Source organism: Watersipora subatra, chromosome 3 (genome assembly GCF_963576615.1).
Source record: "Watersipora subatra chromosome 3, tzWatSuba1.1, whole genome shotgun sequence".
NCBI lineage: Eukaryota > Metazoa > Bryozoa > Gymnolaemata > Cheilostomatida > Watersiporidae > Watersipora > Watersipora subatra.
The window spans coordinates 31,879,141-31,991,480 of record NC_088710.1 but is presented as its reverse complement, the minus strand read 5'-3'; the positions used below and the strand labels follow the sequence as shown (position 1 = coordinate 31,991,480).

Genomic DNA, 112,340 nt, shown 5'->3' with positions numbered 1-112,340 from the left:
CGTTAAAATCTTCATGCTTTTCACATACTAGTGTTATCACATGCACACGAGAGTTATGTGCTCAAAGCATGTTTTGAGGTAAAACTATATTATATCCTCATTGATGATCATGCTTGTTGGGCTCAACGATTTTGCATATTGGCTTGCATATACAATAATAAGTAGGGTGAGGCATGTTATACAACTTGTCAGAATTGTTGAAGACATCCGACATTACAGTATGTGTACCAGCTGATTTATGTATGCACATTGTTTTTATTTGACTTTCAGCGCTTCGCTGAATTAAAACTAGTTTGTCATTTAAAATGTTATTTGTTGAATCACATGAGGGTTCTAATATGAATGTAGCTCTGCAATATCTAGAAAACACACTTGCGATTTCAGGAGTGTATTGCATACTTTTCAGCTCTTCGCGGCTTGTTAAAATGTGTTAAATCACAACAGCATTTACATAAAAATGGTTTTTATGTCAAAGTAGAAGTAATTGGTAACATTTTTTAGGGAGGTTGAATGAAGTTAGACAAAGTTATATGTGCTGTCCTTCTAACGGAGCGTTTTCATGCTAACTGTTGGCAAAATGCCAATTTGTCTTTGACATTTCCAAGGTAGTCAGTCGTAGTCAGCAGCTGTAGTAATTCTAAAGATATACAGTAAATCCCCTACGGAAACGATCAGAGCTAAAGTACATGTAGTTTTGATTACTGGTGATTCACTGCCTCAGATAATGCAGTACTATGACATTTTTCTAATGTACTGATTTATATGTAAAACAAATGCATGTTAGATATCAGGATATAAAAACACCAGAAGACAATTACATCGGTGCTTCATTCTATAAATGAATATATTACAGCTTAAAACTGAGATGGCAATGTATCCATCTTGTAGTAATCCAGAAATGGGGAGTCGTTTCCTTTCTCCTCTTACAGCATTCAAACCATCTTTCTTAGTCATCGCGGTAATGCGCCCTTCATTTGCATGGACTTTTTATAGAACAAAAAACTACCTTGGTTTGATAAGTGCTTTTAGGTAAGAACACACGTCCACACGGATAAAAATTTAGCATATCAGTTCATTTTGTCTAACTCAAATTATTTGTACTGCATTACACCTTGATACACATGGAAAGATAGCTGACGAGGTGGGGAGTAGAGGTCATATATTGTACACAATACTAGCAGTTTTGTGCAAATGCTTTACATGCAATAATGTATAAGATAAAATGATGTGACTACAATGTCCAACCAGGGGAGGTAATCTATGAGCTGACTATTAAAAATTTAACATAATGTATTAGTTAAGCAATGCAAATGGATGCTCCATAACAGACATATACAAACATTGTCAATGAGACCACAAAGACATGGGCATTCGAGTAAAAAAATACAAGGCTCAAGGCTAACCATATACCACTTTAATATAACAATTAAGGGATTATATAATTTACATCAAGTCTATGAGAAAAGAGGCCATACTAGCAAATGACTATACAGGTTTGCAATGGCGCCGGGGAGAAAAGTTGCCTTACCTAAGCGCTGTCATGTACGTGTAGGTATTAATAGAGTATTCTCAAATGTGTGACCAGTCAGTGTTTAATTCATCGCATAATATTACCAACAATACTATGTACAATAAAATATATTCAAAATAGTATAATATATTGGATAAAGACAAAAATGCAATTATACACCGGTAAATTACAACTGCCTATTATGTACAAATACCGGCAGTTCTGGCAGCAAAGATTGCTGACAAAGGATGAGCTTATAAAATCGTTAAGAGCACGGCCAGATCCAGGCTGGTAACAATAAGAGACGAGAAGTCACCTTAACACCAGACACTCCAACAGGGTTGACTCGTAAACTTCACAGAAGCTACTGTTTGAGAGATCACTCCGAGACCGGTATAACACATTCAAACTAAAGTAGAGCGTGTTTAACACAGCGCTCAGTCTATGTTGAAATATTCCAATAAAATACCCGGAAAGTTTCCAGTTTTAATTTTGAGTGAGAGGCACATCTCGGAATGGATCGCATTTAATGTCCTCAGATCAATCATTTTCATTATAAGTTTGGCAAAACGCCGGCTCCCTGATTTGACCTTGGCATTGCAATAGCACTCAAGAGCTTTTGTGTAAACATCTTGGATCTTTTCCACCTTTGCCGGTTCACGTAAGCCACTTCTCTCTACAACAAAGAGCTCATACATAAAAAACAGCAGGAGTTGTAGAAAATCTCAAAAAGAAGGATATATAAAACAATTCTGGTGATTATTTGAATGATATCGATACAAACATAAGCGTTGCCTCCCCTGTTCCTTAGCTATTGAAATAATAAATAACCCTTCGCCCTAACTTCTAATATTAACTTAGCTTTTTACATTTAATTTAGGCCTCACATAACTTTTACATAAGTTTATATAGCACATTTGTTTTATAAATTATTTAATTCTGCTATATATATTTAATTTATGCTAATATTTTTAATTGCGTTTCGAGCTGTAGAGCAAATCAAACAAAATACAATAAATCCGTGTAAAAATAAAAACACTAAAATGACATGGGTTTCACATGAAATCAGCAATGAATCTACTGACATACTAATTTTGAGAGTTGATCTGTTGAAATTATTTGGTTTCATTGCATGTTAGATACTGCCCCTAGCTCCAAAAACCACTAATACTAGTATCTTGGCAGTCTCGAGTGCTGTAAGAGATCATAAGGTGAGCGGATGAAACATACGTAGATAATATCTAAATGTTGGGGGTTGAACTGTTGAATGTATATACTATCTACATACATATAATATACATATATATAATATATATATATATATATAATATATATATAATATATATAATATATATATTATATATGTATATTGTAATATATATATATAATATATATATATTGACTTTCTTAAAGTCTGTGAGGCAACCTAGTTGTTTCATGGCAGGAAGTCAACTCTCATTGGTAATGGGATTTGTGTCCCTTGCCTAAGCTCTGAGCTGCACTGAGGAGGCTCAATAGCCGAAACAGTACTGTCTGTAGCATGAGTATATGCTCCCTTACTTCGGTTCGGTTGAGCACTCTGTGAGAGGTGCAGCACTATTAGCCTTTGTGCAAAGCTCATCACTTTTGTGATTTGAGCACTTTGGTGCCAGCACATTGACTTTCTTAAAGTCTGTGAGGCAACCTAGTTGTTTCATGGCAGGAAGTCAACTCTCATTGGTAATGGAATTTGTGTCCTTTGCCTAAGCTCTGAGCTGCACTGAGGAGGCTTCAATAGCCGAAACAGTCCTGTCTGTAGCATTAATATATATATAATATATATATAATATATATAATATATATAATATATATAATATATAAATAATATATATATATACATATACACAATAATTCTAAACATTTAAGAAATGAAAGAAATTTGAGGTAGGAGGAGAATTCCATGCAAGTTTTTGCCCTTATGTGCGAGAGAATTACCCCTAGGCTGATTGGGTATATAATCGTTTGTGTGTGTCTGGTGTGCGTGGTGCACATGTGTGTGTCCATCTAGCCAGGCCTGAATCAAACACTCAAGTAAACTTATAACCTCGCTGGCGTTCTCACTTTTTTTCCCAGCTTTCTCCGGATGTTCAAACCGCTCCCACTTGATCGCTGTCGTTAATAGATTTAGGAATTCATGGATTCCTCGACAAAGTTTGCGAGAGGCTGCTTATGAGAACAGCATTACTCGGTCTCTTTCATCAGATCAATTTGAGCAGATGAGAGGAAAATGACGAAAAAAATGGAAATTAAAATACTTTAATGAAGTTCAGTGCAACATAAGGTTGAAACTTATTTTAAAGGGTGTGCATAGTAAGCTAAGTTCATTCAAATAAAATTTCTCTCTCCTCTGCACCCACCGCCATCGGCTGCTACTATCCATATTGAGGCTAACAGTTCCATGCAGTACTGTACATAATGTCACATTTTATTGCAGACCATAACCGCTAGATAGGTATTTGTTACTTAGTGAGCATAGGTGGTAAATTAGAACAACTAAAACACGTTTTTCCATCGTTATATACCGTGTTAAGTGCTTTTAGAGGGTAGGAAGTATTAATTTGTATTCAGTTCTTTTATCTTTTATATGAGAAAAATTAATTTGAGATTTGAGTGAATGGACACACAAGCTTGGGTCCCTGAACGCATTAAGCTCAAATCTTAAGGTATTGCTGCAACTATAAATAAATACACACGCATAACAGTGAATGGGTGCATTAAGGACAACAATAATATTAATGATGGTACTGGCTGCCAATGACCACCATCAACTAACAGGTAATGTTAACAATTAATTTTTTATGCACATGCAGGGAAGTTAACAATTTTACAATAAAGAACTCTCTTAGCTTAACGGATTAAAAACAAGTAGGCCTAGTGTGTTAGGCAGTAGTTTTTTTTCAAATTAGCGTAAATGCTACTATCAGCACCCAGTACCTGGTATACTTTTCATGGTTGCTAAAATAACCCAACAGAATTAAGTTAGTCACTCACCTGCAAAGAGGCTGATACAGGTCAGCATGCCAAACTCGGCATTGTCCACCTTCATACTCGCAAGGGCTCCACAGAAATTAAACATCGGTGGCACGAGACTCTCGAGGCCAGCGAAGCACAACGTGTTGCGTGTGTATGCTTTGCCATCAGCCATGATCACTGTATCAGAGTCTGGATCATACTGACGGGCGGTTCGTAGCATGAGGTTTTCACACGCTGTTCCCTATTGGTTAGCAATGACATACGTTAAATAGATGCGCAACCACACAGTACAGTTATATGGTGTGCTCAGGAGTTGTCTTCTTAATAAAAAAACAAACCAATGCTAACTACTTGCTTCAACACCAATAGCGTAACAGATAATAGCATCAAAAAGAATAGAGCTGAAAATATTTTTTCCTAACCTTTAGCAATTTTATCTGATCTTCAATGCCAATTTCAGTGAAACCAGGCATTTGCTTGGCAAAGTCGACGACCAGCTGGGTCGATAAAACTGTGAACTGGGCTAACTGGGTAAAGAGAAGCTCTTTTGCATCTTTGGGATTGTTTGGATCAAAGCATTTCTAGAAGCAAACAAACAGAATTTTATATACAATTATAATGTTTTTGTCATAGTTTAACATAGACAGTAGAGACAAAAGGATCAGGAAATACTTTGAGACCACATGCTAGGTCACATGATAGGTACTGGTAACACGCAACATTTAATAACTTCAGCAAGTTGCGACAAAAGCGAAACACATTTGTAAGTCTATAATGACAATAAATGTTCAAGACGTAGGGACATTAGATTATGCAACACAAATATTACAAATCATAGAAAACATTGTAGAGCTATCCTGCTAGCTTGTGTGTGACGAGGAAGCTGTGAACCTTCCAATTTAGCGCTACAAATTCAAACAACTTTCGCACCAACAACCCTTTTTGTTGTAAACAAAAAATAAAGCAACTAGAAAGATAAATAACTTCTCTTGTCAAGTAGGAACATGCTAAAGAGCGACAAGTCCCCCACCTTATGCACTAATTGAACAGTAGATAGGTGAATTGACACCGAGTGTTGTTTTTGCAACCAGAAAGGCATCTAAATAAAGCCTTTGCGACTAAAGTCAGCGCCAAGAAGCTGCTAAAATTAAGTGCAACCACCATAAAGGCTTCTCCCATGAAGAAAGCATCCGAGGTAGGTAAAAAAAGTCATACTTTTTACCAAAAAATGGATGTGGAAAAAATGTTCATGACTATCAGTATAGTTAGAGTAAAGAAAGGTTGAGCTGAAAAACCGATAGCTTTGCACCAATATATACATTTCCTTTAATCTACTCGAGCTGTAAAGGTACGGCCACACGCAACGAATTGTTCGTTAATCCGACTGAATTCACGAAATTCACCGATTTATTCGGCCGAATATCACAGAATTATCTGAGCTGTGCATGCACACTGAATTCGTCGACGAAACGCTTTTAACTGGCTAAACGAATTATTAGCGAGCACAAATCTAGCAGCCTTTGCAATTAGTATAGTCCAAGACACGCATGTCGACACACAATAAAAGTATGAGTGCACTTTAACATAATACACACGATGAAACTGCTTAGGTTGCGCTATCGTTGGTTTTTATCATCCGGACGCTATGGCTACAAATCTTTTCATTTTTAGTAACAATTTTTAGGAGCAAAAGTTCCGTGGTAGAAAGAGTTGCCATCTTTTGCGCAATCAAGTCAGTTGCATCGTATCTACTATGGCGAATCGCCGTAATATTTTTTTTGCGTCTCGCCTTATGTGCTTCGAACCACGTAAATTTTAAAAGCTGATAAAATCATGCGCGCTAACCAACAATAGTGCAACCTAAGCAGTTTCATCGTGTATTATGTTGAATTTCACTCGTACTTTTATTGTGTGTCGTCATACGTGTCTTGGACTATACTAATTGCAAAAGCTGCTTGAATCGTGCTCGCTAATAACTCGTTTAGACAATTAAAAGCGTTTCGTCAACGAATTCGAGGTGCATGCACAGCTCAGATAATTCTGTGACATTCGGCCGAATAAATCTGTGAACTTCGTGAATTCAGTCAGATTAACGGATAATTCGTTACGTTACGTGTGGCCATACCTTAATAAATTCCTGCGAGTTGACTGACTCACGAAATTAGATAAAGGACACCAAGCCAACCCACAGCTGTTCCAATTAGTGGTTAGGCAAAGTTTTGACTGAAGAAAGGCAGCAGATAGATAGATACACCATGTTTCCATGACGCGCATGATTCACAAATTTAAGCCAATCCGCAAGTTAACCGCATCATGGAAAGGACATCAATCCGCGAGTTAACCGCATCATGGAAAGGACATAAATCCACAAGCTAAGTAGCAAGTTTTGCGATTAGCAAAACTTCATCGAATCCATTATACTTGCGAATTGTGAAAACAGCACTTTCGAATGATGCGCATTAAAGTACCACACCGGCAATTCAATTTTAAACATTTTCAATACTTTCGATGCCCGTTCTCGATCGAATTTCAAGCGTTTGCGTCGCTAGCAGGTGTATCGGTAATTATTAGCTTATAGCGTACAATTCCTTACCTTTTTTCAACAAGGCACCGGAGTCAATCCGCATCATGCGAATGTCCATAGAAACACTCAATTCGCACATTAACCCAACTCGCATACATCTCCAAACCCACATGATGCGCTTCATGCGTGTGGAAACATAGTAATAAGCAGGAAGATAAACAAAGTTGATCTACTCACAGCCAAAAGCAAAACCTTGGTAATCTCCTGTTCAGTAGGCATCTCATACTGATCCTGACAGATAACTACGCGCTCAATGAGTGATCGGATGTCTTGGGGCAATTTATCCAATGGGCTGTCGTTGAAGTCAAAGTCAGATGAGCTAAGCCTAGTTATCGTCTCCACAACTCCTGATACTGCAATAAAAACACTTTAAACTTCAACTCATTCCCTACGGAAAGTCTTTATAATTGCTTATCTTAGTGCCTATTCAAAAACATAGATCACGAATCACAGAGTTTAGAGATCCGCCAAAAGTTTGCCACAATAAATTTAGGATATTGGGTTATCATTTTGTCAAAAATGATCAAGTTTGATCATTTTTTATTTTTGTTGATTTTTGATCAACTGATCAAAAATGATCAGTTTTCTATTTCCTCAGACTTCTCAGCGTAATAGATGCAGTTTCCAAATTTTATTTTCGGTTTAGGATGAATTCAAAAAGTAAACAGCGACCTACGCAACATATTAGCGTATGAAACGCTGCAAAATCTAAAATAATGACAGGATAAATAGTCATAATTAAAAAGATTGCCTTCAGCATTTATCTTTTGCGTCAGGTTGTTACAAAAGGTTTGTATTTGGATCTGTTAATATTCATTTATAACTCTCGTAAAGGAATGATAACTCCTCAACTAAGTAAGTAGTTGTTTACAGCAAGCCAGAATCAAGGAGGGTCATCGACATAAAATGATATAAGCTTGAAAGAATAGTGATGTACTAGAAAAATTTAAAACAGTATCTCATTAGCATAGAGTTATTCATCATAAGATATACAAAAGCATCTCATTAGCATAGAGTTAATTATCAAAAGCATCTCATTAACATAGAGTTATTTATCAAAAGATATATAAAAGCAATGATTTCTTAAATTTGTGCCATTCACGCTAGTGTGGATTTTGCCACCTATATTTTGCTACCTACCGCATCTTTCAAATATCTTATTCCTGACAGTATACGAGCGAGCTACAAACTTTGACCTTTGTATGACCTCAGAGGTTTTTAATAAAAAGGTATGCAAGCACTCAATAAAATCAAATCAAATTTCTTGATTGAAAATAGGCTATACATGTGCTGACAAGACTAAAATACAAAAAAGCTTTGGATTGTTTTGTAGTTTCACCCTATGAGGTATAACCGTCTGAGGTATAACCGTCTGAGGTATAACCGTCTGAGGTATAACCGTCTGAGGTATAACCGTCTGAGGTATAACCGTCTGAGGTATAACCGTCTGAGGTATAACCGTCTGAGGTATAACCGTCTGAGGTATAACCGTCTGAGGTATAATCGTCTGAGGTATAATCGTCTGAGGTATAACCGTCTGAGGTATAACCGTCTGAGGTATAATCGTCTGAGGTATAATCGTCTGAGGTATAACCCTCTGAGGTATAACCCTCTGAGGTGTAACCCTCTGAGGTATAACCCTCTGAGGTATAATCCTCTGAGGTATAACCCTCTGAGCCTGTCATAACTATATGTAGTATACGGCATATACTTGCAAACTTGGAATTATACCCCACCTGGCACTTTCCATGATCTACATAATAAATATTGCTCCTAACATTATATGACAAGGAGTAGGCTTATCCTTGCATGCAGACTACGTCCTTAAGGAGACCCCTGCATAGCCTCTGTCAATGACGCCTCCATTGCTCAACTATTATGTGCCCTCATACCTAATCCTCTATCATAATTCATCTGAAATTGTGAAATGTACAGGTTGGAATCCAAAACCTATACCCACGAGTCATATGCAAAGCAAATCAGAATGCACCCATTTTCCATCTGAACTACTGATATTTGTAGATGTTGTAGTAGACACTAGAATCTAAATTGAAAGAAGAACTCCAGAGCTGCTATGCGCTTAAAAGGCGAGACAAACTGTGATAATCTTACATGATTTTGATTTGACCGGCTCCTTGCCTTTGTTTGACATGCCCCTTGAGAGTGATTTGTTTTTGCTCAAGGCATTGTTATTTTGCTCAGGAAGACTGCTAGGTGATGATGGAGCCGACTCGCTGTCTCCACTCGCACTTCTCATCGATGATCGACTAGGTTTCTTTCTCCTCGCTTCTCTCGCTTTGCACTGTTCCTCAGACAGAAGACCTGCATAGAGAAAATCACCACACATTTGACATCACCCGTTTGAACATTTAAAGAGTATTGCCAATTTTGTACTAGTTGCCATAAACCAGCTCATGTTACGGTGATCTCAGTTTTTTTAAGTGTTACAAAATATGTATTTTCAATAAGGTACTTAATGTGCTATCGTTGAGGCTAATATATCTTCATAAGCTTTGTGTTGTTCTCTAGTCCCGGTATTACTGACATAAGATACATAGTCATAGCTATCGATCAAAGGATGATCTGCAGAGGAATGCAACTAAAACTGTTTGTTATACAGCATGTGATTGGCTATTTGCAGCCTATGATTAGTAACTACATGTATTTACATGGATCTCAGCACATGGTTTGTAAATGAGCACGGAAAGAGAAAAGCTTAGTCAGTGCTAATTAGACCACTAAGATTCAGTTACAACACATTTATACACATATAACACATCCATATACATGTACATATAACACATTCATAACGTATAACACATTCATAATGTATAACACATTCATAACGTATAACACATTCATAACATATAACACATCCATATACATATAACACACTCATAATGTATAACACATTCATAACGTATAACACATAATGTGTAACACATTCATATACATATAACACACGCTCAGAGGAAATCTAAAAGCACTAATGAATAAATTTCTTCTGCAGCTGAATAAAATTTCAAAAATTTATGAAAAAAAATTGAAAATTGTAAAATGGGATGCAAAGAGAATTAATTCAATTCTCACATTCTTCTTTCATGCCAACCTCCCGACACCGTCTCAACCTGCAGAACTGGCACTTGCGTCGCATCCACATGTCCATTTCACAGTGACCTCCAAACTTGCATGCATATGCATGGTTCTTAGTCACACTGCGCCGGAAGAAACCTGCAATATCAATGGATATCAGCAAGTTATGGCAGAGCTTCATGACACGCTACAAGCTATGAGTTAGTAAAACTACAAATCTACTATGTAATAGATTATACGAAAGGGTAAAAACTATAATACTAGCGCAGCATTTTACAATTAACTTATTCAGCTCAAGAACTGACCTTAGCATACAGTATGTAGTCGGCATACTGCCGGGGTCATGTGAGGATGAATCTTTGACAAAACCTTATAATGAAATGTGATGGATCAGTTAATATATATTACTTTATTGGCAATATTTTCATTTCAAATATAAATGCTCTTCAAATAATGCCATACAGCAATAATAAACCAAAGACAAAAAATGGGCTGCAATTGGCCACTAAAATCGAATAAATGATTTGGCATATATAGTGTTTAACATACCTTTTTTTGCTAAGAGAACAGATATTAGATGGAAGATTGCTAAAGCAACCAGCAACGGTATTTTCAAAATAATTGTTAGATTCTGTATGTAATTTGTTCACATCACATAAGTTAAAAACCTGGAACTGTCCTGTAAAAACGAAGACACAGACCATGAAAGATCTTGAAACTTTTAATTGATGTAAAATCAATATCTAGCCTAGGTAAAGTAAGAAGATACAAAAATTTGGAAAGATCATTCATTGGAATAAGGTATGCTGGAAGATGTAGATTTGCAATTAGTCCAAATGCTCTTTTTTGAAATAAGGTTTCATAAAATTGTTAGATGAGAGAATCAATATGATTGGGTGGTCATAGCTTTTGTCGCCTTACTATGATTCAATCTCGATATTTTTATTGGTCAATTGCTTGGAGAATGTAACGACATTGAGACTGAGTCATTGAGTTGGACGGGTGTGATCACCCTGAGCAAAATGATGTTTGCATTTGTTCAAAGTTTCATTGGGTATTCGCCCTCTTGGAAGAGAGGCTATATCTAGTATGCACATCAGCCTTGTCCCTTGGTAGACCATCCACCAGCTGCTTCATTGCCAATACTTTACCTCATTTCTACTCAAGACTTTCAAACTTGAAAAACTTATACAAAATTTAAGTTGATTTTATCAGAAAGTATCGGTAGTTTTCTATCGTTTCCGATTGTTTTTTATGTTTGAGCCTTTGAGGGCATCTGATTGCCAGAATATTTCAAGAGTTAAATCGACAAAACTTGATGGTGGGTAAAACACTCAGATCGAGCGAAGGTGCGATTATGGCGTCCATCGTTCAAAGAGACCGACAGAATGGAGATGCGTAACGCTGCAACTTGAATGCTGTTATCACTTATCGCAACAACAGCAACTAGTGAAGCCATTTTGTATGTATTTTCTTCTGATAGCTTTAACCGTGATCAAGTTGTGGTGGTTTTAATCCGGAAACATCCTGGCAGTCAGATCACCTCAAGCATTAGAAACAACTTCAAATGATAGAAAATTGTTGGTACTTTTTGACATGTTCTTCTAAAGTTTTGAATATGTCCATTTTTAAACTTACAAAAGGTTAATTCTATGGGACAGAATTGTTATTGGTATGTTTTTTCAAATGGTTCCCATTCACTGTCATGAGCAGAAGTCCAAGTTCATGTTTCCCATCAATTTTCATTAAATGATTTCAACTTATCATCTGAGCTCTACAATAGTAGAACTTTTGATTTAAACTTACTATATTACCACAACCAATCACCACATTCAGGCCATCCTATACTTTCCGGGATCTGTGCCATCTTACATGTAAAGTTCATACCAATTTGATTTGTTACCTCAGCTAAGTAAATAGAAGAAAGATGAATGACCAGATAAAGATGTGCACATACTGACACTTATCATCAATCTGTGGTATTCTTTTTAGCATGCTCTGGAATGCTATGATTTATGCTACTATTACGTTTAATACTTGCTTCTGATACTCGGTTAGGAAAGACCATCAGATGCGTGTATTAGCTAACCTTTCAAATCTACTAAGCAATTTATACTGAGTGATGGCATATTTTAGGCGAATAAAAACAAATGGTGTATAAATTACAGTGCAGTGTGAAGAGAAGTTAGAGCTACTAGGTAGAGCTACAGCAAGAGGCATGTCTCAGCTCTAGGCTTGTCTCGTAAGCAGATATTCGCTATTGAACCTTCTCCGTGCGTAAGCATAAAATATTAATCTGAGTGCAAACCGTAAAGGTTGACTTGCAACAAAATTCCCATTACAGCTATTTGGTATCAAAAGATTCACCATGTCTTACTCTGCTGTGTTGTAGGTGCAAAATATGTGGAAATGTGATTACAAGCTCTTAAAAGTTCAAAAACGAACAGTTAATCGCAGCCGTCACGAAAACGCCGTAGTTTAGAATCCCTTCATTTCGACGACGTACTCAACTCAACGTGGTTATTGTTTTGACACGTTATGTTTTCACGTGAAATGAAAGGCCAATAAAAGGCTCGATATAAAACGTTTCGTAGCACTAGTTTATGACAAACACTTCATGTTCTACCGGAAAGCCTTCATCAAATATAGCATCTCACTACTTTACAGTTTCACTTCAGTTTGGTCTAATCGTCTAGTCATAATCTGATCATGTGACCCATAACTTCCTACCAAATAACGCGAACAATTTCTCCAGTCTTTGTCGACTATCGCAGGTGATCAACATGCTCGTCATGTTTATCAGAGGATGATATGCACTCCTTCGAACTAAGATTAAAACATTAAACAAATTTTTACGGAAGGTTTTGAGATATCAGTGCTGAAAGTGACGGCATTACAATGATGATGAAACAGAGCTGTAAGGCCAATAGACATGGTTTAATTGAATGCGTGAAGTATATTTGTGAAAATATTTCGACGAATAAGGTTACATGAAAGTGTAAACAGAAGCCATCGTGTTCAACTACATCCCATTTGAGCCGTTTTGAAAAGGGATTCCAGCTTACAACGTTTTCGTGTGGCTGCGATCAACTGTTAGTTTTTGAGCTTTTAAGAGCGTTTAATCACATTTCCACATATTTTGCACCTACAACACAGCAGAGTAAGACATGGTGAATCTTTTGATGCCAAAAAACTGTAGAGTGAACTTTGTTACAAGGCAACCTTTAACTAGGGAGCATAATTTAAAAGGGAACATTGATGATTGTGCATCCTAGCAATGAGGTGCAAAGAGTGGTGCAACATTAAGCAACTGGAGTTGTTCTGTCCTTAAAAATAATGTCTTTGCTTAATATAACGGCAGAGGCTCACTTCAAAGTTATGGCTAGACACCGATGTAACGTGTCCTACATGTATGTGTAGCCAACGGGTCATTGTTTAAAATTAATGCGTTGGTCTGCGTCAATATAAAAAGCACTATGATACATTTGTGATTAACTGAAATAGTTTATTATTACGATCTCGATTCAATTTTATCCAAGATTGGATTTCGAATGATGATGAGAACAAAGCTTCCCATTAGAGCTTTTAATATATGGACAGATATAAAGATATTCTCAAATGTAACATATAAAAAAGCTATTAGTATAAGCTGATATTGTTTATAAAACATCAGATAATTTTTTTGTTAAATAAATGTTAACTCATTCGCACCCAACGCGAGTTAACTTGCGTATTTATAATGTTGCTAGGCATCCAACGCGAGTTAACTCGCTTCTGAAATTTGCCAACTCCTTGCACCGTTATTTTTAAATTTTAAAAGAATATTTTTGATTAGTTAGAAAGAAAACATTCTTGTCAATACGACAAACTTTAAAATACTCCTCAATGACGTCTCTGGCAAAAGTTATAACCAAATTAGTACGCCCATCTCGAATTCTACCAAAACCGGAAATCATCATGCCGATTTAAAATTTTATCGTTCGCGGTCCATTTTTTCAACTCCAGAAGTAAATATGCAGATTCAGAAATGGTAAGACATTAAACGACTGCGTAAATCAAATAAAAACATTATTTTTAATGTTTATGGTTATTATTACCTTTTGATTTTGCCAATTTGAATTGTTATGCTCAAATAGAAATGCACTTTTCAGGCTGTCAGCCGTAGTCAGACTAACGTTATCATTCAGTTTCGATAGGATCATATTGATTCTTAGAGCTGTCTATGAAGTCTGAGCAATCAAGAACAGAGTTACTGAACATATTTTTATTATTTGAAACATTTGCATGACATTTTATTTGAGTTATATTGGCATATAGATTTGCTATGCTTTTGTTTGAAGGATGATACTCATGAAGAAAATTTCGAAATTAGTTTCATGATTTTCATGTTCATGACTAACTGCATATGTATAAATATTATTCATAACTATGTATGGTATGTGATAAATATATAATTTTAGTCAAACTTTGTATACTTTGCAATTTTTATTTGTTTCAGCAAATAACAATTTTTTCAAAATCGGAAATTTCTTGAAACTACATTCTTTGAGGCACGGATCTACATAAAAGGGATACAAGTTTCTATATATATGTAATATCATTTGAAAGAGGAGATTTGGCTGGCTGTTGTGAAGGGTTGAATGAGTAAATTATCTCAAGTCTGTCTCCTGTAGTAGTAATTTGAATTATGGCAACTTTTTGAAAAATGAGCGGTATTTGGGGCTAATCGCCTGGAAATTAGTCGGGTACCAATGAGTTAAAATCCTCTATTACAGGGTCTAATTTACATCATAAACTTGAAGAACTTTTGTACATCATTATTTTTATCATTGATTCTTTTGTGACATCTAGACAGTGTTTAGCCTAAATTTCTTTGCATTTAATTAACATTTTTCTATAGACTGCCCGAAGCACAAGATATTGGGCAGCCAACGAAATTCACAAAATCTCCGAATTTGATTAAAATTGTTGACATTTCACATCAATTTTGACAAGGTAATATTTATGTTATGTGTTCATTGTGTATTCTAAAAGAGATGTTTAATTTAACGTCAACTGAGTGAACTTTAGTGAGTAATTTAATTTTTTTTAATGAATTTCTGCACTCAACTTTTAAATTGATACAATTTTTAGCCACTCATCTGTGCTTAACCATTTGAACCCTAACGCCGGTCTTCTGGCATTGCGTAAGGTGTGTCAGAATCCCTAAAGACCAGTTTTCCAGCGTTCACATGGCTTTGTTTACAAAAGCTGTTTCTAACAGCGAAAAACAATCAAATTAATTCTTGCATAGGATGTTAGATCGGAATTTTCACTATTTGTAAGTTTTCCAATGTCGTTACCTACTTGTTTCATTGTAATAACAAATTTTATTAGATCGGTATCGCGAAAAATTGACATAACTCGTTTGTTGGCAGGCAAAAAATGATTGTGATGCAAAGAGTTTTATGACGCTAATTGTAATTTTCCAGTATTATATAAGTCATGAAATGATGATAAACAAGTAGACAATGCATATGAGGATACTGTAAATGTTTTTACGAGTTTTATAAAAACTTTTATAGTTTTAGGCCGAATAATGGTGCAGTACAGTTTTTTTCTGTTTGATGACATTTGCTATGGGTTGCCGAACTTTTTTACTAGTGTTTTACCAAACATCATTGCATTATGAGCACGTTTAGATATATTTAACAAAAGTTTAAAAATTTTGAACTGTTGGACAGATTGCCCAGGGCCCTTGACGCGTATTGACAAAAACGGCCAGGATTCACAGGGTTAACAGTAAGTTTCATGCCAAATGCTGCTTAGATATCCTAAAACAGAATGCACTTTTGAACAGATTTCTACCGAATTACTTATACTATTATTGTAATGCTATATCAGTAATGATAAGCCAAACTCAAAAGCCAATCGTAACGAGTTTTTAACGAAGCTAGGTGTGTGCCATTGTAAATAACTATAAACATGTAGCATTTGGAACTAAATAAAATGTGACATTGGACCCAACGAGACTCGGAAAAGGAAAACTGTGATAAGGAACAGATGAGGAACAATAGGACAATTGGAAAAAGGAGGTCTTCAGCTGTAAATTAACAGCGAAAACCCCCCTGCAACCAACATAGCAGGAGGCACTCTGCTTATCCTTCTTCTAAAAGAGGTACCTGCTAGATGAGGGAGAGAAACACAGCAAACTATTGGTTCAGAGCAGCGGCCCCAGGCAGTCTATTCATATAACAAATACGAAGATTTCATAAAGCGATGTAGCGACACACCCCCGTATGTCACTACAATGCTTTTATGGAAACAGTCGTGTTACTCGCATTTTATCGTGATTCAGCGTGGCTGTTTGGAAGCGAAACACCTGTGCGATGTTGCCATCTTTGTGCCATGTAGGGAGTCTTAACGAATAATGGCGTCACAATTGTGCATCGGCATAGGTTTTGCTTTCTTTTGCTTCATATGCAAACATTTTTGTAGTTGAAATGCTCTAATTTATCTGTTTTTACTTGGCACTGAGGCTGACGTAAGAAAAGACTGCGTGGATCAACCCTGAGATCAACAGGTTTCTCGTTTACCTGATTAAATACGACGCTTACAGAGAATATTACAACTCGTAAAACTACAACCTTGACATAAGACATCGCATAACCACCGCTCCACTACAGCACCTTACGGAAACACAAGCTGTTTGTCAGCTAAGCCTAGCGTTTCGGCATTGGCCCACCGAGGCGTCCGCTGCACTATAATAGCTGTATGAAAACTTAGTGAATGACAATTATGAAAATGCAGAAACATTCATTATTTATGCTTATATGTCACAAATAATTCTCAATTGACAGGTCATGACAAGTTGTGCATATTCCAATATGCTAAACCAGTTAGTTTAGCTGGTGTCATTCTTATGCAGAAGTTCAACACAGTAAAACATCAAACTTCCAAGTTGGAGTTTAGCAATAAATCCAATAAGCAAAAGATATAACATCTCACCCGTTGACACCTGCCAACATCAGCTAACAAAAACCATTTAGACTTCTCTTCATTAGTATAGTATATTGGCAGGGTTGAAAACTGAAAGCATGATTATGTAACATTTGAAGAAGTTTCTTGGGAAGTGATAGCTCTATGCGTTTCAGTGCAAATCTTCATGTAAATCGGTATTCAGTAAATGGCAGTAGGCCTATTGGCAGGAGCAGATAGTTCTTTGTTTCAAGAGAATGAAAGCTATCAAGGTTGTTGAGGTACCGTTTAAAATGTTATGGTTGGGCCAGTTTTACCCAATCATTGATCATATCCCGGAGTTTGATATGCACACAGTTAGTTATGTGTACACAGCAAACAACTAGTCTTTGACTCATAGGTGAATGACCGGGCACGAACTTATAATTACATTGCGTTAAGGCGCCATTACCGACGGAGCCACCCTGAATGATGCTAGGGGAGAGGGGGGCACTCATTTATGATTCATCAAGACAAAAGGCACATGTCATATGCATATCCTGCTACAGATGACAAATGTTATTTCACAGCAAACCATTGTAGGACACTCATTAATTTTAATCCCTTACGCCACAGCCAGCCTGACTTGGGGTGAGCAGAGAACTGGATTGCGAATTCTTCCAAAATTGCTGGCGCGAGCCAGTAGTTGGTCAGGTAGATTCAGAATGAACTTCTAACACGCGTATATGAGACGAGCAGAGCAGTTTCAAGCACGAGTGCATCGCGTGATCAGATTCCTTGGCAAGGTCATTGCTTAGGCATAACCGCTTCGCTTCACCGAGCAGGCCTCTATCCCGACAGTGCTTCTCGGTGTGGATCCGTGAGGGAGTTGTTCTTGTAGTAAACAATACTGATCCATCGGATGGAAGAAAACAACTAGCCTAGGCTTATGGTGTTGGGCAGAGGGAGAGAGGCCTTATGGCTCAGTTACTACGCCTACTAAATATTGTGGTTGGTTGGACAGGATAAGGCCATGTCTGGAGCTACTAATCTTCAGTGGGCGCTGGGCGACTGTCACGTAGTGACATTACTCGCGCGCATGAGATGCTAGTAATAGGCTATTAATTGTGTGAAATAACAAACGACACAGCGGCCTTGCAAATGCCAGTGCAACGCCACTGACTGTTTTTAGGCAGCGCCCATGAAAATTACGAAAATAACAGGATGTGAATGCTGTCGACGGAGACACTGAGGTCAACAAACGAAGTGAGCGCTAATGAACGCTGCACTGCCAGCCATTGCGAAAGAGAATAAGCTCTTTTGGATTCGATAGTCTAGCCAAAGCAATGACACAGGGAATGGCCCTTAGCACTCAAAATTGCACAATTTCTGTTTGACTGTCTTACAGCTAGAGACATGCTATTCAAAACAATAGAGATATATCAATAATTTAAGCCCTCTGAGACTAGTGAACAAAAATAATTTACTGTGTAAATCAATGGAGGTTGCTTAACCCATAGCAGGAACCTACTGCATTGCCTGCTATCACCTAACAAATATGGAGACACCGACAATGAGAATAGAGAGTGTAAGGTGTAAGCAGGGATAAGCTAATCCTAGAGTGACAAACATTAGCAGGTGGGCGGCAGCTTACGTCTTAAAGTTATGTATGATGAGAAATTAATAGAGCTTTTCAGAATGAATGCAGAGCCTGTCGCTAGAGAAGAAGCACGGCATACAAAGCCTTGCATTCATAGAATCTGTTACGTAAGATGAGAAGGCTTAGCCAAGACTGGTCAGCGGCTGGTCAATATCGAATCTTGTCAACTTCTACTAGCGGCTGTTAAGGTTAGGGATGCTTGACCAGCTATACATCAGCCTAAGCTGTGAAACGAGTGACCGGCAGCTGTCTGCGGTCACTCGTAGACCATATCGCCTAGGAGACAGCGTTCTCAGCATTCTATTTCACTCTGGCCTAGTGGCAGCCGCTCAACACAAAGAGATAAGGTCTACTAGTGCAGTAAAGCGAAATAAGCGCATCAGTTTTCATGTTTTGTTAGAGTACCATAGCAACAGTTTGAAAAAGTACTACATTCCCAAACGCATGTCATACAACCAGCTGCTACCATTCTATCTTTATCGAATACCCTTATTTGAAGAATAGAGCGTTTTTCTACACGTTGAAGAAATAATTTACCAGTTATACCTTGGCAACTCGGGGCTATCAGAATCTAGCAAATTATTTGAATAACTAATCAAGAGAAATCCAGTATGGCTACTCAAGTTTAGAATGGAAGCAGCATTGTCAGATGAGTATTATCCAAATATAGCTTATGATAAATAACAAGTTTATAGGCCTACATAAACAAGTGGAGAACAGTTTGTTGTTGACACTCAGCATACTATTTAGCGAACACCTCTATGAAAACCCGTGTAGGTGCCTAGGAACCAGACACCCACAGGAGAATACCAAACACTAATTCAATAACTTAAACAATTTCATGTCAAATTTTGATCAGATATTGGAGGTTTGAGTCTGGTCTAGTCGGACACCTTGTTCATAGCAGTATGTAAAAAAGGCAAGTCAACAACTAGGATGAGCGTATTGACGGAACTGGAGCATTTTGTGGTAGACGAAATAAAAGGATCTGTTTTAAACAAAAAAACGAGGATTAGGTCAACTTAACAATCCAAGAGTTTGATTGCTACATGCGCATACCAAAGTACTGCGCTCCTGGCAACATCATCATGGCTATATTTGAATAAACAGCAAGTAATGTCTACCATTTTATACCTGTTGTAACTTGGAAATAAACGCTTCCTGCGGTTTTGAGCAATAATCTAAGACTTGGTTTGAGATCGCTGAATGAGTTTTGTCTGCAAGAACAATGCTCAAAGGAAAACAATTACAAAATCACAAGCCCTTACATAAAGCGCGTTTGCAAGCGGAAATGAATAAAAAAGTTGCAGTTAGTTACTCTAGTCCAAAAGGATCCAGGTATGGTATGATACTAAGTCCATACCAGATGGTAAGTTAAAAGTTACTTTCTGTTGTTATTATTGTACGCTCACAAAAGGAACCGCGCAGACGGAAAAACTTTGTGTTTCCTGTAAGAGGATCAGTTTCCTTTAGTGACAGTGCCAACTATATCGGTTTCATGGCTTTTTATGAAAAGTTGAAAATCTTTTGAATTATTGCTTCGCCACAAAAGACTAACCAGAACTTTCAAGGTGATTTAACAATAACGCGTAACAATCTTTTTAACATCGATTTAATTCAGTATTTCCAACTAAACTAGCGATTTCTCTAATTGTTCAACTTAAAAATAATATCACACAGCCAGAAGAGGTCAAACTCAGAAATGGTAGCGAAGAAGTAGTGCACAATCCAATGAAAGAAAACTTGCATGAATTCAATCAATTGTATACTACATTATGATCGTTTTAAATTGTATTTGCAAACCTAAACGATGGTGGGTCAGTAACAATTTTCCAAACATGTTACATGTAACTTTTTGAAAATACAACTATTTTAAATCTACATATAGTGAGATTTTAATAAGCTTGTTTTAAGATGTTGTTTATATGCCACAGGGTTTTGCCATCCTCGTGAAAGATATTTTCAGCCCTGCAAAACATTCGGTAAAGTCGTAATTGAAATGTTGCCCAATTTGAATCGTAGAGGATGTACCTATTTCGATACTTTGAAACCAGAGATGTTAAAACCATTGAGATTGATTACCCACCAAAAAGTCGTGAAAAACGATAGATCAAAAGCAGTTTTGTATGTTTGGCAACATCTGAAGCCAAACATGGTTCCTAACTATCCCAGACAGTTGAATGAATGAATTTGAGGTTTGAGCGTTCCAAGGGAGTTGAGTCTCGCATCTTGAGCCCAAACTTTGCCTCAAGGTAAACTAGGCTTCACCGAAAAGCTGAACGCGGCTTATTATGTAATGGGCATGGCAACTATTACACAATGGCTTCACACAATATTGAATTTATGGCGAGTCATTGACCCATGGAGTGTCTAGCTGGCTATGAGAGGCAGTAACAGGCAAACTAATAATACATAGACTCCATAATCATCGTGGCCATCAGTTGAAGCAGTCAAGCAAGACGATCAGGGGTGATCTGATCCACTGGCTTGCGCTTATTCCTAGTAACACATTTAACTTAAGCATTCTCCTCAATGTTGTCCAACAACACGTGGTTTAGCCTTTATAGAACCATAGGCCGCCGTCCACCCCTACTACCTCAAGATTCTCAGAAACGCTAGTAACAGGGGCAATACATGAAACAATGTAAAGACTAGGATATATAACTCCAGAAACACATAAACGAAGACTGATGAAGACTGACGTGAGCGATATGAAACGGAAATCAATGAAGCATAGCAGACTGGGGACAATGAGTACAGAAGGGAAGAGACCATGAGGCAGTGTAAACTACACTTGCACAATCTTACATGACTATTACTTGCAACTTATACTTATTTTGAATGCCAAGCGCTTGTTATTGTTGTCCACTGTCTACCTGTACAACCATTACTTAGCCATGCAAAACAACACTGCTTAAGTCCCATTATTTGTTCTTATAGTTAATTTTTTTTGATAGCTTAGCATCTATTCTCCCAAAAAATGTTTCTCGTTTTAGTCTAGCAGCTACTTCGACTACTTCTGCTTACCCTTACAGCCCTCACACGAGAGAGCATTGTAATGATACCCGGAGGCACGATCTCCACAAATGAGACAGAGTTCCTCTTCAATGCTTCGACCTGGAACACCAGATCCCTTCTTTTTCTTGGGCATATTTTGACTGTAAGTTCCAGAAGAAGATGAAAATGAAGGAGGAGTCGAGCTGGAAGAGCTTACAAACGGTGTGGCGGGATAGTCAGATATAGGTAGACCAGCTTGTACTATGCCGCGACTAAAATTAAACAAGAGAGCAATTAGCTGGACAGTAGAAAAAGTCACGCCTCAGTAAGCAGTACAAAAAATGATAGATGAATGCTATTTGGTCATTTATATGCAGTCAACAATTACAATGTTATTGAGTCGTCCGGAATGATAAACCACAAACCAAAAGTTTGGCTAAATGGCAAACAGATCGACAGCGGAAAAAATCCATTCTCATAGAGTAATTGTGACTATGGACATAGCATCTGTACCATAGCAAACAAAACTTTAAGAACATAAATAGGTGAGAAAGAGACCAGAGAAAGATTGTTAGTAAACCAAAAGAATTAGGACGCAGCCAACCAGTGTGATGCGGTGCTTTGCAACAATCACAGCGGTCAACGAATGACTCGATCTACTGTCAAGACAGACAGGAAAATAGGTTTCACATAACTTCAAAAGAAAAATTTGAAAATCAATCAACAGCACATGTAAAATGAAGCATCATTCATGTGATGGAGAAAAGTTTAAACATTGATCACTAGAACACCAACTAGCTCCAAAAATGAAAGTAAAAAAATCTGATATTTAGCAAGCCTTAGACAGACTGAATGACAACAGAAAAAAACACTTACAACTGTATCCCATGCTCCATTGCATGAATATTGCTCATTGACATGCTACTTATGTGAAGATGAAAAACTGTAAAGACTTTTAACTTCCTGTTGATGTCTGAGAGGGCAACAGTTAAAGACAAAGTCGAACGCTCTGCTGGCTGTGCATTGACTCTTAGCCTGACTGTAGCACTGTGCACCTCTAAACAAATAGACGACTAGCCTCCCTTCTAGTGACTCCCGTCTACGTTGGCAGTCAGATCAGTGCCCTTTACGCTCCATATAAAGATCAATACTATTAGGCATTGTTACGTAATGTGTTAACGACCAGCTTGAGGCAGTCGAGATTTCAATCAACAAACTGTGACACAGAGATTACTGGTGTGTAAAGCAAGCGATTCAAATCATTAAAGAACACATTCAATAAATGTTGTTTTTAAAATAAATAAACCAGATATGATCAACTACCTGATCAAATTGCTTTTAATTGGACAATCATTTTAAAGGTTGAGTGAGCAAGTAGAAAATTTATTGCAGTCAAGATGGCAACAAGTGTAAGGTAAGAACAAGCAGCCATAAACTTACCAAAACAATGCTACTTCAAGTAAAATATAACAACATAAACTTAGCGGTCTTGTGGATAAAAAAAACCTTTTGGGGCAACATTGCAGGTTAATATAAGCGATGCTTTCATTATTAGCTAGGTTTATAGCATTTTTATTGATAAAGGTTTATTGATGCAAATGAATTAACATTTTAAAAAATTGAGTTTTCAGGAATTAGGTGATTCTGCAGAACCTCCTATCAACAGTGGTACAATCTCAACCAGCAAGTTTAAAAATTGTCCAACCTCCAAAAATCAAGATCGGTATGACATAACAATGGCATATGACATAACAATGGCATATGACAAAAAAAATGCTAGACAAACAGTAGTACTTCTACCACATTGATGGTACCAACTACCTTAGACTAGGCCAATGCATTGTATATGAACATCTAATAAAATATTTGTGGGATTATGAACAAGGATAGTTCCGCAGGATGCCAATAAAGAAGTGAATTTAAAATAGCAAGCGCAGCAAATCGCTGACATTTCTGTCACCCCAGTTGGTTATCAGTGGCAAAGAATGAAGAAAAGATCAGCAGCAAGCACTAAGGCAGTGATGACATTTGAAAATGTTGAATGACACTCTCACTCATCTTCATGAGATATTCACTGCCAATACCATCATCAGCCAAAGATTAACAGGTAAAAGATTCTGTACCAGGACAAACGAGTACAGGATGCAGTGCTATGTGTTTATCTTATTGTTATTCAAGGAAAATGGCTAGCTGCTGGAAATGTGAGCACGTCATTGATGTTGACCACATTGATATTTGGTCAATCTGCTGAAAGTAGATATATTATGTTTGTGAACAAGTGCATCTGACGACATTCGATAGAGCAAAACATTACTAAAGTTTTGGCAGGGCTTTATAGGGAGAAGCTGAGTAAACATTTCAGCTGAAGTTATTAACACAAAATCATAATAGGCATCTCATTTCTTGTCAAAAGGTTGAACAGAGTTACACTAACCACTGTTTTTAAGAACAGATCCAAAGAGCCAAAAACAGTGGTGAGTAACTTGAAGAAGTTCATAAATAGCACACATATCTATATATACCTAAATGTTTTGACGTAGGCAAGCTTATTTAGCAACATGTCACACACTTGGTTATACAGTTTCCAACTGCTATGTTTCGACAAGGTACTTTGAAAACTTGTTTGTACGACGAAACACCGAACAATGTAAGGAACACATACAAATGCTGACGAGAGTACAGTTGAAGCAGAATCAATGACGTTTGGATTGCTCACATGTAGGAGGTATGTGTATGATGTAGTACGCCTCCTGAATTCCAAACATGTATCGCTTACAATTGTAGGGAAATTACAGCAGGTTGTGATACGATTGGGTTACACGATGGTGCACAAGAACCTAATCATAGAGGCCTGTTTGACAGTGACGATGTATACACCTCCATGGTATATTATGAAAAATTAGGCCTGTGATCTGTAACGACATTTAATGATTTTAGGCTCTGATGATCGACTGTTTGTCATATTACAAAAGTATTTTTATTGGATTCGTTCATGAATCGTTTCCTTAATGAACGATTGTTACTAGTCCAAATGTATTTTATTGAAAGCAACATGCAGAGGTTAATTAATCCTATGGCTATGGATAGGAGTAGATCGTTTATCTTGTGCGCAAGTCAGCTATCTCAAGCCCTTTATCACAAATAGAAACACCACTTCTGTCATCCAGCTTTGTCTATTGCTAAAAAACATGTATATTAACCCTTTCAACCCTGGCTGTTCTTGCCAATGCGTGTCAAGTATTCCTGGGCAATTTGTCCAATGATAGAAAGTTGTGAAACTTTTATTAAATATATCTAAATATGCACAAAATCAAATGATGTTTGGTAAAACACTGGTAAAAAATCCAGTAACACACAGCAAATGTCACAAAATAAAAAAGAATGCATTTTTCAGTTATTTTGGCTAAACCCATAAAAATTGTACGATTTTAAAAAACTTCTAAAAAGCTTCACAGTAGCATCATATTCATCGAGCTCACGTTCTTCATCGTTTAAAGACTCAAAATAATCTGCAAAACTTATGGTTAGTATAGTATAATTCTTCAACTGCATCAGTCATCCGTGACATAGCAACAAGCAAATCATAGCAATCCAGTAAAATTGTTATTTTAACGAAGGAAGTAGATAAGCATATTTGAAAATGGTTAAAAATAGAAGCAAAATGTTTAGTCAAACACCTTGTGCAAGAATTAATTTGATTAATTTAGGCTGTTGCTTAGAAAGAGCATTTGTAAACAGAGTCAAGGGGATGCCAGTATTCCAGCCATTCGGGTTTCTGACAAACTCTACGCAATGCCGGAATACCGAATAAAATTGCAAATCATATTTATCTTTCAGTACGAATTCCCTGAAAGCTAGTAATGTGTCGACAAACTCAGATGTTTAATGCACTCTAGTCAAAGAACTATCCTATGTAAACTGATTATTTGTCAGACCACTCACAAAACAAAAAGGTAAATTGAAAACGATCTGGTAATTTTTGGATAACCACAACTTAACATCATACACCTTTACTCCCTTTGGTGTCCGAAAATATCAAACATTACCAAAAAATTAACCAGTTTAGGTACAATATACTGTTTTGGTAAGCTCTCAACAAAAGCTGCTGATGTCTGTCTATCTTTGGCAGTATGAAATATGGACATTACATTTATAGGGTTGTCTGTGAGAAATCATGACAGCGCTGCCTTGTACCACTAGTGTAAACCCGTAGTGTTGAGCCCACTTGTCAGCAGCCAGCGAAAAAATTAAAACGAAAAAATGCCATATCTTCTTTGATTATCAAATAGTTGATACGGCCAATGTTAGGTTCAACTAACTACTTGCTAGTTATGGTTATAACATTACCTCAAATCAGTGATTTATGCCAAAACCAATTGGGAGTTTGAGATGTGTTGAAAGTTTCTAGTGTTACTTGATGAGTTGTCTCAAAATGTTCTTGCTAAGAAGTTGTTTTGCCCATGCTATATTTAGGTCGACAAAGCTGGCATTCACTAAGACCAATAAAAAAGGACCTTACCGGCTATTTCCACAGCGGCATGGATCATACATTGACCTAATGTTTTATTTATCTAATGTCTCAAGGCTTTTTATATGTATGGTTACTATTCTACAATTATAATGCAGGCCTCTTGTTTTTCTGACAACTGTAAAACTTCTCAGCACATGCTGATTCTTGAATCAATGACTATTTGGAAAGCACAAATTTCATAAGTAAAATTTAAGTGAATGATCATGTCAAGTCAACTGATTTCATAAAAGCATGAACAAGATATTTAGCTATAATTAGCTAATTGAACTATACTAATACCTGGTACGTGTATATGAGAATTATAATCGATTGGTTTAACATCAGTATGATTTTACCAAACAGTGCTGCTCCTTAGTTAGTTCTACTCAGTGTTTGAAGTTTCACAAAATATAAAACATGTGAAACAAAAAAACGATAAATAATAGCAATAATGGCAAAAACAACAAAAACTATCCATTGGAATTGGTAAGTTTACTATTGCTTTGCATTGAAACCAGACTAATTACTCTTTGTTACACAACATCCTACATTTTCGTGAGGGTAATATAACTAATTTATGTTTTACCAAACTGCTCAAGAAACACATAAAGATTGAAACAGATTTGTACAGCAAAATAACTTAAAAACTACTTGTTTATTCAAAAACATTATACATATCTATATATATATATTTCTCCAAGTTTGTGTGTGTGTGTATATGTGTCTGTGTATGCCCAGCTATAGCTATTCAATCCTTGGTATTATAATTTTACATCGTGATGGATTTGAACTAATGGAGATTGCAAGCGCAAAGTTTGAAATCGCAAGGCGTATTGATCAAAGACATTATCATATACCGTATAGCGTAGGCACCCACTAAATGACGTATTACTTTAGCATTGTGTCCATATGTTACAATGCCCATGTTAAGAAATATTTTTGACCTTACTCTATACAACACGATGCTTCTTCGTCTTTTTTCCCCGTTAGGGATAATTTGTCTATCGTAATCTGATAATAATCTGATGATAGTCTGATAATAATCTATTTTGAAATTGAAATTTGGCAATTTGTGTACTGATTATACAAGTTACCAAGAGATATGTGTTGCTCGCCATGACAAGTTCAGTGTTATCCGTTATGGTAAAAACCGATTCGCAAACAGATAAATGATAGGATTTTAGTTGAGCGTTTGAAGTTTACTAAAATACATACTAGAATTTCCTTAAGTATACTATATGTTTAACAAACCAAATTTATTTAAGTTAGATTCAGCGTTTATGTTACATGTCTGTCTCAAAAGTAAGAACTTTCCACGTAGTACATTGTAATGTTATATTATCTTGCAGATCATAACCACAAAATGCACTAAAGTCATAGTAAGTACCAATGGTTACCATCGTTTTTTAATGATGATTTTTACTAGGAGATGATTGCATTAGAAAATTACTATGGGTTTCTATACCGCTCTACGTATGTCTATAGCCTACGATATTTTTGCATGTTAACACTGGTATGCAAAAATTGGCATGCAAATTTTTTGCATGCCATCACTGAAACAAACTAAAATCATATAATTATATACCAAATAACTGTTCATTGTAATCGTAGTAGAACAGACTATATATAACAATTACTTGCTAAAAATTTCACATTTAAACATCTTTACATTTTTATTTTTCCTCCTAATTTATTTCAACAAAACGTTTCTTTCAAGTTTTGAAGTTTTAAAATTACAGTTGTTTGACAAAGTTTGAAAACCTTTGATTGCTTTTATTTTCTCTCTTAATTTAATTCAGCAACATTTATTTTCTCATGGTATGTAGTTTGAAAGTTAAAATGGTAAGTTTTTATATGTTAAATATAAATAAATTTTCTGCCCAAAGACTTTTTTATTACCCGAGCAACGCCAGGTTGTACAGTTAGTATATACATGTATATTTATACTAGGTGAATGCCCAGCGTTGCCCGGGTAATAAAAGTCTTTGCACAAAAAACTTATTTTTACCTAACATATAACAGCAGTTACCATTCTAACGTTCAAACTAAACGTTCAAACGTTTTCTAAAATCCATTTGAATTGATTTGGGCAGAATAATCGCTCGGTCAGAATTTAATGCGGTAGCGAAAAGAGTTAAAAGATGATTGATCAGAAATAATGTTTTTTTCTGACATAACAAAATTATTGCGAGATTATAACATAACAAACACTAATGATGAGCTATTTAATACCTTTACATTCTGTAGTGAGTGCATCAATTGGTCGCCAAAACAACTGTTGCTGCAGAGTTCTTTTCAATAACGAATAAGGTGTGTTGAGAGAATTGTCCAAATCATTGACTATGAAACGTTTATCAAAGTATTTTCAACTTTATTTGGGCTTAGGTGAGGAGAACTGTGAAAATATTGGATCAATACGCGAAGATAAAATAATGGTAGTCTACATTGCGCAACCTGGAAATAATGTACCTCAATGTACCAAAAGATTTCAGGCAAGCTTCGCTTCACACATGATTATTGCAACACTTATTCTCAGAACACAGCAGTTGAGTAATCAACATAATTTTTAGCTTAATCTATATATATGTTTCTCAAAGTTTGCAGTTTGTCATTTGTTTTCTTTCGTCTGTCCTTCAGTATGCCTAGCTAAAGCTATTAAAATTTTGGAATTAAAATTCCAAATCCGGATGGGTTTGAACTAGCGGATATTGCGTCTGCAAATTTTCAACCACGAGCTTTACCACTGAGCTAGGCAAGCAAGGCATATTGATCACAGACATTATCATATACTATATGCACACGCTAAACGACGTACTAATTGAAACTCTATGAATTCTATTAAGCCTAAGAAACACGATGCTTTTTGCGTTTTCGTGCAATTCTATTTCTGGCTTTTCATAAAGGTTCAATTACTAAATCGCGGTGAAGGTCAAAATGTTTCACGCGGACAGTTGTATTATCTCGTGAAGGAATGACCTCTAGATTTTCCCACCGTTCGGTCAAACAAAAACAGTATGATATCTTAGCAAGAAGTGTCATTATTAATTCAACATATTCAGAAATTTTATTTTGTTTTTTCAGTTTGTATTAATTGTATCATTACTGAATCATCTCTTATTGTAATCATAGCAAAACAGACTTTATTTACCTATCACTTGCTAATTAATTCATATTTACATCAAAACCCATTTATAGTAGTTTTATTTTTGTTAATTTATTTGATCTGCACAAAACATTTTTCTCATGATGTGAATTTTGAGAGTTACAGTTGTTTGACAAAGTTTGAAAACCTTTGCGGTTGTTTTTTTTCTCTTTAATTATTTCAATTACACAAAACACTTTTCTCAAGATATGTAGCTTGAAAGTTAGAATGGAAAATGTTGTTATACGTTAAATACAAATCAATTTTTTGCCCAAACTCTTTTATTACCCGGACATCACCGAGTAGCACAGCTAGTCTATAATAAAAATAGAAGCGCTGAAAAAACTTTAGCTTTAATATGACGTACAGATGCTAAAACATACAAATTTGCTTAAAATTGGTAAGATTTAGGAGCATTTGATTAATCAGGCTACTAACTGTAGCTACTAGCAAAACAGTAGGATGTTCTAAATAATGTACTAGTAGTTGCTTGTTTTATGTTGGTTTTTTATTTATCATCATCACGCATCGTTTAGCATCCGCTACTCGGAGATATCCCTTTGCAACCAAACTCAAATTTAACATTATTACCTGTTACACTGAAGTAATATTTTCTTAATCATGAACATCACCTTTCCAGTACAGTTCTTTCAACACAAGAAAACTAACTATTCATCCAGTTATTAATAACCATTATCATGATAAGCTTGACGTTTAACCTTTTCCCACTCTCCTCTTTCCCAGTCAGCCTTTCGTCCCCATCTCTTGCCACTCCCTCTTTTTTCCTACCCTCCTATTCCGTCAGCTCCGCTCCTCTATTCCCACGCTCCTCTATTCCCACGCTCCTCTTCCCCAACCCCCTCTTCCTTGCCCTCCATTGCCCCATCCCTCCCTCTTTCTATTCAGAAAGCCTGCTTTGAGCTGTTATTGGAGAAAATGTTTAATTGATCGTGATTGTAGCGATAAAATAGTCAGCTGTAATTGGTCAATACTGAAGTATTTTTTCTACTAGACCCAACCATCGACAAGACAAAAAAATGACAAAAATTTGTTTTTACTATCAGCTAAGTTGCTATTACATCTATAATATTGGTGAAAACGAATGCACATTTTTCCCAACATACATTGTCCTACATGTAAGCCCTTCGATTTCTAAATAATCTATCTGAATTTCATATTAGCTTTGTCAAAACACCAGTAAGCCTGTTGAAGCAGACCCATAGTTAATTTAGTCGGCAATAACTAGAAGTGATGATAAAACTAGAATTTGGTGCAAAGTCATCCTATAGTTTGTCTCAGAGTAACTTTGTGTCAAATTTCCCTCATGGCTATCACGGAGGTTTGATTAATTTTTTCATAATAATGTCATATTGGAATTGTCTTATCTTTATTGCTAGACATTTTGCATCTGTTTTGTTGTAATTGTTTATATGTATCTATTTTCAAGACCAAATAGCTTGCAACGATTATAATGCTTTGTAAGGCCAATATAGCCAGTCATTCCTAAAAGGAACTAGTCCTGACATGGCAGCCGTGCACATGGTAATGCTATCAAAGCAAATAGATAGAGCTACCTAAACAAAACACTTGATTTGGGACTAAAAAATATTTCTAGAGTACAAGATGAGTCATAAATGCCGTAAAAGATCACTTGAACATCACACTGGATGTGACAGCTTCAAAATGGGCACATGCGGGAGATCAAAATACTAATTTTATTATTCAAACAAAAAGTCTATATATTGATGAAAAGTGTTTTGGCGTGAGGTTTCAGTTACTTAGCTGCAATTCACGTGTTGACTCATTCTAAGCGGTTGGTGAAAAAGATCTCAAAAAGATGTCCGTTTGAATAAAAAACTTTGCTGGACTAGATAGATGCAAGATCAGACAGGGAGCTAATAAAAAATAAACACATGCAACGTAAAATTATTACGCTCAACACAGGCATAGACCATATATATATATATATATACATGTATATATATATTTGTATGATGAGCTTTACAGCGAGTCAATGTATTGGGCTCCGAGGTGGGTAAAAATATTTAACCTGATAATTTCACAAATTTGAGCAGTAAGGTTTCCTACTGTATGTATTCATGCAGTGACCAGCATGATAATTTGATTACAATGAAATTACATGTTAGACTTTGAGTAAAAAATGTTGTCCGGTCTGTTCAAACTTTAATTGAAGAGATGTTGTGAGTGAGGCTGGATAACAAGCTGATCATATATATTAATGATGCCTTTTTCATGACATCTTTGAAGATTACCGACAAGTCTGGTCAGTTTAACTAATTAGTAATTTGGTTAGAAAAAAACAAATCAAAAATCTGATACCAATAACAGTTCACAAATAAAATGCGCTTCAAGTATATTAGAAGAGAAACTAACAGCCAGCAAATCTTAAAATGAACAGGAACATTCACCTCAGTGAGGTATCTCCAGTGGGTGTGGTTGCGAGAGAAAGTGGTTTCCAGCTCGAAACATCTATGGCGAACTTTAGCAAATCAACGTCCGAATATACAATTCAAGATTGGCATAGATACTACACTGGGTCTGCTATTTTGATTTTACCCTGTGTTTGCTTGTAGGACGATGCAACAAAATTCACTTGCAACCATTGCAAGTGTTGCAATTGACTTGCAACAAAATTCACATTACAGTTATTTGATATGAAAAGATTCACCATGTCTTACTCTGTTGTGTTGTAGGTGCAAAATATGTGAAAAGGTGATTACAAGCTCTTAAAAGCTCATAAAAGAACAGAAAATCGCAGGCACACGAGACCGCCGTAGTTTGGATTCCTTTTCCGAAACGGCTCAAATGTGATGTAGTTGTGAGAGATGGTTTTTGTTTACACTTTCATGCAAACTTATTCGTCGAAATATTTTCACAAATATACTTCACGCATTCAATAAAACCATCATTTCTATTGTTCTTACGCGTCTGTTTTATCGTCATAGTAATGATGTCACTTTTAGCAGTGATATTTTATAACTTAGCGTAAAAATTCATTTAATTTTTTAGCCTTAGCTTGAAGAAGTACATATCATTGTCTGATAATCATGACGAGCCTGTTGGTCACCTGTGAGAACATCACGTGACAAGACAATAACCAAACTATCACAACTACGTCAGAGAAAGAAAGAGATTCCAATCTACGGTGGCTTTTCATTTTTGAGCTTTTAAGAGCTTGTAATCATGTTTCCACATATTTGGCACCAACAACACAACAGTGTGAGACATGGTGAATTTTTTGATACTAAATAACTGTAATATGAATTTTATTGCAAGTCAACCTTCAAGTGCACATAGAGAGTTCAATGAAGACACTGTTCAAGCGATTCATTTGATGGTGAATGACAGTAGTCTTTCACTAGATATCAATGTAACTGGAATACAACAAAATAACAAGTTGTCACTTGTTCATAAAAAACACTAAAAGCCATCAGCAAGATCCAATGCCTTTTTAGGCAGGCTGCTCAAAACCAACTGCAACCAGTCTGGCTGCTTAAAACAATGAAAATGTGCTGGCTGGGTAAAAATCTCATTGAAGCAAACCTGTTCTAGCTGTAACATAGCTGGCCACGATTGAACATGACATTTGAATCGAGAATCACCACGACTAAAATATAAATATGTAAACTGGGAACCTTGTGTGAACCAGATGAAACCTATTGGTTAGCAAGATGATCATTAGGATTTACAGAATCACAGCACTTCTAGATTGAAGTTTCTCACACCACATTTCATTTTTGTCATAAAAAACGAAGAATCCTTGCAACTTCTAATGAAATAACTACATTAGAAATTAAAGAATATATTGAAAACGTTGTGACCTCCCACAGTGCAGTTACCAAATAAAAACTATAAAAAAGAACAGAAAAATAATGTGTTGCTACAACCTATTAGTATTGTTTATCCTTCTTATCTTTCGTCGGAAGACACACTGCTAAAGTTCTGTTATAACTGTATATGGTGCCTAAAATAAACAAATAAAAGGTGGCGTTCTATGTTGTCTAAGGACCTGTTGATTTAAGGTATACTTAAGCCTTGTATTGAACATACCTTAGCAAAAGTAAATATTTTTCAAATGCCTAAAAATGACAGATTATGCTACTGTTACCAAGACTAAAAAGTCCATTCGTATTTCATTGCCATGAAGTGAACCAATCGATCATATATTTGTAAGTGTTTCAACAAGCAGTTGATGAGTACGATAGCAAGAAAAAAATTGTCACAATCTCTAATTTTCTTGCGTAACTGTAGTAAGAATTTTATAGTACCATTAATATTAGTTTAACTTCCTGGTTAGCAACTACTACTGAAGACTTCTTCATTATGTTTAAGACTAGCTATTGACGTTTGCAAACACTCTTCATTTTAAAACTAATAGCTTACAAAGAAGAAATTCTTAAATTAAACGTCAAATGCTAATGAAGGATTATCACCAATTTTTTGGGAACACAGCGGAGACTGAACCCGATTAGTAGTTCAATTGCAAGTAGTTCTCTCAATTATGACAAAAAGTACAGAAAAATTCAAGGAGTCATACATGGTAGCAAAAACAGGTTAAGAACAAACTGGAAACGTTTTTGGGCGCTGAGCTCCACAGAAGAGACAAGCCGAATTTGACAACGAGTTCATGAACTCAAAAGTATCGAAGCTTACGTTAAGAGTCGTTCTGAATAATTTTATTTTTATGTTAACAAAACGGTGTATTGTGCCATATATAACTAACTTTTCTAAATCTTATTGAATGTTTAGAAGAATGTGAGATGTCATTCAAGGCATAAATTACACGTTTTTGAGCTAACGATAGAAGGTGATATTTAGCCAGTTTTCTAGGAATGTTAGACTACGCTTTATACAACTAAGCGGCCAAAGTAATCCAGCTATTTAAAAAACCAAACAATCTGTAAAAACCTTATATCGGGTATACCTGAACCGGGTACAAATGAAGGCCGTGCCAGGTGCTCGTATCAGGATAGATGGTCAATGACACTTCTAGCGGTCAGATATTTTCAGGTCATCGACCTCACAATGTACCGTTTTTGAACGTCGGCGGAAGCGTGGCACCTTTCGACATGATCGGCGTATAAACACGGCCTTTAAAAACTCAGCTCCTTGTATGATACGAAAAAAAAGAAAATAAGTCTAGGGAAGTAATAATGGAGTTGTTTGTCATCGAGTTCTATATGATTAGTCTATGGCGCGGCCCTTTTCTGAAAACACAGCTTTAGTGATCCCAGTCCGATGCTGTAAACAATCGACTATTTATAAATTCGACGACACTAAGCTATTAATCTAGTGCACGCAGTTGTTAAAATATAATAACTATGCGCAATTGTATTGTGTGATTATTAACACTAAATTTTCTTTATCGATAATAAAAAAAATATTAAGGGTTTTTGGAAAGATGTTGTACAACCGAAATCCCTGATTTGCCGTGACAGCTCACTTGGTAACGGTTTCCTATAATAAATTTCGACAATGCGTTTAGTCGAATTATGACAATTGCTAGCATGCAACACTGTATCTTAACACGTTTATTATTCGTAATGTTTTTGAGTTAGCAAGTGATTTGACGCATCCTATTGTACCATCTAGTAGCAAAGTATAACTACGATTTCTAAATTTAGTCGTAAAAAAACACGTATAGACATTGGAACCCAAGGTGAGCGTAGAAACTACAACAAACAATTATATCTCTTCCAGACCTGCCAACCCAAGAGTGGGGCAATGTGTGAGATTTGGGTTTGGGGCAATTGATGTATCAATGATAGTATATATAAAATTGTGGAAATTGGGGCAAAAATCTCACGCATTTCACACGCATTTTCATTTTTTCTTTGGGTTGATTGCGTGAGTCTCACGCCCAATGCGGGAGAGTTGGCAGGTAGGATCTTTTCCTATTAAACTTCAGCCACCGAATAAAGGTAAAATTTACGGTTTCGAATTAACAAAATATAACTGTTTGCAATTTTTTGTCACATATGTGATTTGTGAATTATTTTCATCAACGAAATTAGTTGAGCAAAAGTAAAAGCTGGAGGAGTGATGAAGCCCATAATCAGGCCTGCCAACCCAAGAGTGGGGCAATGCGTGAGATTTGGTTTTGGGGCAATTGATGTATCAATGGTAGTATATATAAAATTGTGGAAATTGGGGCAACAATCTCACGCATTTCTCACACATTTTCATTTTTTCTTTGGGGTGATTGCGTGAGTCTCACGCTCAATGCGTGAGAGTTGGCAGGTATGCCCATAATACGCAATAGCATAGCTAGTCGGGGCGTTGGGCTTGTCGTCATCGGTTTTATTCACATGCTAAAAAGATACAACTTGAGTTCTCTCTTGAAACTAGCCATCTTCTCTATGCCTTGAATAGACTTGCGGAGTTGATTCCAACAAATGGCTTGTTGGAAATCCACCCTGCGATGGCCTGAATGGGAAGGAAATTGTGGAAGATTTAGACAGGAATTTGAGAATCGGGTTTGATGTATTGTGCGAGGGATGTAATTACAATGAAATTCTTGATGAGCTAAAAGTATAATATATGAATATGAAAGTATAACATATGAATATAGCGAACTGATAGGTAGTATGAATGATGATTTGAAAAGAGGTTTGGTGTGGGTGAGGATTTCATAATGCAGACCATTCACACCATTCGTTTTTTGATGTATTAAAGTAAGACCTTAATTTATGAGAGTATTACTTATCTGTATAGAATTTCATTGGTAGTCAAAAACATTTATGTAGGTCGTTATCAACAAAAACTATTAAGAATTAGAAATATGTTACTTCAGTTTGAATAGAAAAGGCAGATTTGTTAGGACATTCTTTAAACCTACAAATTAGTGCACATTTTAGTCGGAAACTAGCCAGAGATGTTTGTGTTTAAAAAATGACTCGCTTCAATTTAATTATCATCAAAAAAATTGCAATTCAATTGCCGATTCTTTTGCATCATATATCAGGTAAGAATCGATTCAATAAGCAAAACACATTGATGCAGTCTTTTAGGCAAAATCAACTGTCTATCAATTTACCACCTGTCCATTAGCTAACCTGTTTAGACTGCTTTTATTAGAATATTCTCACCTGCACAAATTTAGTTAGGTAACTCCTACGCAAAACAAGCTTAGGAATGAAATAAACATTGATTGTTGCAGTTCTATTTTATCATAGGACAGTTTTTTCAATGCGCAGGGTGGTTACGTTTACAAAACTTGAGTTTGAAGTTGCTGGGGTCATCGATCTACAGGGGCGCGTGTACCTCCGGGGCGCCGGTTGCAGGCAGAGTGCATAGAATCTCCTTAATTTCAGCCAACTTGAGCATCAGTATCTTGTGTTTACTCAAACACTTTCAACAGGGACCTGTGTAGAAATTTTCAGTGATGAGAATCAAATTACTTTCTACAGTTTGTTTAGAATGCGTATTAAACAGCACTGGAGCATGACATTACTTATTTATAGAAACTAGCTACCAGATTTGCATCATCACCAACACTCCAGTACATGTGCTATCACATACACTAACAATATCACATACAACATCACATACACTCAAGTGATATTACATCAGATTATGCAACACATCACTATACATAGCTTACAGTTGCGGCAACAACCATTAAAACGATAATTTCTGCTAGCTGACAAACAACAACAGAAATAGAACAATACAACTGAAATTACTTTTACGTGTAGCAGCCAACTCGTGATATAGAAGTATTTTACCCTCTAAGCCAATATCACACACTGAAGGAGCAATGGCACTATTCTTCAGTTTGTTGAAGAGGCCTACTTCGTGCTCCTCTTTAGCCTGTCTTGACAAGCTGTTGTTTTTGCGTAGTTGTCCCCCCGTCGAGCGGCGAGCAACAACAGCTTGTCACAAGACGTACTGCACCTGATGCATCAGCTGCACTTATAAGGAGTTATTCTCTTCCGTCTATGCGGCTTGGTTGCGATGTTATGTCGGTCGCTCCATTGGTAATCATAACGAATTTTGCGCAAAAATTTATGTAGAAAAAATAAGATTATAACATTTAACTAGCGACCAGTCTCTGCGGTAAACTTTAGTAGAACTTGAGAACTTAGGTAACAACAGCGACTAAACATGTCGTTATTTGTGCACTCAGTCAGTTTTATTTATATTTTTGTATCAGTCAGTTTTATTTGTTCTAATGGATTTTATTTTAAGTTTATTTTATTCTTAAGTTCTACTAAAGTTTATCACAAAAACTGGTCTTTGGTTAAACGTTGTAATCTTGTTTTTTTTCTACATAAATTTTTGCGTGAAATTCGTTATGATTACCAATGGAGCGACCGACATAACATCGCGGCCAAGCCGCGTAGACGGAAGAAAACAACTCCCTATAAGTGCAGCTGATGCATCGGGTGCAGTACGTCTTGTGACAAGCTGTTGTTGCTCGCCGCTCGACGGGGGGACAACTACGCAAAAACAACAGCTTGTCAAGACAGGCTAGCTCCTCTTGCTCCTTGACGACAACAGTTGCCACTGGCTGAGCAGAATGTGGCACCAATTTTTTGAGATCAAAAAGCGAATACAAGTTGGTGAAAACTATTAGTGGGTGAAAGAAAATTGAAAGCAGCGTAGGTAAACTACATGCAGCAAATTGAAATAGAGTGTCGAGTTACTGCCAAGGCATACTAATGCCACAAGGACTACAATTATTATTACATACCACCATGTCCACCATCTGATGTATACACTGTCAAAGAATTGACAATATGAACTAAGTCAAATGTGTCTATGCATACATACATACATATGTATACTTCACTTAATTAATTTTTTTCTTATTGTACTGTTTATAAAAAGAATTAAGTGTTAATCAATTTGTTTAGTTCGTAACAACATTTTAACATTTTTCATATTATAATAGTTTTGTTTGTTTATTAACCACCATTTATTAACCATTTAGTAGCAAATGTCAAATGAATTTTGTGAACAACAAATCGATAGATAATAAGTACAAAAATCAATTGTTTAGCTGATGGATAGTTTGAGATACACCAACAATGAAAATCCTAAGATAGAGCTTGAGATTAATAATAATAATTAGAGATAATGTTCTCTCCCATTTATTTGCTACATTTAGACTCCTTCATTCATCCCGTATTTAATATAGCACAATAATTACCTGAATCAATAATAAACTGTTTACCACAGCACTGCTACTTCTGAAGAAAAGGCGGCATCATCACCAGAGCTAGCCCCATCCGTAGTGTCCCTCATATCTATAATATGATTATAATAATACTGTACAAAAGAATGGATGTTGTTAGTAAGTTGATAAAATAGATGTATTAAATATTGAATAAATTAGTGAAATCACCAGACTAGTGAAACTACTTGTCCAGCGAGAGAAAATCTTGCCAACAAACTACGAAACTGAGAACTATAAAACTGAACTAGGTTCAACTATGACCACTGAGTCATTGAGTGATAAATTTAGACAACTGTGCAGGATGAGGCCTGATGTTTGAATGAGATGTAGTTACATTTGTTCCCATGATGATCAAAACAGCATATCTAAACGTTTTCTCAGTGTGCATGCAAGCCATAGAACAATACTGTATCGTTGCGTGGTACATAAATAATAATACTACATATTATCGACAAATAAAACATACATGGTAATATCGAGGTTTATGAAAATGTTAAACATGTGCGGATAATATTACTGGACTGCACTTACGATTAACTGATTTATATATAGGATTAACTGATTCGTTAATAGGCTATCACTGTTCATGATGGGTTTTCCGTTAATGCAGTAATAAATGGGTCGCGGTCACAGAAACCATGGTTAAGTCGCAAATCACGAAGGTGAGTTATTCGACTTTAAAGTTGCACTAACTGAATTTATAATTTTGGTAAGGATTTTTGTAACACGTGCTTCTGGACCAATCAAAGAGTGATCTTTCTGAATCTGAAGTCAGTTTAGATAATAAATGTTTTAAAACCTCGGAAAAAACCCTTAAAACCGTTGCTATGCTAAACAGGAAGTACTGAAAAATGGCGTTCGAAAAACGTAATCGTTTCTTTTTTGCTGATTAGAAGGATAATTCTGACATTTTGGACACTTATAATGAGTACTTTGGTATTCCAACTGATGCCAAAAGCAGTGTAAGTAAAGGGAATGACCATGATATATTCCTAACCATTCATATAAGATTTTTACAATATTTAATTATAAGAATAATTATTCGATTTTATAAGTTTTGATTATAAGAAAAATTATTCGAATTTGCAAGATCAAAGTATATTGTGACCGATGATGTGCAATATGTGGCTGTTATAATTTTTTTAAATATTTTGTTGATCATACTGCGGTTGTGCTCAATATCGCGGCACTGCCAAGCCGTTTTTAATATCTGCAAAATTAGGTAATACATTTCCTTATAGATATACAGCCATTTCTATGACAACCAGCCAAAATCTGTTTACATTTTTAAATTCAGCATAATGTTTTTGATATATAGACTGAAATCTAGATAAATATCACAACCTCTTAATATTGGTTGCTATGGCGTTTTGAAATGTAAACAAAACTGTGCATCGGTGTTCGTTTCTAAGACTTTAACACCAGTTTTCTCGGAACTATGTTTTCACACTGATGGTAAACATGCATTCAGTTTATTGACCATAAAATCTGCTGTAATTAAGCTAAAATCAAAATTTTTTTTGCAAAATAATTGTGAGAATTTTCTCCTTCTGTTAATGCAGGTAACTCTAAATCTTATAATCCCGACTTAACCATGGTTTCTGTGATCATGACACAAATTACTAATCTTAGATAAACTGAGATAGTATTAATAGAGAGAAGCATTGACTCGAGTCTTTTTACTTATTGAAAAGTGAAGAGTCAAATCAGTCATCTATGATTACACTGAAGAATTTATTCAATTCTTACTGGTAAGATGCACCTTGTAATTTCAAATCTACAGTAAGTAAAAGATATAGGAAGTTCGATTCGTTTGTTTATGCACAATATATTTATAAAATTATGCATTTAGGCAAAATTTAAATATCTCAAAGTGAAGTAGAGTTAACAGGCAGTAATGTATATGTATGCTGTTTTGTAAAAATGAGGTAGCTGACTGTAACAAATTTGGAGTTTTTTTTACTTAGAATCGACAACTTGTGGTCTGGTTGGGCCGAGTTACTCGAGTACATAAGCAAAATGCTTGCATTTGTCGGAGTTGATACATAGAATAAATTGATAAAATCAGTAACTGATCTCTAATTCCTACTGGTAATACTGTACTCTTCAAAAGACATGAATGCAAATTATAAAATTGAAGCTTCTTCAGTATATACATATGTAGCAGACATAAATGAAAAGTTGAAAATAATAACAAGACAAAAATGAGTATAGGTGGTAATTTATACACTAAGTTGCATGGTGATACCCTTGTTATTTTCACCCATGTTGAAGTATGGTTATCAAAAACATTAGCGACTTGGCACAAATGAGTATAGTAAATCGGGATCACTATGGGTTCTCATACATTAGCGATATAATCAATGGTCCTTATAATTTCATATTCTAAAAGCAAAATATCCTATTTGCTTAATTAAACATGAATTTCCACACAAAAAGCCTAAATACTATAAGGTTTAAAAATATTCTCACGCTACATGCTGGCTCTGAAATAAACAAACACTTGCAGCACTGTTTTTAGTGATACTGATTAGACTGCAATTGGATCAAATGATGTTTGAGACATGGTGACCACAAGTAGCATAGACATCAGACAGGAGATCAGACAAACATTTTTACTTAACAAAAACACAAGTTTTCATTTTTTTTAGAATTTAAATGTGATATTTAGGACAGCTTGTACTTACATCTAGCTATCAATTTGTCTGCTCGGCCAAATATGCCAGATCATGTTTTAAGAATTATATAAAAGCAAATATTTGGCCAATAGCACTCGCATGCTTTACACTAATACTTGCATTATTCCGAAAGTAAGTCTAGCTTTCGCTGTAAACGTTATCGTGCGGGCAGGTCTTCACAGGTACAGCAATCATAATCATGTAAGGGTGTTTCCAAGATGGCAGCTGCCCAGTGGAGATTATTTCAAGTTTGAAAAGAAGGCCTATCAATAGCATTGCTTGAGAAGAAAAACTATTGCCTAACTTTTTTTGTTGGATGAAATATTGTGGCAAAGTATCTCATGTATATCTCAATGTAGAAATGTAGGGATTTTATCTCGTAAATCCAAATAATCCTGTTTAGTATGTAAAAAACTACAGGTCATCTGTTTGTTAATGGCTGAACACCTTTAAATCAGAAACGTCCTCGTGAGTGATTATGTAAAATATATAGGGCAGCTCAGAGCATCTATCATGCAAATAAGTGTTATGGAAACTGCCTCCGGAGGTTTCTTTAGTAGGTGCTACTCCATTTTTATTATGGGTCCGATAGGTTTAGCGCAAGGTCAACCTATATTGCTGCTGATTCTCTAGGAATCACTATTTATTTGCTGTTCCAGTGTTAAAATAAGCGATATCAGCTAGTGACCGGCCAATGCCATGGCAGACATAAATGCATTATTCGATGTGTTTGATGCGGGTGATGAGACCAGTGCTTCATCTGCTCCTGAAGTGGCCAAGGTGTCAAAAGGCAAATCGGGAAAAACTACTACAGATATTCTTAAACGGCATCGCGAAGAGATCTCTGAAAGCCATGCTGAAGAAACTAAGAAATTGAAGATGGCTGTGGTTGATGAGGTTAGGTAGGTAAGGGCAAGGGTATGTCAGTTGTGAAACTTGGATTGTCCATCCGAAAATAGTATCTACCATTGCTTTAATGAATATCGAGTAAAATTGTTGCAATTTTCTTTTTTTTTATTGTTGTTTTTCATCCTTATGGTATACACAGCTAGTTTTGGTGAACGAATTCATTTTTGTTTACTGTACATCATAGATAGAAAAATTGTGTTTGGCATATATGAAATTTGAGACAGATTGATAGTGAGTATTTATCTCACGCCATCGGGTTGGTGCCGTACAATGTTAAATATTTTTATACATCAGAGGTCAACTGACAGCACAGTGTTTTATTGTATTAACAAAAACACGGGTATATTTTGTTAAGGGTTTTAGTGAAGATCGACCTTTCCCGGTAAGTTCCTCAAATTCATTAGGTAATTATTCCACTACCCGTGCAACGCCGGGCAGTCACCTAGTAGTTAAAATAAAATCACTAGTTTTTAAACCAGTTATTCATAAATTGTTTCTCGGCCACTGATGCACTGCCTCTTATGAACTCAAACTACTAGAATTGTCAAGTGTAAAGATTATCATGTCCTATTGCTAAATTACTGTACAATACTTGATAGTTTGCCTGATACGAGGTTGCTTATGTCTTTTTCTTATCTTGTAGCCAAGAGAAACATAATTTCAAAAATGCTTATCTGTATTGTATGATGTAAATTGTTATGCTTTCCTAGAGTCATGGACAACTTACCACGTCTGCAGTTGCATCAGATAGAGACAATGGAGTCTTGTACTCATGAAGTAGCTCTTCCTCCTCACATGCAATATAAGCCACTCAAACCTAGCACTGGCCCTCCAGCCAAGGAATATCCATTCATTCTTGACCCATTTCAGAAGGAATCTATTTTATGTTTGGAAAATCAAGAATCTGTGAGTAACCTTGCTACTCCACAGTTGCCTTCACTCATTTACCTGTCAGCTGTCGTCACTCAGCTCCCTGTCATCTCTCTTCACTCATCTACCTGTCAGCTGTCATTGTTTAGCTCCCTGTCATCTTTCTTCACTCATCTACCTATCAGCTGTCCTCGTTCAGCTCCCTGTCAACTATCTTCACTCGACTATCTGTCAGCTGTCCTCGTTCAGCTACCTGTCATCTCCCTTCACTCCTCTACTTGCCATCTACCTTCACTCATCTATATGTCAGCTGTTGTCTTTCAACTACCTGTCATCTCTCTCCACTCTGCTACCTGTCATCTACCTTCACTCAGCTACCTGTCATCTCTCTCCACTCTGCTACCTGTCATCTCTCTTCACTCAGCTACCTGTCATCTCTCTTCACTCATCTACATGTCAACTATCTTCACCCGACTATCTGTCAGCTGTCCTCGTTCAGCTACCTGTCATCTCCCTTCACTCATCTACTTGCCATCTACCTTCACTCATCTATATGTCAGCTGTTGTCTTTCAACTACCTGTCATCTCTCTCCACTCTGCTACCTGTCATTTACCTTCACTCAGCTACCTGTCATCTCTCTCCACTCTGCTACCTGTCATCACTCTTTACTCAGCAACCTGTTAACTATCTTCACTCAGCTACCTCTTAGTTGCCATCCTTCAACCACCTTTTAGCGGTCTTCACTCAGCTACACCTGTCAGTTGCACTCTCTTGGCTCTTTGTCAGATGCTCACTTTTGTCTACCTGTACGATACCCTCGGCTGCTAGTCAGCGTTGTAGTAAGCTTAGAGTTGGGTTGCCGTCGGATTTCGTACAGGAGGGGGTGCGCGATCGGATTCCAATTGAAAATCTCTCACAGTTGCAGAAGATTATACTAGTTTTCACCTCTATTGGGCACTATAACTGGGTCGGTTAGCATATGTTCATGCTTGCTAGACATATCAACAAACCCTTGGCCTGAGTTCTTTATTAGTAATTCATGTTGTAGGCTGTGATAGTCGAACCCTTCCCTTATAACAAGCACATTTAGTGCAGTGCATGCTAAAATTTCTATTAGATTTTTTTTGACATCTTCCATGGAGGAATTTTTGTGGAGATTCTTTTTCATAAGCTGCCTAAGTAAGACAACTTCGTAGTCATTTGTTACTCATAAGAATAAAAAAATTCTTATCTTATCCTTCATTTTACTATAAATATTTTTTGACACTATCATGTGCATCCTCTAGGGTATGTGTAGTGATCTAGAAGGTACCCATTTTGAATAAATTGTCAATGTGTGTTTAACTGGTGGTTTTTAACATTTCGCTTTTGTTTCACAGGTGTTAGTCTCGGCTCATACCTCGGCAGGTAAAACTGTGGTTGCTCTCTACGCTATAGCCACGTCCCTCAAAGCCAAACAGCGTGTCATTTATACTTCCCCAATCAAGGTAGCATCAACTTCATTTGAAGAATCATTTATCACAATGTTCCTGGTTTTTAAGGTTTGGTTGTTGATAATGTTTAAATGTCTTTGTTGTTGCAGAATTTGTTGGTTTTGCATTTGTTTTAATACTAATAGGCACTATTTAGTTACAAGTGTCGCTATAAACAATCATTATTTGAAATATTGCCAAGAGGATTGTGCAAATGTTTGTAGACTAACAGACCATCTTACCAGGTCAAACATACCGTTGCCTAGTAGTGTTGTATACGTCTACATCTCTGTTGATGCTGATCCTCTCCCAAGTATTCCCGTTGCATCACCTTCGGGCTACCGAAATGTCCTGAGATTGCAGTGGTCTGTTGTATATGTTCGTGTAGGTGAAGCTTTTTGCATGGCTATAAAATTATTTGATAGGCGCTGAGCAACCAGAAGTTTCGAGAGCTCTCTGAGGAATTTGGTGATGTAGGTCTAATGACTGGAGATGTTACTATTAACCCGAGTGCATCATGTCTTGTGATGACCACGGAGATTCTCAGGAGGTTGGTTTGATCATCTGAAACTTGGAATTGCTTCCTCTTTACTCATAGCTTTTTTCTTACAAGGCAACAACTATTCATAAATTATTTTTTATTAGTACGCTGGTAGTCAAGTCCGCCGTGTGTGGTCATCATACGTAATAACTATGTGCACTATTGTTCTGTCATGCTGAAAGGTGATCGAGTGGCACAGATAGTAGCGCACTTGGCTGGGTAACCGTATATACGGGTTCAAGTCCTGTGTGATGCAATCTTTTTCTTGACGTAATTAGGGTGGCTACGGATTGACATGTCTCTTATAGTATTATTGATAATTTATTTGTTTCTAAACCATCTAAGATTTTATCACGGCAAATTAATCCTAACTCTTTGCATAGTGTGGCTTTACACAGCATTTTCATATGGAGCAGCTTTAGTAGACTGCGTAAACAATGTTTCTGAGTAGTTATGTAATTAGCCTGCCGTGTTTGTACATAAAGGAAAGGAAGCAATCATCTGCCTGAGTTGAGCTAATAGAAAACATGTTTACAGCTGAACTTAGTTTCGCTTTGTAAACTTCATTTGTCATCAAATTTCTTCGCAATGGTTAATGGTGTCAGACGCATTACAGCCATGGAGGTGTCACAACTTATAGATCAATGAACGTTGGGGGTTTATTCATTGAACAATAGTGCTTCTGGTTGTTGTTATTTTAATTTATCAGTGATAGTTTTGGTATAAGCTATAATAATACTGATAGCCTGTCCTACTCGGAATGGCAAAGTGTCCAAGCTCATTCTGCAACATATTTGTAGCTTTTTATGGCATCAGCTAGTGTAAATTTTTCTGGTGATTACTTTGTTATCAAGTGTAGGAACATACTCCTAGATACTTGTTTGTTTATGCTTGTGGAATTCTGTTGTTAATGAAAGTGCTGTAAAACATTGAGAGATTAGATGTATCACGATTGGACATCGTTAAATGTGTGTAAAATGCAAATAATTTCTCCGTTCACAACATTTGACTGTGCTGGCAGGGCAACGTCTGAACTCATCAGCCAAGGTCATCTGTAATAGGGCGAGCTCAACTTTCGATACTTTGTTTTATGACACTGAATGGGAAAGATAAGGTTTTGTACGGCAAAGTCATTGTTTATGTCATAATAGGAATTCACATTCAATTTAATTGAATATTGCGCTAAAGCCCTTGATGTTGACCTCTATGTGTTCAATCTTTTTAGCTGCATTGTAGTTCATAGTATGTTTTTTGTATGCGCCATCTTGGCGTCATTGATTTACACTAAATTGAGTTACACTAAATAGGTCCTGATCACAGAAACCATGGTTAAGTTGGGATTGTAAGATTTGGAGTTATCTACATTAGCAGAAGGAGAAAATTCTCAGTTATTTTGCAAAAAAATCTGTTTCTAGCTTAATTACAGCAGATTTTATGGTCAATAAACTGCATGCACGTTTACCATTAGTGCGAAATCATAGTTCTGTGAAAACTGGTGTTAAAGTTTGAGAAACGAAAGCCAATGCACAATTTTGTTTACATTTCAAAACGTCATAGCAACCAATATCAAGAAGTTATGATATTTATCTAGGTTTTTGTATTTATATCCAAAAAATTATGTTGAATTTAAAAATCTAAACAGATTTTAGCTGTTGTCATAGAAATAGCTGTATATTTATAATAAAAAATTTATTATTAATTTTGCAGATATTCAAAACGGCTTAGCAGTACCGCGATATCAGGCACAGCCAAATCATCAACAAAATCTTTAGAAAAATATATGAGTAACATATTGCACACTATCGGTCACTATATACTTCGATGTTGTAAATTTGAATAATTACTCTTATAATTAAATCTGACAATAATCTTATGAAATCGAATAATTATTCTTATCCCACAACCAAACGAGCGGGAGCGAAGTTTGGGAGTTTTTATGATAAATGCATGTGCACACAACTTACGAAAATTATTCATTAACAACGTCCCAAACCCTTGTTTCAAAATCTCATCAACAAATTTAACCATCGTTTTGTAGAGTCGTTCAAGTATAATAACGATACAAAACACATATAAGCCTATTTAAATATTTTACCAAGTGTTTGTAAATTGTCGACAGTCTCTTAAAACTTACCCATCTGATCGGATTATACACAAATAGACAAATTAATTTGGCCGAAATTCATCACAAAACGCTTGACAAGTTTGGTTTAATAAAAGTTAAGACCGGCAAACGAAACGCCGAGCGACAGACAATAGAATCATTAAGTCGTGCGCATTTCACAAAAAATAACGTTCACATTTCACCAGTCTATAGCATTGTCGAATTGCCGAAGATTTCTGTAATTAACGTAGAAGTACAGAAATCGTTTCTTTTTTGCCGATTTCAAAGTAACTGACATTTTGGAAACTTTTGAGTACTTTGATATTCTAACTGATGCCCAAAGCAGTGAAAGTAAAGGAAATGACAATGATATTTTTTTCTAAGGATTCTTATGAGATTATTACAATATTTAATTATAAGTTTAGATGACTATTGAAGTGTAATAGTCACACTAACAACATCGATGATGGGTAATATGTTACTGCTATTATTTTTTGTAAATAGTTTTGTTAAATAGATTTTTTTTAAATCTATATAAATATCACAACTTCTTGATATTGTTAGCTATGACGTTTTGAAATGTAAACAAAATTGTGCATTGGTTTTCTATTATTACTGTATTACTATATTAATAATATTGGTTATTCTAATAATATCAGTGCATTTTACTTCTAATATTGGCCAATATTGCATTTCTCCTATTGCAGGGGAGAGATATAAACATATAATATTTTCCTTTCATTATTGCTGTTTGTCATGACCAAACACTTTTTAAATAGATTTTCTAAAAATCTATATAAATATCACAACTTCTCGATATTGTTAGCTATGACATTTTGAACTGTAAACAAAATTGTGCATTGGTTGTCTATTATTACTGTATTACTATATTAATAATATTGGTTATTCTAATAATATCAGTGCATTTAACTTCTAATATTGCATTTCTCCTATTGCAGGGGGAGAGATATAAACATATAATCTTTTCCTTTCATTATTGCTGTTTGTTGTATATAATAACACCCACACCCAGTACATTACAGCGGCTATTGCAGTTATCCTATTGCGCTGCAGTGCCATTTGACTGCTAATATTGCATTTCTCAACCATCAGTACCCTTTTTTTTTCCAATATCACTTTGGTCGTGGGCTGAATGACAGTGGAATTTCTAGTAATTAAATATTGTAATAATCTTGTAAGAATCGTTAGGAAAATATCATCATAATTCCCTTTACTTTCACTGCTTTTGACATCAGTTGGAATACTAAAGTAATCATTATAAGTGTCCAAAATGTCGGAGTTATCTTTAAAATCGGAAAAATAGAAACGATTATATTTATCAGACGCCATTTTTCAGTACTTCCTGTTTAGCATAGCAACGGTTTTAAGGGGGTTTTTCCAAGGGTTAAAGACTTCTATTGGCTAAACTGATTTCAAATTCAGAAAGATTACTCTTTGATTGGTCCAGATGCGCGTGTTACAAAAATCGTTACCAATTTTATAAATTCAGTTGGTGCGACTTCAAAGTCGGATAACTCAATTTCATGATTTGAGACTTAACCATGGTTTCTGTGATCGCGACCCAAGTGACCCATCTTGTTAGCAGTATGCTCCATCTTGGGGTCATTGCGTTAAACAATATAGTTAATCATGTTTTGCAGCATGCTCTATCGTGGCTCTGAAATCATGCGTGAAGTCGCCTGGGTAATCTTCGATGAGATCCACTACATGAGGGACAAAGACAGAGGGGTTGTTTGGGAAGAGACGATTATTCTGCTCCCAGATAACGTGCATTTTGTTTTTCTGTCTGCTACCATTCCGAATGCTTCTCAGGTGATGCTAATGTTCCTATCAGACTATTTGTGAAGAGTTAATATCCGAATAAAAGGGGGGGGGGGGTAATTCTTATATGTAATTGGTTTAGTGATTTTAACTTATAATTCATCTGTCTTCCCATTCAATTCTAACAGATCTGATTTGACTTGGGCATTTTATGGTACTGTTTGCGTGTTGCATCACTATCGTAGGTACGATATCGTACTTACGATATCGTACCTACGCTTTAGTCATTAGTTCTTAGTTTTAACCTCAATTGTATCTTTAGTTTGCCGAGTGGATCGCTCATTTACATCAGCAACCCTGTCACGTCGTCTACACTGACTATCGCCCCACACCCTTGCAGCACTACATTTACCCTGCTGGGGGCGATGGTCTTCATCTCGTTGTTGATGAACAAGGAAACTTTCGTGAAGAAAACTTCAACACAGCTATGGCTTCTCTTCTGTCAGCTGGTGAAAACTCCCATGGTTGGTGCATGTACTCGTGACTCGTGTAGGATTGAATTGTGTTCCATGTCAGTTTATCACAGACATGTAGTTTTGTGATTGTTTTAAGGTTTGGCCCTTTCTATTACTGCTCTTTTAGGACATGTTCTTTGCAGTAGTTGTTGTTCTTTGGAAAGTGTAATTGAATACGCGTTTATATAAAATGTAATCGAATGCATGTTTATGTAAAATGTAATCGAATGCATGTTTATATAAAATATAATGAATGCATGTTTATATAGAATCAACAAAATCAAGTAAAACCTAATTTTTCTCAATTTTAATTGTTTGTCATTGTAAAATGGGCTATTAGCCTGTTGAGACTAAGCAATTTCTTACATATAGAGGTTCACACTATCAGGGAGTTTTTAGGCTAGTCATGTACCATTTGTCTATTAAACAGTAGTCAGTTGTGTGCACAATTATTTTCAATTCAAATCATATTAAATTTCATTGGTAAAACTGATATGAATGGTTCCAATTATAACATGCCATTAAGACCTGTAATTAGAAATTTATGCAATGTAGAAAAATATTCTTATGTAGATTAAAATCTTTATATTTGTTGCAAGAGCAGCAAAATAAGGAGTGTTAACTTTTTAGTTGGTTCGAAACTGTTGGCTCTGTTATGAGGTCTTTTGTCTGTAGACAGTAACTGGTTGTCTGTAGACAGTAACTGGTTGTCTGTAGACAGTAACTGTTGTCTGCAGACAGTAACTGGTTGTCTGTAGACAGTAACTGGTTGTCTGTAGACAGTAACTGGTTGTCTGTAGACAGTAACTGGTTGTCTGTAGACAGTAACTGGTGGTCTGCAGACAGTAACTGGTTGTCTGTAGACAGTAACTGGTTGTCTGTAGACAGCAACTGGTTGTCTGTAGACAGTAACTGGTTGTCTGTAGACAGTAACTGGTTGTCTGTAGACAGCAACTGCTTGTCTGCAGACATTAACTGGTTGTCTGTAGACAGTAACTGGTTGTCTGTAGACAGTAACTGGTTGTCTGTAGACAGTAACTGGTTGTCTGTAGACAGTAACTGGTTGTTTGTTGACAGTAACTGGTTGTCTGTAGACAGTAACTGGTTGATTAGCAAGTCGGTCTTTCAAAAACCGTTTGCTCTGTTATCAGGCTCTTTATGTTATAGTATTATTGCCTCTTCTATAAGGCTGTTTTTGTTGGTAAATGTAAAAACTCAATTAATGTATTAAAAATCTGCGTAATATTTAAAATATTTTTTAGTTTTGAGAACAACTCTATTTGTCATCTTTTCATCTAAAAGGCACCTGATGAGGTCAAAAGGTCAAATAATGATGAATTTAAATATTATTTACTTGATTAATATTTTCACTCAATGACAATAAATTGTAATAAATTCACTTTTGGTTTCATACCTCTCAAAGTATTGCAATCACAGTATCTGTTCAAGGCGAGTATTCATTGAGTTGGTTGTATGGCATTTTGAATAGCATGGAACAACTAAATACATCAGTTCATTGAAAAAAGTGTGATTTTCAGTTGTCTGTTTATAGCGAATATGTAAGTGGCAGTTGATCTGCCTTGATAAGAAAATTAATAATTTTATCTGTATTGTTAGAAGGTTGACAGTACTTTGGAGTTGGCAACTGCCTAGCCCCGCAAGATTGAAAGTATAAAGTGAAGTTATCTGTTGGACAACTTGTTTGATTAGTTCCGTGTTGCTTCCTATGTTACAAGGATTACTGCAAGTAAAACTGAGTTTTTGCTTGCAGGAGACCAGAAGGGCCGCAGAGGTGGTATTAAAGGCGAGAGCAACTGCTTTAGGATTATCAAGATGATAATGGAGAGAAACTTCGCACCTGTCATTGTTTTTAGTTTTAGCAAGAAAGATTGTGAGGCCTATGCCCTTCAGATGACAAAGATTGAATTCAACACACCGGTAATAGCCTTACTGCATCAAGCTCCTAGCAAACCGTAAAACCTTTATTTGAACACCATGCGGTTTTATTTTTCAACCCTTTCTTTAGAGTGGCGCTTTATTAGAGGTTAAGTTCAAATAAAGAGTGTCGTTGTATTTGTTAAACACCTTATCAGAATGTTGAGAAGATAATTTTTACCCTTTCTCGGGCGAATCGAATGTCGTCTATATTTTGCATGCTCATTCGGGCGATGCAACATAAACCCTTTTGGATGCAATAAATTTGCTAACTCACCTCGAACTTGTAGATTTTAAATAACTATGCGTGAAGAAGCTGTTACATGTCTCTGGCAGTTGATATCTATTGCTTGCAATTAACCTACGATGATCTTATAGCCTACATTGCAATTTGTTGAAGGTTTAAAGTTTTTTATTTCATTTTAAATTTGAACACAATTTTCATTTTTGAACTACATTTAACAAGGTGGCATAAAATCTCATTGCACTCATCGATATGTTTGTTACAGTTTTTTATGTGCAATAGAACAGGAGTTATGAGCCTTGATCCTTTGTAAGTCGAGGTCAGATTACCGCAATCATGCTATCAGATAATATATGCTATACAAAATTATCTGCAAATTTATAAGTTTTATAATAATAATAATCGATCAAATGCCACAAATATATGTTCACAAATGAAAATACTAAAATTTGTAAAACAATATTAGCCTCATTGCTCAACCAGTTGCATTGATTGTTGCTTGTGTTTTTAACCATTTCATATTCTTCTAGCTGTTCAATACCTTCGACAATGTCTTCTGACCTCAACCCTTCCTCTGTACAACTAGTCGATATTAGCTTCAAAAAGATTTTTTAGCCGAGCTAAACCTTTTACGCCATGCTATTTTGAATAGAAACTTTAATAAACTTTAATAGTATAAATAAAGAGATAATAAAGAGATATAATGCAAATAGCCTCAAAGTGTTAGCCTCAAAATAGCACATTTTTCATCGTAAATGCACAAACTTCTTTCACACATACATTGAAGACCTCGTTAAAAATGAAACTACTATTAGCCTGATACAGTTACTAATTGTTTCTAGTGTGTTCCAATCAAAGTTTTTAAACCACATAAGTTACATAATTTTTTTATTATATATTTCAATACATCAGAGTCTTGGCTTTCGAATGAACCTATATTCAATACACAAAGAATAATAGAACTATGAAAAACGGGGTGTCAAAAGTACGTCCTGCAAAAAAAAACATTTGGTTCAGGTACTCAAAATGTGGCGTCATAATTCTCATTTAGCCTTAGGTCGTCGATCCCTTTCGCTGCCATTGAGGCTGCGTTTTTCTGTGACAATCGGTGCTGTTAAACCCGGAGAGAGCTAATAATAAACTAAGATTCTAGATAATCAACAATGCCTGCGATCGTGCTAACGCCGACCAATACAAACACATGTTCTGGGTTAATTAATTATGCTTCAATAAATGTACTGTCGTTGATAAAGGTAATGAAATCACATCGATTAAATTATGACCTGCGGTTGCGTGGCCCTTGGACTGAATGTCAATCGCACTTTCGCGAGATCACGCAATGCTTAAAATTAATTAGTTTCAGTCGTCACCCTTAACATCGCATTAAAAATAAAGAGCTAGTGCATAATATCATCGGGAAAATAAAGTATGGTTCTTGGAGTCTGAGGTACTTATCATAGAAATAATATGTGCATGTAGAACTAATGACACTGATTCCTTTGTCATCTTCATTCTTTCTCTGAAGTTGTCCTACCTTCGCCTGCCACTAGCGTCATTATCGTCACTTTCGTAGTTGATAAATAAGCGGTAAGAGCACGCAACAACGAATATGAGAATTGTGACGTCACAATTTTCGAGACTATGCCAGTAAACTTTTTCGCGGTAGAGCTCTGGGGAAATCCTATAAACACTAACCAATGTCTGTCTCACCATGGCGAACAATAGCTCATTCGAAAGCCAAGACTCTGATGTATTGAAATATACAATAAAAAAATTATGTAATTTATGTGCTTTAATGAAAAAACCTAAAGACTTGCAGTTGGAAAACGGACTTTGATACGAACAGAAACAACGAATGAATCAATTGTTATTGATGTAATCGAGCCATTATTAGTACGGTTTTATGGACACTTCTACTAATCACATGCTAACGTGGGTTCGTAAAGAGTAATAAGTGAACAAAATGTGGGTTGAATAAATCGGTTTATTCAACTAATTGACAACAACTCTCAACTATATTCAGTTGTAGGCTTCCAAAAAAATACCAAATCGTTACTCGGTTGAAAAACAAAAATACAGCATAGGCTGCACTCACTTTTTTCAGCAACATGCCTGGATTCTTTTAACACAAAAATACAGAACTGTAGCACAGCTGCAACACACGCAAAAAAACTGGTAAAGTCGCTTTCATTTCTGTTTATTCCTTAACCACACATCCTTCAAATTTTTTATTTGGTGTCTAATTTTAAACACATTTTAAATTTTAATTAAACTTGGTTTCGATGTCAAGTTAGCCCAGATACTGCTCGTCATTATCCGAGTCAGTCTCACCGTTGTCGTCGGCGTGTTCAGTAAGAGCTTGAATGACACTATACACTTATACCTTACCCCAGGTATCCATGATCCATTGGCAGAAAGTTGCATAACTCGCCCAACATAAGACATAAAATCTAAAACCTTACTAGAGTGCTATACTTGGGTATGTCAAAAAGACCAGTTTTTTTATTTAAAAATAGGAATAATATTCTTGAGTAAGCAATATGTTTGTCATTACTTGTATATACGTATATGTAATAATATGTTTGTCATTACTTGTATATACGTATATGTAATAATATGGGTTTGTCATTACTTGTATATACGTATATGTAATAATATGTTTGTCATTACTTGTATATACGTATATGTAATAATATGTTTGTCATTACTTGTATATACGTATATGTAATAATATGTTTGTCATTACTTGTATATACGTATATGTAATAATATGTTTGTCATTACTTGTATATACGTATATGTAATAATATGTTTGTCATTACTTGTATATACGTATATGTAATAATATGTTTGTCATTACTTGTATATACGTATATGTAATAATATGTTTGTCATTACTTGTATATACGTATATGTAATAATATGTTTGTCATTACTTGTATATACGTATATGTAATAATATGGGTTTGTCATTACTTGTATATACGTATATGTAATAATATGGGTTTGTCATTACTTGTATATACGTATATGTAATAATATGGGTTTGTCATTACTTGTATATACGTATATGTAATAATATGGGTTTGTCATTACTTGTATATACGTATATGTAATAATATGGGTTTGTCATTACTTGTATATACGTATATGTAATAATATGGGTTTGTCATTACTTGTATATACGTATATGTAATAATATGGGTTTGTCATTACTTGTATATACGTATATGTAATAATATGTTTGTCATTACTTGTATATACGTATATGTAATAATATGGGTTAGATAAAATAATTAGCTAGAAGTTACTACAAACCTTATTATTATTATATCATTCTACCGACATATTATTTTCTGTATCGAGTTCTTTTTAGTAAGAGTTAGTAATACTGACTGTACACAAACCTATATATACACTGCATTAATCTATATATATATGTATAACTTTTTTAATCATATATATATATATATATGTATATACGCTACATAGACCTATATATATATACAGTCGTACTTCGACTTACGAGCTTAATGCGTTCCGAGACTGAGCTCGTATGTTAATTTAATCGCATGTTGGTGCAATTTATTTATATATAGAACCATTAAATATATATTGATTGGTTTCCATACTCTAAAAAATGCAAATAAAACACTCAAAACAAAATATTGTAACAGAAAGAACATGTTGGTTATTGTCCTAATTTACCAAATGCTTTCAAAAAGCAACAATTAAAAAATAATGCAAGGAAATGTGATTAATTAAAATGTAAAATTAAATACATACGATAGCAGCTAACGCTAGCATTTGCCAGAGAGGGAGATATAAGTTATCCTTCATTACAACAGTTGACTTTGATAAATTTGGATTTTATCAATGTCTTAAAAGACAAACGTAGAAGCAAACCTAAAAGCAAACTTTCATTTTTAACTTAACGTAATTAAAATTTCTTCGGCGTTCGTAGTTTGAAGTTTCTCGCTGATTAGCTAATTTTTCCTTTGTTTCGCTTTCACGACTAGCCGGCCGTTTTAAGATAATCCTATCTAAAAACCTTTGCCTTTTTCGCCCTTTCAACATGTTGCGATTAGGACGAACGCAGGTGTCGTGACAAAAGGTTAATGCACGACCACTAGCCAACTTGTCCGAATGTCTATTTTTATAGTTTTGCTAGATAGCACCGGCCTTTTCATATAGCATCGTTTCAGTTACGCTGTCACCAGCCAATTGTTTATCCAATGCCTGAGCAGTCTCTCCATCAGCGGTCGTGAAGATTGCTGCGCCGTTTAGAAACTATGGCCAGTCCTTTTGCGAACTAAATGCCCTGAATATAATCCTTCGGTTTGATAATTGTGGATGTATTTCTGTCATATTGCTGAGCTAGCTCAATCACGCATACACATTTTGCATATTTTTCAATAATTTTCCGTTTAATATCAACTGTTATCATTCGCTTTATCCAAAGAAAAACTTAACCTTCGGTCAACGCAGAGTACTTTTAATTCACATAATTCTGTATAACCTGTATAATCTGTATAAAAGTATAACTTGAGCAGTTGAAAAATACAGAGTGATGCTGTTCTCATAAAACACCTCCGGCATACTTGGCAACTGACTCACGTGCTCGTATCTCAAACATGGCTCGTATGTTAGTGCTAAAACTTGCTTAAAATCTGGCTCGTATCTCAGGTTTCTCGTACGTTGGAGCACTCGTAAGTTGAAGTATTACTGTACTATCTATATCTGCTTGAAAAATGTGTAGTGATTCACTAACAACGGAGTGCTCTGTATATTTTATTTTATTGTTCATATGTATCTTGTATGTACATTTAGTCATCTCAAGGACTGAGCACCCATGAGTGTTTAGAACGGTTTCATGCATATTATTTCCGTAGCAGATTTGTTAACTCTTACAAGTAGAATATTGGCTACATTTTTCTTCAACTCTTTACTCTCTAAGTCGCATTTTGTCATCAATTGACTTGCTTTTCAAGCGGCTGTGGCACACTTAACATAATAATAACAACCACGGAACAGAAGATTTGAATTGAACTACTCACAGTGCAAGATTTTGTAATTTGTAGCTTTGGTTCTTCAGATTAAAAATCATTCATGATAGGTTAATATTGTTGTAATGATTTCAACGCCTTCTAGTTTTAATGACAAGTACATATAGCGGTATTTCTTTATTTAACAGGCAGAGAAAAAACTTGTAGAGGAAGTGTTCACCAATGCTATTGACACCCTTTCTGAAGAGGACAAAAAGCTGCCTCAGGTTGAACATGTGCTCCCTCTTCTCAAAAAAGGTAGCTTACTTTCATTCTGTAGTTATTCCTTCTTTTATTGTTATAATACTCGCCATTTGTCTCCTGTTATTCCTCCTTTTATGGTTATAATTATTATTCCCCATATGTAGGTCTTTCATCGTATTTACATCGTACCTAGAGCTCAAGTTATAACTTTTAAATTTTATCATTCCCTTGGCATTTCCCTTCTGTTTAACCTTTAGTTGGTCTGTACACTCTATTTTATTCATTTTGGTTAGAATTTCATCAGCATGTTTTGGTTCAGATGTTCATTTTAGGGTGACTATCGTCACAAGGCAATTATTGTTATCTTGCAATCACCTGAATGGCTAAAAGTAATATGTTTTATGACTGAATCAAATGTTTTCTTGTATCTCATTTGATTATTCCACCAGATATGAGATGAGAAGTGGTTGATTGGTATCCAATTTTCATGGAAAAATAGAAAATGCATATACGGTCAAACATGGATAACTCGAATTTCTCGGGACCGAGCGAAAGCGTTCGAGATATCAGAGCGTTCAAGTTATCAGAGCACTGTCACAAGTCCATGTATTTATTTATTTGTAGATACATGTACATATACAAACTATAATATAAGTCAAACGCATAAATGGCTTGTTTCAAATTAAATGCTTCTAATGTAAAGTTTAAAACTTTTTTTTATCAAAAAGTATAGAGATTTTTTACACTTGAGATAGGTTTGTTGTTTGAGGTGATGTTATTGCCAGGGCATTTTTAAATTAAAATTGGCAAAACTTGATCGTTGCTGAAATGCTCAGAAAAAAAGACATCTTTTTCTTATGAGCGTTTTAACCGAGATCAATTTCATAGATTTTTCTCGAAGTTTATGCGAAGGTCACCTCACTTTTCCATGCTTCCGAAAGGCGATCGCTAAGCGGATGTTTGGTAAAAATCAAATTTCACCAAACCTTTAGAAAAGTCGTTGACAAAAGTATTTTGCCGATTGTGGTAATAACGACGCCTATGAATTACGAAAAGTTGAGGTTTACCTCTATGGCTTGGAATAAAGTGATTTTCTAAAGCGATAACAACCGTCTCGGTAGCCGTTGAGCAAAAAACTGTTCGAGTTAACAGAGTTGAGGTCGAATTATCTAAAGCAATTTATCATTACGTGGGAACAGACAAAGAAACCGTTCAAGTTAACCATGTGTTCGAGCTATCCGAGGGCGAGTTATCTGAGTTTCACTGTATATAAGAGTTTCAAGAAGTTAATACCAATGGATAAATATAAACAATCAAGTTACTTATTATGACAGCTAATGGTAATATTGATGGCCACACTAGAAAGTTTGTTAACAGGATTTTTTAACCAGAATAGTGTTCACAGCAGCGGAACTATTCTAAGATTATTGTTTGAATTTGCAAAAGGTCCCTTCCTAATGCCCATTCTTAAGAGGTTCCTTTCTAGTGCCCATTCTTGAAAGGTTCCTTCATAGTGCCCATTTTTGAAAGGTTCCTTCCTAGTGCCCATTCTTGAAAGGTTCCTTCTTAGTGCCCATTCTTGAAAGGTTCCTTCTTAGTGCCCATTCTTGAAAGGTTCCTTCTTAGTGCCCATTCTTGACCGAATAAACGTGTAAATTGTTTTTTCTAATAATCACAAATCGGGGTTGTTTCCATTGTGCAACTGACTAATCCCCTAAAGCCAGCATACCGCTTTTGTTAAACTGAATGAGTCATATATGTGCGTCTGCTTTATTCTAAGTACATTTATGTTCACCTGCTTTCTTCAAGTACATTTATGTGCAGTCGCTCTTCTGTATGTACAACTAGTAACCACATAGCTTTACTCGTGCTATCTAGAAGTGTACATATGCATTCTACGGTTCCCATTTGTTCAGAAAAATCAAACTTCCTGTTCAAAGTTTATACCCATCTGCACTTATTTAACAAGAGATAAAATTCTGGTCGTTTTGGTTGTTGAATGTATTCAAAGTGAATTTAATATTTACTAGGTATTGGTATTCACCACTCTGGCCTTTTACCTCTCCTTAAAGAGACTATTGAGATCCTGTTTGCCGAAGGGCTCATCAAAGCTCTCTTCGCTACGGAGACATTCGCAATGGGCCTCAACATGCCTGCTCGGACGGTGAGTTTAAAGTCTGCGTATTCGTTCACTTCCTTCCCAGCATCTTAATTCTGGCTCCGCCCCCTTTACTATCTGTTGAGTTCTTTCAGGTCATTCCTCATTTACCATTTTATTTCTCAGCTATTACTTTCTCTTTCATCTCTTTGGTTTGACTCTCACATTCATCGCTTCTTTCGCTTTTTAGGATTCTCTATTCTCCTCACTCGGTTGATTCTTCTAGTGTTTGCTATAATTTTCATGTTGAATTGATCTGCGTTTCCCTATATTCATAGTAAGTTGGTTTCTCTTTGTATCATCTTGTTTCCCCATTGGCTTAGCTTTGTTTGTTCCATGATTGTCATGACTGGTTTTTACTCCTTTTCTATTCATTAGTTATTCTCCTTTCTGTATTTTTTTCATTATTTACTGTTTTATCCCACGAACAAAGAGCGGAGCGAATGTCTGAGAGTTTTTATGATAAATGCATGTGCACACAACTTACGAAAATTATTCATCAACAACGTCGAAGCCCTTGCATCGAAATCTCATCAACAAATTTAACCATTTTTTTGTAGATTCGTTAAAGTATATTAACGATACAAAACACATACAAACCTATTTAAACATGTTACCAAGTCTTTGAAAGGTTACTGCAAAATTTTAAAACTAACCCATCTGATCGGATTATACATAAATAGACAGATTAATTTGGCCGAAAATCGTTATTAAAACTGGCCAAGCCTTACTTTTGTCAACATTAAGACCGCCCAACGAAACGCCGAGCCACAGAAAAGAGAACAATTAAGTCGTGCGCATTTCACGAAAAAATAACCTGCACATTTCACCAGTCTATAGCATTGTCGAATTGGCGACGGTTTCTGTAATTAACGTAGAAGTACAGAAATCGTTTCTTTTTTGCCGATTTCAAAGTAACTGACATTTTGGAAACATTTTGGTACTTTGGTATTCTAACTAATGTTCAAAGCAGTGAAAGTAAAGGAAATGACGATATTTTTTTAACGATTCTAATGAGATTATTGCAATATTTAATTATAAGTTTGGATATTCTTCTTGATACTTCTTGATATTGTTAGCTATGACGTTTTGAAATGTAAACAAAATTGTGCATTGGTTTTCTATTATTACTGTACAGTGCACCCTCGAGATACGATTACCCTGGTATACGATTTTTTCACCTTACGAAGTCAAATATTGTGATATCTTCACCTCGCTATACGAATTTTATTTCACCATACGAATTTGAAAAAGGTTTCGCCCGAGTTAAAATTTGGCCGTCGGTGTGCTCATAACACATGTCGAAATAAAAAAGACACCGAAATATAGTTTGCCGAAAACATTCTTAGAACGTTCAAAAGAGACACGATGATCGACTTCTCTCATGTCCGCGTGGACAATTTCGTGTAAAATACACAAGCGAGAGCAAATATTCATCTGTAGCGTTATTATAGCTTTTACTATAAACTTTCAAGTCAGCATACGTATATAACTACAACTATCTACATTTAATTCGTTATCTATGGAATCTGAGACCGATACAAACGTTACATAATGAAGGAAAAATGATTTCTATGTCAACAAAGTTGGATGTCGTAAATAAGAAGAAGGGACCCGTATTATTAACATTGTCAAGGAATATGATCGCAACCAATCAGCATTTGCAATTATTATTAAAACAAGAACTCCATTAAAGCAAGCACAAAAAAGAGCTTCCGACTGAAGATTTGAATGAGCTAGGTCATGCACGCGATCAGCATTCAAAAGGTGCAACCATTTTGTAAAGGCGAGGATGTAGAAGATACAGAAAATCCCACATTCGCAGAAATGTTTCAAGTGTTTAATTTACTGATGCGGACTGGTACATTAAAACAATGCATGTATAATATATATTATTTATCTTTTGTGTGGCATGTTTTTCATATTTTATTCATTTTATTTTTTTCCTTTTGATTTTATGTTATATTTTCTTGTTTAACCATGTCTTTGCACATGGGCTTGTTATCTTCTACGTGAATACAGTTCATCGTATGTATGTATGTAACTCATATAACTAGCTACTCAAGATAGTTGACGCATCCACATTACTTTCTGAAACTTGCTAAAGCCCTGTCCCCCCATAGGGTATAAATACGTACAAACTTTGTATGTATGGTTACATTGATTCTTGTGCACATTTCATACAAGACAAACTACTGTACCACATTCTCTGGATCCTTTTACAAGCGCTAGCTAGCAACTTTCTGCATTGCACCATCAATTTTTTCGTAGAAAAATTGGACAGGAATGGACAACTTCTTTTAGTGTGCTCAAAAATTCCAATTCATTACGTTTTAAATTTATTTTCAAGTGTACAGCACCATAATTAGCATTGATACGTTTTTGCCTCCTCTCTGCTTTACCCGCTACATGTACCAGCTACGCTACTCCAAAGGTATGTACGTCCAGTATAGAAAATATAATTTTCTTTTCGGTAGCTATTAAATGGTCAAGTGTGCGAGAGGCCGCTTTCTATAACTGCATCGCTCGGCCTTATTGATTTAGGTCGAAAAAGATTTCAACCAGATAAGCTAAAGTTTATAGTGAAAGTGAAGATAGGAACTGCTGAAGGATAAAATTTCGTAATAAAAAGTTGAAATTCAGTAAAATAGTTTAAAATACATACTAAAACTTAGTTTTAAGTGTAGGATTAGCAAGCTAAACTTACTTGAAGTGAATTCAAAGTTTATGTTATGCGTACCTTTTGAAGGCAAGAACTCCTTACCGTACGTACTACATTTGGTACACACATTATAATTTTGCGTTTTATTGCAGATCCTAACCATTAAAATACACTAAACAATACAATACAGTTACTGTAGGTAACTATAATTACTAAAGTTAACATACTATTTCGTTGCTAATTGTCAATATCTACACATTTTTATAAACAAAATTGACGATTTTTACCAGGGGGTGTTTGCATTGTATAATTACAATGGTCTTTATACCCCGATATACGAATTTTTCACCATACGATGCCAACTCTGGAATGAATTAACATCGTATCTCGAGGGTGCACTGTATTAATAATATTGGTTATTCTAATAATATCAGTGCACTTTACTTCTAATATTTCATTTCTCCTATTGCAGGGGGAGAGATATAAACATATAATCTTTTTATTTCATTATTGCTGTTTGTCATGACCAAACACTCTTTTAAATAGAATTTCTAAAAATCTATTTAAATGTCACAACTTCTTGATATTGTTAGCTATGACGTTTTTAAATGTAAACAAAATTGTGCATTGGTTTTATATTATTACTATATTAGTAATATTGGTTATTCTAATAATATCAGTGCATTTTACTTCTAATATTGGCCAATATTGCATTTCTCCTATTGCAGGGGAGAGATATAAACATATAGTCTTTTCCTTTCATTATTGCTGTTTGTTGTATATAATAACACCCACATGCAGTACATTACAGTTACCATTGCAGTTATCCTATTGCACTGCAGTGCCATTTGACTGCTAAAATTGCATTTCTCAACCATCCGTACCCTTTCTTTTTTCCAATATCACTTTGGTCGTGGGCTGTATGACAGTGGAATTTCTAGTTATATGGGAGAAAGTTAACTTCCATCCATGGACATCTACTAATGTGAAATGTGGTAAATTGATATCGCAGATAACACTTTCTTTCGTCTTGTCTCTACAAGGTTGTTTTTACAAGCGCAAGGAAGTTTGACGGTAAGGACTACAGATGGGTTTCTTCCGGCGAGTACATTCAGATGAGTGGCAGGGCGGGCAGACGTGGTCTCGATGACCGAGGTTTGTGCTTACTAATCTCAGACATTAACAAATCATTACACATCAATAATACGTGAGTAATGACGGTTTGTTCTGAGTTTTATTGAATAGTAATCTAGTAGTAAGTTTATACTTGGTCTATCTGCCAGATCAATAGAGTTGAAAACTTATCAACTTGCTTTACCCTTCTAATAAATTATAGCTAAAAGAATATGCGAATCACAGAAGCTTTTATGTTAGTTGTAACTCATTCTATACGGCATCAATAATCTCCATGATGGCTTCTACGCTCCAGAAATCCATGGCATGAGTAGACAACTTCAATGAAAACTTTTTACTCAATTTTCAGACCAGTATTTGATAATTCTATCAAATCACAGAAATCTTAATACTCGCATTTGCTTTTGAGAACTGAAAGATGATTGAGTGAGAAGTTTTATGATGTCCTGGATATGTAACTTTTATAATTGATTGAATAGTGTTAATCGTGCAGCCATATAACAACAGTTGATCATTTTATGACTAAAAAATTTTTTATTGTTCTTTTTTTTTGATAGAATAATTTATCTAAACTATTAAAAAAGGCCCTAATGTGCATTCAAGCATTTTACCATTGCTTGAATGCATATTAGGGCTCTTTAATGTCATTGCTATTAAGAAACGGATGGTGAAGTTTGTACAAATCTTTTGGTCCGAAGGTATCAGCGTATAGATACTAGATGTTGGTTTGTAGGTACCAGCGTACAGTTACTAGCTGTTGGTTTGTAGGTATCGTTAGAGTTGTTATGTTGTCGACATACAAATGTTAGCATCAGCAAAAGTTTTTGAGAGGCTTTGGTTGTGGAAGTGTCATTTAGATGTTAGGCGTTATGATTAAGTATTCTTATATAAATGTTAGCGGTTATGATTAGGTGTTGTTATATAGATGATATGATTTAGGTATCGTCATTCAGATGATAGATGATCGAATGAGTCCGGCTACTGCCAAGACTATCCTTCAAGGAAAAGCTGATCCCCTCGATTCAGCATTTCATCTTACATACAACATGGTGTGTCTTGCATAAAATCTCTATAGCAGCTAGTTTATGCTAGTTCCCTTTTGTCGTAAATGAGATGCTTTTCAAACAAACGGTTTGTCATAATAGCATGTATTATCACACTCCAATATAATGGGTCTTATCTAGTATTTAGTAGTAGTACCAATCCCAATACAAAGGTGTACTCTAGAAACATTTATTGCAATACAGTTTTAATGTTATACCATAGCAAGGAGAAGTGCACCCAGGGACATCCAAATTCCTTATCACGGTGAAACATATTTTAAGCCTTTGTTCATGAATGGCATTAAGAGTAGTGGTTTGTTAGTGATGTTTTACAAAGATATAATGTAAATTTCATAGGTTTAGATCCTTCAGTAGTAGTCATTATGGACTTACTACTTTCTGATTTCATTGTGGTTTGTTAGCCATTCAGGATAAAGACAATGTCTCCTTCAAGAAGGATCTCTACTTACATTAGTAATGTAAACTTCTTAGACCGATGTGAATTATAATAAACTGCTATTCTTTTCATAGTGATTTCTATCAAAAATTGATGGATTACTGGCTGTTAGAAAGTCATCTTTAGTTAGCAACTTGCATCGATAGCTTATGCTTATGTATCCTAAAAGTACGTAAATTATGTTGATATCCTACTTTGATGCATCTGAAAACGACATGAATTTTGTGCTACATGGTACGCTCTTGAAATGCCTATCTCGGTCTGATTACAAGTTGTGCTACTCTCCAGGTCCTCAACCTTCTTAGAGTTGAAGAAATCAACCCGGAGTACATGTTGGAGCGATCGTTCTATCAGTTCCAGAACTATGCTTCTCTTCCTCGTCTCACTGATCAACTTAAATCACTTGAAGTCAAACACAACAGCATCAAGGTAACAGTTTGTTCGAAAAAAAGTGTTTATTATAGTCATGTGATGCTTTCCAAATTGGAAAAAGAATGTGGTGTGATGATGGTTGGTTGTGACATGATTAAAGCATGATTATGAAGTGAGTACAGTGCGATTACAGAGTGAGTACAGTGCGATTACAGAGTGAGTACAGTGCGATTACAGAGTGAGTACAGTGCGATTACAGAGTGAGTACAGTGCGATTACAGTGGGAGTACAGTGCGATTACAGTGGGAGTACAGTGCGATTACAGTGGGAGTACAGTGCGATTACAGAGTGAGTACAGTGCGATTACAGTGGGAGTACAGTGCGATTACAGTGGGAGTACAGTGCGATTACAGAGTGATTACAGTGCGATTACAGAGTGAGTACAGTGCGATTACAGTGGGAGTACAGTGCGATTACAGAGTAAGTACAGTGCGATTACAGTGGGAGTACAGTGCGATTACAGTGGGAGTACAGTGCGATTACAGTGTGATTACAGAGTGAGTACAGTGCGATTACAGTGGGAGTACAGTGCGATTACAGTGGGAGTACAGTGCGATTACAGTGGGAGTACAGAGTGATTACAGTGCGAATACAGAGTGAGTACAGTGCGATTACAGTGGGAGTACAGTGCGATTACAGTGGGAGTACAGTGCGATTACAGTGGGAGTACAGTGCGATTACAGAGTGATTACAGTGCGATTACAGTGGGAGTACAGTGCGATTACAGAGTGATTACAGTGTGAATACAGAGTGAGTACAGTGCGATTACAGTGGGAGTACAGTGCGATTACAGTGGGAGTACAGTGCGATTACAGTGGGAGTATAGTGCGATTACAGTGGGAGTACAGTGCGATTACAGAGTGAGTACAGTGCGATTACAGTGGGAGTACAGTGCGATTACAGAGTTATTACAGTGCGATTACAGTGGGAGTACAGTGCGATTACAGTGGGAGTACAGTGCGATTACAGAGTTATTACAGTGCGATTACAGTGGGAGTACAGTGCGATTACAGTGGGAGTACAGTGCGATTACAGAGTGAGTACAGTGCGATTACAGTGGGAGTACAGTGCGATTACAGAGTGAGTACAGTGCGATTACAGAGTGAGTACAGTGCGATTACAGTGGGAGTACAGTCCAATTACAGTGGGAGTACAGTGTGATTACAGAGTGAGTACAGTGCGATTACAGTGCGATTACAGTGGGAGTACAGTGCGATTACAGAGTGAGTACAGTGCGATTACAGTGGGAGTACAGTGCAATTACAGTGGGAGTACAGTGCGATTACAGAGTGATTACAGTGCGATTACAGAGTGAGTACAGTGCGATTACAGAGTGAGTACAGTGCGATTACAGTGGGAGTACAGTGCGATTACAGTGGGAGTACAGTGCGATTACAGTGGGAGTACAGTGCGATTACAGTGGGAGTACAGTGCGATTACAGTGGGAGTACAGTGTGATTACAGAGTGAGTACAGTGCGATTACAGTGGGAGTACAGTGCGATTACAGTGGGAGTACAGTGCGATTACAGTGGGAGTACAGTGTGATTATGGCTATGCTGACAGGTAACTATAAAGGAAGCTGAATGTTCGGTCTCTCTTATGCACTTGTAGGTGGAGCAAGAGGAGCTCGTCTTCTCCTATTATAAGATTAGGGAGCAGCTCGAGGTACTCAGTGAATCCCTGCTGACATTTGTTCATAAGCCTAAGTACCTTGTCTCCTTTCTCCAGCCAGGCAGGTACAGTCGTCTTACGAGTCTGTGTCATTCGCATCGTTAATTATGGTTGCATCAAGTCATTCTACAGCCAGTTGGCTGAGAAGTTGAAAACTATTTATGTAGGGATTCTTTTACCACTTATTGTTGTGGTAAAGTAGGTTCTCTTACCACTTATTGTTGTGGTAAAATAGGTTCATTCAGCATTTACTCTACTATAAATCTCTGGCGGTGGTTATGATTTATAATTTATGTCTTTATTGCCTGAAAATATTACTTTGTAATATTTTTGGCTTCAGTACACTAATGACAGTAAAAAGATTTTTTAAAATTTCATGAAGTTTTTAAATTTTCTCTAGTGATCTGGTCAATGTTTACTTCATGCTGCCAGTATTGCTTCTCCAGATTGCTCTATATAAAGCACAATGACAAGTCCTTCGGCTGGGCAGCAGTTGTGAATTTTCACAAGAAAGTCAAGAAGGATAAGTATGGTCAAGAGGAGACAATTGCTTACACGGTAGAAGTGCTTATGAATGTGTGCAGGGAGGCTGCTCAGAGCAAGGACATCTTCATGATCTCACCTCCAGAGAATCCTAGTCAGGGCGAAATGCAGGTAAAATCTTACATTCTGCTGTATGGTGTATAAAGAATCCTTGTTCGTTTAGATCACAGTAAGCTCTCTAGCGAGCTGGCTGGCCGCGTGATAAACGTCTACGCATTTTATGAAAATGATTACGGGGTGGCCAGCTTTGTTCCAATCAGGTGTACCATAATCATCCAAGTATAATACTTAATCATGTATAATATTCCAACTAATTTTAAATCGAAAAACTGGTCTTTTTGACATGCCCAACTATAATGCTCCCATAAGTTTTCAGATTTTATGTGGTCCCAACTCTTAAAAGTTTGCTCCATGTAGTCGCCATATCATGTCGTTATGGTTACCCAACATAGCAGATAATTATAATGCAATTTAGAAGTTGGCGCTACAAATACCGAAGTCTGCACTATATTCATACTTCCCAGATTAACTTTCAAATAGTGGTTATAGAATTACAAAGTAGCCTGCGTGTACATCTTGAGAGCGTGCTAACCAAAAATTATTCTTTCACACAAATACAAAATTTTGTAATTTTTGCGTAAAATGTAAGTTATTCCCAAAAGTCATCTGTTTGATATCTATTAACATTTGTTCTGTTTCATGAATAAGAATTTTGTATGGACAGTTTTTTGAGATAAGCTAGTTTGAAAAAACAAGCAATTTTTTTGTAATTATATAGCATTGCAGTTGACTGTTGATATTTTGGAAAGATCGCTAATCGTTTTGTCCATCTTCCAGGCTTGAAAATGTTAAAACCTGGTATTTGGTCAAAATTACACAAAAATGCTATTGAAAACTTAAACTATAGTGTTACCTGCTGCTATAATGTTACCTGCTGCTACCTCTGCAATAAAAATTACTACAGTCAGTTTTTAGTTGAATTATTCAGAAGGGGCTGACACTCGGTTCACTGAGTCATGCAGTGAATTGAATTTTGTTAGTCCTTGTGTTCATCTTTATTTGAATTTATTCTTGTTACAAGGTGGTGCCCGTTCTGTTGAACGTCATAAACAAAGTATCGGCTATCAGACTGTACCTTCCAAGTGATCTTCGCTCACGGGACAATCGTCACAGTGTCCTCAAATCCATACAGGAAGTGGAAAAAAGATTTCAAGATGGGTTGCCTTTGCTTGATCCAGTCTTAGACATGGGCATCAAGGATCCCATGCTTAAGGAGATAGTGCAGAAGATTGAGGCATTTGAAAACAGGTCAGAGGTTATTATTATGTACATCACAAGTTATATCTATATTTTTCTGGTGCAATATATTGAAAGGAGGATTTGATGGAAGTCATCATACCCAATCGATTCTCATTTGCACTATAATACATCTTTGAGAGCAGACGTGGCCTAATGGCCTAAAATGAATCTGCAAACAACAGCTTCAATTCCCAAAAATGGCGGCTGGTTAGACATCATTCCTGTGGAAACAGGAATGATGTCTACTCCTAAAATATTCTTTGTAACTGGGCATGTCTCTAGTTGTCAAAGTTTCCTTACCACAAGACTTTTAGACAGCCAGACTCCAGCCAAGATCACTGAGCGATTGATCGTGCCACAATGCTCTTATAAACACGCACAGCAGACATCATACTTGACCTTTGAGAGACCTTTGCTCACATGCATAACACTTGGTCAGTTTCAAGCTCACCTGTATTACCATGTTACTAGAAAGGTAATGCACATAATAGGCTCACACGACACCGAGTGAACCTGTTATTGCTGCGGTATAACAGGCTCCTGCGACTAAAGACCCTTAAATTCTCCTCTCACATTTGTAACAAGCCTTTATGTTAGCGATATTTTTGCAAAAAAAAGATTTGGCAAGAAAAATGGTGACAGTACCAAGAATTACATGCATGTTATAATTTCTTTTGGTGAATAGCAATAGTCTAGTCGTAGTGGAATTGTTAATCTTTATGGTCACTAATCAGCAATACGCTTTCTTCCTAGTTTCTGACAAGGATTGGAACTATGGCTAAATTATTATAGGTATTGCGTTATGTACACGGACATGAGCCATTCTATGTAAAGAGATTAGAAGGGTAGAACTGATTTTAAGCCCTTGCTTATGAATGGTATTCTGGGTAGCTGGTTTGTTGGTGATTGTTTTACAAGGATATTAGATCCTTTAGGATTAGATTAGGTTTAGATCCTTTAGTGGTAGTCATTGTGGACTTACCACTTTCTGAATGATTTCATAAGATCACCTCTCCAAATCAAATGAAAGAAAACAATGCTGTATTATTGCATTGCCCCTTAGCATCACGCGTTCAGTTGAATGAGTTGATAGCCAGCTACATAACTATAACAACAGTACTAAAGGTTCTACATAACTATAACAACAGTACTAAAGGTTTTTAGCTGCCCGAGTCGATAATTTTATACACAGTTACGATGACTATAATTCATGCTTGTCATCAAGTAGCACTACTAGTTGTGCGTCGAGTATACCAAACTGTAAAATGTGAATAGCGAGTATATTACTTATGATTAATCGAAGCTATTGTTCCATAACTATCTTCGTAAAATGCTCTTGTAAAACCTTTTATAACTGAAATCTACATAACTTCAGCTGTCATTAGCTTACTTCCTGTTAGAACATACTCAAATTGTTTTGCAATTTTTGTATGTCGTTTCTCAATTTTTAATGAGTCATAGAACGGAATATAATATGAGTGTAAATTGCTCAAAGTTTTGCAAAGTACTTAAGTAAGTGCTGGGAAAGGTGCGTTTCTTTATTTTTAAATTCGTCATTGTAATATCGGCTACTATGTGATTGTCTACAGGATGTACACGCATGAACTACACAAGAAACCACAGCTCCCAGACTTGCTCAAAGTCTACGATGAGAAGCAGAAAATAGCTAAAGAGATCAAATCCCTCAAAGTGAGTAGATGTCTTTATCCACTCAAAGTGGAAAATTCGGTGTTACATTCTCACATCTGGATTTCATACAAACCATTTTTCAATATTTGAATGTCAGGCGGAACTAAAGAAGAAAAGGTCTCTTTTACAAATGGATGAACTGAAGTGTAGGAAAAGAGTTCTCCGGCGATTAGGATACGCTACGTCTGCTGATGCCATTGAGCTGAAGGGGCGTGTGGCTTGTGAGATCAGCGCTGCCGATGAGCTCCTGATGACCGAGCTTCTATTTAATGGAGTTTTTAATGACCTTGAAGTGTCTCAGGTACTCCCTTATGACATGTTCCCACCTTGTGTATACATGAAGTATCTCAGTACTCCCCTAACATGTTACCACGAACAATATCTCTGGTAACGATCCCCAATATGTTTCACATTAAAGTGTCTGCAATGGTCTCTCATATGTTATGTTTGAGTGCACATTTTAGGTGTGCGCTTTGGTCAGCTGCTTTGTCTTTGAGGAGAAATGTGATGTTGAGGCTACAAAGTTGAGTGAGGAGTTGTCTGGTCCACTAAGAATTATGCAAGACACAGCTCGTCGCATTGCTAAGGTGATCTAGCATCATTTATACTTGTTGAAGTTTATCTGGACTAACAATGACATTTTGATAAGTTATCCATTCTAACTTAACCATAAGGCCTTTTAGTTGCACCCTATGTACATGTGATAGTAGGACCTCATCACGTGATCAAGTCTAGTATGTATATGTCTATGTACACAAATGTGTATAGGGAATTTGTTTTGGATATTTACGTGTTGGTCTAAGAAGGGTTTATATTAATGTTTGTATATTAGCAGTTTGATTATTCTGATCCGCGCCGTGAAAATCTGTGGTTTTGATGAATTGCTATTCAGGTTGCAAGCCTGCTACACCAGACCAACTGATTTTTGTTTATTTGTTCACTAATGCTGATTCCGATGGTACCACATTCAAGTAATGGAGGGATCACTCCAACTTTCACTAAACCCATGATTGGGCTCTCACAGATAACAAATAGTTCATGCAATGGCAGCAAATAATGCAATTTAACTAGCCTTTTAACACGGAATTAACATGAAAAGAATTTCCATTATTTGTCTAAAATCAGCATGTCAAATGTGATCACATTGAACATTCTTGTTAAGTTGGAGCAATTTTGGTGGTTTTCCTAGTATTTGTGGTATAAGTTCATTTACCTTTTCAGCATTTTGAAAAACTTTGCTTTTCTCTCTCCATGAACCACTATGACTTGTGGTCAACTAAAATGCTTTCAGTTTTTCTCTAATTAATCCCTGTTTTCTGTAAATAAATAGAGCTATCACATGAATAGTTGTAGGTAGTCTACAGTAAGAGACTCATCTGTCATTGTTAACCTTGCTAACTATTTAGTTGTCAGATGGTAAATCACTACTTGTGCAACACCATCACTCCTAATTATGATGTTTTAGTCTTAATGAAGCACCATTTCGTTTACAAGGAAACCAAAATCATTAATTTCCAATATGCTCAAAATGTATTTACCGTATTCTATATACCCCATTCTATATACCCCATTCTATATGCCCCAGTTTATATACCTCATTCTATATACCCCATTCTATATACTCTACTCTATATACCCTATTCTAATGTATATACCCTATTCTATATACCCCATTCTATATACCCTATTCTATATACCCCATTCTAAATACCCCATTCTATATACCCTATTCTATATAAATATTATATATACTCCATTCTATATACCCCATTCTATATACCCCATTCTATATACCCCATTATATATACCCCATTCTATATACCCCATTCTATATACCCCATTATATATACCCCATTCTATATACCCCATTCTATATAAATATTCTATATACCCCATTCTATATACCCCATTCTATATACCCCATTCTATATACCCTATTCTATATACCCTATTCTATATACATATTCTATGGAGTCTCAGTTGTATGGAAGGCATTTACTAACAATAAGGTTGAGCAACTTGTTTTACCATTGCAGTGAATCCACAATAAAGATTAACACGAAACACTTCATTTCAATAGCCATTTCAAAATAAAATTTGAAATGAATTATTAGAAATAGTTTTCGCACAAGTGCATTATGGCAAATGGTATCATCCTATTGAAGAGCGTGAAAATAGTGTAACAAACTTTGAGTAGCTTCCCTGAAAAATAATGTCCATAACTAGTCTAAAATTAAACAATGGGTATAAAGCCCATTAAAAAAACATCTCTAATAAGCGTAATCTATGAGGATTGTTTTAATTATAAAAAGAAAATTTTTAGTGGTTTTATTTTTAATGTCGTATGTTATTAATTTCCAAGTTCAAAATTGTCAATGTGTTCAGATGTCCACACTACATTCGCTACACTTGCTACCATTTTCCTGTTTAATCATTGGTAAGCTTCATCCCCACCAATTATTTGTCCACAGGTTAGCAAGGAAGCAAAGCTAGACATTGATGAAGATGCATATGTACAAAAGTTTGGTCCTGCCATGATGGATGTAGTGAGTGCTTGGTGCAAGGGCCAATCATTTGCTCAGATCTGCAAGGTAGGCGCTGTTTACTACTAACCTGCCAACACTGGTGCTAGACTAATTTGAATGTACATGAATAGCATGCATCCTTAAACCATAACTGTCACGTACAACTTTTATTGTGTTTACTAGCTAAATCAGACACGCTGATTCCGATTTTGTATTCAAAATAAAGATTGGTCCACTAACTTTCAGAGTAATGAAGGCATTTTTACAGCATTTTAATATCGGTCTCGAAAACAACACGATCGGCAGATAAATATGTGACGTAACCTGGCGTAACCTACCTGTCTTAAAACCCATTATCATCTAAATTCAGCCTTAAAAATAATCTCAGTCTTGTCTGAAAGGTAGATAAGCTATTTAACATTGCATATTTAAAAATGAGCTCAAGAAAGCTTGTGATAAAATCACACTTTTTTGAGCTCATTTTTATCGGCGTTCAGCCTATTTAAATATCATGTAACAAGCCACGAGCAATTTTAAATAGTTTATATGCCTTTCATAAAAGACTGAGATTATTTTACAGGTTGGATTTAGATAATAATGGGTTTTAAGACACCCATCTCTAGTATTCTAAATCGGACTTAACATCCCTAACTTTCATTCCTAAAAAAGCTAGGCTTCGTCACATATTTATGGACGGAACTTGTTATGCCGATTGCGTTGTTTTTTAAACGGATATTGAAACGCTTTTAAAAAGCCTTAATGACTGAAGGTTAGTGGACCAATCTTTATTTTGTGTACAAAATCGGAATCAGCGTGTCTGGTTTACCTAAAAATACGATAAAAGTTGTACGTGACAGTTATGGTTTAATGTAACAAGCTTCAGATTATGTTTCCCCTCCACATAGGTGAATAAGTTGAGCTACTGAAACTACAAATGTCTTTTATTAGCATTAGATTAACATGTAGTTGGACTGCATGTGCATCAGCCCATCATGCTCCATTCTTATCTACTTACAATTTATTATCTTCAACATGGTTATTGCTATCACTTGGTAATGAGGGCGAGATTGAAAGACCAGAATTCTTCACTTATGGCTCACTACATTTGTATGTTTTAATCGCTTTGTATATTAGCCAAACCTGTACTACTGTCATGCTATCAATTGTCTCCATATTTCTCTTATTGCCTATTTCTCACATTCTCTTTCATCATTTCATTGTTTGCTAGTAATCAAATATCTTGAGCTCAGAACTTTCAGTATATTTCATTTCAGATGACAGACATATTTGAAGGAAGCATAATTCGGTGCATGCGGCGTCTGGAAGAAACCCTGCGAGAATTGTGTAATGCTGCCAAGGCGATTGGCAATGCGAGTCTGGAGAACAAATTCTCAGAAGGCATACGATTGATAAAGCGTGACATTGTGTTTGCTGCAAGTTTATATTTGTAAAAAATGAGGTATCTCTTTTTGCAGAGATAGCCTTTGCTGCAGGCAAAGAATAACAAAATATTGTAAAATATTGTATTCAACTCAGTTAAACTTGGAATATACTAGAATCCGTTTCCAAAATGGAGTATCTGTGGAACGTCTGAAAATGGAATGTAGCATGATAAAAAAGTTCAATAAAATACGATTTGTATATAATGTATTAACATGAGTAGTCTGAACTACTCGGAACACCTTCACATGTCTAGTAACTATACTCTTGCCGTCTCCTTCCGGGGGAACGATTTTGTGCTGCCTTTTTGCGTGCCTGCTTGAGCTTTTTGGCAAGGCAAATCGATGAGACCATTCCTACGATCTGCAAACAAGTCACATGCTATAAACAATAGACCAACATGGCAGTGATACATTGAAACTGGGACAGTACACGAGTATAAATCTATCCACACTACTAACAGTCAGGGTTTCACATCCTTCAGTAGCAAATGCAATTTTGGTGACAACTGTTGGCTTAACCACTGAATGCTATTGTTTGGTAGAGGCACTGCCTTCTACTTTGGCACCTTTGTATTGTGAGAGCCTTTTTACATCTTATATCTGCAATACCTACAATTTGTTGTAAGCAGCGCCTTTCAACGATATCCCCAGGTAGACTAAATAGCACAGCTGGATAAATAAAAATAACAATGCGAATCTCATCAGTGACATGATTGGTTGATTGCTGACTCAGGAATGTTTAGCAAATTATGAGGAATTATATACCGATGGCGGCACCAATCTACAGTATAATAACCAGCTTTGCAGTTATTGGTTATTGCCGATGCTAGTCTTGGCAAGCATGGTAGGTTGTCACTAGACCGGTGCTAGCAACTATTGTTTTCAACCTTCGTGTTGTTTCACCAGACCAGAGTAGGAGAGCTGCTATCAACTTGACTGTACAACACTCATAATCGTTTTGGCTCTCCTAAGCATAGGTCAAAAACAGATTTTTAATTGTTGAGTTTTTTATGTTGTTTACATTTTTAATCAATCGCTTCAAAACAATGTGATGACTGAAACTTGTATACAACCATTTAAACATTCTGTAATTTGAACTTCATGAACGGAGTTTGACGATGACTTACTGTTGTACAATACAGCATTTTATTTGGGAAAGAAATCACCTGAAAATCGGAAGTATTCCAAGAGGGATGTTCGTTTTAGATGATAAAAATATATTCCATTGAGGGATTAGCAAAGCTACTGGAAAAGCAATGGCAGACAAAGGTATTCGAATAATATAGAATAGTATTGCTTACATTCTTTTTTGGTTCAAATCATAAAAAAATTCAATAATTATTGGCAGTAGTAGTGAGAAAGGAGTGAAAAACAAACAGCTTTTGTTCAATTTTTCAGAAATTCAGCCACGCTGTTAAGAAGTTGGTTATAAAAAAAGAAAGTAAAAATGTGACAAAAGACTGGAACAAGTAAAAGCGGAGATGGTGTGACAACCGAAAATAAAATGAAAAATATCTTGATTTGAAGTTCTCAAAGTCTAGCCTGGACTAGCTGTACATCTCTATCATAACCTCTACTTCAAGCCATCCAGCTTGTGTATTGCTGAGGTTAGCGCAAAGGCAAAGTCACAATAAAAAACATTTTTAATTTATAGGTTCATTTGCTTACGTCTAGCATTTTACAGTTTTATATAAAGCTTTAATTCCAATGTTATATATAATCGCCAAAAAGCTTATAAATTTTTTTACAAATAGAAATATTTCTTGTTTTTAATTTTCTTAAGAGTCAGGTTTTGACAAATAGAAAATAAATTTGATAGATACACCACGATGAGTACTCACAATAATCAAAGCCAAGACAAATCCAAAACCAAATATGACCCAGATAACTTCACTCAGCGCCTTCTTAGCAGCGTCATAGCAACCCTGAAAAACACCAAAGAGTATTCAACAAATATTACCATGAAAGTAAAGATGGGGTGATCGACAAAAGCCATCGAAGGCGTGTTGTTATGGCGGAAACAAGCCGAGATTATAACTTGATTAATAAAATTGAATAACAATAATAGTTAGCAATTTAATGAACTCTTTCACTACCAAATGAATTTTTATGGAGACAAATATTCAGTAAACCAAATATTTGACATTAACGCGTACAAGTTTTCATAACCTTTTATCAAATTCAATTAGCATTAAATTGTACATCATATGTTGCCATAAAAAGGCCAAGAATGTGTAGCAGAATCTGTTCTGACACTTTTTTAGACTCTTCATATTATTGTGGACAATTTAAGCATTTTTCAAGTCAGATGTATTACCACTATTACTATCACTTATGTCATTATTATTGTTAAAATAAATGCTCACTGTCACTACTACTATTACCCAATATATAATCATCGGAAGTCTATTGATCTACAATCTGTGAAACCTTCATAGCTGTAATGCTTCTGATCACCGCGAAGAACGAATAGATATAAAAATGTACATCTGAAGAGCAAAACTATGGTCAACAAGAGATGCAAGCATGTTTTCCATTGGTTCAACACAAACAGATGATTGTCTCCATTTGATTAAGTGGAGACATGGTACACTTAATTATTCATCTACTCACCAATCAGAAACATATTGTACCAAGCTTCCAAAAGCCGCTCAACTTCCGCAACATTTTGCTCTGATAGATACGTACGGCGTGTTACGATTTACAGGGTTGAGTTGTACGCGAGTTCTTACAAATTACCTCTGGTCTGTTTTTATAGGGTCCAATTATATGTGAGATAGGGTTATATGCGGGAATACACAGTAATACCTAAAAATCTTTTAATCACAGAAAAATACAACAATTGAAGGACCAATCAAAAGCGATCAATAAGAAGATTTAACCAATGAACTTCAATGATCAACTGTAAATTGTCTAGCATTAAAAACATTTTTCAAGTCAGTAGCCAAGTCTGCGTGGAATGTTGTTGGCTAGTCATAGCATCTTCAAGGAGTCAAGTACCGACTGGCTGTGAAAACTGACACAACTGGATCGACTAGTATGCAAAGATGTGTAGCTTCGCTAAGCCTGCATCCACAATAGCATGAATCATTAGCAGAATGTCTGTATATTCAAGTCTCAACAATACGAACTTGAAGCAATGATGCTACTTTCATTGCATAATTATGGAGGCACAAAAATGATTTGGATTTTTACAACAAAGCTAGGCCTATATCTAAAATAACTGAAACTTTAAGCGTTGAGCAAACCTGTGCTAATTTACCTAACAGCTTCAAAAAAATCTATTTCCATTGACTAAATGCCAAAAACTGATACCTGCCACGCCATCTGCACACCTACATCTACTTGCTACACTAAACACCACTTTGCTACCACCAATTATTAGCAGTTGAATATGGAATTATGTTAGTATACCAACAAGTACAACCCACATCACGATCAGTGACCAGGACACCATACAGATAAGGAATTTACCTCATAATTGAGAAATTGATTAGGTGACCCTATCGGAGTTCGGGGTGGACCTCCTTGGGTGGTCTGACACATCCGTTTATTTATCACTATGCTCCAATCAAAGTCTGGATGTCGGCAGCAGCTTTCAGGAACCAGTTCGATACTACTGATCTCTGCAAGAATGATGGTGGCACGCAATCATTAATTGGGTTAATTATTAGCAAATACTATATCTGGCGGAGAAGCAACTACACAGCAGCAGCGCATCTAGAAAGAGCAGCTTATACCCAGCCGAATGAAATGCTGAAGGAGTCACTCGATCATCAGACACATTAAATATAGCTTATTGGTTGGTTAATATTATATATTGGTTGGTTAATATTAAATTATTGGTTGGCTTGGATATAATTTGTCAAAGATCATCCGTTGTACTTACGATAGTGAATTAATACGCAGATCCATTATCAATCACTATAGTCGTACAGGCTTGCGTGTTATTACATCGATTTTACTTGATAGTTAAAAAATGGTTCGGATAGCCTATGGTAGTAGTCGGCGGATCACCATGAGTTTTTTGATATATGAGAGGATTATATACATTAAACCAGTCAAACGCTGGCCTCCTGCAACACGAAGGGGGACGAGTTTTATGTCAGATATTTCTTCAAAACATGTAAATACTTTGCAAGAGCGACAGGTAGTTGTTATACTGGTAAACGAGTAGTTGTTGTACTGATAAACGAGTAGTTGTTGTACTGGTAAACGAGTAGATGTTGTACTGGTAAACGAGTAGTTGTTGTACTGATGAACGAGTAGTTGTACTGATAAACGAGTAGATGTTGTACTGGTAAACGAGTAGTTGTTGTACTGGTAAACGAGTAGTTGTTGTACTAATAAACGAGTAGATGTTGTACTGGTAAACGAGTAGTTGTTGTACTGATAAACGAGTAAATGTTGTACTGGTAAACGAGTAGTTGTTGTACTGATAAACGAGTAGTTGTTGTACTGGTAAACGAGTAGTTGTTGTACTGATAAACGAGTAGTTGTTGTACTGGTAAACGAGTAGTTGTTGTACTGATGAACGAGTAGTTGTACTGATAAACGAGTAGATGTTGTACTGGTAAACGAGTAGTTGTTGTACTGGTAAACGAGTAGTTGTTGTACTGATAAACGAGTAGATGTTGTACTGGTAAACGAGTAGTTGTTGTACTGATAAACGAGTAGTTGTTGTACTGGTAAACGAGTAGTTGTTGTACTGATGAACGAATAGTTGTTGTACTGATAAACGAGTAGATGTTGTACTGGTAAACGAGTAGTTGTTGTACTGATAAACGAGTAGTTGTTGTACTGGTAAACGAGTAGTTGTTGTACTGATGAACGAGTAGTTGTTGTACTGATAAACGAGTAGATGTTGTACTGGTAAACGAGTAGTTGTTGTACTGGTAAACGAGTAGTTGTTGTACTGATAAACGAGTAGATGTTATACTAGTAAACAAGCGCAAGAAACCAAAGATGCATGTTGCGAACAAAACAGAATTTGAGATGAACTAATACGAGGGTGACAGAGAGAAAACAATTCACAGATACAGACAAAGAGAATGACAGACAGGGAACAATTCACAGATACAGACGGAGAGATGACAGACAGAGAACAATTCACAGATACAGATGGATAGGGTGACAGACAAAGGGGTGATTGACAGAGACAAATGGAGAGTGTGTGATAGATAGAGGGGTGATCGACAGAGACAAACGGAGAGTGTGATAGATAGAGGGGTGATTCACAGAGACAGACGTAGTGTGTGATAGACAGAGAGGTGATCCACAGAGACAAACGGTGAGTGTGACAGATAGAGGGGTGATTGACAGAGACAAACGGAGAATGTGTGATAGAGGGGTGATTCACAGAGACAGACAGAGAGTGTGACAGATAGAGGGGTGATTGACAGAGACAAACGGAGTATGTGATAGAGGGGTGATCGACAGAGACAAACGGTGAGTGTGACAGATAGAGGGGTGATTGACAGAGACAAACGGAGAATGTGTGATAGATAGAGGGTTGATTCACAGAGACAGACAGAGAGTGTGACAGATAGAGGGGTGATTGACAGAGACAAACGGAGTATGTGATAGATAGAGGGTTGATTCACAGAGAAAAACGGAGTGCGTGACAGACAAAAGAGTGATTGACAGAGGCAGATTGAAAATGTGACGGACTACTGCTGGAGGTAGACAGGGAGTAAAAGAGACAGAGCCAGACCAACAAGGTTATACATGTACAACATGAACCACAAGCGCGCAGTAAATAAAGCTGTAGCCATCATACCAAAATTATTGTGCAGCTTATATTGGTACCACGAGGAAGTCTGATAAATGCCCCAGCCTTCAGTGTCCACTGCGCAGCAGTTTAGCTGAAAAGAACAAAATTTGATCTGGTGATGTGAAACGTATATATCAAATCTACAAGAAATACATCTAACATGCCAAAACATCAGTGAAAGAAAGTTACAGTCATGTAATACTCACTAATATTGAAGTAAAGTAATAGAGACATACCCTAACTTGCATTCTATCCCAGGCTTCAGTGACAACATCATTGATAGTGTTATTGTGTGTATTGTTGCGATATCGCTTGATGAGTGTGTCCTCCATGTTTGACTTGATGATACTTCCAATCTGCAGAGGCATAACAAATAACGGATAGCTAGTAGCAATAAGAAATAGCAGCAACAGATGGTAAAGACAGATTGCAAAAACACATAGCAATTATGTATAGCAATAGCATGAAAATAATATATAACTGTTACATGTAGTGGTAATATATAGTGATAGCAGATAGTAGTAATTTATAGCAATAATATATAACTGTAATATATATTACGTAATTTTTCACTCAAAGAATGTTACAAGAAAGCATGTTGCGCTTTTCAGTAAAGATTTCTTGAACTACACAAACAACAATAAGTAATATGGCTAAGATACATGTATTTGCATAACCAAAGCAGTTTAAATACAACAAACAGAAATAATAGAGTTAAAAGAAATTAAAAAGAATTCTTAATTATATTAAAACCTTGTTATTAGATGACAACATATTGAAGTTAACAGTTTATCTATCCTATAATGTTACAGTTGCAACAGCAAGTTGAGGATCATGAGAACAAACTCTACAACGAGTTCTATAATAATATACTGTACTAGATGAATACTCAGGTCTCCTATATTGTGAACTACAGCAAGTAAAAATGTTGTCTGCTACTCATACATACCTCTCCTTGGAAGGCAGCCGCAACAAAAGCAGCGCAGAGGGCCAGCAATACAAGGAAGAGACTAATTCCGAAATACTGTAAATACAGAAACTAGCAAAAATTACCATCACAAAACGAGTAGACATGAATTGAGATATTGAGGTGATGAATTAGGACCAGCCTAGATGAGAGATAGATATAAAAATATTAATATTTAGTAAAAATAAATTTTCTGTGCAACGGTAACCTTTTTTATACACACACTTCTATGTACTCATTCTTATTATTAATTAAACAAATATAATTCATGATTTTTTTTGTTTTCTCAGTTCGTATTAATTTTCTTAGTATAAATCATTGATGATGATTTGGTAATGATACAATTAATACGAACAGAGAAAAAAATAGAAATCCTGAAATATAAATACAGATTGATAGCATTTTTGTGAATTTTGGGCACGTATTTTTTTCTAGTAAAATCTTTTTTCAAGTAAACTTTTCTTTTAGAAAACTTTTTTTCTCCTAAAACAGTTCAAGCGTGAAATGTAGGCATTTTAGCAAACCAACATTCAATATTGAAAGGTGTAATAATAACTATGCGCACCATTATTCCATTGTATTGCTAGTAGGTCGTGTGGCTTAGTGGATAGAATAGAATGTCTGCCTGCACACCTAGAGATTCCGAGTTCCAACTACCAAGCGGATATAATCGCTGTAACTGGACGATTTAACACTGAGATTTATATTATACATCTCAAATTTTGTCGGTGACTCGGTTTGTCCAACTATAGCTATTAAAATCCTGAAATGAAGAATCAGTATCGTAGAAGATTTAATCTCAGAACTTCCCGTTCCCCAGACAACATGCTAAACCATTGAGCTCCACAAGTTTGATGAATTTATTGGGCGATATATGTTGCCATGTGGGTAAAAATACGCATACTGCTCTGCGTTATGGCGCAACATCATTTTATGCTTGCTCTCATGGCTCTTATTAGTAAGTTTAGCAGTACTAGCTTACTCAAATTAGCAATTGGCAATGTGCCAGGCTAATGGCAAGCAGCAGGCAACTACATTACCTGTCACTGTTTATAAGCTGGTTTTGAGTACCCATACAACGCCGGGTAACAATATACGGAACAATTTGATGCCCAGCATTTTATCTCAGACAACATCTTTAAATGGTACCGATTATGGCAGACAAAAAATGTATGTCACAATGGGAATGTTGCATGTAGATAACACACTAGTTTTCATCTAATAAGAACACAAACATTACCATAAATACAAAACAATCAACTATGGGGTCTAAACTATTACATACAGCATCAACTTACAGTGAAGAGCATCTTACGAATGCCTCTGTACGCTCCAAAGCAGCCAATGAAGGAGACGATGAACACGAAAAATCCAACAATAAAAAGGAGGATAGCCCCAACATTGTAAAGATTGCTCTGCAGTACAGATGACATGTAATTTCTCTCAATAAATATCCAGATTCCTGCTGAGACGATGGCGATGGAAAACAACTAAAAAACAATATAAAGACAAATCGTTAACAATCAAACTTTTTCAGTTGCAATTTAAATAGGTTCTAGCTGGATATATACAAGCCTTACATTATAAACACTTACAAAAAAAATATACAACAAAAATAGTCTCTAATGCATCTATTCTAGGCAATAAATGTAATTTATGTGCTTTAAAACGGAACAGTGTCTATGGCACTGTTTCTTATTAACCGACGCTTTTTAACCTAGTGCCTAACGGAACAGTACCTTTATGCACTGTTTCGTATTTTCTTTCACCGCTAGAGGCGCACAAACCAGAGATTCTGGTTAATGCGCCCCGGTGAAAGAAAATGCCACGGAATAGCCGCACCCTTATATAAGCCGCATGGCTCAAATCATCAGAAAAAAGTAGTGGCTAATATTCCGAAAAGTACGGTATTTAGAAAACCAACACGATGTACAATACAGACCTAGATATTTGGAAAGCTTGAAGTAATCCAAAATATCAGATTACACGATTCCCGCTAACCAGCCAATGAAATGGCCAGCATTGATGTTCGACAATAAAAGCAGTGATATGACACAATATCTTGACCAATACTCACAATGAATATCACTGCAATGGCAATTAGGATATTCCGATACATAATTCCGACTTTCTTTTCCTTGGCCATCTTTAACACTCTAAAATGTTGTGACAAGAGTAACTTTTTATAGTAGAACCAACCACCAAAACACAATATATATGTAACATGTTAATCCTAAATTGATACTAAGTCAATCATCATGAAAATAACTAACATTGTTCCAAAATCGTACTACTAGACTTGGTAAAAAGTTTACTTAGCTGGAAATAAGCTTACAGACTGCCCGTGGTGTAATTGTCTTAAGCTGACCGTCAAGGGCGCAAGACTACATGCAAGCACAGGTTTACTCTTTAAAAAAAAAATTGAAAAAGCAAAAGATTGCAGTTCATGTTTTGTTGTAAACATCACTATCATTAACAGTGACTCTCCAGCTGCAAACAATTGTAGACATCAATACAGTATATTTATAGTTGTAGTACACTTGTGAGATGGCTTTAGGTTAACTTAAAATAATTGCTCGGGTGATGATGAAAAACAAGTCACAAAAACCTGGTAAAAGTTTTCATAACTTCATTTAAAATACAAATATCCTAGTCTCATCAGCCGGTTTTCAGTTGTGACCGTAGGAACTTGTGCATGAATACTACATCATATAATACCTGTTTATATACATCATATACAATGAAGCAAACTTACAGAATCCTTTGTGGGAAACATGTACCAACCAATAAAAAACTAAACAAAATAGTAGCCGTGCTGATTTTCAACTCCACCGTACTCTAATTGGATTGAGAAAAATGCTACAAAACCTGACCATAAGCTATATACCAACAAACTATCCAGTACAATACAAATCCTAGGTTTGTAAAAATGTAATAAAAAAATCAAGCTTCAGCTTTGCAATAATATATACGATAACAAATGTTCTAGCAAAACATTGCACTGCAAAACTCTAAACCTCCAGCAGATTTAAAAAGTTGAAGCTTATCGAGTATTGGTGCAGCCTTATATCTGATGAAACTATATTTAGACAGAGTTTAAACTAACACAAAATAAGCATTCAAAAAATAAGCCCTCGTTAAATGTTTCTAAAGAGTTCTATCAACTTTTCTGTTACTGAAAGGAGAAAACATTAAAAAAATGAGTAACAATTGTAAATCAATATATTTTGGTTTAAATATGAAAATTTTGTCATTCCACCTTTAAGCGTCATTTAATCCACAAATTAGGATTTCATTATGTCATATTATTTAAAAAGCTCAGTTATGAAAAGCAGCCATCATGGTTTCAGCCACCACTGCATTAAGCCAGAACAAAGTCATTTTCAAGCTAAAAACTTTGGTAATGAAACTTAGTGGATGCTTAGAATGCGAGTTATAGCATGTTAAATTAACCAATTAGCAATGTGTACTGATTTTCAAATAATGACAATGGCGTGATAATGGCCTTTACACAACAAACTTACTAAAAAAATCACATAAAAATGTTATCAATGAATGCACCAAAATGTCTGCAACCTCATCAGCTTAATCATTCAAAACATTTCACCAGAATTATCAGTGCAGTACTTTAAAGCAGTAGGTAAGCTAAATCATCTTATGAAAGTTTCTTAGCACTTGTGCACCATCGTAATAGCAGTGCACCACTGTAGACATACCTGCCGACTCTCACACATTGGGTGTGAGACTAACGCAATTGCCCCATGCCTCACGCATCTCACGGCCGTGTCACGCAATTGCCCCGTTTACCCAAGCAAACCTGTTTTTTGCCCCAATCTTCAAGTAGTAATCATATACTTACTACTAATAAACAACTATGTATAAACATATTTGTGGCATTCTCATCTATCAATAATCTCCACCTCCACAACATGTAGTTTCCATATGGAGTTATATTATCTTTTGCTGTGGTGTTTTTATACGCTATGAAAATTTACCCCACTTATCAAATCCTCGCGTTTTTATTGACCCAAAATAGACTCTCACTCCTTTCCCCACTCCAGGGTTAGCAGGTCTGACTGTAGAGGTGACTGGTTTAGTTAACCATTCAAAATTACCTGGCTACTGTAACACGTACCAGCATTGTCCGAGAGTATGCTATCCTTATGACACGGATAACAACTTAAAAAGAAGATACATAAATGCCTACTCCTGGAAACTCGGCAGGCGTAAGATCATAGCGTATGGTAACTAGTTGACAGCAAACTTCCACAAACGAAACTACAAATGATTTTTTTTTCATCTTTCACTTATTTGGTTCAGCGTATTTTGACAAAGAATAGCAAAATGTAGTTAGTAATTAAATATATAATAATCAGACGTTCCTTATTAATAGTCATTTGTTATTTTGGAAAAAATAACCATACTAATAATAAACTTTGACGCAAAAGCTAACAGTCATATGATAGTTATCATTACTGCTACTCTCTTAGAGTGTCTAAGTCTTTTCTTGCTTTAAGCTTTTCTTTATAGCTTTATTCATTAAAAATAGGTTTAAATCGACTGAATATCTCTTCTGAACGTATAAACTGTCCAAACTATTTGATGTCACCTTATGGTTTTTTTAAGGGTTTGCAAGCATCAATTGGTGTTGATTTAGTTAAACTTATATAAAATAGCTTAATTTGTCGTAGTACTAGCGAGTTTTCCTGTTAGTTTAGTTAGAGATGGACAATTGTAAGTAGGTCAAGCGTTTGTTAATTACAAATAATACTTTTGTCCGAATAATAGAAATCTCATGAACAGATAACAGTAACTACACTCATTTAAACATTAAATGCCAAGAAGATACATCGAATCGCATGAAAACTAGCCATAATAAGCAATATGAATGTGATGCTCAAAAGCGCAAGGGCTACGAATGTTTTAATAAAATAAATAAAACTATGCTAGAACAGTCCTAACCAATATTGTAAGATACGTAGTAGATAAAAAATATAGCAGACTTAACGAAACATTTGTAAAATAAATGGAATTTAAGAAGGACTAAGAAGAGTACAAGTCAAACTAGAGCACTCGATGGTTGTCAGTTTTTGTTCAACCGCTCCTCCTAAGCAAACTATTTATAGCTGAAGATTTTATTATATGGTTGCTTGTTAAAAATATCGATGTCGAGAAATATTAACGTCAATGCCAACTTAGCATGCGCAAATGTAGGAACGATTTGCAAGAGTTTGGTCGTGCATCTATCGTTAATATGATATCGTCGATGGAAGAGCACTTCTCTATAAATTCTACGTCTATGTCTGATGGCTTTGAAGAGGACGATGAGATGTTTCGGTTTAATGCCATGAAACATAGGCCAATTCAAGGCAAGTTATTCGGTCATAACACATGCGGCCAATTTGACCATACTGCTGAGAAGGCGCTTCTCAATGTGTACAAAAATGGCGACAGAATAATGCCGACGGACTCGGTCGACAACAATGCCTGAACGGTCGCCTGTGAGAAAGCCTACAAGCCAAATGAGCAAATCTGAGTTTGAATTAGTGGTGATGGGAAAATAATATTCGAGTATCAAAATATTGCAAGTAGTTTTTGCTTAGCAAAATGAAGCAACAACCTTCTATTTACTACCAAAATCATCATAAGAATATATATGTACTAGCTGTGCCACCCGATGTTGCCCGGGTATTAAAAGTCAGCATATAAACAATGAGAGGTAATGAGAGTTGTCTGCCACTCTCTATTAGTCTGGCGCATTGCCAATGGATAACTCGAGTAAGCTTACCAATAAGAGCTACCGCTTCTACAGAGTTATGTCACGACTTCATGTTATGACCATAAAGGTCAATCTGGTCGATTGACCAGATTGACCAACCTTCGGTCATGACTTTCTGTCATGACCGAAGGCGCTAACCTATTTGCTTCCATATACCAACATATATCGCCTCACTAATCAATCAAGCTCTGTGGCTTAGTTAATAAATAAGGACAGTTGGACTGGCGAATGGGAGGATTTGAGATCAAATCTTCTACGATACGGGTTCATTATTTCAGGATTTCAGTAGCTATAGCTGGACAAATACACTGGTGACCATCTTTGAGATATACGTATATATAGAATAACAATGTTTAACACACATAAACTCATAATCGTGTGGTTTTGAGGCTACATATTTATGTACTATTTTGTCTTTCATGTAGACATAACTCATAGTACGATGAAAGTTTGGTATAACATTATTAAAACCGCTATACAATTGAAAAGTGAGATGGATGCAATCAAACAGTGAGAGCTGGCTCATTTCCTGTACCCACGGAACCAACTACAAGAGATCACAAGCGAGTGATGAGAAGTAACTGCACCTCTTTCTTTCCGACCTGTGTCATGTAAGGAGTACATGCCATCCAGCTGGACAGAAAAACTCAGAGAAGCATTATCTCCTTTTTGGTCATGTATTCCGTTTGAGTGCAACCTGATGAAAGACTGTGCAGCACTAAAAGCATTATTGTCTGAAAGCTTGATCATACCATAAGCTTGAATAAAAAAAACAAAGAATCCAGCAATAAAAAGGAGGATAGCCCCAACATTTTATAGGTTGCTCTGCAGTACAGATGACATGTAATTTCTCTCAATAAATATCCAGATTCCTGCTGAGACAATGGCGATTAAAACCAACTATAAACAATATAAAGACAAATCGTTAACACCCAAACCTTTTTAGTTGCTGTTCATGTAGATACTAGCTGGGATTATCTGAGCATAAAATAACAACAGTTTATAACAGGAATGTATGACAAAAATAATCTCCAATGCGTCTATATAAAAAAAAAACTGTATAAACAACTTCATGATCAGCACACTTTAAAATAATGGGATTAATGCCTCGGCATAATTTTGTGCAAAAACATATAGTAATAATATTCATGGTGGCTTGGAGATGGAACTGTCTTGTGTCTGGGGTCTGTGTGGACTGTCCATAGGGCTTTTTGACTCACTCACATCACAACCTGGAGTCTCCATAGTCATAGAGCACACAGGTTGTGCAGCTAAGCCCACTTTTAATTTCTTACTGAACACAACTCAGGATTTTAAGTTATGGAAAACAGCATAATTTAGGGGCATTCATGCTAAAAAAAATTCGAGGGAGTACCCCCGGACCTCCCTCTACTGAGAGGGGCCACGCCCCTCTCAGACTCACCCTGTGAGCGGCGAGCAGGGCCGTTGGCCCTGGACACTACCCTCCTGGCATGACAGAGAGTACCCCCAAGAATCTCTCTCCACTTCAGACACTGGTTAAAAGCAACTAAGACTGCAGGTGCTCAGCTACTCAAAAGGCTTTAAAAGGTTTCTTCTTACTTGCCTTCTTTGGATCACCTGACGAAGTTCTTTGCAGATCCGCAAATAACTTTTCATGTAAAGATTCAACTTTTATTCGTTGTTTTTAATGTTTGGTCACTATTGCTGTTATTTTACAACTTTTATAGTTTGCATACATAAATTGTGGTGCTTATAAAAATAAACATGGGTATTTTACTAGTCATTATTGATATTTATTATAACACCGTTACAGATGTCTGAACAACTGCATACAATTATACGTAGCTCATACAACGTAAGAAAAAGGGCACAAACTGAACTTTTTTTTTAGCAAATAGAATATAATGACAAAGCAATATTAACACTTCTGATTGCCAATTGTATATTCATAAGCATGCTTTATCTAACAACTCATACATCTCTGGTGGAGGTGTAGGTACAGTATAATTTACATTTCTCATATACTAATATCAAATGTATGGCTCAAGTTAAAATGTGTTGAAACGCATAAATGAAGAAGTTTTGTGAATGTAACACCTGGCTAATGTGGCCCAAACGAATTGAAGAAAGAGTACCTGAAACAAATGTCTTTTGTAGTAATTTGAGTCAATTGCGTTGTATTTGAAGTTAGATCTATATTTAATATAAGTAAAATAATTTAGAATTTAAGATTCCTGACCAAATCAAATTATTAATGAACATTTTATAGACTCTCTTAATAGATATAGTTGACTGGCTTCAAATCAAAATACATATTTACCTCGACCACATGGTTCCTGTGAAGTTATCACTAAAGGCATCTCAAGTATTACCCATGTACTGGTAATATTATGATATAATTCTCAGTGTTTGTCTGTTGGTCTTTCATTCGTGAGTCTAGTTATAGCGTTGAAGTTTTAGCAACAAAAAATCTGCTTCGTGCTAGATTTGAACTCAGCACTTCCTGTGGTGGAGACAGGAGGGTTAACCAACTAAGCCACACGGTCTACTTGCAATACAATGAAATATGGTAATTGTACACATACTTATTACATCAGGTAAATACGCATAACGACTTTGTGTGGCACATAGCGTCACTTGAGCTCACTTGAGCTCACAAGTAGCTCAAAGCTATATTCTATATACTATGATATATACTATATACTATATACTTACTATATACTATGATAGTAGCAATATAGCTAGCTCACTTGAGCTAGCTATATTGCTACTATCATAGTAAGTTTAGCAATATAAGCAAGATTAATTTACTCAAATTAGCTAATTTGCTAATTTTGCCATCGGTTACTTAGTTAGCTTGACCAATAACAACTACATTGTCTGCCACTGGTTATAAACTATCTTTTATTACCCATGCAATGCCGGGCATCCATCTAGTAGTATGATATGGCTCAGTTGATCTCTCTAAGTAATTATTTCATATGACAGCTGCAACTGAAAAAATTAATAACAAAATGACATACAGATTTGCTTCATAATTTACGTCGTTTGATTTCCTTACATTTTTAAATTTCATTGTTTGTTAATGGTCTTTGGTCAATTTCATTTGTAGCTTATGTATAATTACAAGAAGAGTAGTCTAAGAATATAAGTATTTATCTTATAATAGTAACCTGCCAATTATTACATTGTTGTAATAATCATAATCGTCCAGAAGCGATTGCTGAGAATAATATATTATAAAAACTCTTATTTTCCATCAACTCATTTGTTTAAATGATCTCATGTTTTGCCTACACAACAACTATATCAACTAAGAATATGTCTTTTAGCCTTCACACAATTTAAATATCAAACTAACTTGTCAACACATTATAACACTCGTCATTCTTTATTTTCATTACCTCTTTCACCCTCCTCTTTTACTGGTGGTCATAGACGAGTTGCCTATCATGTGTCATCGGCATGGAATTCCTTGCTAATTTGACTAAGGAAAATTGGTAGTAATGATGGTTTTCGGACTGCTTTGAAGCAGTGCTTGCTGGACTCTCTGGGATAGATTTGCTCCAATTACTACTGCAACCATGTTTTTCTTCATTCACAATTAATCTCATCTGTTAACTCGGGCTCTGTGCCTCGAATAGCCATGCTACTGCGCATATTAGTGTTGGGCCAGTATCTAATTTGATGCCGGGTCGGATATCCTTGCACTTTTTTATCGGTTTTCCCGGTATAGGTATCCTCGGTATTTACCATCTTCGGTACGCTTTGCCAACTAAGAAAGTTCGGTATTGTCGGTACTGTCGTTCGGTATATGGTTTTCAGTGTGTGTTTAAACTTTAAATGGTTTAAAGTTTAATGGTTTAAACTTTAAACCATAACTGTCTCGAACAACTTTTATCGTCGTACAAAAAGTAGCCTGTGCAAAAACATTCTTTAGTCAGCAGTATATTGTTACGGCAAGGAGACTCTTTGTTTTAGCAAGTCAAAAAAGAAAAGAAAGATGGAAATATAAGTTTCATGATAGATGTTTTTATTGTTTATTCTATTACAAAATATAGTTATTGATACAAATGTTATGTATAATAGAGAACAGATAGATAATGGCAAGGGGTTCTTTTTGTTAAATATACTGAAACAGTTTACAGAAATCTTACTATCACATATTGTGATCAGGTAATGTAATCGCATAATTATACGCAGTCCAATTAGAGTCCAGTCCCGTTAGAGTCTTTATACATCCTCCCATCTTTGGAGAACTCCCAAACCTTCGAGGCTGATGGCATTATCAATGTAACCTAATATAATAGTAGATACGGTTAGCGTAGAAATTTTGGTTGAATTTGTTCGTCAATGCGCGCTGAGATTAGCATGTTCGCCAAAGAAGCAAGTGTTCTCATACAGTGCAGTCTGAAATAGTGTACAGCACAAACTACACACAAGAGCACACTGACATACCTGCCAACTCTCACGCATTGGGCGTGAGACTCACGCAATCACCCCAAAAAAAAATGAAAATGCGTGAGAAATGCGTGAGATTTTTGCCCCAATTTCCACAATTTTATATATACTATCATTGATACATCAATTGCCCCAAAACCAAATCTCACGCATTGCCCCATTCTTGGGTTGGCAGGTCTGAGCACACACCTTGTGACCCAGTAACTCCATTCAGTCTGTTATTGTCATTTCTATTGTTATACTATAGCATGCCACAACTGCTTCGGTGTCACATTCCTGCGAGAAGAGAACAGCGCCACCACCCCTATCACTATCAAGGAGATTAAAGTTTGGGTATTCATAATTGAAGCAGTCACAAATGGCCGCTTTAACTTTTTGAAACTATTCTCAGCTTGGGTGTTTAGTTCCATTCCACCTTCTTGGCAGCCATGCTGTGCAATGGACCAGCAATGGTAGCAAACCTTTTGATGTACTGTCAATAATATCCTACAAACCCGAGAACAGACGTCAGGTCAGTCACTTTTCTTGGCGTACGCCACTTCTAAACAGCTTCGATCTTTTTAAGGTTCGTTGAGATGTCGAGTTTATTGACCATATGGCCAAGGTAGGTAATTTCAGTTTGAAATGGTATGTACATTGATGCTTTGTTTCAATCTAACTTTCTTCAACCTTTCGAATATCATCTGCAGATTTGCTAGATGTACATCAAAATTTGTTCTTATTACAATTATACCATCAGGATATAACAGCAAAGTTTTTTTAGTAAAGAACCTTAAAAACTTTATCCATTAGTCATTAAAAAGTTGCAGAAGCAGATGTTAACTCAAACTCAAAGGGAAGCAACTTCCGATGCTATAGATCACTATTGGTGATTAAGGCAGACTTGTCTTTAACATCCAGACTCAGGAGCACTTGCAAATAGCTGGCCAGAAAAACAATAGTGTTAAAAAACTTGCTTTTTGAGTGTGCTTCTAAATTATCCTCAATTTAGACATCCGTAGTCTACACGAGTGCCAACTTTTATTTGTCTTTCAAACGAGGATAACAAGTGAGCTCCCCTGTCTTGGATAGATGATTGATTCCTTGATTCAACAGATGCTGCACTTGGCAGTCAACATTTTGCTTCTTCTCATAGCTAAGCCATCTAGCTGACTGTCTGACAACCTCAGCTCGTAGCTTCTGGGTGACTTTCAGTAACTTCTGTACTACACAACAAGTTTTTCATATCAACTATAATTGTTTGCAGTTTAGTATTTTCTACCAACTAACTTTAAAAGTTAAATTTTGTCTATTTACGCGTAATTCTAACAATCTATAATATCTCCACAATCGTGTTGAATTATACTTACATGTATGTTACATTATGACTGATTAAATAGCACTGAAAGTGTACTAGTTTTACAATGAACTGCAAATGTTAAACTTTTCGCATGAGCAGATAACTCATACTTTGTATTTTCTAAAGTTTTGCACTGAATACTATTCAGAAAGTTCTTTTGAAACAAACACGCTGATAAAATGCTTTTCATTACATGCCAAACCTTTTTTATTTGATTTCAAATAATTGGGGTAACAGAAAAGTGTTGAGTAATATTTATGATAGATTGGAGAAGAAAACTAAATATTTTTTTATTTATTGGCAGCTGCAAGAGAACACAACTATGATAATGTAAAGATGAAGTATAATTATTAATAGTTACTCCACATTAAGAGGTCACTGAAACAGCGATCACATCACACAAAGACCAAGAAGGCCAACCAGCAAAAAAATGGAGGCTGAAAATTGGTTTGCACTTCCTTCATCGTCACAGGTAGTATATTCATCCCAGGCTACGCATTCAGATGGCCCATTTTCAGAAGGGTAGTAATTCATGAACGCATAACACATCTCATCCTATAACACAATAGTAATTATATTGTATACAAGAATATAATGATTTGCAGTAGATACGAGTACTACATACATTTTATTAATGAGTATGAAGTCTGTTATGTTTCTATTAGAGCAGGTACTCGCAGACATAAGGATTCACATCAGAAACAACTACTGAAGACTCTCTCACCGAAGTTCCCTCTCCATAGTAAGTAATAGCATCCTTTGATGTGGATTTGTATGTGCAAATAGTCTTTACCTCATCTCCTTTCAGCAGCGGGATCGGAGGGTCAAATCTATGAGAAATAAAACATATCACTATAAGTGTGTTCAATTAGCTTTCTGTATACTGATATTCATGAGTAGAGATAGAAGCCTGTGGAACAACTGTATTGATTACATATTAGATACAGTTTACAACTTTGACAAGAGACTGTCTTGCAAACATTCAGTCAGATACACTCAGGTACAATCACAACTAGTTAACTAACTTTAATGTATAATAATAATTATAATATATTATATTAATTATTAATCAATGCTTTAGAAAAAAATGGAATCCTAGACTAAGATCCCTGATAGACATTCTATGAATTCAACATAAGTGAATCAGTCAGTGAGCATTTAAACAATAAGCTAAGCACTCTACTTATATAGCCTTATATCCTTACACATTTGTGACGGGGTAGTCATAGCTGTACGACGACTCATCAAACCAGGTGTTGATAAGAACTCCATCTCGCCATTGCTCAATCCTTCCGGATGAACCTGCATAATTCAAATGATTCTTGTTTGTGTTATTGAAATATGTTGAATTATTGAAATATGTTGAGTTATTAATTGTGGTATTCTCTCAAGACTGATAAAAAGGGAAATACTGGCCAATGTTTCATCGGTATATAACTTTATAGCATATAACTTTACTCAACTGACTGACAACAGTAACCACATAAAACAAGGGATCTATTAAAGCACAGGAACAAAATTAGCTACCAACATAACTACACAAAACAGAATAACCTACCAACATAACTGCACAAAAACAGAATAACCTACCAACATAACTGCACAAAAACAGAATAACCTACCAACATAACTGCACAAAAACAGAATAACCTACCAACATAACTGCACAAAAACAGAATAACCTACCAACATAACTGCACAAAAACAGAATAACCTACCAACATAACTGCACAAAAACAGAATAACCTACCAACATAACTACACAAAAACAGAATAACCTACCAACATAACTACACAAAAACAGAATAACCTACCAACATAACTACACAAAACAGAATAACCTACCAACATAACTGCACAAAAACAGAATAACCTACCAACATAACTACACAAAAACAGAATAACCTACCAACATAACTACACAAAAACAGAATAACCTACCAACATAACTACACAAAACAGAATAACCTACCAACATAACTGCACAAAAACAGAATAACCTACCAACATAACTACACAAAAACAGAATAACCTACCAACATAACTACACAAAAACAGAATAACCTACCAACATAACTACACAAAAACAGAATAACCTACCAACATAACTGCACAAAAACAGAATAACCTACCAACATAACTACACAAAAACAGAATAACCTACCAACATAACTGCACAAAAACAGAATAACCTAACAGCATAACTACACAAAAACAGAATAACCTACCAACATAATTACACAAAAAAACAAAATAATCTACCAACATAACTACACAAAAACAGAATAACCTACCAACATAATTACACAAAAAAACAAAATAATCTACCAACATAACTACACAAAAACAGAATAACCTACCAACATAACTACACAAAACAGAATAACCTACCAACATAACTGCACAAAAACAGAATAACCTACCAACATAACTACACAAAAACAGAATAACCTACCAACATAACTACACAAAAACAGAATAACCTACCAACATAACTACACAAAAACAGAATAACCTACCAACATAACTGCACAAAAACAGAATAACCTACCAACATAACTACACAAAAACAGAATAACCTACCAACATAACTGCACAAAAACAGAATAACCTAACAGCATAACTACACAAAAACAGAATAACCTACCAACATAACTGCACAAAAACAGAATAACCTAACAGCATAACTACACAAAAACAGAATAACCTACCAACATAATTACACAAAAAAACAAAATAATCTACCAACATAACTACACAAAAACAGAATAACCTACCAACATAACTAAACAAAAAAACAAAATAATCTACCAACATAACTACACAAGAATACAATTGCCCACCAACATAACTACACAAGATTACAATTACCTACCAACATAACTACACAAGAATACAATTACCTACCAATATGATTACACAAGATCCCACCAATATACTTCTTACCAATATAACTACTTATGGGCCCGTGTGCATGTCGGCAAAACTAAAAACTGACACTTATGCAGTCTGTCCTTTGACTCATATATATGCTGTTGCATCACTTCCTCATGGTGCTAATGACCCAAGTGAATAAGGGGCTTTTTTAAATCACTCTGAAAATCAAAGCACATGCCCTGCTCCTCAAACTTTCTCTCTTAATTGTTAATGTTTGTAAAGACCAAAGATCAAGCATTTAGGTCTAGTTTTATTAGGTTTGTCCACATCTCCATGTTACCTACAAATATCCTCGACCAACAAACCGATAGACATTTTTAAAGTTTCATATTAATATTGAGAGTAAATTTTATACCAAGTACTGCTTTAGGTTTGTTGGAAAAATAACATAATTAAGTTCATGCTGAATCATTTAATTTCTCATTCTAGACTTACTTATATTGGTCAAAAACTTGGTTCATGCTGAATCATTTAATTTCTCATTCTAGACTTACTTATATTGGTCAAAAACTGTGAGTTGTTAAAAATGAATTTTTAACCAAGTCAAGTGTATGACATTATGAATAACTTGTGAACTTGAAACATATTGCATTTATAGCCAAATAAAATAGTCTATTGGAAACACAAACTAACAATTGAGTTGCATTAAAGGTTTGGCCATTTTGTTAAAAAGTCAATGGTAGAGCTTGTTTATCTGGAACTGAAAAAAGTTTAGATACTGACCAAGGTAGTGCATATGCAGATGGGCGGATGTGATGTAGATCGTGTTCTCCAATTTCATGTCAAGACAGTCTTTCGGACATGTTCCAGTAACGGTGAAGGCACTCTCCCCAGCAGGTATAGTCAGGTCTTCTTGCCCAGTTAAGAGTGAAGCCAAGTTGTTTGTTCTTAAGTTTGGTGTCAGGAACAAAGTGATGCCCGAAGCATCGCTGTAGTAACAACATAGTTAACCATATAGTAAGAGATGAGAAAGTTGGAATGTAAAAATTGAATTTGCATAGAGACTACAATTTTTGGTATGTAAAAAAACAAACGTCTACGTAATCGTAACAGAATAGCTTGGCAGTTCAAACGTAAATTCCTTTCTAATTCTTTACCATTAAAGTGCCAGCAGTTATTGCAAAACCTTCAAGCAAATACGTAACTGTTAACAACCACTTGTAGACTCATATGCATCTATATCACATCAATTTCTACAAATAGTGGAAACATTCATGTGCATAATGGAGTGTGATGGACAGGAAAAACTGCTGAAATGTTAAGAACCATGTTCACATTCAGTAGAGCTCAAAGTGTTATTACATTCTTATCATCATCACACAAATAACATGAAATACAAGCATAACTCATGTTTTCTTACTAGCTAGTTGATGATTCTTTACCAGCTACTTGTCTTTTTGATAACTTACAAATAGTTTGAAACGGATGTAGGGTTATTCCAGTGATGCTCCATCATAACTTGAGTAAAATGACCTTTTCCTACTAAAAACCCATCATCTGACCTTTGGCATTCGCCAGGTGACCCAACAGTCCAGCCTGCTAGCATGACAGAACATTCCTCCAGGTACATGCCACACGAGGATGGTGAGTTGTATGTGCTCGCTGTCAATAAAGTAGTGATTAGAATTATTGAAACAGGCCGCAACTGTCAAGAAGGGTGTCATTCATAAAAACTTCTACATGATTGGCCAGTAAGTTTCATTTTGCCGTTACAATGTGATGTCATTCATTATGTTAACCAGAATTAAAACTGGCCTTTTGTTAACACCTGATGGCAGATACTTATTTAAAACTTTTGCTGTTATTGATATGTTTATTTTCTGTTTAGCTTTTGCTTCTATAGATTTCAGGTGAAAATTTACTGAGAACGAATTTAGAAAAAATACAAATTATATAAAAATCTTTAAGTTGCGAGTAGTCTTCTTTATAAAAAAATGGACTATGAGGCCAAACTAACAAAGGAAACATAACCATGGACTATAGCAGACCTAAGGCTAAATTAAAAAAGGAAACGTTCTCGACAGCAGCTGTTCATCAAAGCTAGTTTTTCCTTGAAACGTTACCTGAATCTAATACATATTATTTACACTGTTATTCACCATTTAAGTGTTAGGTAATACATGAAAGACAATTCAGATGTTTTGGTCTGGTCATATGTAACAGGTATGTGCACAATTATTCTTAGAAGCGGAAAAGTGGTCGAGTGGCGTAGTAATAGCATGCTCGTCTTAGAATCCAAATGTCAGAGTGTAAAGGAGTTTGCCAGCCTTTACTTGGCACGATCTAGACTATTTCATACAGAAATAAATTGTGCGTGGTTTCGTTCAACTTTTTATTAGAGAAGGAAATCCACTATCCGAGGAGTGTACGACCATTTGCTCTGCTCAACTAAATGAGCACGCTCCTTTATATATAATAGCATCACCCGTTTTGGCTAACGGCAAACGGTATAAGAATACCGGCTAACAAGGTGAATTGAATACACAGGATTGCTAGTGTGTTGGTATGACAACAAGTGATGATAAGGGATAGCATAACGAGCAAAACAACGATATAATAAAAAGGACATAGGCCTACAATGAAATAAGACAACAACATGAGTTACGACAGGTGACAGCAAAACAAGTAAAACAACGATAAAATAAAAAGGACAACACATACAATAAAATAAGAAATGTAATGTCATGGCCCGGCGTCCACCACAAGAGTTCGATTCCTGTATGGTGCAAATTTGTTTTTACTACTCTTGACAGCGTTATATTGACAGCGTGGCTCTGGACAGCCAGACGGACGAGAGAGTTGAATGGATTCTAACGCAACTCTCTATGATACTAATTAATTAACACATCAACAAAATTATCTTCAAAAATGATTACATGAAAACTGAATTTGAGGAACACCAATACAATTTGATGTATCGCTGGGAGGTAGGATACAAAATTCCAAGTTGGTACTTTTAGTTTTAATGTACTATTACTCTGGGTAGAGTTTATCTCATTATAATAGATAAAATCACTTTTATTTTTGTGTATATATGAAATGAGCTGACTTACGCGGTGTCTCTGTGCAGCCGTAAACAATTGTATGGTGCATGATATAGGGATTGTTTATAACCGGTTGGCTGGCAAAGAGGTGGTAGACCTGGTCATCGGGAATATCAAATACCTGACACATGTAAGTTGTCTCTTGAGCTGGCACTGCAGTGTTGTCAAATGTTATCGTCCAATTTTTGGTATCTGCAAAAGGATTGATAATCTTATCTAGATATTGTGTGTGGTCATTCCATGTTTATATACTCAAGTAGTTGGATAGAGTTTGCCAGGTATTTCCTTTCTAATACTTAAACACTTCAAATTTGCAATTTACAATTGAGCTCTTTAATCACAAAAGGCAAATTAAGATCTCAGTGTAGGCATTCACACAACTACCTGCCATTGGTTGAGTTTGTCTGGGTAAATGCATGCACACACACGCACACACACGCACACACACACGCATACACACACGCACACACACACATACACACATAGACATAGACACATGTATATTATAAGACTTCTATTTCACCGCCGTGGCATTCTATGTTTCAAACCTTTTGTAGTAGCGTTTATTAGAAGTGACGTCTAATTAGAGGGTGATGGTCTCTTTTTTGACAACCTCGTCAAAATTTTAAAATAAAATTTATTGAAAAAAATATTAAAGATATTTACGATTAGCAAAATATACCAATAGTGGATGATTACTGGTAAGTAATCAATAATTCACTGGTGAAAATCGAATGGCAATAAAATACTCCCACAATAAAGTGCTTTGAAGATTATTACACTCTTAATTGGTTGCAAATCATTTTGGTGAACTCCCGAAAGCCTAAAGATAAACATGCTATTTGACAATCTATTTTTCCCTTCTTACACTTAAGGGTTCTATTAAATATAGCGCTTAAATAGAGGTTTTACAGTATCTAATATAGTCAAATTTCAACATGCAAAGTTGGTCAGCTCTGAGACGTTTTATAAAAATTCATATAGAGATAAATATAAAAACTAGATTATATGCGAAAAGAACTGAAATAATAAACAATAAAAAAGTTGTTCCTATTATTATTATTACTACTATCACCCTCGAGACACGTGAATAAAGGTTTAAACATGGCGATGCTCAAACTCCGAGGTGAAACTTGGGCTAAATAAAGTCGTAATTATTTGATCGTATAAATTGTTTTTTTTTGTAATTCGCTGTTGCTAATTGTGAATACAATTTTCAACATTTTCATTTTCCGAAGACCTCTCTAGCACTACACCAGCTTCTTACGACAAAGTTGAAGGGCTGAAAAGCATGATGTAAACTCACCAGGATGTCCGATCCCATCGCAGGTGAAGTCACCAATAGTACAGTCTATTTCCCAGCTGTTCAGTTGTAGGCAAAGATCAGAGTCTGTTGGCTCACATACTCCAGGATGAGACAACCCAGTGGTTAGCTCAGCAGCACCTGCACAAGCGTGTCAACAGAAAAGCACCTGAACATGCATGTCAACAGAGTAAACGGATAAATAAGCTGAAAAGAGACAAGCAAAAAGGGAGATGAAACCAAAAATGCTGATTCATCATATTATTTAACTACTCCATAGACTTGCTAATATAACCTACGTTTACCTGTGCTGCTCACATCTTCAGCTAAATAACACAGTTGTTGATTATATAAGGTATTGATAATACTTTCTCATGGTATTCTTAATAGGACAATAGAGATAAACTAGTTATAAACTAGGCTGTAGTTAGTACTATTATATAAGTTCTTCCAACAATAATGGCCTTAGTAAATGATGGACTCGAATATGTGTTACTGCGATAGTCTTCGAGTAAAAACTAAAATCACAACGGGTTTTATCTATTAATTTGCATAACTCTCTCCTCCATCAAGCTGTTTATCTATAGTTCTCAAGCTATCCTGTGCAATAGAAGGAATTGCACATCAAGTCAACATGCTATAAGGAGTGAAATGCATGCGATTGTTTTAGGTTTGCCACTAGGTGTACATTATATGCCTCAGTTCTACTCTGAACCTGTGCAGCCATAGATATAGAACCCTAGTGAAATTGATAAATCTGTGCAGCCATAGATATAGAACCCTAGTAGAATTGATGAATCTGTGCAGCCATAGATATAGAACCTTAGTAGAATTGATGAATCTGTGCAGCCATTGATATAGAACACTAGTAGAATTGATGAATCTGTGTAGCTATAGATATAGAACCCTAGTAGAATTGATGAATCTGTGCAGCCATAGATATAGAACCCTAGTAGAATTGATGAATCTGTGCAGCCATAGATATAGAACCCTAGTAGAATTGATAAATCTGTGCAGCCATAGATATAGAACCCTAGTAGAATTGAGACTTGAATGCTCAGACATTTACTCAACAGACTATGTTAGACTTTTATATTCTCCTCAGCCTTTTAAACTATCATACTGACAGCTTACCGAGTAGCATGAAAATAAATGACTAGATTTATTTCATGGTCCTGAAAACAGATATCCATTGAAATGGATAACCAAATTTATGTTTCCGATAACTTTTTATTTGGTCTGTTTAGAAGTAGACAACTCCAATTTACTAGTTTATCATATTTTATAGGATTCCACGTCTTTGCTTTATAAGGCAGGACTTTCATCACATTGTCACTTATCCAAGATTAGATTTCTACCTGATGTCCAGACACAATTCGGGTCCCCGAGCTCTACACCATTTGACTGTCCATCACCATCGGAGTCTGCCCTACATAAGGCCTCAGTCCATGTCTAAATAATGATCATCCATGTTTCCGTTTCACACATTTTTATTTATAATGAAGTTATGACTTATTAGAATTCATTGACACATTTGAAGAAGAGGATATGCATTTTATTATTATTCGCATCTAAACATATGCAAACATTATTGTTCTGACTTGTACATGAAAACCTATTATTTTTTGTTCTGAATTTGAAAAGACATTTAGTCAAAATATTAATTAAAATTAATATCATTGTATTATTTGTTTAAAATAGCAATTTTGCCAATCATTTTTAAAGTTTGAATATGTGAAAACAATATATTTACTCAAATACTTTTTTATATTAGACCATGGTTATATAAATATACAATTTTATCTACATGTATGTAGATATATGTAGATATGTTTAGTTATAGCAATTAAATTCCTGTAATGACAAATCTGTATCGCATAAGATTTGATCTCTAAACCTCTCTTTCACAAGGCAAGCTAACCCATTAAGCTACACAGGGTACAATGGATACATTGGGCAAATAGTCATTATCTGTGTTAAAATACACCTAGCGACTCTGTGTTACGCGCAACATCACTAAAGCTTGCTCTCACAACTTTTATTAGTAAGTTTAACAATAGGTGTACTAGCTTACTCAAATTAACCAATAGCTACTACATTACCTCTCACTGTTTATAAGCTATTTTTGTAATCCCCGTGCAACACCGAGCATTCGGCTACTGTATATAGATGTGAAAAGAATGACAAAATGGATAATGTTATACCTCCAATTTGTTGGGCCTCCCAACTTTAGCGATTATATACATGAGAAAAGAAATGTATTTATCCAAAACCTTGTGTCAGGGTATATGCAGTTAGAAGGCTTTACGTAACAAACCCTATCAAAATTGATAAACAAACAGACACACAAAGGTTATATAGTCATACTTTGACATACGAGTGTCCCAACATACAATAAATTTAAGACACATACCAAATTCCCAGCAAAATTTTGGTCAAAGGTCAGGGGTTAGAGTTCAACATAAAATATTACTTTATGCAGGATTTGAACTTTCAACATTTGGCTTACCAGCCGACCAATAACACCTGGGCTAATTGACCACCTTGCAGCACTACTGAATAGTTGTGTACATACTTAATCTCTCTCTTTGATTGGCACACCTTACGCTCTTTCACTAAGCTGACTAGACTGTCAGACTAAACTAGTCTTTACTATGATAAGAGGTGTTCATCTATCTAAAGCCACAAGTAGACCAAGAAAAGATTGCACCACACATGAAGCAACCCTGGATATTCAGATCCTCACACAAGCGCTACCTTCTGCACCTCTCAACCACCTTTCAACATCCTAGAATGATTGTGCGCAGACTTGTTACATGTGATGATCTCCCACAGCATTTGGGACTGTCAGCATAATAGTCATATACAAAATTAAAACAAAGATTATCCAAAACTATGCCAGAGTCTAAAGTAGAAGTAGAAACTAAAGTACAATAGCGAGTGAGAACAATCCTTCTAGGATCGATTAGGATGCCTGCTTAGCTTACAGCAAGCAGAGGTTGTGCATGTTTTTTAAGAGCATTGTTGTACAAACAGCCTCTGTGATCTTGGCTGGACATGTCAAGTTCAGTAGGAAGAAGCGTCAATGACCGGGGAGACTCGCCCAGTTACAGAGAACAATTTAGGGTTAATGTCACTCCTGTCACCAACAGTTGCACCTTTGTGGTAATTGAACCCTAAGCTGTTGTCTGCAGGTCAGGGGTTGTAGACTAGGCCATCGCTTACAAGGGTAATTATCAGAAAAAAGAGGTTTCTATTGTATCTTTTACCTTGGAGATTTGGAAGTGAAAATCTCGTGGTAGTTTTGGTGGTAGAGTAAGTGATAGAATACTTACCTTTACTTACTCTAACTTACATTAGACATACATGTACATGTAGCTTAAATAAATTCAATTTATATCTTCTTTTAACTTTAAGTTTTATTTTTGCCATTTTTATTTGAACTTCTAGTTTCACTCTAAAAAGAATGTAATGTTTTGAATGTTGAAACACCATTTGTTGGAAATTCATGTCGAGACAAACATTTGTCATCAAATTCGTTGTGACAAATGTGCATCAAGGCTCGACTGTGTTAGACTTTCTAGTGGAATGAATCGTTTGGCCTATTCCAACCAGGTTAGTTCAACCTAGCGTTGCTATAGAGTGTTTTTAATGTAAAGAGGCTTATATGTCCAGCAATCAATAGCACTGTGATAATGAATGTTTGTGTTATGGATGTGTTGCTATTGGCTTGGAGTGTCAGCAAATACTATCAAGGATAAAAATCAATACAGTTCAGTATAAGTTGGGAACCGGTAAGGCCTAAACGAGGATACGCCTTAAACCATTGTAAATCAATATCAAAGAACAGAAGATATCGTTGGTGCAGAAGGACTTTCCTTGCTTTGCTGCTGTAACAAAGCATAGCTTTTCTGCTTGTCCTAACTTTTGTTTTATTATTAATAAACTTGCTTGAACAATTTGCGTTAAAGTTGAAACTTAGGAATCAATTGGAACCAAATTTTGAAAAATTGACAAGAGTTGAACAACGGCAGATGTTCGGGTGGATGAGCAGAGATTTGTATTGGTAGTTACACTGTCTCATAATTAACCTCAAAAAGTGCTGTCTTTTTTGAGTTACTGATGTAACTGATAAATCGAATATGAAATAAATATTAACACTACAACTTGATTGCGAATTCTCTCTTGGATTTCTCTAACACAAATTCAAATAATAAATCATGAGTTAAATGAAAGCGAAATGAATTCAATTTTTAGCAGATGTTCGCTTGTACCTTCAAAATGTGACAAAATGTGTAAAATTTCATAAGAGCAAAATGTTAAATTCAGTCAAAGCTATTGTCTATAGGATGAGTTGAGAACACAAATATTGAAGATAAAATTTATAGAAGGAGTTGTGATCTTTTGCACTTATATCAAATGTATGCAGTAGTTCCAGTTTTTAGCTACCAGCATTGATAATCTGTGTACTTACATTTCCAGCATCTTGAAAGGCAATTCCAAATGGGTTTCTGGCTCCTCCCCCTAGAACATTTTCATGCCCGACTCCTCCCCATATGTAGTTAGGTTTGCATGGGTGCGGTACGCTCGCCCCATTAGGTATGCGGTCCTCGTAAATGTTGTAGCCATGACAGGCAGTCAAGTACGACACAAACAGCGCTGTCCTGCAACATGGTAAAATATTGCAATTGCATAATTTGTTTTTGAGATCAAATCCAGCACAAAGCGGATACATCTTTTCTAAATTTTAAAATCTTTTTTAAGTCTGTCCAGCTATAGCTGGACACACAAAATGACAGACTGAGATTTATACATACATATTGGGTAGTTTACAACAGCCAAATATAAGCTATTATACTATATAAACATATATATATATATATATATATATATATATATATATATATATATATATATATATATATATATATATATATATATATATATATATATATATATATATATATATAGATCAACTCAGGTGAGTTGCAGAATAGTGCGCTAATGGGAACAGCTAAGATCTTGAGGCGAGTGCTCAAACTCCCAGGTCTCTGGTAGGAGACCCGAGTTAGAGCAGAATTTACCACCCATACGGGGTATCCGGGGTGAGGAAACAATTTTTATATATATATTACCATAATATAGATCATATACTTTTCTTGTAGTCAATTTAAAATCATATAGATCATATACTTTTTCTGTAGTTAATTTATAAATCTCCATTATTAAAACTAGTACATTGGCACTAACAACTTATCTAAATGTTAATCATCACCTGATGGTCTGATATTGACATTTAAAAGGATTGATTGTATGAGCAGTTGTAACTAGGTGCCATTACTATCAACTCACTATGAGAATCATCTAGACTTTAACAAGAATCAAAGCTGTCACTAGTATTTACCCCATAGGGTAGCTGCCTCACCACAATTGATACTTACCTCAGAGTTTTCCAGCAGACCTCAAACATGGCGAATTGATTAGCTAGAAATGAGTGCAACATGTGATTAGAGAAGGAGAGAGATGTTTTTGTGCTGTTGGGCAACTATTGTTGGGTAAGAATTGTGAAAGGTTGGCCTAACTTGGACAGCTTTTGTTGCTTCTATTGATCCACCTATGCCTTTCATATGTTCATTTGTTGACTGAACAATGGTCAGGTGTACTGTGACCTAGTATAAGTATTATACTTAAAGAATATACATAATACTACTGACTGTCTCTATTATCATTCTTCATTCAATCTTTTCTGACGCGCTTCTATGGCTGCCGTAATATAGGACTCAAACAAAACTGCTTTTCCAAATTCAAACACAATGTAATAGTTAATGGCCAGTGACTAATTAACAAATTGCAGCAGCAAATTTTGTTTGATGCATTGATTCGTTGTTTGATTCTATAATAATCACTGTAGTTTTATACCTTGAACATTAGCTCCATATAGCTCATCTGATTCATAAAAACTGACAACACTATAATGCTCCGAATGGCAAGAGAGATTTTCAACACTTTGCTCGTCATCCCCATTCTCTTAGTTGGCTCATTGTGTGAAGCACTTTAAATAGTCCCCGCTTTAATATATATATATATATATATATATATATATATATATATATATATATATATATATATATATATATATATATATATATATATATATATATATATATATATATAGATAATAGATATAGCAGTACCCAATGGCTACAATATAGCCAGCAAAGAAAAAAAAAAGGTAGAGAAATATCTCCCTCTTGGAGAAGAAATTGAAAAAATGCTGGAATGTAAGAACAACTTTAATCCCAGTAGTCATTGGTGCACTGGGCGCAATAACACCGGCGCATAAAATGTGGCTTGCCCAAATACCAACAACAATCAACTCAGGTGAGTTGCAGAAAAGTGCGCTATTGGGAACAGCTAAGATCTTGAGACGAGTGCTCAAACTCCCAGGTCTCTGGTAGGAGACCCCAGTTAGAGCAGAATTTACCACCCATACGAGGTATCCGGGGTGAGGAAACAATTTATATATATATATATATATATATATATATATATATATATATATATATATATGTAAATATATATATATATTACCATCATATAGATCATATACTTTTCTTGTAGTCTATTTATAAATCTCCATTATTAAAACTAGTACATTGGCACTAACAACTTATCTAAATGTTAATCATCACCTGATGGTCTGATATTGACATTGAAAAGGATTGATTGTATGAGCAGTTGTAACTAGGTGCCATTACTATCAACTCACTATCAGAATCATCTAGACTTTAACAAGAATCAAAGCTGTCACTAGTATTTACCCCATAGGGTAGCTGCCTCACCACAATTGATACTTACCTCAGAGTTTTCCAGCAGACCTCAAACATGGCGAATTGATTAGCTAGAAATAAGTGCAACATGTGATTAGAGAAGGAGAGAGATGTTTTTGTGCTGTTGGGCAACTATTGTTGGGTAAGAATTGTGAAAGGTTGGCCTAACTTGGACAGCTTTTGTTGCTTCTATTGATCCGCCTATGCCTTTCATATGTTCATTTGTTGACTGAACAATGGTCAGGTGTACTGTGAACTAGTATAAGTATTATACTTAAAGAATATACATAATACTATTGACAGTCTCTATTATCATTCTTCTACTTGATTATGTTAATTCTTATATCAGAAAGAAAATTAATATATCTCATGTTAATATTTGGCAACATATCTATTGGTATGATGTGATATTATTATATTACGATGCATTGCATCATATTGTAGTTTATTATATCAACACAAACCCAGTGTTAAATATATCAACACAAGCAGAATTTTAAATATATCAACACGAGCTCAGTGTTAGATATATCAACACGAGCAAAGTGTTAGATATATTAACACGAGCAAAGTGTTAGCGATATCAACACAAGCAAAGTGTGAGATATATCAACACAAGCAGAGTGTTAGATATATCAACATAAGCAAAGTGTTAGATATATCAACACAAACAGAATGTTACATATATCAACACAAACGGAGTGTTGGTATAGCAACACAAGTAGAGTGTTGGTATATCAACACAAGCGGAGTGCTGATATATCACCACAAGCAGAGTGCTAGATATATCAACACAAGCAGAGTGTTGGTATATCAACACAAGCGGAGTGCTGATATATCAACACAAGCAGAGTGTTAGATATATCAACACAAGTAGAGTGTTGGTATATCAACACCAGCGGAGTGTTGATATATCAACACAAGTAGAGTTTGAGATATATCAACACAAGCAGAGTGTTAGATATATCAACACAAGCGGAGTGTTGATATATCTCACACTCTGCTTGTGTTGATATATCAACACAAGCAGAGTGTGAGATATATCAACACAAGCGGAGTGTTAGATATATCAACACAAGCGGAGTGTTAGATATATCAACACAAGCGGAGTGTGAGATATATCAACACAAGCGGAGTGTTGGTATATCAACACAAGTAGAGTGTTGGTATATCAACACCAGCGGAGTGTTGATATATCAACACAAGTAGAGTGTGAGATATATCAACACAAGCAGAGTGTTAGATATATCAACACAAGCGGAGTGTTGATATATCTCACACTCTGCTTGTGTTGATATATCAACACAAGCAGAGTGTGAGATATATCAACACAAGCGGAGTGTTAGATATATCAACACAAGCGGAGTGTTAGATATATCAACACAAGCGGAGTGTTAGATATATCAACACAAGCAGAGTTTGAGCTATATCAACACAAGCGGAGTGTGAGATATATCAACACAAGCGGAGTGTTAGATATATCAACACAAGCGGAGTGTTAGATATATCAACACAAGCGGAGTGTGAGATATATCAACACAAGCGGAGTGTTGGTATATCAACACAAGTAGAGTGTTGGTATATCAACACCAGCGGAGTGTTGATATATCAACACAAGTAGAGTGTGAGATATATCAACACAAGCAGAGTGTTAGATATATCAACACAAGCGGAGTGTTGATATATCTCACACTCTGCTTGTGTTGATATATCAACACAAGCAGAGTGTGAGATATATCAACACAAGCGGAGTGTTAGATATATCAACACAAGCAGAGTGTGAGATATATCAACACAAGCGGAGTGTTAGATATATCAACACAAGCGGAGTGTTAGATATATCAACACAAGCGGAGTGTTAGATATATCAACACAAGCAGAGTTTGAGCTATATCAACACAAGCGGAGTGTGAGATATATCAACACAAGCGGAGTGTTAGATATATCAACACAAGCGGAGTGTTAGATATATCAACACAAGCGGAGTGTGAGATATATCAACACAAGCGGAGTGTTGGTATATCAACACAAGTAGAGTGTTGGTATATCAACACCAGCGGAGTGTTGATATATCAACACAAGTAGAGTGTGAGATATATCAACACAAGCAGAGTGTTAGATATATCAACACAAGCGGAGTGTTGATATATCTCACACTCTGCTTGTGTTGATATATCAACACAAGCAGAGTGTGAGATATATCAACACAAGCGGAGTGTTAGATATATCAACACAAGCAGAGTGTGAGATATATCAACACAAGCGGAGTGTTAGATATATCAACACAAGCGGAGTGTTAGATATATCAACACAAGCGGAGTGTTAGATATATCAACACAAGCAGAGTTTGAGCTATATCAACACAAGCAGAGTGTGAGATATATCAACACAAGCAGAGTGTGAGATATATCAACACAAGCAGAGTGTTAGATATATCAACACAAGCGGAGTGTGAGATATATCAACACAAGCAGAGTGTGAGATATATCAACACAAGCAGAGTGTGAGATATATCAACACAAGCGGAGTGTTAGATATATCAACACAAGCGGAGTGTTAGATATATCAACACAAGCGGAGTGTGAGATATATCAACACAAGCAGAGTGTTAGATATATCAACACAAGCGGAGTGTGAGATATATCAACACAAGCAGAGTGTTAGATATATCAACTCAAGCAGAGTGTTAGATATATCAACACAAGCAAAGTAAGGTAAAGATAGTATTTGCTAGAAAGTAAAGAGAGAATAATAGATCACATATTATTATTTCAATTAATATAGTTAAAAATAAAACTGGAACATTCCATTGAGTGGCTGATATTGCACTTGCAGAAAGATAAAAAGGTGATATGGAAATGAATGTGAACTGTTAATCCGTCCTATATAACAGCAGCCTGACGTGAGTCAACAAGTAGTATATCAAACCTTCATAGCACGCTGCCTGATATGAGTCAGCAGGTAGTATATCAAACCTTCATAGCACACTGCCTGATATGAGTCAGCAGGTAGTATATCAAACCTTCATAGCACGGTGCCTGATATGAGTCAGCAGGTAGTATATCAAACCTTCATAGCACGCTGCCTGATGTGAGTCAGCAGGTAGTATATCAAACCTTCATAGCACACTGCCTGACGTGAGTCAACAAGTAGTATATCAAACCTTCATAGCACGCTGCCTGATATGAGTCAGCAGGTAGTATATCAAACCTTCATAGCACGCTGCCTGATTTGAGTCAGCAGGTAGTATGTCAAACCATGACAATTCTTTATTGATACTGTCAGCCAGATTAGTATGCATTTACATACTCATTATATTCTGTTGGTAAAAAGTGTGAGATTGAGTGAGAGGTGACATCGTAGTTAAAAGCAAGTAAGACTGCAGGTGCTCAGCTACTCAAAAGGCTTTAAAAGGTTTCTTCTTACTTGCCTTCTTTGGATCACCTGACGAAGTTCTTTGCAGATCCGCAAATAACTTTTCATGTAAAGATTTAACTTTTATTCGTTGTTTTTAATGTTTGGTCACTAATGCTGTTATTTTACAATTTTTATAGTTTGCATACATAAATTGTTGTTCTTGTAAAAATAAACATGGGTATTTTACTAGTCATTATTGATATTTATTATAACACCGTTACAGATGTCTGAACAACTGCATACAATTATATGTAGCTCATACAACGTAAGAAAAAGGGCACAAACTGAACTTTTTTTTAGCAAAAATAGAATATAATGACAAAGCAATATTAAAACTCCTGATTGCCAATCGTATATTCATATGCATGCTTTATCTAAAAACTCATACATTTCTGGTGGAGGTGCAGGTACAGTATAATTCACATTTCTTATATACTAATATATAATGTATGGCTCAAGTTAAAATGTGTTGAAACACATAAATGAAGGAGTTTTGTGAATGTAACACCTGGCTAATGTGGCCCAAATGAATTGAAAAAAGAATACCTGAAACAAATGTCTTTTGTAGTAATTTGAGTCAATTGCGTTGTATTTGAAGTTAGATCTATATTTGATATAAGTAAAATAATTTGGAATTTAAGTTTCCTGTGACCAAATCAAATTATTAATGAACATTTTATGGACTCTGTTAATAGATAGTTGACTGGCTTCAAATCAAAATACATGTTTACCTCGACCACATGGTTCCTGTGAAGTTATCTTTAAAGGCATCTCAAGTATTACCCATGTACTGGTAACAGTATGATATGAATCTCAGCGTTTGTCTGGTGGTCCTTCATTCGTGAGTCTAGTTATAGCGTTGAAGTTTTAGCAACAAAAAATCTGCTTCGTGCTAGATTTGAACTCAGCACTTCCTGTGGTGGAGACAGGTGGGTTAACCAACTAAGCCACACGGTCTACTTGCAATACAATGAAATATGGTAATTGTACACATACTTATTACATCAGGTAAATATGCATAACGACTTTGTGTGGCACATAGCGTCACTTGAGCTAGCTTTATTGCTACTATCATAGTATATAGTAAGTTTAGCAATATAAGCAAGCTTAATTTACTCAAATTAGCTAATTTGCTAAATTTGCTACACTGTCTGCCACTGTTTATAAACTATCTTTTATTACCCATGCAATGCCGGGCATTTATTTAGTAGTATGATATGGCTCAGTTGATCTCTCTAAGTAATTATTTCATATGGCAGCTGCAACTGAAAAAATTAATAACAAAATGACATACAGATTTGCTTCATAATTTACGTCATTTGATTTCCTTACATTTTTAAAAATTTCATTGTTTGTTAATGGTCTTTGGTCAATTTCATTTGTAGCTTATGTATAATTACAACAAGAGTAGTCTAAGAATATAAGTATTTATCTTATAATAGTAACCTGCCAATTATTACATTGTTGTAATAATCATACTCGTCCAGAAGCGATTGCTGAGAGTAATATATCACAAAAACTCTTATTTTCCGTCAGATCCTTTGTTTAAATGATCTTGTGTTTTGCCTACACAACAACTATATCGACTAAGAATATGTCTTTTAGCCTTCACACAATTTAAATATCAAACTAACTTGTCAACACATTATAACACTCGTCATTCCTCATTTTCATTACCTCTTTCACCCTCCTCTGCTACTGGTGGCCATAAATGGGTTGCCTATCGTGTGTCATCAGCATGGAATTCCTTGCCAACTTGGCTCAGGAAAATTGGTAGTCATGATGGTTTTAGAGCTGCTTTGAAGCAGTGCTTGCTGGACTCTCTGGGATAGATTTGCTCCAATTACTACTGCAACCATGTTTTTCTTCATTCACAATTAATCTCATCTGTTAACTCGGGCTCTGTGCCTCGAATAGCCATGCTACTGCGCATATTAGTGTTGGGCCAGTATCTAATTTGATGCCGGGTCGGATATCCTTGCACTTTTTTATCGGTTTTCCCGGTATAGGTATCCTCGGTATTTACCATCTTCGGTACCCTTTGCCAACTAAGAAAGTTCGGTATTGTCGGTACTGTCGTTCGGTATATGGTTTTCAGTGTGGGTGTTTAAACTTTAAATGGTTTAAAGTTTAAGGGTTTAAACTTTAAACCATAACTGTCTCGAACAACTTTTATCGTCGTACAAAAAGTAGCCTGTGCAAAAACATTCTTTAGTCAGCAGTATATTGTTACGGCAAGGAGACTCCTTGTTTTAGCAAGTCAAAAAAGAGAAGAAAGATGGAAATATAAGTTTCATGATAGATGTTTTTATTGTTTATTCTATTACAAAATATAGTTATTGATACAAACGTTATGTATAATAGAGAACAGATAGATAATGGCAAGGGGCTCTTTTTGTTAAATATACTGAAACAGTTTACAGAAATCTTACTATCACATATTGTAATCAGGTAATGTAATCGCATAATTATACGCAGTCCAATTAGAGTCCAGTCCCTTTAGAAT

At 35.7% G+C, this 112,340-nt stretch overlaps 4 protein-coding genes across 5 annotated transcripts; 1 reads left to right on the top strand and 3 right to left on the bottom strand.

Annotated features, from left to right (window-relative positions):
• Positions 1–1,142: 1,142 nt before the first annotated feature.
• LOC137389864 (ecdysone receptor-like) lies at positions 1,143–34,505 on the bottom strand. 2 transcript variants are annotated; one of them, XM_068076010.1, is made up of 8 exons: positions 34,390–34,505; positions 21,823–22,064; positions 10,197–10,337; positions 9,219–9,428; positions 7,284–7,459; positions 4,945–5,103; positions 4,541–4,763; positions 1,143–2,186 (listed from the first exon to the last, which is right to left on the bottom strand). In XM_068076010.1, the coding sequence occupies exons 2-8, from the start codon at positions 21,944–21,946 to the stop codon at positions 1,948–1,950; spliced, it is 1,272 nt and encodes a 423-aa protein (XP_067932111.1). In that variant the 5' UTR covers positions 21,947–22,064; positions 34,390–34,505; the 3' UTR covers positions 1,143–1,947. The 2 variants fall into 2 exon arrangements, with proteins under 2 accessions (XP_067932111.1, XP_067932112.1); XM_068076011.1 differs by lacking the exon at positions 34,390–34,505 and adding an exon at positions 22,669–22,672.
• A 445-nt stretch (positions 34,506–34,950) lies between these two features.
• LOC137392151 (exosome RNA helicase MTR4-like) lies at positions 34,951–74,131 on the top strand. The gene is made up of 21 exons (XM_068078783.1): positions 34,951–35,124; positions 41,984–42,226; positions 42,944–43,139; positions 44,484–44,591; positions 45,002–45,126; positions 48,883–49,054; positions 49,326–49,527; positions 51,290–51,456; positions 56,892–57,000; positions 58,977–59,110; positions 62,810–62,921; positions 63,840–63,949; positions 64,689–64,829; positions 66,445–66,569; positions 66,951–67,158; positions 68,129–68,355; positions 69,936–70,035; positions 70,133–70,336; positions 70,500–70,622; positions 72,507–72,626; positions 73,835–74,131. Exons 2-21 carry the CDS (start codon positions 42,024–42,026, stop codon positions 74,009–74,011), a joined length of 3,063 nt encoding a protein of 1,020 aa, XP_067934884.1. The 5' UTR covers positions 34,951–35,124; positions 41,984–42,023; the 3' UTR covers positions 74,012–74,131.
• On the bottom strand, positions 73,983–82,898 carry LOC137392152 (CD151 antigen-like). Its single transcript, XM_068078784.1, has 8 exons — positions 82,820–82,898; positions 82,041–82,232; positions 80,725–80,799; positions 80,012–80,131; positions 79,782–79,866; positions 77,477–77,628; positions 75,844–75,927; positions 73,983–74,363 (listed from the first exon to the last, which is right to left on the bottom strand). Exons 1-8 carry the CDS (start codon positions 82,886–82,888, stop codon positions 74,253–74,255), a joined length of 888 nt encoding a protein of 295 aa, XP_067934885.1. The 5' UTR covers positions 82,889–82,898; the 3' UTR covers positions 73,983–74,252.
• A 9,795-nt stretch (positions 82,899–92,693) lies between these two features.
• LOC137390508 (DBH-like monooxygenase protein 2 homolog) lies at positions 92,694–105,057 on the bottom strand. The gene is made up of 10 exons (XM_068076837.1): positions 105,029–105,057; positions 104,062–104,251; positions 100,946–101,039; positions 99,591–99,728; positions 98,294–98,476; positions 96,650–96,842; positions 95,964–96,169; positions 93,509–93,605; positions 93,028–93,133; positions 92,694–92,858 (listed from the first exon to the last, which is right to left on the bottom strand). The coding sequence occupies exons 1-10, from the start codon at positions 105,055–105,057 to the stop codon at positions 92,694–92,696; spliced, it is 1,401 nt and encodes a 466-aa protein (XP_067932938.1).
• Between the last annotated feature and the right edge of the window lie 7,283 nt (positions 105,058–112,340).

Bases quoted from the DNA above. Each gene is read 5' to 3' on its own strand.
- LOC137389864 (XM_068076010.1), bottom strand. From the start codon at position 21,946: ATGCCCAAGAAAAAGAAGGGATCTGGTGTTCCAGGTCGAAGCATTGAA. The intron at 5,104-7,283 runs GTGAGTAGATCA...GTTTGCTTCTAG, and splicing joins CCAAGGTTTTGCTTTTGGCT to AAATGCTTTGATCCAAACAA. The intron at 2,187-4,540 runs GTGAGTGACTAA...TCTTTGTTGTAG, and splicing joins CTGTATCAGCCTCTTTGCAG to AGAGAAGTGGCTTACGTGAA.
- LOC137392151 (XM_068078783.1), top strand. From the start codon at position 42,024: ATGGCAGACATAAATGCATTATTCGATGTGTTTGATGCGGGTGATGAG. The intron at 62,922-63,839 runs GTTTGTGCTTAC...GATATGATTTAG, and splicing joins ACGTGGTCTCGATGACCGAG to GTATCGTCATTCAGATGATA. The intron at 66,570-66,950 runs GTACAGTCGTCT...TTGCTTCTCCAG, and splicing joins TCCTTTCTCCAGCCAGGCAG to ATTGCTCTATATAAAGCACA.
- LOC137392152 (XM_068078784.1), bottom strand. From the start codon at position 82,888: ATGGCCAAGGAAAAGAAAGTCGGAATTATGTATCGGAATATCCTAATT. The intron at 79,867-80,011 runs GTATGTCTCTAT...TGTTCTTTTCAG, and splicing joins GGGATAGAATGCAAGTTAGG to CTAAACTGCTGCGCAGTGGA. The intron at 77,629-79,781 runs GTATGATGGCTA...TCATTCTTGCAG, and splicing joins TAAGCTGCACAATAATTTTG to AGATCAGTAGTATCGAACTG.
- LOC137390508 (XM_068076837.1), bottom strand. From the start codon at position 105,057: ATGTTTGAGGTCTGCTGGAAAACTCTGAG. The intron at 98,477-99,590 runs GTGAGTTTACAT...ATCCTTTTGCAG, and splicing joins CGATGGGATCGGACATCCTG to ATACCAAAAATTGGACGATA. The intron at 93,606-95,963 runs GTCAGTATCTAA...TGAATTATGCAG, and splicing joins TCTGCATATGCACTACCTTG to GTTCATCCGGAAGGATTGAG.